Source organism: Capra hircus, chromosome 8 (assembly GCF_001704415.2).
Source record: "Capra hircus breed San Clemente chromosome 8, ASM170441v1, whole genome shotgun sequence".
Classification (NCBI taxonomy): Eukaryota; Metazoa; Chordata; class Mammalia; order Artiodactyla; family Bovidae; genus Capra; species Capra hircus.
In genome coordinates this window covers 109729674-109858571 of record NC_030815.1, presented here as the reverse complement: position 1 = coordinate 109858571, position 128898 = coordinate 109729674, and the positions used below count along the sequence as shown (strand labels likewise).

General features: G+C 43.1%; 1 protein-coding gene across 1 annotated transcript; it reads left to right on the top strand.

The window, feature by feature from the left end:
* Window positions 40689-121832, top strand: MEGF9 (multiple EGF like domains 9). The gene is made up of 6 exons (XM_018052699.1): window positions 40689-41474; window positions 79731-79929; window positions 103015-103154; window positions 114480-114623; window positions 115122-115391; window positions 117139-121832. The coding sequence occupies exons 1-6, from the start codon at window positions 40841-40843 to the stop codon at window positions 117588-117590; spliced, it is 1839 nt and encodes a 612-aa protein (XP_017908188.1). The 5' UTR covers window positions 40689-40840; the 3' UTR covers window positions 117591-121832.

Here is a 128898-nt window from a genome sequence, read left to right as displayed (position 1 = left end):
GGGATTTTCCAGGCAACAGTACTGGAGTGGGTTGGCATTTCCTCCTCCAGAGGAGCTTCCCCACCTAGGAATCGAACCCTAGTCTCCTGCGTCTCCTGCGCTGGCAGGCAGCTTCTTGACTGCTGTGCTGCCTGAGAAGCCCAGAAAGAGCTGTAGGAGGGCTCGAATAGGGCTGTTCGTTTCTGAAACTACAGATTTTAGATCCCAGTGGGATGCAAGTGATAACAAATCACTTACCAAAAGAGCATATCTGAAAATCAGTTCCTTAAGAGAAGAGATTGTGTAGGTCAGATAATACTAAAGGGATGTTCAGTCCCATTTTCTTTTTTTTTTTTTAAGATGAAGATAAATTCTTCATCCGCAAGCCAATTCAAGTTTTTAGTTTTAACGTTAACAAGATTGGAGAATAATTCACATGTACGTATTCAACAAGGGCGAAAGATATTTAACCACAGTTTCAGACGTAAAGACCAAGAATCAACGACTGACCCAAAATGATGTAAATGGCTAATTTTTTTTTCAGTAAAGCTTTGTTCCAAGAAGCTCTGTCATGGGGCTTCTGCTTAAAATGATGGCAAGTTCGTCTTGCCTTTATCTTCTCCCCTTCCATATATATACCCAGCAGATAGTAAAGGAATTAAAATTAAAAAAACGAAAGGCAGTATAGAAACACAGAAGGGCAAAGGGAGCTGAGGGGGAGGCACCCGTAAACGTGAGACTGCTGGGGATACTATGGAAACAGAGCGGAAGTGGATGAAGGACTGATGACTGATGAGCAGATGAGGATGCTCAAAGCACAGTTCATCCAGCGCGCTAACTCCTCACGCAGGAGGCAAACTCCTGAGAAAGAAATCGCAGTAGAAACACATTATTTTAAAATACAGAGTTAAACGCGGGGGAGAGGGGCCAATCAGCTCTGTGGCTCTGTAGAGCAGGCCTCCGAGATGGCAAAGAACAGGGCAGATACTACTGGTTTTAATTCCAAATGTATCGTTTCATTCTAAATGCATTTATTCTGGGTGTAGAACTATTTTTTCTCTTCAAGCTCTCTATAATTTTATTTTGACATTATTTAAATCTTTTACCATTAGGGAAGGTAGATTTGGATTTAGTATAGGAAAAACTGCTTAGAGCTATCCCACAGGGGAGCAAGAAAAAGGAGCCTGTGTCCCCAGACATTCAGCACCAGAGTATCCAAAATGTGTCAGCAGGATTCGTATGGAGTCACACACCGCTATAGATGTCATCTAATGTTCTGTCCCATTAATATTGGCAAGCTGAGGCTCAGAGAGCTCAGTTTGCCTGAGACCAAGGGGATGCTGGCGAACACAGATCTGTTGATCTGCCACCCAGAGGTTTTCCGATCCATCTCGTGGCCTCCGAGTCACGGAAGTGATTTGTTATGCCTTCCTGGGCGCTTGTGCTCCTGGATGTTTCCCTCCAGCCCCTGGGTGAGGTCACGGGATGGTGCGACCCAGGGAGGAGGCGAAGGTGCCCCTGGGGGAAGCAGGACTGTCCAGCACAGGATGCACCGGGGTGGAACGCTGTTGCGGGTCATGAGGACAGCCCTGGCCCAGCTTTCTCTTTGCCCTGGATGCTGGGTCTCGGGCCGGGCTGCCTTCCCAGGGCTCAGATCAGCTTCTCTGCCGTGGCTGGGACAAGGGGGAGGCGTGAACGCCTCGTATGACTAAATACTGTCAGATTACGCCCCCGTCTCCTCTCCCACCAGCAATGAGTGAGGGTTTCTCTGTTCCCAGTCTGCTCAACATTTGTCATTACCAACTTTTTAAATTGTTGTTGTTGCTGTTGTTGCCTGCTTAAGGGGTACAAAGGGCTTCCCTGGTGGCTCAGCGGTAAACAGCCTGCCAAGCAGGAGACATGGGTTCAATCCCTGGATCAGGAAGATCCCCTGGAGAAGGAAATGGCAACCCACTCCAGTATTCTTGCTGGGAAATCCCGTGGACAGAGGAGCCTGGTGGGCTATAGTCCATGCGGTCCCAGAAAGTCGGACACGACTTAGTAACTGAACAACGAAAACAACTGCAGCAGGTGTAAAGTGACATCGTTATTGCTTTATTTATTTTTCTGATGATTGGTGACATTGAATATAAACTGCCTTCCATTGGGCTTTTAGGTTTCCTCTTCTGTGAACTGCCTGCTTCTATGCAATTGTGTGTGATGGTTTTAAAATGTGTCAATGAATTATTTGATACTCCCTCTTTAAGAAGTGGAGTTTATTTCCCTAGGCCGTATGTGTGCCCTGGATGTACTCGGTGAAGTAATTTGCCTCTGTTCCTGGTTTGCAGAGAGCGTTTAGCATCATCAGTGGCGCAGTTCTTTATCAGATAATTGTTCTGATCAGTTTTTACTTTTTGTAGTGTTCTATCCGTTTCATCTGTGTTTTCAAATTTAACAGTGTATACCTCTTATGACCTGGAGGAGGGCATGGCAACACACTCCAGTATTCTTGTCTGGAGAATCCCCGTGGACAGAGTCGCCTGATGGACTGCAGGCCGTGGGATCACAAAGAGTCGGCACGACTAGCAACCAAGCTCAGCACAGCACCTCTTCTAAAGCTTTTATGATCTTTTAAATCTTCTGTGTCTACAATAATTTATCCGTTCTGCTTCGTTTTTAGCTGTTGGGTAACTTCTCTCTCTCTCTCTCTTTTTGTTTTTTTGTGAGTCAGATAATGGTCTATCTATCTTAAGAAGCTTTTCAGTAAACCAGCTTTGGACTTGTTAATATTCTCGTTAAGTTGCTCTCTGCTGCATCTCAGTATTTCATTCTTTCTTGTTTCTTTGTGTGTGCTCTGTTGGTCTAAGTATTGCTTTAGCTGTGTCCAATTTCAATTTATTGTGTTTTATTTTATTAATATTTTTAAAACATTGATTAATTAATTTTGGCCGCCCTGGGTCTTGTTGCTGTGAGCGGGCTTTCTCTGGTTGCAGCGAAGTGGGGCTACCCTTCCTTGCAGGGTGTGGCTTCTCCTTGCAGTGACTTCTCTTGTTGCAGAGCCCGGGATCTTGGCATGAGGGCGTCAGCAGTTGTGGTGCCTGGGCCACGTGGCTCCGTGGCATGTGGGATCTTCCTGGGCCAGGGATCGAACCCTCGTCCCGCGGACTGGCAGGTGGATTCCCAACCACTAGACGATCAGGGAAACCCTGTTGTGTTTTAATTATCAGTCAATTTTTAGTACCTCTTAATTTCCTTTTAAACTCAAGTGTTACTTAATAATTTATTAGCTTCCAAAGATATAGATTTTAATCTATATAGTTTTTTGTGTGTGGTCCAACATACATAATTCAATAAATGCAGTGTATATAACGCTAATGGAATGAAGCGAGAAAAATCACACGATCGTCTCAATTGATACAGAAAAAAGCATTTGATAAAATCGAACAACCTTTCATGATTAAAAATACAACCACCAAACATTCAGTAAAATGGGAATAGAAAGTAACGTCTGCAGTGTGATAAAAGGCATTTATGAAAAACTCACAGCTGGGACTTCCCCGGTGGTCCAGTGGATGAGAATCCGCCTGCCAATGCAGGGGGCACGGGTTCAGTCCCTGGTCCGGGAAGATCCCACGTGAGAGAGCCGCGTCTACTGGAAGCCCCCACGCCCGAGGCCCATCCTTCACAAGAGAAGCCCCCGCAAGGAGTCCAGGCAAAGCAACTAGAGAGCAGCGCCCCTGGCGGCAACTAGGGAAAGCCGCAGCAAACACCCAGCACAATCACAAATACGTCAATTAGAACCTTAAGGCTAACCTCACACTCAGTGGTGAAAGCCGGGAAGCTTTTCCTGTAAGATCGCGAGTAAGACAAAGGCGTCGGGACACTTCCCCTCAACATAGCACTGGAAGTTCCAGCCAGAGCAATCAGGGAGAAAAATGAAATAAAAGCCATCTGAACTAAATTTGAAGACTATATCTAGAAATTACATCTAGGAAACCCGAAGGAATTCACTCACCAAAAAAACCTGTAAATGCTAATAAATGAGTTCAAAGTTGCAGGATACAAAGTCAACACATGAAAATCAGTTGTATTTCTACACACTAGCAATGAGCTATCTTAAAAGGAAATGAAGAAAACAACTCCATTTACAATAGAAACTCAGCATTTACAACTCAACAACAAAAATTTAAACAACCCAATTAAAAAATGGACAAAGAATTTGAATAGATATTTCCCCAAAAAAAGCTGTTCAAATAGCCGATAGGCACATGAACAGAAGCTCAACATCACTAATCATTGCTGCTGCTGCTGCTGCTGCTAAGTCGCTTCAGTCGTGTCCGACTCTGTGCGACCCCATAGACGGCAGCCCACTAGCCTCCTCTGTCCCTGGGATTCTCCAGGCAAGAACACTGGGGTGGGTTGCCATTTCCTTCTCTAACGCATGAAAGTGAAAAGTGAAAGGGAAGTCGCTCGGTTGTGCCGACTCTTAGCGACCCCATGAACTGCAGCCTACGAGACTCCTCCATGGGATTTTCAAGGCAAAAATACTGGAGTGGGGTGCCATTAGGGAAATGTAAATTAAAAGCAAAGAGAGACAGTACCGTATACTCATTAGGATGGCTACTATTGAAAAGAAATAACAAGTGTTGAGAAGTTGCTGGAGAAATTGGGACCTTCAGACATCACTGGTAGGAATGTAAAGTGGTATACCACCTATGAAAAACACTTTGGTGAGTCCTCAAAAATTTAGACATAGAACCACCATATGACCCAGCAATTCTACTCTTGTTACTGAAAGGTGTGGGGTCTGGCTGCTCGCTACTCAAAAGCCAAAAATCAGGCCAGGTTGGTGGAAAGGAAAGTTGGCTTTGTTTCAGATACCAGCAACTGGGGAGGAAGGCAGAATCTGTCCAAAGGCCTACTCCCCGTCCCCTCAACAAGCAGGGGGTGAGAGCTTTTATACACGGAGTTGTCGGGGGGTGGGGGGAGACCACACGCAGAAACAGCACAGTCAGCTCTGATGGTCATCTTCAGACGTCATCAGTGGTCTGACCAGCGTCACCTTGATTCTTCTAGGTGCAGTTAATCATCAGTTCCAGGGTCCATTTGTTCCCATTTTTTTTTTGGGGGGGGGAAGTTCTTGGAATTGTGGCAGCTCATGTCTAGTGTACAGTCTGGGCATTGTTCCACCTGGTGTTCCAGCGTCTGTAAGGCAATGCACAGGACATGGCTCTGAGTATTGTGCATAGCCCTTGAGAAGGAACTAAAGGTCCTTGCCTATGCTTAATGAGTACTCGACTGTTTCCCTTTATTTCCACATATTCTCATTTCTCTGATTAAACATAGTCTGACTAAAGTTTTCCACAGACAAATGGCAGGCAGAGGGGGTGGGGGGAGGACCACATGGTCCTGTCCTGCGTCACTCTTCCGTAAATACCAAAAAGAGCCGAAAACAGACTCACACAGACACTCGTATGCCAGTACTCGTGGAGCATCGTTCACAGTAGCCAAAAGGCAGAAACAGCCTGAAAGTCCATCAACAGAGGAATAGATGACGGAGTATGGCATAGACATACCGTGGGGCAATACTCAGCAATAAAGGTGAAATTCTGACACCACAGCGTGCACGGGCCCTAAGCATAAGCTAGGGAAGATAACCCAGACCCCAGATGGCATGTATTACTTACTACACAGCACTTTGCCAACCAAGGTCAAGGCTATGGTTTTTCCTGTGGTTATGTATGGATGCGAGAGTTGGACTGTGAAGAAAGCTGAGCGCCGAAGAATTGATGCTTTTGAACTGTGGTGTTGGAGAAGACTCTTGAGAGTCCCTTGGACTGCAAGGAGATCCGACCAGTCCATCATAAAGGAGATCAGCCCTGGGTGTTCTGTGGAAGGAATGATGCTGAAGCTGAAACTCCAGTACTTTGGCCACCTCATGTGAAGAGTTGACTCATTGGAAAAGACCCTGATGCTGGGAGGGATTGGGGGCAGGAGGAGAAGGGGACGACAGATGAGATGGCTTATGGCATCACGGACTCGATGGACGTGAGTCTGAGTGAACTCCGGGAGTTGGTGATGGACAGGGAGGCCTGATGTGCTGGGATTCATGGGGTCGCAAAGAGTCAGACACGACTGAGCGACTGAACTGAACTGATATGAGATATCCAGAAGAAGCAAATTTATCGAGACAGAAAGTAGGTCAGAGCTCACTGGAGGCTGGGGCCTGGAGAAAATGAGAAACTGTTGCTAAATGGATACAGAGTTTCTGTTGAGGGTGAGGAAAAATTTTGGAACTGGGTAATGGTAATGGTTAGACATCACTGCAAATGGAATTAATGCCGCCAAACTATGTAACGTCAGGTGGTTAAAATGGCAAATTATCTTATGTACATTTTACCATCATAAGAAAAAGTACCAAAACAGTAAGTTAGCATCACATTTAATTGCAAATCTGATTTTAGAGCTCAGCAGTAAAGGTGTTTAACTCTTTTATTAATTTAAGAAAAATAGAAATGCTGCAAGAACAGTGCTCTCGATAACATAGAGAAAGATTTTCTGTGAGAAGTCACAGACACAGACGATCTTGATTAGTGACTTAGAAGTGGGCTCAAGGCGCCAAAGTTTTAGGATTATCTTCACCAGTGTATTTTACTGTTTCTAAATGGGTAAACAAATTGAGGTATATCCACATGGTGGAATATTGCTCAGTCCTACAAAGGAAAAACTATCAACACATATAATAACGTGGATGAACTTCACACTTATTATGCTGAGTGAAATAAGCAAAACACGAAAAGATTGTAAACTCTACGATTCTATTTACACAAAATTCTCTATGGAAAACTAACCTGGAAAGACAGAAAGCTAATCAGTTGTCTGGGGATGCAAGCAGAGGGAAGAATGGACTACAAGGGGCAGGAGGAAACTCTGAGGGGAGGGAGAGGAGATCTTCATTATCTTAAGTTTACAGTGATGGTTTCACAGATATATATTTATGCCAAAGCTCATCAAACGGAATACTTTCAACATGCGTATATGTTAATTAGACATCATTAAAGTTGTAAAAAATCATTTCCTGTTTTTGCTTTATGCTTTCACATGCCTTATTTTCCTAAGTGTATTTACCAGGCTTATTCTTGGCCAGTCTCTTCCAGTCATCTCGCTTTGGATGATAGATGTTTGTCCCCCTTTGACCGAGGTTGCGTTTCTCAGGTGGCTCATTAGTTTGGTCTAGAAGCTCCCGGTCCCCTGGGGCAGCAGCTCCTTTGTACAGCAGTGCTTTTAGGGGGAAAAGCTGAAGAGCAGGCTCTAGTCTATGTCTGGCCCTTCAGGTTTAAGGAGAGAGGAGGGGACAAGGCTCAGATCACAGAACCCCAGGACCTGCTGAATCAGTCCCGATCCCTCTGATCTAATCCCACCTCTTGGGTGGGATTAATTCTCTGGTACAGGATTTGTCCTTACCTAGGAGAAGGCAATGGCACCCTACTCCAGTACTCTTGCCTGGAAAATCCCATGGATGGAGGAGCCTGGTGGGCTGCAGTCCATGGGGTCGCTGGGAGTCGGACACAATTGAGCGACTTCAGTTTCACTTTTCACTTTCATGCATTGGAGAAGGAAATGGCAACCCACTCCAGTGTTCTTGCCTGGAGAATCCCAGGGACAGGGGAGCCTGGTGGGCTGCCTTCTCTGGGCTCGCACAGACTCGGACACGACTGAAGTGACTCAGCAGCAGTAGCAGCAGTGAAGACTGGGCAGAGGCAGTCTCTCTGGGACGTGTAATCTCTGGGTCCAGTGTCTCCTCGCTGGGGCTTTCTGCTGTCCTGCTAAGCTACCTGTGCTGCAGGTTCCTAATGGGAGGGGCAGGCAGTGTTTCTCCCAAGACGACCCCCAAGGGAGGCAGTGTTGGACCCCGAAGGCCTTTCCTCCGGCTTGTCCCTCCTCTGCTCCCCGCGTCAGCCTTTCCTCCAGGCTGCAGGTGCCCACTCCCACGCCCAGCTACTCACACCAGGTCCAGGCAGACTGTCTCCCCACAGCCTTCTTCTTACAAGTTCCTCAACTCCGTCTTTCCATTTTGTTTAAATAATTTCTCCAGAATGGATTTTGAGAGAGAGAAAGAGAAAACCAAGTGTGAGTTTACGACCTTAATAAGGACCCCACCTTTATTTGATCTGATTTGAAACCAGAGGAGGACAGAGGAGCCTGGCAGGCTATCGACCATGGGGTCGCAAAGAGTGGGACACGACTTGGTGACAACAAAAACAATAGCAAATACCGCTTAACATTCTTTGAGCGGGTTAGTCCAGATTTGAAAATCACGTTCTGAACACCATCAGAGAACACTACAGGTAATAATATGGAGAAGTGGAAAGGAGTTTGCTGATGCAGAAGCCAGGAAAACAAAGAACGTTTAGACATCTTTTGACAAATTCTTGGGAACTATATCCATTGGAGTTAATATTTTGTGGATGTGAGTGACTGACATCACCCTGTTCTGAGTGATGGGAGAGTGTAAATACGAAGCATTCTACACGAGCTAAAATCAACCAATCCCACTGGCCTCCAGGCCGTACTCTGAGGGTGCCGGGGTTTTTCTTCCTTTGGAGTCTTTGTTCTGATGGTTCCATTTACCCAAAACACACTTTCCAGATCTGTACTGTTTCTGCTGCTTCCCTGTACTTAGGACTCTTCTCAGATTTCCCTTTTCTAGGCAGTTTTATGACCACTCCGTCCCCTAGACCCCCATGCACGTGTGCTAAGTCACTTCAGTCATGTCCAAATCTTTTTGTGACCCCATGGACTGTGGCCCACCAAGCTCCTCTGTCCGTGGGATTCTCCAGGCAAGAATACTGGAGTGAGTTGCCATGCTCTCCTCCAGGGGATCTTCCCCACCCGGGGATCAAACCCGAGTCTCTCCCATCTCCTGCACTGGCGGGCGCGTTCTCTGCCCCTGAGCTACCTGGGAAGCCCCTGACTCCCATGTCCAGTCCCCGTTGCAGTTGAACTCATGTACAATTTTTTTTTTCTTTTTGGCACTTGAAAGTGAAGTGTTAGCTGCTCAGTTGTGTCCGACTCTTTGCAACCCCATGGACCGTGGCCTGGCAGGCTCCTCTGTGGAATCCTCCAGGCAACAATACTGGAGTGGTTTGCCATTCCCTTCTCCAGGGGATCTTCCCTACCCAGGGATCGAACCCAGGTCTCCTGCCTTACAGGCAGGTAGTCTTTACCGTCTGAGCCACTAGGGCATGGGGATAATTCCTTTCCTTGGAAAGTTGACACACAGGTTTCCAGGCTGGAAGCATAGGTTTCCAGGCAGTGGTCCTAAACTTTGGCATAGATACAAAGTATATACAGACTTACCAGGTGGTGCAGTGATCAAGAATCTGCCTGCAAAGGCAGGAGATGTGGGTTCAATTCCTGGATTGGGAAGGTCCCCTAGAGTAGCAGACGGCAACCCACTCCGCAGTGAGTTGTTACCAAGTATGCAAAGTTACAAAGTATTCTTGCCTGGAAAATTCCAGGGACAGAGGAAGCTGGTGGGCTGTATAGTCCTGTGAGGTTGCAGTGGGTTAGACATGACTGAGGGACTGAAATCACTGCAGACGGTGACTGCAGCCATGAAGTTAAAAGACGCTTACTCCTTGGAAGAAAAGTTATGACCAACCTAGATAGCATATTCAGAAGCAGAGACATTACTTTGCCGACTAAGGTCCGTCTAGTCAAGGCTATGGTTTTTCCTGTGGTCATGTATGGATGTGAGAGTTGGACTGTGAAGAAGGCTGAGCGCCGAAGAATTGATGCTTTGAACTGTGGTGTTGGAGACGACTCTTGAGAGTCCCTTGGACTGCAAGGAGATCCAACCAGTCCATTCTGAGGGAGATCAGCCCTGGGATTTCTTTGGAAGGAATGGTGCTAAAGCTGAAACTCCAATACTTTGGCCACCTCGTGGGAAGAGTTGACTCATTGGAAAAGACCCTGATGCTGGGAGGGATTGGAGGCAGGAGGGGAAGGGGACGACAGAGGATGAGATGGCTGGATGGCATCACTGACTCAATGGACGTGAGTCTGAGTGAACTCCGGGAGTTGGTGATGGACAGGGAGGCCTGGCGTGCTGCGATTCATGGGGTCGCAAAGAGTCGGACACGACTGAGCAACTGAACTGAACTGAGCACACATTCAGTTACGAAGTATATAAAGATCTTATTAAGAACAGAAGATTCTGACAACTAATTTCAAGATAAACCTGACAACTGATTTTTTTTAAAAAAACAACAGAAGACTCCTGGGCTGCATCCCACTAAATTCAGTAAGTCTGGTTAGGTACAAACTTCTCAAGTCCTGAGCTTTTATTTAGGCTTTGGAATGAATAGGTGTTGGAGGGTGAAGCTCTGAGTAGGATACAGGACTGTCGACTGAAGGGCAGAGAGACATGCATTGGAAAGCAGCTCTGCTACTAATTATCTGTGTAATCCTGGGAAACTCACTTAATCTCCCTGATTCTCAGTTGTCTCATCTATAAAATGGGGTTAGCCATAGCTATCTCATAGTATTGCAGTAAGATCATAAATTGTGCCTAGTTACCACGCATAGCTCTTGGGACCTAACTCAATAAGTGGGGGTTAATACTATTGCAATAACATGGCAGACCGGTGGCTATGAAAACGTATAGTGTATAACAGACGCTTGGCAATAATTAGTGGTCTTTAAATACTGTGAGACCAGAAGAGGAAGCACCCTATCTGTTCCCTATTGATTACTAGTAATCCCTATTGATGACTGCAGCCTGCCAGGCTCCAGTAATTGGTATGTTGAAAATGTCATAGCAGGTACTCACAAATAGCTCTTTGTTCTATTTTTAAATATGTATTGATTTATTTGGCTATGCTGGGGCTCAACTGGGGCACATGAGATCTTCAACCTTCACTGTGGCGTCTTTCAGTTGCAATGTGTGGGATCCCATTCCCTGACCAGGAATCGAACCCAGGCCGCCTGCATTGGGAGCGTGGAGTCTTAACCACTGGGCCACCTGCAAAGTCTTGACCAAGAGTTTTTAAATGGACGAATGAAGCTCTCATCTTGCGTCTCTGCCAATGTCAGTATTTGTCTTCCCAGTACATATTTCCCTGTCAGCACTGGTTGTGCGGGAAGTTTGGGTGTGTGTGTGTTTTATGTTATTTTGAATCTTCCAGACACCTTTTGTTTTGTAGTCACCTCAACATGGAATAAGTTGTTAGAGATCAAATTGTTTTTAAAAATGTGTGCGAGTTGTTGCTGAGGATCCATCCTGTTCTGACATGTTAGGATTCTCTATAGCTAAGAATTGATGCTTTAAAATTGTGGTGCTGGAGAAGATTCTTGAGAGTCCCTTGGACTGCAAGGGATCAAACCTGTCAATCCTAAAGGAAATCAACCCTGAGTATTCATTGGAAGGACTGATGCTGAAGCCGAAGCTCCTATACTTTGGCCACCTGATGCTAAGAGCCGACTCATTGGAAAAGACCCCGATGCTGGGAGAGATTGAGGGCAAAAGGAGAAGAGAGTGGCAGAGGATGAGATAGTTAGATGGCATCACAGACTCCGTGAACATGAATTTTAGCAAATTCCAGGAGATAGTAAAGGACATGGAAGCCTGGAGTGCTGCAGTCCATGGCGTTTCAAAGAGTCAGACTGAACAACAACGTCTGATTCAGTGTTTTAAGTAACACCTTAATTAGACATAACGTATGTACTGAGCCACTTCAGTGGTGTCTGGCTTTGCAACCCTGTGGACCATAGCCCGCCAGGCTCCTCTGTCCATGGGATTCTCCAGGCAAGAATACTGGGGTGGGTCGCCATTTCCTCTTCACGGGGATTTTCCCGACCCAGGGATCGAGCCCACATCCCTTACGCCTCTCACACTGGCATCAGGTTCTTTACCACCAGCGCCACCTGGGAAGCCCAACATAACACACGTTCACTGCAAACATTTGGAAAATACTAAAGAAATAAGAATGTGAAAATCACAGCTTACACCTCTCACCCACAAGAAACACTGTCAACATTTTGGTGAATATTCTTCAAGCCCTTTTTTATATCTATGGGTAATTTTAAGTGAAAAAAAAATTGGAATTAGATACTAAAAGAAATTGTCACATATTGCACTGTGGGGAAATAATTCTGGTTTATACATGAGTTAACTTGAATTTTATGCTAACTGAAAGAGCCTATAGGTGGCCTATCAAACATATATTGTATATCTGCTTTAGTTATTAAAGGAAAGGGCACATTGACCAGAAGGAAAGAATGTCACTTTCAGAATAAAAGACTAAATGCCTCTTCCTGGGACACCAGTGCTGGTCCTTTGATGATGAGACTCCCTTCCCAGGTGCCAAGACTGTACTGAGTCACTGTGTGCGTGTTCATCTGCTTGTTTTGAAACCTTGAGAGAAATATTTCCCTGATGTGTTTGATGTTCTTTGGTCTTGACAAAAAACTCTGCTGACAACCATGTTTCTCTAGCGCAATTCCTCAGAGTAATCTGAGACATGTCTTCCAGGCTATAGTCCTCACTTTGGCTCAAGTAAGACTATTCTATTATAGATCATTTATTTGTTATTTTCATCAACACAGACTGTATACACTCTTTTGCAATGTGTTTCTCTCAGTGTTGCTATATTATCCAAATTTTCGTGTTATTAATGTTCTAAAAAAGTATGATTTTTTTAGCTATCTCATAGCTTTTTTAAATTAATTTTTTATTGAAGCATAGGTGACTTACAATTCTGTTAATTGCTGCTGTACAGCATAGTGATTGTTATACACACATATATTCTTTTTCGTGTTCTTTTCCCTATGGGTTATCCCGAGATATCTGAGTCTAGTTCCCTGTGCTATTCAGTAGGACGTTGTTGTTTACCCACGTGAATCTACAGCGGCATCTCTGAATTTCCCTCCTTAAATGTGACTAGCCTTTGAGATGGGTCACCAGACTGCCCTCCAGAAGAACTGCAGACACTTACACTCTCATCAGTAACATTGGAGAGTGTGACTCTGTCCACTGATTCCCCATTGTTGGCTACCGTGGTTTAAGAAAAATCTTTGCCTATGTTTCAGATGAAAAATAGTGTATCTTTTATTTTAATTGTGTTGTTTTATTCTGGTAGAGTGTACGATTGTATAGACACTATTTTCACAACTTTGCAAAAAGATGTGTCCATATCAAATGTGAAAGAACCCATGGAGAAATGTCAGCGGCTGTGTTATGGGATTATGATATAATTCCACTGTTACAGGTTTTTTTTTTTTTTAATTTAAAAAAGCTCTCTAATCACTATTCCTTTCACCAAATCCCTCCTCTCCCTCTTCCTGGGCGGAGCAGAGACTCCATTTCTGGGCCTGGCACCTGGCCTTGGCCGTGATTCAGCTCGGACTAGTAGGGTATGAAAGGACGTGATGTGCAAGTTTTCTGAGTCATCTCCATCTTACGCTCCTCATTTTAGATGCTGGCCCCTTCCTCTTTCCCAAGAGTAGCAACCCAGCTTCGACTAAGCAGACGGTGAGCCCTAGGGGACGGCGGAGGAACAGGGGGCCCTGCAGTACTCAGCAGAGTCGCCTCATCAGCCCAGCCTGCCCCGCCCGTTTGCTTTTCATAGTTTTATTTACGTCTTTATTTTCGGCTCTGCCGGGCCTTGCTTCCTGTGTGGGCTCTTCTTCAGCTGAGGCGAGCGGGGGCTGCTGCCCGTGGCGCGCTGCTCGCTGCGGGGCTGCCCTCGGGGAGCCCGGGCTCCAGGGCCCGCGCTTGCGTCCTCGCCGCACGTGGCCTCGGTAATCGCCGCGCCCGGCTCCCGGGCGTAGGCTCCAGGGCTGCGGCGCACGGGTCAGGCGCTCCGGGGCGCATGGGGTCTTCCCGGCTCAGCGACTGAGCGCGCATCCCCTGCCCTCGCCGGTGGATTCTTTGCCGCAGAGTCCGCAGGGGAGCCCTGTTTTTAAGAGAAATGAGTTTCACCACGTTTCGGCCACTCTAGCGGAGAAGGCGATGGCGCCCCACTCCAGTGCTCCTGCCTGGAAAATCCCATGGACGGGGGAGCCTGGTGGGCTGCGGTCCATGGGGTCGCACAGAGTCGGACACGACTGAGCAACTTCACTTTCACTTTTCTCTTTCACGCACTGGAGAAGGAAATGGCAACCCACTCCAGTGTTCTCGCCTGGAGAATCCCAGGGACGGGGGAGCCTGGTGGGCTGCCGTCCATGGGGTCGCACAGAGTCGGACACGACTGAAGCGGCTCAGCAGCAGCAGCAGCAGGCCACTCTAGAGTCTCTTTGCTGTAGCAGCTTAGCTGTGACCCTAACAAACACAACTTCACCCCCCACGTACAAAAAAGATTGGGGACAGTTTAGAGGTCAGTTCACAGTTCATGGAGCTGATTGGAAGCTACCCTGCATTTCACAGAATACCATAAAGTATTGGTCTTTTCTGTTCCTTCATATAAACTTTGACTTCTCAAAAATTATATATTTAGTATGTCTTAAGCTTAGGATGTTTAGAAATAATACCTGTAATCTGTTGTTCTTTATTATTACTTATAACCTAAGATATCATAGGTAATCGATATACTCTAAGTGTGTTGATAGAACTCAAAAGTAACATTTACAGGGAAGGAATGGAGAGGTAAAGGACAGACTTGTGAACACAGTGGGGGGAGGAGAGAGTAGGGTGAACGGAGAAAGTCACAAAGACGTATGCGCTACCCTGTGTAAGTAGGTAGCTGGTGAGAAGTTGCTATGTAACACGGGCAGCCCGGCCAAGCACTCTGATGATCTAGCGGGGTGGGATGCGGGAAGGGGAGGGGGGCTCTGAAGGGTTGCGGTGCATGTATAATTATGGCTGATTTCTGTTGTAGTACAGCAGAAACCATCACAACATTGTAAAGCAATTTTCCTCCAATTAAAAAATAAATTAAAAAAAATCACAACTATACGCATACAGCCAACATCCTCTCTAGGGGCTAAATTTTTCCCCATGAATATTTTGAAGGCTGCATATTCATCATTGGTTTTGCAGCACTGTGTATTCTTTTTCAAAAAAATGTATTTCACTGAAGTATCGTTGACTTACAGTGTTGTCTTAATTTCTGTGATTCAGTTAGATTGGGCTGTATTGAGGTGTATTGGTTAGACTGGGTTTTTCCATAACATGTTGTGGAAAAACCCGATTGAACCTTTTGGCCAATCCAATATATGTGTACATATTCTTTGCGTATTCTTTTCCTTTAGGGTTTATCACCGGATACTGGATCTGGTTCCCTGTGCCATACAGTAGGGCCTTGTTGCTTATCCATTCTATGTATAGTAGTTTGTATCTGCTGATCCCAAGCTCCCAATCCACCCCTCCCCCACTGCTCCTCCCCCTTTGGAGTCTGTTCTGTAGCTCCATTGTGGATTCTTAAGGGTGATGATTGCGGGATACGCGATTATGACAGTGGAAAGCATACATTAAAAGAGTCACGTGGTGGGTTGGGCTGAATGCACACACAGTTGCTGCAGTTGCATGTATGTGCAGCCACTGCTCTGGACGGCACAGTGTCAGGCAGCACAAAGCCCGCGTTGTCCCAGGTACTGAATGCAAGCCAGGGACTCCAGCACAGCACAGATGTTCGGAGGGTCACACTTGCCATCACAGCATGTCACCCAGTACCTTCACAAATGACTGGTTCCAGGCCCCAAGAAGGCCTGTATCCATGATTCTCATCACGGCTTTATAGCCCGCGCTGACCCACCCTCTGACCGCCTCATATCCAGGGAGGCAGTGTGACTGCTGCTCCTGTGTGGCTTGGGAGGAAAGCCCTCCCTCCTCCCGTGAGCGGTCCTCTCACGGCAGCAGCAGCAGTGGCACACAGCAGTGGTCCCCAGCCCGCTCCTAACGGAAGAAACCCAGGTCCTGCTTGTCTCGGTGATGTGGAGAAAGCGGACACTTGCGGCCAGAGGGCTCGGGTGTGCTTCCCAGCCCCGTGTCTTGCTATTTTGAGAACCAGTGTCGGCAAGTGATGCCTTTTTTTACTTATTTTAACTGAAGGTCATCATTAGCAATTCACTTGGGGCTCCATTGCCTTCATAATCATCATTTTTGCTGACTGTATACTATTTCATCAGATAAAAGAATTTGTCAAAATAGCTCCTTATTATGGACTCTTTGAGAGGTTCCATTTTCTGTTACTGTAAAAGTTGCTTCAATCAATATCTTTGTCAATGTAACCTTTTGCTTCAGTTGAATAATTTCCTTAGGAAATGGGGTAAGTTTTGACTACCTCTTAAGGAAGACCAGAAGGATGTTATGATGACATTTTTTTGCATTACCATTTTGTACTAGCCAAAAATGGGAATGACCAGACCTATTCTTTAAAAAAAAAAAAATTCTCTTTATTGTTATGCTCTGTAACATGCAGGATCTTAGTTCCCCAACCAGGGACTGAACGCACGCCCCCTGCATTGGAAGAGCAGAGTCTTAACCACTAAGCCACCAGAGAATTTCCAAGACCAGAACTATCCTTAAGTGATAAGTGCTTAAATAAACTATGTTACATCCAATCAGTAGAATACTCTGCATTCAAAAGAATGGGGATTATTCATAATAGACAAAGAGTAGAAACAATCCAAATGTCCATCAAATAATGAATAGATAAAACGTAGTCTATGGGATTGCTAAGAGTTGGACACGACTGGGTGACTGAACAGCAACAATTAAATAGAATGTCTTGTAACATCCACACCAGGGGACCTCATTCAACCCCAGAAAGGAGTGAGGTTCTGATGCGTGCTACAGCACGGGCGAACCTTGAGAATAGTACGCTAAGAGAAAGAAGTCGGGCACAGAGGGCCTCAGATGATTCCATTTATGTGAAATATCTGGAACAGGCAAATCCACAGAGACAGAAAAAGGCTAAGTAGTCACTGGGGTTGGAGAGAGGGGAGAACGGGAATGATTGCAAATGGGCACGGGTTTCTTTGGGGGATGATAAAATTGTCTTGGAATTAGATGGTAATGATGGCTGTACAATCTTGTGAATATACTAAAACCCGCTGAATTGTACACTTTAAGAGAGTGCACTCGGGAATTCCCTGGCGGTCCAATGGTCAGGACTCTGGGCTTCCAGCGCAGGTGGCAGGGATTGGACCCCTGGTCCGGGAACTCAGGTCGCACATGTCACGGGGCGGGGCCAGAACTGAAGCGACTTGCAGGGCAGGTTGGAGGGAAGCTGAACAAGGAGGTGATGTATGTAAACTCACGGCTGATTCACGTTGTTTTATGGCAGAAACCAACACAGTGTTGTATAGCAATTATCCTCCAATTAAAAATTTAAAAAAAAAAGAGTGAACTTTATGAGACGTGAATTCTATCTGAACTGAAAAAAGAATGAGGACGACCTCTACTGACGTTGGTGTATTATTCTTTGGTTTTTTTTTTTTTTTTTTTGGTGTATTATTCTTTGAAGAAAGTTGCAGAACAATGTCCAATATATACCATCTGGGGGCGTCCCTGGTGGCCCAGTGGTTAAGACTTTGCTTCCCAGCGCGGAGGGTGCGGGTTCAACCCCTGGTCAGGAAGCTAAGATTCTAATGCCTCTTGGCTAAAAAGCCAAAACAGAAAACAGAAGCAATATTATAACAAATTTAATAAAGACTTTTCAAATGGTCCATAGCAAAAAAAAAAAATCTTTAACAACATAAACTGTACCATTTCGGTGAAAGTCTTTGTCTGTAAAGGTGGAGACAGCGAGAATTCCCCAGGAGCACGTGCATCCCGCCCGATCCTATAATGAGCTCTTGTCTCAGAGCAGCCCCTTTCTCTTGGAAGCAGGGCGCCTGCTGTGTGTCCGGAGCTGAGGTGGTGTGTAAGGACTTCTACATAGTGGATCTTTATTCCCACGGAATAATAGGAAAAATAATACTTTTTTCCAGATAACAAAACTGAGAGGGTAGAGAGACAAGTGGATGCCAAGGGTGTACAGTGAGGAAATTGGCTCCCAAGCCTGTGTAACTCCAGAGAAGGTGGACCGGAGGCCCGGACGCCTGGAGGTGGTCCTCAGCTTCATTTATTCCCCGTAGACTGGCCAGCCAGAGGCACGGAGGCTGCTCCACTTCACATAGCACGGGTTGTTAGAACACGGGTTTATGAATTTACACGAAGTCAGTCAGGGTCCTTTATCTGAGGACAGTAGAAAGGGGATTTCAGAGTGTCGTCTTGCCCCAGCCAGTTCGCTTATCTCTGAATGGGAATATTTCAGTAGTTCCTAACTGGTCCTCTCATGCTGCCTGAACATCCTATGCTCCTTCACAAAGCTGCCCTGACTGTTGTTTCTAACTAGAAAACCCTTCCTGCCCACCAGTCATTCAACAAACTCCTACTTACATGTCAAAACCCAGCTTAAAAGTCCCTTCTGTTGTTTTCTGCTTAAAAACACCACTTTCAGTTGCCACTCCTAGAGTCTTCACAGTAACATTCATAATGTTAATATTAGTCATCGCCATTCAGTGGGCCCCCACTGTGCACTAGGCAATTCTAACTATTGATGTACTTTGTCCTTTTCATCCTCCCAGGAATTACGCGATACAAATGCCATTGTTTGCATTTCTTTCAGATGAAGAAACCACCCAGCAAGGTTAGGAAATCTGCCTTAAGTCACACAGCCAGGCGGTGAGGAAACAGGTCTTTCCACCTTCAGCGCTCACACTTCCCTCCTTTCCCCACATCCCCTCTCTTGGCCAGTCACCGAGAATTGCAGACGCTGCTTGTCGCTGTCCCCGTCATTGCCTGTGAGCTCTAGAAGGAAGGTGGTAGCTTTGATTTCAGGACTGTGACCCCACTGCAAAAACCACGGGGTCTGCTCCCCAGTGCCCTGTCCGAAAAATGCAGTTAGGAGTGAATTGTTCCATCTGGAGAAACCCAGCCTGGAAAGTAAAAGCAGTGCGTCTGTCCAATCACTGCAGGTGGGCCCGTTCCACTGTCTCCCGTGGAAAGGCGATAAAGTCACGGGGCTTGCCTCCTTGAGGACTTGCAGATGCTTCCTGAGGCCGTGTGAGCAGTTTTGCTTCTTGCCAGCTCTTGTGGCTGCTGGGAATCTAGCACCACGGTCCTGCTCTTGGGAACGTCAGCAGCCACCTCAGGCCCAATTTCTGGAAATTGCTTTGACGTAGGAGGGCCGGTGGAGGCCCACCGAGGACGGAGGCTCCACTGCCCAGTTTGCCGGCTTCTTGCTGAAGCCCAGAAGGAGCTTCGAAATCAAGAGGGTAGGATCTGGCGATGGAGGCCCCCAGCTTCATAGTCTGTCTAGCTTTGAGAACCGTCTTTATCTCTTACTAAGTCTGTGGCCCAGGGGAAAATTTCTCACCTTTTCTAAAGCCCAATTACTTCATTTTTACCAGGGAGGAATTGCCTCCTTTTCAAAGTTATAGGTAAAAAGAAATAATGGGAGCTTCCCTGGTGGCTCAGGGCTTCCATGATGCCTCAGTTGGTAAAGAATCTGCCTGCAATGTGAGAGACCCTGGTTCAATGCCCGGGTCAGGAAGATCCCCTGGAGAAGGGATAGGCTACCCACTCCAGTATTCTTGGGCTTCCCTTGTGGCTCAGCTTGTAAAGAATCTGCCCACAAGGCAGGAGACCTGGGTTCGCTCCCCGGGATGGGAAGATCCCCTGGAGAAAGGAAAGGCTACCCACTCCAGTATTCTGGCCTGGAGAATTCCATGAACCGTATAGTCCATGGGGTCGCAAAGAGTCAGACACGACTGAGCTTCTTTCACTTTTCCTGGTGGCTCTGTGGTAAAGAATCCACCTGCCAATGCAGGAAACACGAGTTTGATCCCTGGTTCCTGGAAGATCCCATATGCCACAGAGCAGCTAAGCCCATACGCCACAACAGCTGAGCCTGAGCTCTGAAGCCGGTGCTCCGCAACAGGAGAAGCCACTGAGATGAGAAGCCCCCTCACGGCAACTAGAGAGAAGCCCGACCAGCACAGCCAAAAAGAAACACACAGAGAAAAGTTTTTAACCACAGAAAATAATGCGTGGGAAACCCTCACCACCAGACCTAGCACAGTGTCCTCAAGTCACAACTATGACACTAATGATGAAAACAATAGTTATTATTAAATGACCTGCAGTAGATTTTTGTTGTTTGTGGCTAACTCCAGCTGATACAGTTAAGGCTCTTACTTGGGGGTGCAGGGCAGTGTTCAGGAGGACAGGTCACCTGAGGCAGAGGGGCAGTTTCCCCTGGTCCAGGACAAGCTTGCCTGAGAAAGTGATCTCCCATCTTTTGCGTGTGAGCACGTGCTGTTCCTTCTTTGCATCCTAACTCCCAGAGTAATCTGAGAAGGGAAAGAGCAGGTCAAGATTCCGTCCCCGCTCTTCTGACTCCCAGGTAGCAAACACTGACTTTTCTATCCCAGCCACCTAATGCAGGATCAAGCAATTAGCAGTTACTAAATGATGTTTTACTTTTTCAAGAAAGGGAATCAAAATTCTATATTGAAACATACTTAAAAGTCAGAAAACATTTTCACAGGGATTATTTTATGTATCAATCCATTATCCAAGGACAAGGTTCCGTTCAGGCTCTCAGTCATGTCCAGTTCTTTGCAACCCCATGGACTGTAGCACGCCAGGCTTCCCTGTCCATCACCAACTCCCAGAGCGTGCTCAAACTCATGTCCATCGAGTCGGTGATGCCTTCCAACCATCTCATCCTCTGTTATCCCCCTTTCCTCCTGTCTTTAATCTTTCTCAGCTTCAGGGTCTTTTCTAAGGACACAAATACTCATGAAAGAGAAGACAGGCTTTATTTCAATTTTTAAAAAATCTTTCTTCAGCTCTTCCAGTTTTCAGCTACAGGCCTCCAGTCACCTCCATATCCGAGGATGGGGAACTTGCAAACTCAGAGAGCCAAGTGCACATTGAGATTGGAAGTGGCTGTTTTTTATTCATCCCGGAAGAAAACCCTTGCTGTGAGGCCCAGTTCACATGGGCCGGGTTCGATCCCTGGTCAGGGAACTAGATACCCCACGCCACAGCTACCTCTTTGCATGCCACAATTAAGAGAGAAGAATATTGCAGTGAAGACCTGGTGCAGCCAAATAAATTTTTAAAATAAAATAAATATTAAAAAAGAAACTAGCACATTTTCAGTTCAGTTCAGTTCAGTTGCTCAGTCGTGTCTGACTCTGCGACCCCATGAATCACAGCACGCCAGGCCTCCCTGTCCATCACCAACTCCCGGAGTTCATCAAACTCACGTGCATCGAGTCCGTGATGCCATCCAGCCATCTCATCCTCCATCGTCCCCTTCTCCTCCTGCCCCCCAATCCCTCTCAGCATCAGGGTCTTTTCCAGTGAGTCAACTCTTCGCATGAGGTGACCAAAGTATTGGAGTTTCAGCTTCAGCGTCAGTCCTTCCAATGAACACCACTGGGCAGTGTCAAACCCAGGAAGTGGCCTTTCTACAGCACAGTAAGGAGGTTTTTTAAAAAAAGAAAAAATCTGATAGATGTATACAGTTTGAATCTCAAACGTTTTCACTGGATGTTCCTTCACGTATACTTTTCTACGTCTGGACAAGATTCATGTTTGTCATTTTTAAGTTTCTCATAGTTTTCCTTCCCGTGGATGGGCCAGAGTTTGTCCATCCCGCTGTCATTTGGTGCCTGTGTAGCTCTACGTGCTATTATATATACAGTCAACCTTTATTAAAGCAAGATTTTTAAACAATCTTTAGAAGTACTTCTTTGGGATAAATTCCTGGAAGCAGAGTGAGAGTGCAAAGGCAGGAATTGAGTTTCTTGGCCTTTCCTGAAGGTTAGATCATTCTGATAAAAACCCATGCATGGAGGCTGCCCATGTGTCCTTCTTGGTCTGAAATGGAGAAGAAATACAGAGCAGTGCCAATACGGTGACAGGACAATTTGCTGAGCTAGGCAGAATTTTTTGGAAGGGGCTGGACTTTTCTTTTCCATGAGAACATCCTCCAATGATATCCCAGTCCTCGGTTTTTTGTTGTTGTTCAGTCACTAAGTTGTATCTGACTCTTTGTGACCCCATGGGCTGCAGCACACCCGGCTTCCTTGTCCTTCACTGTCTCCCGGAGTTTGTCCAAATTCGTGTCCATAGGGTAGGGGATGGTCCTCAGACCATCAGGCTATTCAGGACCAGTCCCCTTCACAGCTCCCTCTGCTAGAGTCGTACCTCAGCAGTGAGCACAGAACCGGGCGCTCTCTGGAATCTCCCGTAAATTTCCAAGAGTCAAAGGCCTGTGTTGAGCGGGAATCAGTATCTTCCCAGAACAAGGCATCATGGTGGAGGGAGCAAGACACCCGCCCTGGAGTGAGGAGCCCACGCTCCAGGCAGGGCCCTGCCTTCGGCCTGCTGACTCAACAGGCACTCCACCCCCTGGAGAACCGAGGACTGCAATTGTACATTGCACGTGCGATCCTTTAGCTTGGGACTTTGACTCTTGATAAAACACAGGAGAGGGCACAGTGCCGTTTACACCCCAGGGTGAATGATTTCATCGTCTGGATCTGAGAGCAGACCTGGGGGGAAAGGACACAAAGAGGCCCGGGGAAGATGCTGGAGCGAGGGAAGGCGCCCCAGGAAGAGGCTGAAACTCAGAGTCCAGCCTTTCACAAAAGCTCTTAAAACTAAGCTTCCTGCTCTGCTGCCTCTGACCCGTGGGGCGCCCGCAGGAATGCAGTGCCCCCAGGACAGTTGCAGACCAGGCCCCCTCTGGGTTGCTGGGCTTAGACGGAAATCAGGAAGTGTCCTGTTGGATTTGAAAACACGGCCGCCGGTCCTGGTGGGGTTGCCTGGGGACCCCAGCCAGCTGCACCGCGTGGTTCTTCTCACAACAGTGCTGTGATTCCTACTGTGTCGGGGCTCTGGTACTCTGGCAGTGGACTCAGCACCCTGATTTAATCTTTTTTAGAGCAATTTTTATTTAATTTTTGGCTGTGTTGGGTCTTCATTGCTGTTTGCGGGCATGTCTAGTTGCAGAGAGGGGGAGCTACTCTCCAGCTGCGGTGCCCGGCCTTCTCATTGCCATGGCTTTCCTTGTCACGGGGTGCCGGGTACACGGTCTCAATTGCCCCTCAGCATGTCGGATATTCCCGACCCAGGGATCGAACCCGCGTCCCCTGCCTTGGCAGGCAGATTCTTAACCACTGGACCACTAGGGAAGTCCTCCATGATCTAATCTTTACTCCAGTGCAATATGTTGTGGCTCAGATCACAGTCACCTCTCCGATTTTATCTCTGCCCCCTCTCCGCTTCCTTCATGGCGTCCTGCCCATCTGGTTTTTCTCTTCCTCAGCCGCACTAAGCTTGTTCCTGCCCCAGCAACCTTGCGCGCACCGTTCCCTCTTCTCAGGTCTTTCCCCTGTCCCCTCTGTGTCCATTCAGCCTTCAGCTCAACGGGCACCTTTTCCAAGTGGTCATGCTGCCCCCCGGTCTTTTCCTATCCCACCATCAGCCTCTGTTTTCTTCTTAACACTGTTATTTTGGAGAAGGGAATGGCAACCCACACCAGTATTCTTGCCTGGGAAATCCCATGGACAGAGGAGCCTGGCAGGCTATGAGGTCACAGAGTCAGACATGACTGAGCGACTATCACTTTCTCAAACTATCTTCTTTGTTTATTTAGCCACGAACTGTCTAACTCCCTAACCAGAACATCAGCTCCACGAGGGCAGGGTCAAAGGCCGTTCTGTTCTCTGCTCAGACCTGACAGCGACCGGGGGATCCACCCAAGAGTCCCAGACGGAGCCGCCCTCGCTGTTCCTTATCCGGACTTCTCCTTCTTCTCCTAAGTGGGGTGAGCCAGCAGAGAGGGCCCTGGGGGGCAGCATGCAGAGCAGGCTTCCTGTCCAACTCAGCAGTTTCGTTTACCGGGTGAACTGGGCTTCCTCCTCTCCCCAAGTCTGCAGAAGGAACAGGCTAGACCCACTGAGCAGAAACTCGTAGAGGCAGACTTGAGATGGATGTCGAGGGTACTTTTGAGCCCTTTTGAATATTCATTGGAAGGACTGATGCTGAAGCTGAAGCTCCCCTACTTTGGCCACCTGATGCGAAGAGCCGACTCATTGGAAAAGACCCTGACGCTGGGAAAGATTGAAGGCAAATGAAGAAGAGGGTGGCAGAGGGTGAGATGGTTAGATAGCATCATCAACTCAATGGACATGAATCTGAGCAAACTCCGGGAGACAGTGAAGGACAGGGAAGCCTGGTGTGCTGCAGTCCGTGGGGTCACAAGAGTCAGACACGACTGAGTGCCTGGACCACAGCACAACAGCACTCTTGAGCGGGGCTGTCAGTGACTGAAAGATGATGCTGCTGCTTAACCCGGGCCAGCTTTACACGTGGCCCATCCTTTCTCGGCCCATTCACCTGCCTCTGCCTCCGTGGGGCCTGACTGCCAACCTGCAAACTCACTGGGCTCACAGGTTCTCGGAACTGGTCCCAGGATGGATGCTGGGGCCTTTGCATGGCTGAGGAAACTAGATCAGATCATCTTTGTGAGCCATTTCCTCTCCCGTTTCAGGGCCTTGGCGGATAGGAATTTATTTCTAATCCTCAGCCGGTGGCCTGCAGGGCCTTCAGGGAGTGACAGACTGGATTAAGACGCTAATTGTGTGCCAGGGTTAAAGCTCGGTGACCCACAGTGCCAGCACACCGGTGGCTAACCACGTCCCTCCCACCTGCTGCTTGCTCTGCACTGAAGCTTGATCGCCTGAGTCAGGAATGCAGAGCCTGGGCAAACACGCGTCCCAGGCCTGGTCCTCTTGCCAGCTCACTGTGTGAGCTTGACTAGGTTCTTTCCTCCTCTGAGTCTTGGTGTGTGTTTCTGGAGAAATGAGACTATTTGGATTCAACTTAGATGCCTTTAAGGGCCTCTCTTGGCACCCTAACATTCCAGGAGTGAACCTCAGACCTGTGGTCAGGGCTTGTGCCAGCCTCCAGTTCTTTAGCAGGACATCTTTCTTGGTGGACAGCCTGGCAGGGAAACAAGACCGCTGACCTCCATCATCGGAAGCTCAAGTCTTATTGGCGTGTCTGGGTTTAGTCACAGCTCTGGCTGGGCAGAGGACATCGGTATGGGAGCTGTCACTGGGCAGAGCCCAGGATGTCCATCAGGAGAGAGGTGAGCTGAATCTGGCCCAGAATCACCCTGGAGGTTGTCCCACCATCACCCCTGACCGGGCTGCTCATCCAGAGGGCAGGCAAGGGACTTTTTCTTTTAACTGAAGTATAATTGGTTCGGGCTTCCCTAGTAGGTCAGCAGTAAAGAATCTGCCTGCAATGCAGGAGAGCCCAGTTTGATTCCCGGATCCAGCAGATCCCCTGGAGAAGGGATAGGCTGCCCATTCCCGTATTCTTGGGCTTCCCTGGTGGCTCAGACGGTAAAGAATCTGCCTGCAATGCGGGAGACCTAGGTTTGATCCCTAGGCAGGGAAGATCCCCTGGAGGAGGGCACGGCAACCCACTCCAGTATGCTTGCCTGGAGAATGCCGTGGACAGAGGAGCCTGGTGGGCTACAGTCCAGGGGGTCACAAAGAGTCAGACGCAACTGAACGATTAAGCTCGGCAGCATCATTGATTTACAATGTTGTGCTAATTTCTGCTCTATGGCCAAGTGACTCAGTTATGCACACACACATATATATGCTCTTTCTTTTGAAATGTTCTGTTCTGTTATGGTTTATGCCAGGAGACTGGATACAGTTCCCTGAGCTTTACAGTAGGACCTTGTCATTTGTCCATTCTAGTAATGGTCTGCATCTACTAACCCCAAACTCCCAATTCATCCCTCTCCGTGCTCCCTCCCCCCGGCACCCACAGTGTGTTCTCTAGGTCTATGAGTTTGTTTCTGTTTTTTAGGCAAGTTCACTTTTTTGAGGGTCCCCGTTTAAGTGATAACGTGATATTTGCCTTTTTCTGACTCACTTCCCTTAGTATGATAATCTCTCCTTGCATCTGTGTTGCTGCAAATGGCGTTACTTTGTTCTTTTTTGTGGCTGAGTAGTATTCCATTGTGTATATGAACCATGTCTTCTTTTTCCATTCATCTGTCCGTGGACATTGACGCGGCCTTCCTGTCTTGGCTATTGTGAACACTACCGCTATGATCATGGGGGTGCAGTACGCATACCTCGACAATCAGAGCATAGATTCTCAGAGGAACAGACCTTTCATGATACAGAAATCCTTCAGATCGCCACTAAAAGAATCGATACACTGGCTGTAAGAGAATATACCTCTCCTGTTTACAAAACAAACAAATACTAAAATTTAACAAATGAAGAAGACACAGTCGGTGCTCTCAGAGAGTTTGAATAAATTCTTTCACATCCTCTAACTCCCAGTCCTGAAAAAGGGGTTAATATTCCCCGTCCACCTTTTTTTGGTAAGCAGCTAAAGGTGACCTCTGAAAAATGGTGCACTATTCACTTGACCCAGAAAACCCCACAAAATCATGCAAATCAGGAGGTTCAGAACTTCATGTTCACTTTAAGGACACGCATGGAATTGACCAGGCCATCAAGGGTATGCATACCCGGAAAGCCACCAAGTACCGAAGGCAGTCGCTATAAAGAAGCAAAGGTGTGCAGAGGCCAAACAGTAGGGGCTGGACGCCGGGTTGGTGGCCCCAAGAGATGCTGGATTTCCACTGCACGTGCTCCAAGATGCAGGGAGTGATGCTGAACTTAAGGGCTTAGACATAGGTTCTCTGATCATTGAGCACCTCCAGGTGAACAAAGCCCCCGAGATGCAGGCTCAGGACTTAACAGAGCTCGCGGTCGGATCAACCCGGACCTGAACTCTGCTTGGCACATTGAGAGGCTCTTGACTGGAAAAGAACAGATTGTTCCTAAACCAGAAGAGGAGGTTGCACAAAAGGAAAAGATACCCCAGAAGAAACTGAAGAAGCGAAAACTTATGGCCCAGGAAGAAATGTCTCAAAAAATAAATGCAAATAAAAGTAAAAAAAAAAAAAAATCCCTGTCCAACATTGTTAGACTTAGCAACAATCTCAATTTCAGATAAACAATGAATAATACTTTAGCATAGATATGTCCTATGCAATATGTGGGATACACTTATTATAAAAAAGAAACTATTTATTATTCTTTGTTTATCAGAAATTCAAAATTGACTAGCATCTTGTATTTTATCTTACAATCTTACCCCTGTCCAAGCTAGTTCAGAAATTTTATGAGGTGCAAAATATAGTCTGTGAATTAACAATGTATAAAAGTACAGTTTACAAAATTCTATGTCAGCAGGATGACTTGGGGTTGTACTGCTGTGATGGAAAAGCTTCTCTTCTAGGCCAGTGAATCTGTTTTCAGAAGACAGGGGGAGAAAGATTCTGTCTGCAGTCAGATGAACACTTTCTATTCCAGGGTGTGTCCATGCTAAGTCACGTCAGTTGTGTCCAACTCTTTGCGACCCTCTGGACTGTAGCCCGCCAGGCCCCCCTGTCCGTGGGATTCTCCAGGCAAGAATACAGGAGAGGATGGCCGCGGCCTCCTCCGTGGGATCTTCCCAAGCCAGGCGCTGAACCTGCATCTCTTGTCCCCTGCCTTGGCGGGAGGGTTCTTCACCACTAGTGCCGCCTGGGAAGCCCCTATTCCAGGGCAGTGACCCAAACCAGTAGCACAGATGGAGCCTGGAGCAGCACGTGCAGAAAGGTCCCAAGAATCTGCTTCACAGAAAGCTCAGAGCGAGACCGACTAGGATATAAAAGCATCTTCTGGCTGCGTCCCCATAAGTATACTGTCTAAGAGGCTGTCGCTGCTTCTCAGCCCCCCCGGCAGATGAAAAGGGGTAGGAATGGCTGGATTGGAGGGGGAGAGGGTAGAAACCATTGTCCTGGCTGGGACGGGAGTGACAAGAAGGGTTTAACTCAGAGATCTGTGGACTCAGGAGACAGAAGCCGTGGGCTTCTCATCTAGCATGGGTCCTGCTTTCTGGAAGTGCCACTGCCATCCGAGGTGGCATTTTTGCTTCAGTCGAGGGCTCCAAGCAGACATTCCTTTTGTGTCAAGAAGTAGGGCACCAATGGTGACAGCAATTGTTCAAAATGTGAAGGCTGGGCAAGCCCTGGGAACCCCTCACTGCTCCCTCCTCCCATCTTCCCGTCGGGGACACTGAAGACGGGCTGAGAAGTGACTCGCCACGGAGTAAGTCAGGGGCGGACCTGGGAGTGGAGTCCGAACCTGCTGCTTCCCGACTCAGGGTCAGATGTAGCATCTGTCCCACGGAGTTCCCCGCTGTTGGGCAACCCCCCCACCCACAAGTAGCCGCTGTCCCCCAAGACCAATAATCCAGAGACACCGCTGACAAACCTTGGTCTCTCAAACCATTTCACCATGGCGGTGATCTTCCGCTGCAGGACGGCACTCGGCAGTCTGCAAAATACTTTCACGCCATTTATCCCCCCTTCCGTTGACCTCTGCCTTCCTATGTCCTCTACTCTCTGCCCTTGTCAACTCTTTAACATGTCCGAGTCTCCCAGGGAGAGGCGGTCCGTGTGATGGTTGGGACATGGTCTCTGGAGCCAAACCGCATGACACTGGAGCTTGGTGTGAGACGGTGTGGCCTTGGGCAAGTGATGGAAGCGGCGTTCACTGTCCCTCAGTCTCCTCATTCATGAAGTGGAGAGCACCTACCTATAACAGCACCTACCCCACAGACTTCTCACGTGAGGATTAAATAAGTTAACTGGTACTTTTTATTATTATTTTATCATTTTGGTCATGCCCCTCGGCTTGTGGGGTCTTAGTTCCCTAACCAGGGATTGAACCTGGGACCTTAGCCGTGAAAAGCTTGGAGTCCTAACCACTGGGCCACCAGGGAATTCCCTTAACTCCCACTTACAACAGTTCCTAGCACACTGTTAAGGGAAGACCTGGTGGCTCAGTGGTAAAAAATCTACCAATGCAGGAAGCCTGGGTTCAGTTCCTGGGTTGGGAAGATGCTCTGGAGGAGGGCATGGCAACCCACTGCAGTTTTCTTGCCTGAAACATTCCTTGGACAGAAGAACCTGGCAGGCTACAATCCATGGGCCTGCAGAGAGTTGGACGCAACTGAGAGACTAAACGGCAACAAAGCTTGCTATTACGGTTTCACAAACATCACTTACTGTTACTGTTATTGCTGCTGCTGGTTTCACTTCAGAACTCTCTTTCATGACCCCGGAGTCCTCCGCCTCAGTCCTGGTCCTTCTCCAGGACTCAGCTCAAATTCCCCTCCTCTAGGAAGACCTCTTCGATCCTTTTCCCTTAGCAGAGTTAGATGTTCCCTAACATCTTCCAAACTCATTTAAATGCCCACATTTGCCTGCTTTCTGGTCTACCTGCCTGCCTAAGCATGCTCTTCACCCCTATCTCTATCAACAACAACAAGGCGAATCTATGCGCCTTATGGATGTTTGTTCAATGACTGATTCCACTGATCTCCCATCTAAGAATCATTTTTTTTTTAACCTCACGTGCTCACTTCTGCGGAGAAGACAATGGCACCCCACTCCAGTACTCTTGCCTGGAAAATCCCATGGACAGAGGAGCCTGGTAGGCTGCAGTCCATGGGGTCACTGAGAGTTGGACATGACTCAGTGACTTCACTTTCACTTTTCACCTTCATGCATTGGAGAAGGAAATGGCAACCCACTGCAGTGTTCTTGCCTGGAGAATCCCAGGGATGGTGGAGCCTGGTGGGCTGCCGTCTATGGGGTCGCACAGAGTCGGACACGACTGAAGTGACTTAGCAGCAGCAGCAGCAGCTCACTTCTGGCTTTATTCTTTTTAAAAAATTTTATTTTTAATTGGAGGGTAATTGCTTTACAATGTTGTGTTGGTTTCTGCCGTACAGCAACATGAGTCAGCCACATGTATACATAGATCCCTTCCCTCTTGAACCTCCCTCCCACCTCCTGGAAACAGTCTTGTTTTCTTTCTTTCCTCCACCCCACACCCAATCTAATAGCAAGTCTTGACATCCCATACCTAAATCAGTCATGAAGTTATGAATCACCTTTAGGCCGGTGCAGGCTGCCGCCTTCTCGCCTCTGAACTACTCATTCTTCTCACTGAGCTCTTGCCCTTGCTGCTTCTGATCTCACCTCCATCCCCTCCTTAGAAGGCTCCCGGGACTTCACATTTCTCTTAGAAGAAAATCCCACTACTTACATGGCTGCGTCTGTGCATGCTGAGTCTCTTTTTCAGTCGTGTCTGACTCTTTGCGACCCTATGGACTGCAGCCTGCCAGGCTCCTCTGTCCCTGACATTCTCCAGGCAAGAATACTGGAGTGGGTTCCCATGCCCTCCTCCAGGGGATCTTCCCAACCCAGGGATCAAACCTGCACCTCCCTCGGCTCCTGCACTGCAGGTGTATTCTTTACTGCTGAGCCATGGGGAAGCCCCACATGGCTACAGAGCTCTGCATTTCCATCCCCCACCTTATTCTGGACCACTTAGTATGCTCTCCCTCACTGAATACACTCTGCCTGTTCTGCCTCCTGTCAGACCCTTTCCCGCCTCATGACGCTGCACTGGCTACTCCTTGCAGTTTTTGCAGAATTAGCTGCTGCTTTTGATTTAGACTGCATGCTACATCCTCAGAGAGCCTTTCCTTGGCCGCCCTAAGGAAATGCTTCCCAGTTTCTCTTTGTCACAGAACACTTTCTTCTCCTTTGTACTCTTTGTCGTAGGCTGTAAATATCTTGCTTACTTACATGTTCATTGCTACTGCTACTGCTGCTAAGTCGCTTCGTGTCCGACTCTGTGCGACCCCATAGATGGCAGCCCACCAGGCTCCCCTGTCCCTGGGATTCTCCAGGCAAGAACACTGGAGTGGGTTGCCATTTCCTTCTCCAATGCATGGAAGTGAAAAGTGAAAGTGAAGTTGTTAACAGGTGTTAATTGGCTATCTCACTTGATGTATTGTAAGCACCACAAGGGCAAAGTACTTGCCCTTTTAAAAAATCTTATTCACTAGGATATCTCTTAGTCAGAATTTAATACATTTCTGCTGAATGAATGAATGATTTAATCCTCCTAGAAGCAGGATGTATAAACCAGGCATTATACTCCCACTTTACAGATATCAAAACTGAAGCTTAGCGGGTGGATTCTTGCCCTAATGACATAGGCTGAAAGTAGTGTAGCCAGGCCTCCAGATCATGTACTTTTCTTGCTAGACCCTTTCACCCTGAAGGGAGATAGACTCTGGGTGGGGTCCTCAGCTTGACTGATTCATAATCTAATTTCCCAACATGAGACCAGAGAGCCAAGATTCCAAAGTTCCTGTCTCTAAAGAGGTGTCTGTATGTGGCTGAGGATTGCAATCAGTTCCAAATTCCAGGCTGCATTGACGCATACACCCAGTAAACACTCAATGATCACAAGAAAAGTGAAGTGACTGAGGAAGAAAATCAGACCCACAGGCCTGAGCGCTGGACCTCAGGCCTAATCTCCCAGGATGCTCTTAGAGCTGTCCTAATTTAGGCCTGATGGAATGGGAAAGATGTTGTTTCTAGTTCCTTTAGTTTAGTGTGGCCTAATTTGGAAGATTTTGCCATTTTGAGGTCTCAACTACTGCCTGAGAGCAGACCTTGGTTATTGTCATCATTTAAAAGACTACTTTGGCCATCAGTAGAGAGCTAGTAGCATTTCTTTGATTCCAGGAGGAAAGTTCCTGGTGAGGGAGCCTGGTGACATAAAAGGCCCTGAATCCTGACACCAGAAGGGTGGTGCTGTGCGTGGGAAGGCCCTGGGCCCCCACTAGCAGACTGTTGGCCCCTCACTGGCTCCCAGCTTCCTCCTCTGTAAGGAATGATGCAGGTCTGATGGTGGCCTGAGAGTCAGGGGGTTTGGATCTGACTCCGGCTCTGTCACTAACGTGGAGCGTGGGATCTGGTTAAGGGCCTTTCCTTCTCTGGGTTATCGGTGGATCATTGTTATGAGTTCAGGTTTGGCAGGGTGGATTCTTAAGTCCTCTTCCAGCTCTGATATTTAACTCATTCTGTGGCTTTTTCAGGGAAACATTTGCTCCCCCAAGAACTGGGTTTCCTTATTTTCCAGCCCTTAGAAATCAGCATGAAATCCACATGGCCACCTCAAAATAGTTCAACAAAGAGCATCTTAGTTCCAAAGGCCTGGGGTTCTTAAAAGTACCTGAGGAATCAAGTGCCCCCTCCTGCCACTCTCCCAGCCCTAAACACCAATCCAGTGACAGGTACCCACTCCAATGAAGGGAGCTCTTCAAGAAGGCCGAGGTCATGGGAACAGGTTGGGGAGTATAAACCCACTGAGTGCCTAGAAGCTCTGGCCATTAACCCCCAAGGTCATTGTATTCACTTGGTCTTGACCCACTATGTGAAAAGACAAGGTTTAGGAAAGTCAGATATGTTCCAGTGTCTTTTGAATGTCTACTGTGGGGCAGGCCTTGGCTCAACACTTGTACACACTGCTTTGTTCAACCTTGACTTGGGAGATAGATATTATGATCCTCATTCTACAAGAGATGATGTTGAAACATGGAGCAAAAGTGAGTTGTCGAAAGTTATACAGCTAGAAAGACCAGGACTGAGCCTGGCAAGTTATACAGCTAGAAAGACCAGGACTGAGCCTGGCAAGTTATACAGCTAGAAAGACCAGGACTGAGCCTGGCACCCTTTACTGCTGTGCTTGTTTCTCTCCTAACAACAGAAATCAAAAGTGAAGTTGAGGAAGCTCGGTAAACTGTTGTGGAAATCACTCTGGACTTGAGGACTGAAAAACTGGTTCTGAACCCTAGTTCTTCCATTTACTATCTGGACTTCCTTGCTGGCTCAGATGTAAAGCGTGTGCCTACAATGTGGGAGACCTGGGCTCAATGCCTGGCTTGGGAAGATCTCCTGGAGAAGGAAACGGCAACCCACTCCAGTACTCTTGCCTGGAAAATCCCACGGATGGAGGAGCCTGGTGGTCTACAGTTTATGGGGTCGCAAAGAATCAGACATGACTGAACGACTTCACTTTCACTTTCTTCCATTTACTAGTTTGGTGATCCTGGGTTAGCCAGTTGACTTGTTTAAGCAGCAGTATACTGACCTATGGGCGTCTCTTGTGGCTCAGATGGTAAAGAGTCTGCCTGCGATGAGAGAGACCTGGGTTTGATCCATGGATCTTGAAGATCCCTCGGAGAAGGGAATGGCAATCCACTCCAGTATTCTAGTACTCTTGCCTGGAGAATCTCATGGACAGAGGAGCCTGGTGGGCCACAGTCCATGGGTCACAAACAGTCAGACACAACTGAGCAACTAACACTTTCACTTTAACTATATTGACCTAGAAAGTGGGGATAATCACTTCTATCTCACAGTATAAGGTTAAAAGGGAAAATGTGCATGAAGGGTTTCAGCATGATGTCTGGCATATAATGAGCGTTCAGTAAATTAGTCACTACTACGATTAGTATACTGCTACTGTAACTCTTAGTGGTACAGTATACCCACTATATCACCACTGATATCACCGCCACCTTCTCTCCAGAGTGGTCCCGAAGCTCGAACGACACAATGACTGGGAAAACTGTGTGTGTCCTGCACCTGTCGGTAATCCCCTGTATTATAATTATAGCAAGCTAAGGGAAAGAGTTATTTGTGAGGCCCTGACCCCGTTCCTCCCCCAGATGGTTTAGATTCTTTGCTCTGCAGCCAGCGGTGATGACGAGCGAGGGTTTGACTTGGTGCCCACTGTGAAAGACGTCCTTCAGTGGATCGCTGAGAAGGACAGCAAATGCTTTTCTGAGCTTATTTTAGCATCAGAGGGACTTTGAGGCAGAATTTCAGCATTTAGTTTTATTGGGGAAGGCACTTTGCCATTAATGTGAATTTACAACTTCAAATTTTCTCCTCCTCATCAACTTTAAGAAGAGATAACGTGAAAGCAGATCTCGGATATGGCTGGCAGACAAATCCCCAAATCCAGATGAGTTCTGTTGTGGGTTGTTCCTGATTATTTAAGTAATGTGTGTTTATTGTTAAAAAAAGAAAAAGGAAAAATGTGAAGAAGAAACAATCTGAATACCCATAATGCAATCATTCAGAGACTGAAAGTGTTCGTATTTTTTTATACTCCCTTTTAGACTTCTATTTTGTGTCTATATAAAACGTTGTATTCATATAGATAGCGTATAGAATTAGTAATATATTCATCTATTATTTATACTATGTAAAACAATATATGAATGTAGGACGTCCCTGGTGGCTCAGACGGTAAAGCGTCTGTCTATAATGTGGGAGACCCGGGTTCGATCCCTGGGTCCAGAATATCCCCTGGAGAAGGAAATGGTAATCCCCTCCAGTACTATTGCCTGGAAAATCCCATGGACAGATGAGCCTGGCAGGCTACAGTCCATGGGGTCGCAAAGAGTTGGACGCGACAGAGCAACTTCACTTCTTCACTGCAATAAAATATGAATATAATCATATATTTACATAATTGAGGTCATAGTCTAAATAACCATGTAAACTATTTTTATATAAAGCTATTTTTATTGGAGTTTTTGGTTCACAGCAAAACTGAGCAAAAGGTATAGAGATTTCCCACATATCCCCTGCCCTGCACACGCACTGGTAAAGAACCTGCCTGCCAGAGCAGGGGACATGGGCAATGCGGACTCGGTCCCGGGTTGGGAAGATCCCCTGGATGAGGGGAGGGGAACCCACTCCAGTATTCTTGCCTGAAAGATTTCTTGGACAGAGGAACCTGGCAGGGTATATATAGTCCATGTAGTGGCAGAGAGTTGGACACGGCTGAGCGGACACGCAAAGCCTCCCTCACTACTAACTTCCCCCACCAGGGTGGTACTCTTGTTACACTTAATGAATCTGCTTTGACACATTGTGTTCATTCAGCCTGTTATGGTTTACTCTTGGTGGTGGGCGTTCTGTGGGTTTGGATAAATGGTAATGCCTGTAGCCATCGTTGCAGTATCATTCAGGGTATTTCTGTTTGCCCTAAAAGTGCGCTGTGCTCCGCCTGCTCATCCCTTGTTCCCCTGCCACACCCTGGCTACCGCTCGCCTTTCACCGTCGCCGTCGCTCTGACTTTTCCAGAGCATCATTCAGGGCATGAGCTTTTCAGATTGGCCTCTTTCCCTCGTAATATATGTTTGTTTCCTCCATGGCTTTCCCTGACTTGGCAGCTCATTTCTTTTTAGTGCTGAATAATGTTCCGTTGTCCAGATACGGACCTGGTTTATTCATTCACCTACAGGAGGGCATCGTGGCTGCTTCCAAGTTTTGGCAGTTATGAATAAAGCTGCAGTAAACATCCTTGTGCAGGTTTTGGGATAAACAAAAGTGTTCACCTCCTTTGAGTAAATACCAAATGGCACACTTGCTGGATCACGTGGTAAGAGTATGTTTAGTTTTGTAGGAAACCACCAAGCTGCCTTCCAAATGGCTGTTACATCTTGCCTTCCCACCAGCAGTGAATAAGAGTTCTCTTGCTCCAGATCCTCTCCCACATTTAATATTGTCAGCATTTTGGATTTTTGGCTCTTCTGGGAGGTATGTAACCTATTTTTCCATAATTTTATATTGCAAGAATTTCCTTCACGAATATTGTTTCTTAAAGATGTATAGGGTTGCAACATAGGGATGACATAGAGCACAAAGTGTTTAATCTCTCCCTATTGTTATCTGTTTGTTTATTTTTTTTGGCCGAGCCACGTGGTTTGTGGGATCTTGGTTCCCTGACCAGGGATTAAACCAGGGTGTTTAGCAGAGAGAACTTGAAGTCCTAACTACTGGACCACCAGGGAATTCCCTGTTATCTGTTTAGACTTTTCTAATTTTCAGTATTATCCATAACGCTCTGATGAACATTTTTGTATATAAAGCTTTATTTACATCATTGTTTATTTTCTCTAGGGCTGATTCTTAAAAGCGAAAGTAACAAGTTAGAAAACACTTCACATTCTCATCAATTCTGTGGGGCATTCCCCAGCCAGCGACAAGTATTACCATTTTTAAAAAATTCTTGCCAAATCAATAGCTAAAAGTAAAAAAGTAAATTACTATTTCAGTTCGCAAACCTTTGATTACTTAAGTTGAATACACAATATTTCATGTATCAGCCATTCGTGTTTTCCTTTCCGTGAGTTGCTAGTGTCCTTTGCTGAGCAGAATTTGTTCATAGTGGCCCCAGTCACTAAAGTTATCTGCAGATGATGCTAAACTTTGCATCTGGCCACATCTGATAGGCTCCGGCAGGATTAGAAATAGTCCATGTCAGTATTGCTGCTTCAATGAAACCAGAAAGGGGAAAGTTTCTATGTTTTATCAGAATCTGAGAAATGAAGTTATTTTTGCTGATTGTATTATTATGCCTTCTTTTCTTACTCCCAAAGCTTCTCTTTTTTAAAATGCTGCTCTAGCAGGAAGGTTACATTTAGCGTATACCTATTCTTTCTTTCAATGTGTGTTCACTGACCGCCTACTATGTGCAAGGGCCACGGGCCACAAGGATGGCTGTGGAGCCTGAGAACAGCCTGGGTTTTGGAGCTGGGCAGGGGTTGGGCAGGGGCTCCCCACGTGGCGCTAATGGTCAGGAACCTGCCTGCCAGTGTGGGAAACATGAGGGTGCGGGCTCGATCCCCGGGTCGGAAAGACCCCCTGAAGGAGGGCTTGGCAGCCCGCTCCAGTACTCTTGCCTGGAGAGTCCCATGGACAGAGGAGCCTGGCGGGCTACAGCCCATGGGGTCACAAAGAGTCAGACACGACTAAAGCAACTTAGTGCGCGTGCGCACACAGGCGTTGGGCAAGTCCTTTAACCTCTCTGAGGCTCTCTTTTGCCTTCTTTCAAGCACAGGTGATAACCCTACCTTTGGGGAATAAATGAGTTACAAACGCAAAACTCCTGGAATGGTGTCTGCCACATCCCAAGGCCTCATTTAGCTCAACAGAAAATTCTGGAGCTATTTCTTTTTATTTGCCACTGTGCTAGGTGCTGAGGATCCAAAGAGGGGTCAGCTCTCTCTGCCCTCTGCTGCTGTGTGCATCCCTCCCCCCGATTAAGTCCAGTGGCCCCGGACACCAAGGATGGGTTGACAGCTCTCTTTAGAGCTCTGGGCCTTAGCTGCAGTTCTGGAGCCACAAGAAAAGTACCAACCAACACTGTGTTACACAGAGAGGCATAGCCATGATTTTTATCTTCTCTTTTCTTAACATATCGTCAGCATTTTCCATTTAGAGCAGTTGTTGAGGGTGCCGGCTAGCGTGAGCCAGCCTTAGTTTGATTTCTGGTTCTATCACTAAGTAACCTTGGGCAAGTTGATTGACATTTCGATGGTCTAGTTTTCTTATCTGTAAGGGGGGGATATTAATAGATGGTTAGAGAGCATCACTGACTCAATGGACATGAATCTGAGCAAACCCCAGGAGACAGTGAAGGACAGGGCAGCCTGGCGTGCTGCACTCCGTGGCATCGCAAGGAGTCAGAGATGACTTAGTAACTGAACAACAATAGTATCAATACCTACTTCCCGGGGTCTTTCTTAGGATTAGACAAGAGAGGCCATATGTAGCTTTTAGGATAACACGTAGCACACAGTAAGAGCTCAATGGTCGGTTATTAATATTTCTATAATGTCTTCATAGCCACCATTACAATGACTTTTTATGATTAAAAGAGATATAACACCTGTCTCTGATGTTGGTATTTGGAGCATTCCTAATTTTTAAACACAAATGTAAAATATTATTCCTAAGAAACCAACAAAAAGTCATCTTGTAGTTTAGAGATAAAGGCAGGACAAGAAATTTAAGTATTCAATGGGGAGTGAATCCACATCAAGACACTTACATTGCCTTTCCAGAAAATGCCACACTTACTATACATGTCAACAGGGTAATTAACTCATTTTAGAACCTGCAGTGGGGGTGACCCCTGTCTGAGGCAGGGAGCTAGCCTAGATTACTTTGGCAAAGACTTCTAGTCTTTTCTCTGTGATTCTCCAGGCAAAGAAGCTGTATCAGCTTTTCTTTTGTAGTGCCAGAGAATCTCTGATATAGCACAGCTCAGGGCCAACCCAGAATTTTTCAGCTATCACTTGGGATATCTGGTAGGGTGGCTGTCAGGCCATGTCACCTGATGCAGAAGTTGTTTCTGGTTGTGGTCCTTCAGCCAGCCAACAAGGCTCAATGTTAGCACTGGCATAAATGAGACTGAGCACCTTCTGCATGCCAGGCTCTGTAAAAACATTCCCTTCAGGCCTCAGCTTAGCTGAGGCAGAATTCAGTGGTCCCATTTTATAGATGAGGAAACTGAGGCTCAGAGAGGTCAAAGGTTTTTCCTCCAAGGTCACACAGCTGGTAGAGTCATGACCCAGCTCTGTTTGACTTTAAAGATACAAACTCTTCCCAGGGCACCACAGGGTCTCTTTGTGATGTAATTCAAACTAACCAGCATGGATTAGTGCTCACATGGGTTCCCCCTGCTAAGCACTGAGAACAGAGAGAGCAGCCTAATAGGGGAGAGACAGACACAGAAATCCCAAGTTCTAGAATTCCCACGGGGGCAGTTCAATTTATCCTGTTGTATACATTTCTGAAAGCCATCCTTAATCCTTTCAGGAAGAGGCAGGGAGTAGATAGATTGATAGATCAGGGCTATAATCAATGAACAAACAAAGGGCAGTGGGAAAATAGGGAGAGAGAGAGAGTCATTCCCACTCAGAGATCCAGAAAATTCTCTTAGAGGATAAGGTATTTGGGCTGGGGTTTGAAGGGTTAGAAAGAGTCAGCAAAAGACTATGGGGGAGGGGCTTGACCTACCCCCTCCCTTGGCTAAGAGAAGTAAAAACAGAATCTTGATTTGTGCTTCCTAAATATTGGTCTGAAACCAGAACCCACGCACGCCCCTCCCATTTCGCCCCCTCCCCTTACATACATAGAGGGACCTATTAAGATACATTCATGTTGCTGTTGTTTAATTGCTAAGTCCAGTCCAACCCTTTGTCATCCCATGGACAGTAGCCCACCAGGCTCCCCTGTCCATGGAATTCTCCAGGCAAGAATACTGGAGTTGGTTGCCATTTCCTCCTCCAGGGGATCTTCCCAACCCAGTGATAGAACTGGTCTCCTGCATTGCAGGCAGATTCTTTACCATCTGAACCACACATAGGTACAAATGTAAAAACACACAGAAAATACACATAAAACACACCAGTCCACGTGCAGATATTTAAAAACATACAATATGCAAAAATAGATACCAGCTCCCATACTCATAAGATCATACAAATATACACTCATATACACAGACTCACAAGCATGTTTATGTTTCATTACACAAGCACATACATGCCCTCTCCCCACCCACTCCTCATTCAGGTAAACAAGTGCATTTTTAATTAACATGTACACAGGTTCGCACGCAAATGTGATCGCCCAGTTCTGGTTGGAGGCCGGTGACTAATGGGAAGCCATGCACAAAGGAAGCGTCACGCAGGGGAGGCCAGGAATGGGTTGGCAGTGGGGCTGGGATTAAGCCCTGTCAGATGACAAGCGCGCCCGGCCCGGCTGCAGCGCCTATGCGAGCTCTGAATCCTGGGTGACGGTGCGAGGCTGCGCATCGGAATTCCAGCTTTGCACAGGATTTAGTGTCGCCCAGGGTCAAGCTCTGTGGTCAGACCCACCCCTAGCCCTGCAATAGGCAGGCGGCTCTGAGGACACGCAGGTCTGCGGCGTGGGGCTTGTCCTAACAGGACGCTGGGTGTAGGCAGCATTAATGAGGGTTTACTGTGGGTCAGGCACTGCGTTAAGCCCTTTCAGGGCATTACTTAATTCTCACATCAGCTCTGTGAGAGAGGGGTGGGCGGTGGGATGTTAGCCGCCATCAACCCCATTTTAGAGGTGAGAAAACTGCACTCAGGCCACAAAACCACTCAGCGGGAAGCTTGGAGCTGAGGTTGAACCCTGTCCGAGCTCACTCTCCTGGGGGTGTAAGGTGAAGTGCGCATGTGAGCCTGTCACCCTCTCACGCAGGAAGCTTGCACCTTCGACTCCTGATGGGTCCTGCCAGGTACAGCGCCTGGCCCAAAGCAGGTGCCTGGTGAGGGCGTGGGTCTTGGCTCGGTAAGGTCCTCAACAAGGGCCTCAGTTTCCCCATCTCTGAAATGGGAATGCAGCGAAGACCTCTCAGGGCAGAGCTGAGGCCGGGCACTCTCAGGCAGCAGAGGAGGTGCTGCGCTCTACATCCTCGCTGCAGCCACCCTCGCCCACCGCGGGGGTTCCAGCTCCGCCCCCACCCGAGCCGGGGAGAGGCGCTGGCGCCCCATTGTTTAAGAGAGCGGGGAAGCTCTCAAGAGCCGAGTCCCCGTCCCGGGGTCGCGCTCGCCGCCCAGTGGAGCAGACAACTTGGCCCGGCGTCTGCCTCGCCGGGCGCGTCCTTTGTCTGCTCCCCGGCGCCCGGGGCCCGGGGCCCGCGCCCCGCTTCTAGGGCAGACAAAGCCGGGGCTGCCGCTAGTCTGACCGGCTGGAGCGGCGCTCGCTCCACCCACCTCCCGCCTTAGTACCGCCCCCTCTCCTCAGCGCTCCCTGATTGGCTCGTGGGGCCACAAAGAGGCCGGGACGCGGGCCGGTCACGTGAGACGGCGTGGCCTCCCATAGGCCTGGCCAAGCTGCCAATCAGGGAGGGCGGGCCGTCCGCGCTCGGCCCGGTCGCTCCCTCCGCTCCGGGGCCCGCCCGCGGGGCCGGCCGCCTGTCAGAGGGAGGTGGCGATGGTGCGCCCGGTGGCGGCGGCGGCTGCGGCGGCTTCCCTGGTCCGAGTGCCGCGAGGAGATGACTGACCGACCGGCTGACTGAATGAATGAATGGCGAAGCCGAGCGCGCCATGAGGAGCCTGCCGAGCCTGGGCGGCCTCGCCCTGTTGTGCGCCGCCGCCGCCGCCGCCGCCGCTGCCTCAGCCACCTCGGCGGGGAATGTCACCGGCGGCGGCGGGGCCGCGGGGCAGGTGGACGCGTCGCCGGGCCCCGGGCTGGGGGGCGAGCCCAGCCACGCTTTCTCTAAGGCCACGGCCCCCACAGCCCAGGCCCCGAGGACCGGATCCCCGCGCGCCACCCACCACCGAGCCCAGGCTGCGTCTTCCTCAGCCCAGCCCCCGGAGACCACCCCTCCTCCGACCACTGCCGGGCCAGCTCCGACCACCGCCGCCGGGCCCGCTCGGACCACCTCTCAGGCACCGCTCGTTCCCTCGCGAGTCACACCTCCTGCGGTGGAACGTACTCCGACTACCCCTCGGGTGACAACCAGACCCGCGCCGACCACCCTCTCGACGACCACTGGCCCGGCGCCGACCACCCCTGTAGCGACCACGGTGCGGGCGCGCACCGCTCCCCCGAACCCGACCTCGGCTCTCCCCGGCGGCGGCGGCGGCAGCAGCAGCAGCAGCAGCGTCCCACCCACCCCACCTGCCACGGAAGCCCCCTCTCCGCCTCCCCCAGGTGAGTCCCAGCGCCTCCTCGGCCGCCGGACCCTCCCCGCGGCTGCCCGTCCTTCTAGCCTGGCGCTTCTTGGCTGGGATGGAGCATTTCTGGTCCCCAAAGGTTCCCCAGATTTCGACTTCCAAGGGGAGGTCCAAGCTCTAGATAGCCTGCCCCACCCCCCGCCCCAGCCCCCAGTCTGGAAAGCCTTTTGTCGCCCACTTGAGCTGTGCTTCCTTGGGAGGGGAGCGACTGCTGCCTGGAAAGCATCGCACCTCCTTCCGAACAGCGCTCTCTGGCCTTTGTCAGACGCGCTGGATGGGCGCAAACTTTTGGGTTCGGTTCGCTCACCGTGCCCCTCCGCCTGGGCGATCTGGGGAAGTTTGAAAACCAGCACAGTACCTCCGGCGACCAGTAGGTCAGAAACTGAAGGGATGCCTCCTAAGGCTCCACTTTCCTTGTTCATGTAAATATCAGATGTGCATGTGACAGGTGGAAAAGATATTGAGAGGATTTTGTTTACAAACAGTAGTACAGACCACTTGAGGCCAAAAGAAAAAAGAAATTGTAATCCATGTTTTCCCTGCAAATGAATGGATTCAGTAGTCATTTGGGACAGGTGTGTATCTAGGCTGAGCACATTTGTAAATTAGGTTAAATCCCTTCCTTGCACCATTTTTTTTTTTTTCTCCTTCCTCAATTGCAAGTCAGTATGTTTGGGCAAATACACAATTTAAGCAGGGAGGCCCATTTTTTTCCTTAAGGAGGGGAATGTTCAGTTTTGCTGATGTTGAGAAAAGCCAATTTCTGTCTGAGTCCTGGTGAAAAATAAAGCTCTTCTTCCTGCTGATTGAAAGTCTTCAAGCAAAGTTAGAGACAACTTCTGTTCTTTTCCTCTTGAGATCTAACGTGGGCCTGGAACTAAACAAATAAAACCTGCCTTGTCAAGATGTTAGACAAGAGTTTCTGAATTCCTTTTCTTTGAGTTGGGGTTTGATTTGTCCAAACCATTTCGCCTTTAGCTGGATTTATATTAATGGATCTCTGACCTAATTCTTAGGCTCAGTGATTTACTGTGGGGTCAGGTATGGACTTTGGACTATAATTGAATTTGTAGAGAGTTTTCCCACATGATTATGAGTCTTAATACAGTCCTGTCTTGAGTTGGAGCTTGGCATTGACGTAAGTAGGAATGCAGATTATTCACCCATAAAAAGCCAAGTTGGTATTTCTTCCAGCATCAAGGAGTGTGCTACCTGGCTGGATTTTGACTGTAACCTCTCTTGGCCTCCCTATGGAGAGACTGACATGATACTGTGAGGCAGGAATCGTAGTGTTTGAGCGTGTGGACTTGAGTCCATTCTTAGTTTGAACCCTAGCTCCGCTGCCTTTTATTAACTGGGTAATTTGGGCGGGTCAATTAACCTCTCTTCATCTGAGAAATGAAGATAATAATAGTGTTTAGCTCATAGGATTGCTGTGAATCCTATGAAATTTGCTGTGAAATCCTGTGAAAATTAACTAAATGCATTTATAGCGCTTAGAACAATAGTTCTGGGTGCAGAGTAAATTAGCTCTATATGTATCTTAGCTATCATTATGATAGTTTTTTTTTTTTTAATGGGATAGAAAGCATTTGAGAAACCTAATAGAGACGTGATGATTTTTATTTGTTTTAGTAAAATGTGATGGTAGTATGTGTGGTCAGTCATGTCTGACTCCTTGCGACCTTATGGGCTGTAGCTTGCCAGGCTCCTCTGTCCATGGATTTTTTCAGGCAAGAATACTGGAGTGAATTGCCATTTCCTCCTCCAGGTAAAATGTAATAGGAAAGGATAAATTAGATTTTCCAAAGTTTGGAGCACACAGTAGTGTTTATGTAGGAAGATTCCTTCTTTTGAAAGGTTAGTATATCATGTCTGTGTAATTGATGTTATTTTACCTTAAATTTTGCATTGTTATTTTTAAATCACAAAGGTAACCTTTTTTCATGTTGCTTTTTCTTTGTGATAAAATATACATAACATAAAATTTACCATTTTAGCCATTTTTAAGTGTACAGTTTAATGGTATTAAGCACATTCAAATTGCATGACCATCACCACCATCCATCTTTAGGGCTCTTTTTTATTTTCCCCAACTGAAACTGTATCCATTAAACACTAACTCCTCAATGGCCAGCCATCCACCTTATTCCTAGCAACCACCGTTCTACTTCCTGTCTCTGTGAATTTGCCTATTCCAGGCTCCTCATATGGGGAACTCATAGCATTTGTCCACAAAGATAACCTTTACCTGCAAAAATTACAAAGACCCAGAAGTCCACAAGTAAAGAGTGAAAGTTCCCCCCACCCACTTTGCTACTTCCCAGTTCCAGTCAGTCCTTAACTGTTACTACTATTAGCAGTTTGATCTTTTCTCAGAGGCAAGTTGTGGCATGCAGGCTGCGTTCCCTCACCAGGGATCGAACCTGTGGCTCCTGTATTGGGAGCGCAGAGTCTTAGCCACTGGACCACTAGGGAATTCCCTAAACACAGGATTATTAAAAATAGTTTTTAAAAGCTCAAGATGAAATAATATATACATTACGTATATTAAATATATTAATTATGTATATATACTGCAAGCCATAGCGTTTTGCAACTTGCTATATCCACTTAACTGTGTATCATGGTCTTTTTCTTCATGTCAGTACCTAAAGTGTACCCTATTCTTTTCAGCAGTTGTATTTTTCATCATAAGAATATATCATAATCTATTTAATCAATCTCTTGTTTATGGATACTTAGATTGCTTCTTGGCTTCACTTTAAAAAGCACAGAGAAGAATGTGTTCTTGTTTAATCCATCATATTATATTACTAGTCCATCATATTATATTCTCTAATACCTTGTCTGGAGTTTTGTAGACTCCAAATCGATTGTAAGTAAAGCAAAGCTGGATTGAGTAATATTTGCCACTGGCCTTTAGTAACTTCAAGGCCTTTAGTAACTTCCATGGACTACCGTATACCTATGTCTATGATGGTCTTGGGCAACAGAAATTTTAAGATGCTCAATTTGGTAGCTCTGCTGTGTTGTAAATTTTCTGTAGTGTTAGTTTTCTGTGAATTCACTATGGACAGCCTCTGTCTAGTTCTCAGCAGCTGAGCTGCCTTTGTGGGCTTACTGCTTTACTGGGCAATTTCAGCTTTACAATAATGTAGTTGAGTATGGTCTTTCTATCTGAACATGGGCTCTAGTCTGCTTTAAACAGTAAATACATCTCCTTGACAGAGGAAAGAGATTTGAAAGACCTGGTTCTAACTGAGTTTGAAAGACCTAGATAGGTTGGCAAAATTGGATTCTCTGGCTTTTGGGAAGATGAGTATAAAACTGAACACCATTGATAATATATTATGTGTCTAGATGGGTCTTCTGGCTGCTCTTTGAATTAATAAGAATTTCTTCCATAAAGATCTAGTTGAGAGCTCTTGCCTACCCCTCAGTAAGGGCCCTCTTTTGTTTACAGGGACACTGATCTGCAAACTGAAACTAATTGCCCAGCAAGCAAGCATTTTCCTCCCACGGTCCTGGCAAAACATTCGACTGATTGGTTGGCTGGGTAGGACATTTTACGAAGGGTGAAGGGAGAGGCTGTGATACTAGAGTGTAACAGTTATTGATAGTAAGGGACTGAAGTGATGATAAATGTTTGATTTTTAAAATTATGGACCTTCAGGGCTAGATAGGACTTTAGAAGCCAGTACCTCCTAACGAGGCTCTGCATTGCAAGAAATGCTTCCATGGACTTAGCCGAAATATTTCTCTCTGTGGTTAACACCAGCCGGTTCTGACTCTGCCCTTCGGGGCCACGCAGAACAAGTCAGCTCTCTCTGTGCCCTGACAGTTCAGGGATCTGCGGGCAGTGATGGTGTTCCCTCAGAGTCTGGACTAAATAACTTCAGCTCCCTCAACTGTTCTTTATGTGAAATGGTTTCAGATTCCCTTAGACTCTGCTGGTTGCCCCTCTTAGGGAGTTTTTCAGTTTTTCTGTGTCTCTCCCAGAGTGTGGAGCATGGAACTGAAGATGTCGCCCCCGATGTGCTCTGACCCGCTCGTGGTAGAGAGGACAGTAGCCTCGTTCTTTCTGGATGCTGTACTACTGTTGATGCGGTTAGCTCCTAATCACAGTAGCTTTTCTGGCAGCCGCATTATGTTGTTGACTCATTGAGTCCATTAAGATCCTTAAGTCTCTTTTTTTTTTTTTTAAACACGTACTAGACGAGTCTTTCTTCATTCTGGACTTAGAAACTCTTTGCTATCCTATAAAGTATAAACTGAGACAGTTGCCAAGCATGTAAGATGTACTGTGTTAGGTTCATGCCATCACTTTGGGCCTGCAGCCTGTCAGCGTACCCCACCTAGTCTCTTCACGCTCACCTGCAGGCTGTTCTGTAGACGGAGTCCAAGGACACGTTAGGGCAGGTCTTCTTACCTCACAGGAGAGAGTACATTTAGGGATGATGAAACAGTTTGGAAGGGAAGAGATCGTGGTTTAGATTAGTTCTCGAGGGTCCAGCTCTACAGTTCGGTGATGATTTGGTACCCGTGATTCAGGGCACATGACTGCCCCCCAAGGAGCCTTAACCATTTATTTGTGATGTAAGTTAAGAGACGAGGCTTTTTTTTTTTTTTTCCCAAGCAAACCCTAGAGTTTGAAAGCTCTGACTATTGTGGCATGTAAATAAAATATTATGAATGGATTTTATTTGAAAGGAACATTCTGGAAATCAGGGCCCTCCTGTCAGTACTGGGAAATGTTTTCTTCATCCTAAAATTCTGTACAGGTAAGTTCAGGGTGTTGATTTGCTTATAGTTATTCAAGAAGATGCCATTCATTTTAAGGACACAGAAATTGTTCAGACTTCAAAGATAATGTCTGTTCATAACCTTATATTGAAAACCTGTGGGGCTGGGTGTGTTTCAGAATTTAGAATTTTTCTGATTTTTAGGAAGTTAATAAGTACACCCCAGTGAAGTCTAGGACAGCATCCTGTGTAATCAAACACATGAAGGTATTGGCAGCAAAAATGGGTATATATTCACACTGAGTGGGTTTTTAAAAAGGCTATAAATAACCTTGCATTTGTTCAGGTCAGGTTTTGCTGCCAAATGAATAACAGAAAAACTTTTGGTTTTTTGGATCTTCTGGTATTTGCATCATCTCTGAGTGAGTGTGGACCACTGAAATAGTGCTCACTCACACACAGTACTTCCGATGCTGCAGACACTGTCTTAAAGTGCCTTGCATATATTACTTTACTCAGTCCTCAACAACAGTTAGGTCTAATCGAGTTAGGTGTTATTATTATCTTCATTTTATAGATAAGGAAACTGAGGCTCAGAGAAGCCCAGCTGTGAGGGAGTCTGCATTCAAACCCAGCCTTTCTGGTTCCAGAATCCATACTGTTGGCATTTAAAGAAGGAGTCACATAGAAGATGAGGGAAGGAAACCGTTTTGCTAGAAACATTCGTCCTCGAACACGAGTCTGAAAGGTTCTCAAATGTTCTCGAGCATTTACTCTCTCCCTTCTCTTCTGTGCTGTTATTCAGCTCAGATCTTCTGCTTTCCAGTGTTTTACAGTTAGAGCCCCAGTTCTTCCTTTGATTAGGCTCTCATGTGGCCTATGATAGAGAAGATTGTCTGTAGTCTTTAGGGCTAGGCCCAGGAACTTCTGGAGTTTACTCTGTCTTATTCCTGACCCAAATGCCTAGATTTCTGCAGAAATTCCTTAGTGTGATTAGTTTTTGGAACAGCATAGTTAAACTCCAGAGCATTAGTTTCAAATCTACTGAATTCTGTCTCCAGGAAGCCTTCTGGCTAGTTGAAAATTTACACACTGAAATAATCTGATTATGTCTTTTTATCTTGATTTGTTTTAAAGACCCATAAAATTAAAGTGAGCATTACTTTTCATCTCAGAATTTCTAAACATGTATATATTAACTTCCAGACATCTTGGCACCCTTATAAACAGAATGGAAGAAAAATATCATGGTACTGTTTTTACTGATGGGTAAATTATGGGTAGAGAGATTGCTGCTCCAGGGCACTTAATAGATCAGAGGGGAATAGAAGTGTAAGATCTTATTTGGGAGAAAGTGTTAGATGATGGTTTTAGTTAAAAATAGCTTCAATTCATGCTTTTTGCCTTGATCTTTATTTTTGTGTGTTTTCTTTAGATATAATATAAACATCCTTAGTAATAATGTTGAAATTATATTTCAGGTATCTCTTCTGTACTCACTCAGCCTTTTTCTCAAGCATGAGTTTTGGTTTATCTGCTTCTCACTAGAAACAACTATCCTAACTGCGTTAGTAACTTTGAGGGGAGATTTTTTTCTTAATTGTCATGAAAAATATAAAAATTATGTCTGGATACATATGTGTTTGAATCACAGTAAAGGTTTACTCAGATCTTTTTACCTGTATCTATTCAAGTACATGTGATAAATGTGTGTCAAAATAATCCCTCTAGTAATGCCACTGTTCCACAATAGATATTACTGTCAGAAAAATCTTTTCCTGTTATTTTCTTCACTAAGATAAAAATCTCTCTTCTGTTCTCCTTGCTCATTTTTTTTCCACTTGAAACTCCTCTGTATGTCCCACTTTCTCTCGTCTCTTCTTCTTAGACCCATCCATTCTTTCATGTTCTTTAAGAAACCAAATTATCCTCTCTACTTAACAGATTCCCGCTTTGTCCTCCTTCAGTGCCTCCTCAAAGCCTAATTCTTCTAAGAAGTCTTTGCCGGGGAACAAAAGGTCCTTGAAGATGTCCTGGTAACAGGGTGCATGAGGTTGAACACTTTGCACTCAGAACAAAACCTGTCTTTCTCTGTGACTTTGACTTTTTTTCCTATGGATCTGCTTTTAAAGTCTGTTTAACTTAGATTATTAAGCCCACTTGCAAGAAAATGTCATAGTTTATACAATATTTGGGATGTGGTATTAATTCTTTTAAAAAAATGAAGAGATTTTCTTTTTGTTCTGTATCTTCTTTATTGCCCAGCTTTCCCCCCGCGTCTCCTGAGGAACAATACAGAAAAACCAATTATCATAGCAGAAGTTATCTGCCTCCAAAAAAACCCCACAGAATTCCAGTACTTTAAATATGTAGCAGATTTCTTTGTTTATGAGTAATATGAGTTGTTTTTGTTAGATAGATGGATTTGGGCTAACTAGCAATGTAAATGGTTTAATTTGGTTGAGAAACAAACGTTTGATTTTTTTTGAATGACAGAATTAATTAATCAGCTCCTCTCTCATCTAATTTATATATTGGATTTGTTTTTTCAGTAGAGATTTTTGAAATAGGAATTTTCCTACTCTAAAATTCTATAATAAATAAGTTATGGTAATCTGCAAACCATATACATCTATTAAAATGCTTACATTATGTTAAAAGCAGTATACATAGGAGGAGAGAAATATACCAAAATAATTAGGTGGCTGAAGCTAAGTAATGCGAGTATGGGTCGTTTTCATTTCTTTGTATTCTTCTGGATTTTCCAAGTTGTATTTTTTTTTTAATCAGTGTACCCAGTTTTATAGTAATAAAAATAAATGAATAAAATATAAAAATGAGTAAAACGTTATGACACACTTGATGAGCCTTCAGTTATATGTGATCAAGCCAAGCGATGTTACCCTGGGCCGCTTAACTATAGTTTCTATGATGGATTCATCAGCTTTGATCTCCCTCAGACGTTTACTTGGTCTCGGTGAGTTGTGGTTCTGAGGAAAGGAGGCTGCAGAAGACAGTGCCCAAGAAAGGAGACGGTTCCTGACACCTGAGAAGTCAGGGTTGTGATGACACAGCTAAGACCTGGTCCCTTCAGGGAAAGTTTAACTGAAATCTTAGCAGAGTCTGAAAACAGTTGATTCTTTACCCATTTCACTCTGTAGAAGGCAGTGGCACCCCACTCCAGTACTCTTGCCTGGAAAATCCCATGAACTGAGGAGCCTGGTAGGCTGCAGTCCATGGGGTCGCTAGGAGTTGGACAAGAGTGAGCAACCTCAGTTTCACTTTTCACTTTCATGCATTGGAGAAGGAAATGGCACCCCACTCCAGTGTTCTCGCCTGGAGAATCCCAGGGATGGGGGAGCCTGGTGGGCTTCCGTCTATGGGGTCGCACGGAGTCGGACACGACGGAAGCGACTTAGCAGCAGCAGCAGCAGGGAACTTAAAGCACAAACTTAAAATTAATTAAAGCAGCTTATGGAAATAGCTCTTGTGTAAATTGTGCAGAATTTGAATTCGTGACATTGTCCACAGCCTTTACCAACAGAAGATCTTTGGTTGTCTCTTTCTCTAGAGATACAGAGCTCCCAAAAGTTTGGTTTTAGTCTGTGCATATGTTTTCCAGTCAGATCAGATGGGATTGCTTTTAGACTGGTAATACAGCAGCTGCTCTATATGATATCCTTGCCAGGGAGACAGCACTGAGGAAAGGGGAAATTTATTCAGTTGGAAAAAGGAATGTATCCTGCCCAGTCACAGGGCAAATGATCAGGGGTAGGTATGTTTTCAGCCTGGCTGGAAAATGTTCAATAATCTTTCTTTAGTAAATTTTAGACTCCTTAGAGAACTGATTTTGGAAACTTTTGTTTCAGTCTTGCATGCTTAGAAACTGACATATTACCCAGGACCTTATTAGATTTTTATTTTTAAAAATCTGTAGTTTTTATCTGATGTATGTGAGCAAAAAGGAGAGGTTAGGAGTTAATCACAAGGAGAACAGCACGTTCTCTAGTTCCTCTGGTTCCTTTTTGGAAATGATCTTTTAAAGTGAAATTCCTTTAGAACTTCCTTCAAACATTCTAGGGAAAGTTGTCTTCTCTGAAGGAAACTGCATGAGCTGAGTAGCTTTTCCATTCTCTTCAGTCCTGTCCATCGTGTATGGAGATGAAATGCCAGTTTGGGAAGGGTTATTAGCGGTAACAATGAGGGGAAACATGGAATGCTTCGTATTCAAACATACTCACTCAGTTTTGCATCTGTATCGAGGATTGATTAGAGGAAGGCGTTGGGCATCTTTTTCCTTTTTTTGCTGTAGATTTCTCATGTGACTTCTTATTCCTTATAAGTCTACAGTGTATTTTGAGTTATCTGTTCTATATGAACTGCTTAAACAACATAGGCCCACCATCCCTTGATGTTGTGTGGGTTAATGAATAGTTATAAAGTGTACCAAAGCCGCAAAGCAAACTAGCTGTTGGGTATTATTATACTGAATTGTTGGTGTGTTGCCTGCAAACCCATCCTGTTCAACTGGTTTTAGTTTTTAAGTTAGTTTGTTGCTTCAACTTGTCCACAAAGGCAGGGCTGAATGGTCCAGCTAATCAGGGGAGTCGCAGTCAGAAGAGATCATTCCAGTCTTTCTTTGCACTCACTCTGTGAGTTCCCGAGCTCGTTTTTGTTTTTCGTAAATGGGTCTGTGCCTTAGTTTCTCTAACTGTAAAATGAAGCCTGTTGCATGCACAGATGCAGTGCCCCTCACATATCTATACCACTGGCTTCTAAACCATCGTCTGTAAGATGAGTATGATAGTACCCACCTAATAGGGTTCTTGAGTGTTGACCTAGAATTCAAACCTAGCATTGTCTGACTTAAAAGTCTGGTGTTTTTTTTTTTTTTTTTTTCCCTTTCGACTAAACTGTGCTGCAGTGCCAAAGCAGATGGGAGAAGCAGAGAATGAATAAGCATTCCATGGTTCCAGAGCACATTCTGGGTTCTATTCTTGCCGCCTCCCCGAGCCTCCCCCGGCAAGCCCATGCACTGTCCTCCTCAGCACTAGTTCTGAACTACACAGTTTGATTCAGGTTTGATTGCAGGAACTGGTGTGAAAATCAAAATTAGATCAAAGAGTGTTTCTCAGAGGTAAATATGGGTGTGGAGTGTAGGCGGCAGAGGGGATGATGGTAGAAATCAGATGAAAGGAAGCGGGCAGACTCAATGTGGATGTAAAGCAGAACTGAGCAGTAGCTATGAGATGGTCTACCCAGCGCCAGAAGGATTAGGGCAGAGACAATGTAATGCTTCTTAGCATTTGGCAAGACATACCACACACTGCAAAATGATAGTATTGATTGTTGTCAGCTTGACAATGAAACCTTTCATCTTCAACTTCATATGGACTCTAGATCAAGATGCTGATGCTAAACAATGTGTTGCAGAAAGTAGCAGGTGATATTTGACGGTATGAAAGTCATGGAAAAATCTCAGACTTGTGACTTCCGCAGTCACCAGAGGATGCATTTCCCCATCCCATTTTATAAACTTCCCTCCTTGTCTCATCTCTCTCAGATGAGACAAGGAGAAGCTAGTATTTCAAGTTAGAACCAGCCGTTTCTGAACCAGTTGCAAAGATATTGATGGATGATATACAGAGTGTTGGAGGATTTGATTTGGAATCAAATAGCTTCATAAGTGGGAAAGAGAAAACCCAATATGGCATAGTAATGCATACATGTATATATATGTGGGATCTAGAAAAATGGTACAGCTGCGCCCGTCTGCAGAGCAGGAATGGAGACACAGCCGAAGAGCAGGGACACACAGACCCAGCGCGGGGAGGAAAGGGGGGGCTGCACCGAGGGGGCGGCGTGACACACGGACAGCGCCGCGCGTGAAGGAGCCCGCCAGGGGGGAGCTGCTGCGCTGCGCCGGCGCCCAGGCTGGCGCTCCGTGACTGCCCAGCGGGGTGGGGCGGGGAGAGGAGGGGGCGTGCGTGTGCTTAAATGAGTCACGCTGTCGTATGCCAGAGACCAACACCACACGGTAAAGCAGTTATCTTCCAGTTAAAAAAAGTGCACCCCCCCCCCCCCCGCAAAGAAACAGCTTCCGTTTGTGTGGCATCAGGACTCAGCAGTAATCATTATTGCATCCTGCCAGTGCTCAAGCGTCACACTGTGGTCAAGTCGAGCTATGTGTCTATAGTTGCGGCGAATGTGTAGACAGTGCGAAACCTGGTCACATCAGTCTTCTGGTTAGTAATTTAAGATGATATTTATACTTCAATGTAATTCTCCTCTGTATTCGCCATGAGTGACCCCAGCCCATTAACGCTTAGGTTTCCTGCTGCTGCTGCTGCTGCTGCTGCTGCTAAGTCGCTTCAGTCGTGTCCGACTCTGTGTGACCCCATAGACGGCAGCCCACCAGGCTCCCCCGTCCCTGGGATTCTCTAGGCAAGAACACTGGAGTGGGTTGCCATTTCCTTCTCCAATGCATGAAAGTGAAAAGTGAAACTGAAGTCGCTCAGTCATGTCTGTCTCCTAGCGACCCCATGGACTGCAGCCTACCAGGCTCCTCCATCCATGGGATTTTCCAGGCAAGAGTACTGGAGTGGGGTGCCATTGCCTTCTCCAGCTTAGGTTTCCTAATACGTCTTAAAACTTCTCTATAGTCTGTCTCTGTCCTCATTTCCTACCACCCTTCACCTTGTGCTTCAAACTCCAACAGATTTGAGTTGCTTCTGTTTCCCCCCAAATGCCATGCTTATTGTCGTCATCATTATTACTAATAAGACAGTCATCTTTGGAGGCTTTCCTCTGTGTCAGATACTAATGAGCTTTAAATGAATTATAATGACCTTGTCTAATTATCTCCATTTTACTAAGCAAGAGTGGTGGCTTTGAGAGTTGAAATCCATTGAACAAGGCCTCACAGCTAGTAAATGTAGAACCTTGATTTAAATTTAGATCTGTGTAGCCTCAAAGCCTCCTCTCTTAATCGCTAGGCTGACTGGCCTCTTGTTACTTTGCTTCTGCTGTTCCCTCAGCCTGGAATAGCCCTTCTCTTCAGTTTTAATACAGGGCTTAAAACAGAAGTGAATGCTCGTTGATTTAATCAGAAATGGACTTTACTAAATGATTAGTAAAGAGTTCACAGAATCTCCAGGGGAACCAAATTCAGGACATGGAGCTAGAGATTATGCCTAGGGAAAACAATAATCTGGCATTGAGAACCTTTGTGGTGGAATAGCAAGCCTTAAAAATTGGAAATTGGAGAATTTCCCCCAAATAGGAAGGAATCGGTAGCAATTATACTATGATACTAGGCTGCCCCCCCAAAAAAAGACAGGGGTCCGCCACATCCCTTTTTTCACCCAATTAACTCACTTGTCCCTGAGAAACATGCAACCTCCTATCCTGTTTTACCTTATATATTCTAATATTACTGTACATATTTTTTTTGATTACTTGCTTTTTAAGGATTCTTATTTTAAGTGTTACTTGTTCATGTAATTGATTCCTCTATACCTTATTCTTTAGTGGCTGTGTCTTAGTGATGTTCGTACTCTCTAAGATATCCCTGAGATAGTGTTCAGCATCTAGTACAGAATCACTGCAGATGGTGACTGCAGCCATGAAATTAAAAGATGCTTACTCCTTGGAAGAAAAGTTATGACCAACCTAGATAGCATATTCAAAAGCAGAGACATTACTTTCCCGACTAAGGTCCACCTGGTTAAGGCTATGGTTTTTCCTGTGGTCATGTATGGATGTGAGAGTTGGACTGTGAAGAAGGCCGAGCGCCGAAGAATTGATGCTTTTGAACTGTGGTCTTGGAGAAGACTCTTGAGAGTCCCTTAGACTGCAAGGAGATCCAACCAGTCCATTCTGAGGGAGATCAGCCCTGGGATTTCTTTGGAAGGAATGATGCTAACGCTGAAACTCCAATACTTTGGCCACCTCATGCGAAGAGTTGACTCATTGGGAAAGACTGTGATGCTGGGAGGGATTGGGGGCAAGAGGAGAGGGGACGACAGAGGATGAGATGGCTGGATGGCATCACTGACTCGATGGATGTGAGTTTGAGCAACTCCGGGAGTTGGTGATGGACAGGGAGGCCTGGCGTGCTGCGATTCATGGGGTCACAAAGAGTTGGACATGACTGAGCGACTGAACTGAACTGAAGTACTCAATAAATAGTTGAGCTGAATTAAGACATAAATCCTCCTTGCGCACCACCGCTAGAATGTAAGTTCCAGAAGGGCAGGGATTTTTGTCTTTGTCTCTCTCTTTTTTTTTAAACCACTGTCTCCCCAGCACCTAGATTCATTCCTATCATATGTTGGGACCTCAGAAAATAGTTAAAGAATAAATGAATATTCCTAAATAAAAATTGTTTATTTCTGGAAATGACACTGTCATAAAACCCTTGACCATAGCCTTGACTATACATACCTTTATCAGCAGAGTAATGTCTCTGCTTTTCAACACGCTGTCTAGGTTTGTCACAGCTTTCCTGCCAGGAAGCAGTCGTCTTCTGATTTTGTGGCTGCAGTGACCGTCCGCAGTGACCTTAGAGCCAAAGAAGAGGAGATCTGTCACTACTTCCACCATTTCTTTCTTTCTTTTTTTTTTGCCATGAAGTAATGGGGTCAACCTTCTAAATATTTGCTGTTCATTTCATTTTTATATTTTGAATACCTATTTGCTTATTGGAATGCTACTTATAATCATTTTAATTCTTCACTACTGCTAATCCTTTCAATTCCAATTTAGTAGTAATACCCCATTTTTCAAAGAGCCTGAGTCTGAGATGAGGTTAAGTTGTTTGCTCAATAGTCACATAGCTCGGAAATACTAGTCAGCTGGAATTCAACCCAGATCCCTCTTTTTTTGGAAGTGCTTTCTATTATGGCAAAACAATATGCTAAAAATAAAGGTATGGTCGATTTTATCCTCCCAACCCCTGTTAGTTTTTGTTTGTTTGGCCACAGTGTTGCAGACAGGATCTTAGTCCACTGACTGGGAATCAAACCCTGGCCCTCCTGCAGTGGAAGCACAGCGTCCTAACCCATGGGCCCCCAGGGAATTTCCCATAACCCCTGTTAGTTTTAATGCATCTTTTTTCCCCTGCCACCTCACTCTTTCCTGATTTATAGTCATTGTTTTTCTGTGCATACCGTAGACCTGTTTACCATCCTTTTTGGTATTCCTCTTGATTCTTTTTTGTAGTAGTAAATATGTATTTTATTTGAGAGATCAAAGCACATCCTCACATATTACTATGCCTGTTTATTTTAATTTCACTTTCTTTTTTTGTTAGCTTTATTGATCTGGACAGTGGATCATTTCCAGAAAAGAAGATGCAGATATCTGTTATGAGTCAGATGAGTAATATTATACATTAATCAAGATGGCATTTAAGGATAAATAGCATACACCCAACCAAGGGCCATTTCAGCTGGTAGGACAGGTGAAACACAAGATTATCAGAAATAGATACGGTAACAAATAATGATACCGAGTTACTACAAAAGCTTTGGAACCTAGTGAAGTACTTTTCTGTGCCTTTATCATTGTTTCACTTGTGAATTAAACTTCTATTGAGAAAGTAGAAATGGATGCCAGACATTTGTAGCCAAAAAAAAAAGTTTTATTTAAAATTAGTTTCAGAAAATTATTTTTCTTAGCATATGATCTTTCTTATTAACAATAGTCCTTTTTTAAACAATTGATCAGAAAGTAAACATTTCTCTTTGCTCTATTTCTTTTGGTTGATAATAGATCATTCATTTAGAAACAAACAACTTAAAGTCAGTGATTAAGTAGTCTTCAGGAAATAAAGCCACAAGTGTCGCAAGCTGTTACTTTGTATTTCCTTATTGCTTAATCGGTCTGAAGTGGTACCTTCCTCTTTCTTTTCTTTACTTCCTTTCTCTTTCCTCTCTCCCTTCTCTCTCTCTCTCTTTTCTAGTGTTAATCATACAAGATTTCAGATCCTTTTTCATGTGTTTTTTTTTTTTTTTCCTAGGTGGGGGTTCTCGTCATGTTAAAACTGGCCTTTCAACTATGTTTCATCAGATGGTTCAGCTTAAGACTTTACATTCACTTTTATTTAAGTAATAGAGAAAAGGGTATGCTTTGTCCATAAGTTTACTCTGGGCTTTCTGTGTCAACAAAATAAAGTTTTTTTTATTCATTTATCAGATCATTGTTGGTTACCTGCTGTGTACCTAGTGCTGGGCTGGATAGATGCTAGAGAGACAAGCGAGATGTGTTTGTTTTCTGTCCTGATCCAGAAAATCAGACTACAGGTGGAACAGTTCCGCCGCAGCGGTGTGCACACACGCCGGGAGCAAAGAGGGCACTCCTCACTCAGACTTGGAGTGGGGAGGCACGAAAGACGGGGTCCTTTCTGGAGGAACTCTTCTCGGAGCGGAGTCTTCAGAGCAAATAGGACTTAGCCAAGTGGAGGAGGGGAGTGTGGCAGTGAGAAAGCAAGCACATGCTAGGCCTGTTGAGGGACGCGGAGTGCTGAGTGGCTCAGAGGAGAGGGGCGCGCGTGTGCAGCTGGAACAGGTTGGTGAGGTCTGAGGCTGGAACAGCCGGTGCGTGCCAAACCAGGCGGTGCTTTGCATGTCGTGCTCAGAAACCGATGCTGAAAGCAGTGAGGAGCTGTAAGCCCTGAAGTGACATGGTGGGGTTTGAGTTTTACGTCAGTCTGGAAACTGCAGGATACTCCTAAAAGTGATCCCCAGCAAAGATAATTAGAGGCCACTGACTGCCTCTCTAAATCTTTCCCAGCATTAATTTTGGATTAAAGGGTTTAAATGCTAAGATAATGTAATAATAGGAGGGGGACATGAATTGGCTTTCTATCCTCTCTTATTAAGCAAACATTTGAAACCTATTTTGCTTGTTGGTATAACACACGGACTTAGATGACTAAAATGAGAGACCCGACACACGAAGCCAGCAGCTGGTGCTCGGCCGCTTAGTGGATCTGGTGTGAGACTGAACAAACCCAAGGGTTTCCTGTGTGCCAGGTGCTGTGGAGCTGAGAACAGAATGGCGAATGACTTAGGTGTTTACAATCTGCTGGAGGGATAGACTTGTACACACATGCTTTAGGAGACGTAGGTATTAGATTCCTTTACTTAAGTTTTCATTTTCTATCCTTATCTCAAACCTTAAAAGTATGCATGAGGAAATCAAGGATAACAGAGAGATTCCACCCCAGATTTATTAAGATATAATTAATGTATAACATCATATAAGTTTAAGGTACAGAATGTGATGGTTTGATGCACGTTTATATGTAAAACATTTATCACAATAAGGTGAGTTAACATATTTCATACCATTTTGTTGTTGTTATGCTGGGAATATTAAAGTTCTACTAAGAGAGGTATTTGTGTAATAACGAATGATAAATAGCTACAATTCAGCATTCCGTTTACTTAGCTCCAGAGTTTTCCCTTTTTTCCCATTGTATATTTAGCTTCCTCTGACAAGGTGTGCATGCCTGCTGAGTCACTCAGTCATGTCAGATTCTTTGTGACCCCATAGACTTTAGCCAGTCAGGCTTCTCTGTCTGTGGGATTCTCCAGGCAAGAATATTGGAGTGGGTTGCTATTTCCTTCTCCAGGGAATCTTCCCGACCCAGGGATCGAACCTGAGTCTCCGGCATCTCTTGCATTGACAGGCGGATTCTTTACCGCTGAGCCACGTGGGACACCCTCTCTAACAAAGCGAAGCATATATATTTTCAAGCCTGAAAGTAGTTTTCTTCCCATATTCTCTTAATTCTTTCCAACACTACCCAAACTAGATGAGCCTCAAAGGATCCAGCCATTAGGGGTTAAAAATGCAGGCTCTAAAGTCATATTGTCTGGATTCAAATCCTGGTTCTATCACTTAACCTCAGTCTGTCAGCCTGCTTCATAGAGTTGTGAGTTCTGTTATGAGGTAATGTTAAAACAGTGGAAGCATAAGGAAAGAATTCCCTAAGTGTTAGTTGTTAAAATTGTTTCTGGAATAGCAACTCATATTTTTCCAAACACTCAGGAAATTTTGTTAAACTGAGTTTGAATCAATCTACCTTACTCAAATTAATCTTGGTGAAGAGCTTCCACCTAGCATGCATGTTTGAAATTTGACCTCTTAAACAAGAGGGGGTCAGTGAGTGACCTTGGTATCACAAAGGTCTATGAAAATATGCCTGTGAAAGTAGCATAAAGACACTTTAAACTTTTTTTATTGTGTAATATTTTGAAAATAAAAGATGACAGAACAGTGTAATGACCTCCTTCACACCTATGTCACACACCTGGAGAACCATGCAGGCCAATCCTGCCTCATCCATACCCCCATCCATTTACCCCTCTTCTATTTTATTTTTAAACAAATCCTAAACATCACATCATTTTGTCTATGAATATTTCAGACAGTATTTCTAAAATGTAAAACTTCTCCTATTTTTCTTAAGTATCTAAATGAAAATATGAATATTTTTTAATTTCATCAAAATGCTTTCTTTATGTTTGGGGAGAGGAATCCTTCCTTTTTTCTGGCTTGTGGGATCTTAGTTGCCCCTGCGGTGAAAGCACCAGTCCTAACCACTGGATTGCCAGGGAATTCCCCGTTCTTTTTTTAGAGCTAAACCTAGAGACATGATCGATCATTTTGGGGGAGTGGTAATGAAAATTGGTTATTTTTTGTTATTTCTGACATTGCTAAATACCTCATATAGCCCAACTGTTAGTTGAAACTAACAGTGTAAGGACTCCCTTAATTGGGTAGAATAAGGTACGGAAATTTCATTTTGGGTCGTGCTGGGTCTTTGCAGGGCACCCGGCTTTCTCTAGCTGCGGTGGGCCGATGCCTCTTGCCTGCGGAGCGTGCGCTTCTCCCTGCGGCGGCTTCTCGCTGTGCAGCAGAGGACACGGGCTTAGCCGCTCTGAGGCCTGTGGTATCCTCCCAGACCAGGGGCGGAGCCTGTGTGGGCCGCACGGGCAGGAGGATTCTCGTCCCCTGCGCCACCAGGGACGTTCATAAGTATTTGCTGAGTTCAAGAAACTTTCCTATTTATATTCCTTTTAAGATGTCTGTGGCCCACGTTATTTTTGTAACAAGGATATTCTTCCTTTCGACCACCTAATTTCTTTTATCTTTCGTCGCTTTAGAATTTTAAAGTGCTTTCCCCTCCTATCTCCTAGCCTAACTTTTAGCTGGTTGGAGTGACTTTAGGGCTCATACAGGGGAAGCTTTGGTCTCCAGCAGAGGGTCAGTTGCAACTATGAAAACAACTCAAGCAAACGGTCTATTGATAGAACATTTCATTATAAAAAGTTCTTTCCAAATTCCTGGATGTGGGTTGCTTGGTCACTGAAGAGTCTGCTCCATTCACTAGCACCCTGGGTGTCTCAGCAGACCTGGTTAGGGATGTGCTGCCCATTTTGAACGAGAGAAAAGGATAGAGAAGCTGCCCAAACGCTGCATCACTCAAGTCAAACATTTTACGTCTGCTACACAGGTGATACAAAACCTTAGTCTTTTAGAATTTACTCTAGCATACAGATAACTTCCATTTTGAGTGGTGCCAGTTTTGATTACAAAATGCCCAGCGTACCAACCTCTAAATTCCCATTCTCTAATTTTTAAGCCCTTGGACCTCATAAATTCCCGAAAATTTTACGTACTGCCGACTCAACAATTAGCAGAAATGGTCATGCTGATGAAACAGGTCTTTGATATTGGTTCAGTTATAGATCTGGAATGTTTATTCCCCTGGGCTTTCCAACTGAGGGATTCCCAGCATGAACTCCTACTTTGGAAAATGTCTGAGTAGGCAGCCTTGTTTGCCACATTGCCCTCATTGTCTCTTTGTTTACTCAGCTGAAAAGCTGCGCTTGTCTCTTATACAGTCAGGCATAAATCTCTAGGTCTCAGAAGCTGTTAAAATGGATGGAAAAATGGGGAAGGGAAAGGATGCAAATTGTTACCGGATATTGACAGGGTGTGCCGTGAACGTGCTCGCTTAGGGAAGAGCATTATGACTTTCAGGTTATTACCAAGCACAACTCTGATCACATTTTTATAGCCCTGTTCTATTACGGCCTAGGATTCAATGCAGTTTTCCTACCTTCTGGGTAAGGGACATTGCTAATTCATTGGCACATGCGATTTGTTTTTGCCGCGACAGAGAAGTAGGCTCTGAGAGCATGAGCGTACCATCTGGCCCCAGCAGCGATAACTGTTCTCTGACTGTAATGGTGTGCGCATGCTCTAGGCGCTGACTTTTCTGGCTATCTGTCAACTGGATTATTTTATTTTAGCAGGTTACTAAAGGCCTCTTTGCCTTCATTCTTTCCCAATCCATTCTCTACATACAGTCAGAGTTATATTTCTAAAATGAAGGTATGATCGTGACAAGCTTTTTTGTATAAAACTTTCCATGGCTACCCAGTTTCCTTCAGAAAGCCCTATGCTTCCTATTCTGGGTCAGAGCTAAAATGAACTTTTCTGGGTTCTCTGCCCTGTTTTACTCCCGGGTCACTACACGTGCTACCCATTGCCATTTGGGATGGTCTTCCGTTCATAGCACGGCCATACCTTCTCGTTCCTCGTGTCCCAGTCTAGATTTCTTCCTCTGGAAAGTCTTAAACAGGCGTCTTTCCCTGTGAAAACATACCATGCTTTTGCGTCCGCTGTGGCATGGCTCCACCTGAGTGCTTTTCATACTATATTGCTACTTTGTTTTTGTCTCTGCTCTAAGACCTTAAGCTGCATAAAAGCAGGAACCATGTCTTTTTTCCACATCATGTGTTTTTAGCATCTAGAAATTGCATTACTCATTTCTAATTCAAAGCTACTTTGGTGATAATTGAATTAATAAATTATGAGCTTTGCCAAGGATCGTTTCTCTAACAAGATCAGAGTCTCTGTTTTCATGTTCTTGATATTTTTCTTTTCATCTTCTAGTCATATACATTCGTTCGCTTACTCACTCATTTAATTACGCAACAGAATATTGCTTTGAACCTTTTCAGCCCCCGTGCCTTGGCCCGGAGCATGTGGAGAGAACAGGCAAAGGCAGACTCCCGCACATACATGCCGTGTGCGCTCCTGTTGCCCAGCCTGTGGAAGCTGGGCTCTTCGGCACTCACATGCACAGCCCCTCCTCTCCTCCTGCCCAGCCACTGGGCTGTGCTCTCCTGCATTGCTTTTCCTTCTTACTGTTTAGCTGCCTCCTAAGATACCAGGTATTTAAGTCGCCTATTGTGTGTCTTCCTCTGCTGCGAGGCGAGGCCACAAGGGCATGAGCTTTGGTTTGTTGAGCGCGGCACCCCCAGCCTTTAACACCATGTCTGGCCCAGAGTGAGTCAGTACATGTTAATACTTGCTGAATGAAGTAATAAATTCATACCCTTAGACGTGCTTCTCTTTCTTCTTTACTTTCAGTGCCCCTGACTCAGTCCTGCTTCCAGTCCCGTGCTGTTTGTGTTCTTTTACTTTTAGGACTTTACATTTAGTCCTTATCTTGAGGCCATAGTCTTAGCCACCCCAGGCAAAGATTCTGTTTATCCATTTATTGCCTTGGGTGACCATGACTTAACTTGAACCTGATGTCCGCATCTCCTAACCTGGTGTCTGAAGCCCAGAGAGCCATGGATGTGTGTTTTGGGGAGGGGCGAGTATGCACTCAGAGATGGATCAGATGTGAAACCTGTTTTTCTAGAACCCAAATAGGACAGGTAGATTAGTAACTATAGTACAAGGTCAAGTAAGATAGTGTTAATAATGAGGAATATTAATCATTGGGGAGTATGTCTTGTAAAAAATTATGAAATACATCAAGCTTCCCGAAAAGTGTAGAAAGATAGTGAACATCCCCTCTGTACCTAGCTTTTGGCTTTGTAATATCTGAACTGTCTCCCACATTTGCTTCAGTTTTTTTTGTTTTGTTTTGAAATAAAATACCAGATATGACTAAAGTCTCCATTGTTCCTCTTTTTCTTCTTTCCCTCCTTGAGTGTGACCACTGTTCTGAATTTGGTCCTGTGTGTGGCTTTATGTTTTAAACTCTGCATAATGACATCTCCCCATGCTTTTTTCACTCAGCATTTTTTTTTTTTTTTTTTTTTGAGATTTATCTTGTGGTTTATGTGGCTCTGGATCGTCTAAGTCGCTGTGTAGTTTTTACTGTATGAGCACACCACAGTGTATCGATTTTCTTATTGATAGCTGTTTCGAATAATGCATTTCTTTACTGTTTCAAATAAAGCTACAGTGAATTTTGCCCATGTCTCTTCACAAAGAGGAGACTTTCTCTGGGACAATGCATTGCAGTTAATGTGCATAGAAATCACATGGGTATCTTGTTACAACGTCCGTCCTGGCTCAGTTGGTGTGAGGTGGGCCTGAGAAACTGCCTTTCTCACAGGTTCCCAGGTGCTGCAGATCCGTGGACCACACTTTGAGTTGCAAGGCAGTAGTAGGTGGTTGTGCATTGTTTTCTTTCTAGAAATTGCCATATGGTTCTCTGACGACGTTGTACAAGTTTATGTTCCCATCACGAGTGAATGAGAGATTTGGTTGTTCCAGGAGTAGCCCCTTATTAATAGTATTGAAATGTAATCTGTAGCCATTTTCTCCTTAAAATTAGAGAGATTTTTGGGTGAGAAAACATGAATAAAACAATAATTTCAGTGGATAGTTAGCTTAACTACAATATTTCTTAGGAATTGACCTAAATTAGATATATAGATCCTAATTAAATAAAATTTTTAAAAATCCACTTGTTTCTTTTCAGATTGTCATTCCATTTACCATTGTCATCCCAGACAGGGCTCTGGCTATTAGATGAACTATTCAATGCTCAAGGGGACGGAAGCTGCGTGTCAGGCACTGTGCGGCGCTGTCTCATTTCATCCCCACTTTTGCCCATGCTCCCAGCCAAGTATTACGGCAAATGTTGCATCCAATCTGTTTGGCTTCAAGGTTTATATGTGAATTTAGTTTACTCCTCTTAGCTTCAGTTATCTGTAAAAAGGGAAGTAGACCGGATAATTAGATCCTTAAGTCCCAGCACTTAATGTTTCCTAGCTTCTCTGATAAATTAAGAAGTTCACACACATACTATATGATGAAAGCTTCCACCTACCTATATTTTTAATTACTAAAAAACACTTAAAATTCACCACTTTAGCCATTAAGTGTATTTACACTGTTGTGAAACAGAGCTTCAGAACATATCATTTGCAGATTTGAAACTCTCTCCTCATTAAATAGAACTCTTCCTTCCTCCTCTCCCTAAAACCCTGGTAACTCTCACTGGACTCTGTTTCTCTGAACTTGGCTACGTTAGATGCTTCTTATAAATGGAATCATGTAGTAGTCATCTTTTTGTGACTGATTTCATTTAATATAATGATTTCATCCCACCCATTTCCAGCCTGTGACAGGATTTCCTTGCTTTTTAAGACCAAATACTATTTTGTGGCATGTATATTCCACATTTTGTTTATTCATACCTGAAGCTGGACATTTGGGTTGCTTCCACATCTTAGCTATTATGAATAATGCTGATAGTGAACAGGGGTGTGGCAATATCTTTTCAAGACCCTTCTTTCCATTTTTTTGGACATATACTCAGAAGTGGGATTACTAGATTATATGATAATGCCACTTTTAATGTTTTGAGGAATGTCTGTATTGTTTTCCATAGCAGTTGCACCAGGTTACACTTCTGCCGATAGTATGGTGACACCTTCTAATGGCACAGAAAGTGGTGAATGGGATATGTGAAGTCAGAAGGGAAGTAGGAAGAATAGGTCCAGTCCATCGGTGTAAAGGTAAATTTCACTTTGATATCTGTTTCCCTTAGATATTCTAGCTAACATTGCTTGCTTCTCTGAAACTGTTACTTTAGGAGTGGAGGAATTATTTCTTTGTTGATTTGTTATTGACCACTGGTCCCTGAGAATTTCTGAGATGGTTAATTTCCAGCAGTGCTTTAGCAATGATTAGAGGAAGTTGGAAGGTTGTGTTTTGTATTGTTTGCAAAGTTGAACAAGGTCCTTGACATCTTGGTGCTCCCAAATTCTCATTTAAGAAAAAAGAAAAAGAAGCCTTCCAGTCCATGTTTTATTGATAGAATTGTGACTGCTGACCATTTCAGTTTTCTTTTGAGGATTCTGTGAGTGTTTATGTGTGTTTTTGCAAGAGGAGAGATAATTGGATTCCACTTACCTGTGTGTATAGGAAGAGTTGGAGTGAGCAGTGGTATTGCAACAGGAATTTCTTCTCTCTTGTGCCCTTATTTTTGAATCTGAAGTGTTACCCAAATGCTTAGTCATGATGATAAGGCAAAGAACTTCACAGCTTGCAGTGTGAAACAATGTTTATACTGTATAAGTGTTTGATAATAGTGAAGTGTGGCAGGAGAGTGGGAAGAATTTGTCAACATGTTTTGAGGAGTAAGAGGATTAGATAGGGAACACAGAGTAAGATAGCCCACATCCAGTTTCAAAAGAAAAAAGTTCTTTCAAATGTCTTTTGAAATAACTCAAGGCTCAGCTATTTTCACTTGGCTCTTAACTCCAAACCATTTAAACTTTTAGCCCAGCAGACAGCTGCAGACAGGTATACTTTCTACCTTTCCATGTTTATTGATTCCAGAAGCAAGCAGGCTTAATTTCACTGTATACATACAGGTATCTGTATGTTTGCAGAAGCAATTTTTACTCATGATCCTGCCCGAATTCAGATTTTCCTGTTAGACTGTTACAGTATTTATCAGTAAATCTATCATCTCAACTCTCCCGTCTGGAATCCTTCCTTCACACTGCTGCTAAGGATAATCTAGTCCCAGCTGGACTCCTTAAGGCCATCTGACCTTGAGGACCCTCCATTTCCTTATCTTATCCCTTATATTACCTGTGCTTACTTATTGACTCCCTGGAAGTTTTACATGTCAGTGTGTGTAAAGTACAGAAAACAGGGCCTGGTTTATAGCAAGGAAATAAGTAAACAAATAATGACTAGTAGTAGAGATGGTCCCTGTTGTTCCTGTTGTTGTTGCTCTTTTGTTCTTGTTATTTCTGTGTCTTTTACTTCTGTTTGCTTTTGGTTGAGCTGGCTTCTTGGCCTCTCTCCCGTTGTGGCGAGCAGGGGCTGCTCTTGCTTGCGGTGCTTGGGTTTCTCACTGCAGCGGCTTCTCTTGGTGTGGAGCCTGGGCTCTAGGTGCCTGGGCTCCGGGAGCGGTGACACAGGGGCTCGTGAGTGGTGGTCCGAGGGCTGTGGAGTGTAGGCTCAGCAGCTGTGGTGCACAACTTGAGATGCCCGCGGCACGTGGGATCCTCCCAGACCAGGGACGGAACCAGTGTCTCCTGTGTTGGCAGGCGGACTCCTGCCCATTGTGCCCCCGGGGCTGCTGCTGCTGCTGCTGAGTCGCTTCCGTCATGTCCCACTCTCTATGACCCCATAGATGGCCGCCCACCAGGCTCCTCTGTCCCTGGGGTTCTCCAGGCAAGAACACTACAGTGGGTTGCTATTTCCTTCTCAGTCCTGCAGTTTCTACTTCTGAAGCCCGATTCTGGCCATATCATTACTCTGCTCAAGAATTTTCCATATTCTTTTTTGCCTGCAGCAAACTTTTTGGGGACATCAGAACCATTTTTGAAGCCTGTAAAAAAATGCATATCTTTGAGTCCCTACCTCCCCCAGATAGAAATAGAGATTTCTATTCAGGAGGCCCAGGATGGGACCCAGGGAATCAGAATATGAGTGTGCTCCCCAGGGGATTCTGAAGCAGGTGGAATGGGGCCTTATTTGGAGAATCACACCATGTAGGATGAAGTGCACACTCCTGAGTCTAGAGTTCAGAGCCTCAGTAAACCCTTTTGGTATATATTTCCTTCTATTACTTCCTATTAGTCTGTTGCAACCATAGTTAGATTTCCTCTCTACTCTTGCTTCCCTGTGTACCCCAGGTGCTTTCCCAGGATGGTATGGCATAATTTTGTGATCAAATATTTCTAATAATCCACAAACCATCTATTTAATAATATGATTAAAACTTACTCAGAGTGAATATTAAACTGTAATATGTGAGACCAACCTTCCCTTTTTTGAAAATCAGGAAATAGTTCCTAGGTAACATCACTGGGAACCTTAGGATGATATTTTAAAATTGACCTTTCCTCTTGCTCTCTTTGCACTGCTCGTCTCTGAACTCATTTTACAGGTATTATACTGAGCAAACAGCTCTAGCCTTTAAGTTGCTCAGCTGTGCTCTGTAAATAGAGACACTCAGACAACTCTAGTCCCAACCTCAGGAGCCACCGGCAGTACTTGAATTTCTTTTATGTTTCTTACCGTTTGTGTTCTGTTGCTACAAAATTAAGGTATTAATGAAATTGTTTAGGGTAATTTGAGTGCTTTCTGAGATCGCTGATGATCCCGTTTAGTTCTCAATACTTGTAATTTTTAGTAACATCTAAGAATGCTGTTCTGCTAAAAAGATTACTTATAATAAAATATTGTATGGGGAAGAGAAGGCCCTGTCATAGGGATTTTCTTTGCCTTGTCTCCTCTAATTTTTATTTTTTTAATTCATTTATTTTAACTAGAGGTTAATTACTTTACAATATTGTAGTGGTTTTTGCTATACATTGACATGAATCAGCCATGGGTGTACATGTGTCCCCCATCCTGAACCCCCATCCCATCCCTCAGGGTCATCCCAGTGCACCAGCCCTGAGCGCTCTGTCTCATGCAGTGAACCTGAACTGGAGATCTATTTTAAAACACTCTTATAAGTTAGGTATCATTATCCCAGTTTTATGAAAAGTCTTTACAAAGAGTGTGTGAAATTTAATATCATATAGTTTATAAGCAATGATTTACAATATCTGAACCCCGATGCCTTCATCAGGTGGACTGGTCTCTTCCGACTATGGCCTGGAGCCAGATTTCAAGCGTTCAAGTTTGTTTACTGTATTTGCTCTCCTCCTCGCTCCTCATTTTCCCTTAAACTCAAGGAAGCTGTGAAAATGCTGTAAATAATAAAGCTCACCAAAATTCAGAGTTTGATAGAATAGTCATTCTTCCAAGCCATATGGGCAGTATTTGGTTAATTCTTTCAGTGCATTTTGATTTTGATGGTGGCCTGAAGAAATAAAATGCACTTTTAAAAAGTAAATAATTGACTCTTATTAAATGGCAAAATTAATTTTTTTTAAAGCCTTGAAAAATGCAAACAAATGGAAAAATAGTGGCACAAAAAGAAAATTTTTTGCCTAGGTAGCAATTTAGCATAGTCCATATCCATGACCTTTGATTTCTAAATCAGTATGATTCTTTGAGAGAGATACTAGAAATACTAATTAGCAGTATTCTCTTAGCCATGAGAATGCACTTAAATAAACAGATCCCAATAGCAGATCATGAGCATGCATGCTTGACTTTGAGCAACATATTGACTCACCAGCCCAAAGCAAATACAGTGCTCTAAGTCACCAGTTGAGAATCATTTTTGTAGCTGGAGCAATTGTTTCACTCTACCCTACTGCTTGACACTCATTTGACATGAAATTAAAAGACGCTTTCTACTTGGAAGAAAAGTTATGGCCAACCTAGATAGCATATTCAAAAGCAGAGACATTACTTTGCCGACTAAGGTCCATCTAGTCAAGGCTATGGTTTTTCCAGTGGTCTTGTATGGATGTGAGAGTTGGACTGTGAAGAAAGCTGAGCGCCGAAGAATTGATGCTTTTGAACTGTGGTCTTGGAGAAGACTCTTGAGAGTCCCTTGGACTACAAGAAGATCCAACCAGTCCATTCTGAAGGAGATCAGCCCTGGGATTTCTTTGGAAGGAATGATGCTAAAGCTGAAACTCCAATACTTTGGCCACCTCATGTGAAGAGTTGACTCATTGGAAAAGACTCTGATGCAGGGAGGGATTGTGGGCAGGAGGAGAAGGGGACGACCTAGGATGAGATGGCTGGATGGCATCACTGACTCGATGGACGTGAGTCTGAGTGAACTCTGGGAGTTGGTGATGGACAGGGAGGCCTGGCGTGCTGTGGTTCATGGGGTCGCAAAGAGTCGGACACGACTGAGCAACTGAACGGAACTGAACTGAACTGAGGTTAACTCAAGGTTCAGTTTTTTGCATAGGAATGTCCAATGGTTCCAACCCCATTTGTTGGGAAAAAACTATTTTTTTTCTCCATTGAATTGACTCTGCACATTGTCAAAAATTAGCTGATATTTGTGAAGGTCTGTTCCCCGACTCTGTTCTGTTCCATTGGTCTTTGTGTTTTTCGTTCACCGATAACGCATTGTCTTTATTACTGCAGCTTTAGATTGTCTTGAAATCAGTTATTGCGACTCCTCAGCTTTGTCTTTGGCTATTCACGTTTCTTTGCTTTATCATATTTAGAGTCAGCTTTTGCATATCAACCAAAAAATCCTGCTGAGATTTTGATCAGGCTTCATTGACTCTGTAGATCTAATTGTTATGGTATGTCTCTCCATTTATTTAGGTCTTTTTGGTTTCCTTCATCAGTGTTTTTTAGTAAAAACACAAAGACCATACATATATTATTTTCCTTTGTACCTAAGTTTCTCATATAGACAGATGGCAAGAATTATCCGTACTGTATAGATTGAGACCTTGAGAAGCAGAGCAGTTAGACTTACTGAAGGTCACAGAGCCGGTTAAGTAGCAGCAGATTCTGGTTTTCAGATGTCTCGCATCTGCCTAGTGTTTCTGCTACTCATTTTCATAGCAGAAGCTTCTCATAGAGAAAAAACGTGTACTTTGGAGTTATTTAGTTTGGGTTCCAGTCTTTTCTCCGGTACTGGTTAGCGGTAATGATTTGTTTCATCTGTCTCAGGCTCAATTTCCTCATTCAAAAAACCTTCCTCACAGGATTGTAAAGACTCAAGGGAGTCCTATATGTAAGTTCCTATGTGATGTTTGATATACATGCAGCCCACGCTCAGTAACTGGCAATATTAATATCATCTTTGTTACCATTCATAGTAGAAAGTAGTTGTTACAGCCTTTCCCAGAACTTGCTGTCTTGTCTCATTAAGTAGATGAATTGTCTTTGAATTGTGGAAAACTGGCAGTGAGCCAGTGACAGGCACTAACAACATGGTCCTTAAAGCGTGAGACAGAAAAATTTCTAGAAAACCTACGTCATGCTACCCTTTTATTTTTCACATGTCTACCATCAAGTGGAAGAAATGTTTTGCAATAGTGAATTGTGATTGGGAATTTTGATGGATATATTTTTAGTTTAAAAGGTAAAGCTTTCTTTAAAAGTGGTGGCTTTAAAACTTTCCACATTTCTACAAAGCCTGGTTTAACTCAAAAACTCATCAACTTTAATATTAAGTTTCCCAGCTTTGCAAAGATTTGTGACCCTACGCTGGCATAACATAAATGTGAAATGTAATTTGAGTATCAGTGTTATGCTAGAGTAAGACCTTTTATAAAAATAAGAGCTGTATATTGATAATTCCTTTTCCTGAGAACGAGGGCTTTCTGAGATTTCTTTAAACCTACAAAGATGAAATATGGGCCTAATAAAAACTACATTTTGAAATAACATAGTTATTGTATGATTTCCTATACATTTAGGAAATCAGGTCTATAGTCAATACACTATAATTTGTTTTAGTTATTGTTATTTTCTGTTCTTTCAATGTGCAGGTGAGGTTTGAATTAAGTATTCTTATTCTTGTTTCTGATTATTTTTCCTTTTCTTTTGTTTAAAAATCAGGAAAGATGTTATTTTTGTAGATGCTATCATAAGTTTGTGAAAAAGGGTGAAGTTTTTTGTTGGATAGATTCAAAGTTGTTTTCCCAGTCTTTTAGAGTAGGGTTTTAAATGATGAATTTCAAAGCAAAATAAGCAATTGTGTATGAAAAGGGGATGGGAATCCTATATATCTTTATCTTTCCATTTTTTCTTCTCCCTCATTCTACACAGAAGCGATTACAATCCAAGACTTAAGATGAAGCCAAAAGAAAAAAGAAAAGAAGGAAAGGAAAATCCTACCTTCTTTCAGTTAAACAACATTTTGAATCAGAAAATGTTCCACAATCCGGTAATGTTCCTAATGTAGTAATCAGCTGAAGCTTTAACCAGTTCTCGCTGTTTTAATTATAACATTAGCTTTGAAAAAGACTGAGCTATTAGTTGGGTTCCCGTGTTGACTTTAGTGCCGCAGCTCAGCTAAAATCGCTGCTTGTGGCACACCAAAGCTTCCCCTTAGCAAAATGGAAGAATCTGGTCTAGAAAAGTTTCATTGCTCTTAAAATTTTTTTTAAAATTTACATCCAATAAAATTTACTCATTTGGTACTTAGTTCTATTAGTTTTGACAAATGCGAAACTCAAGATACAAAACGATTTCATTACACCCTCAAAATTCCCTCGAGCTTTTCCTTTGTATAGTCCTTCCTCTTACCTCTAATTCCTGAAGATCCTCTGATCTTTTCTCTGCTGTTGCAGTTTTGCCTTTTCCAGAACATCTTGTAAATGGAATCATATAATATGTAGCTTTTGAGTCTGACTTTCTTCATTTAGCATAATGCATTGAAGTCCGTCATATCCTTGCATGTCAAGGCTTCCTTCTTTTCAGTTGCTGAGTAGTATTCCTCACAAGGAAGTACCACAGTTTATCCAGTTCAGTAGTTGAAGGACGTTGGGTTGTTTCCAGATTCGGGTGATTATGAATATGTAATTGTGCTTAGTCCCAGTCGTGTCTGGCTCTTTGCGACCCCATGGACTGTAGCCCACCAGGGTCCTCTGTCCGTGGAATTTTCCAGGCAAGATCACTGGAGTGGGTTGCCATTTCCCACTGCAGGGGATCTTCCCGACCGCAGGAGCCAACCCTTGTCTCTCGTATCTCCGGCACTGGCAGGTGGATTCTTCACTACGGCACCACCTTAATCTGCCATAAAGATTTTAATACAAGTTTCTGTGTGAACATAGGTTTTCATTTTCGGATAAATACCTAGGAGTGGAATTGCTGAATCATATGATGAAACTATATTTAATTTATAAGAAATTATCAAACTATTTTCCAAGGTCTCTGTACTATTTTTGTGTTCCCAGCAATAATTTTTGAAAGTTTCATCTGGTCTGCATCCTTCGCAGCGATTGATATTGTCACTTTTAAAATTTTTGTTTACTTAACTTGAGCCATGCTGACAGGCTTGTTGCCTCTTATTGTGCAGTTTGCTCTTTGATTTCATTCAGTAGATGTTGTTATGATTGCATTGTGTGTGTAGAGAATAGAAGTACTTTTAGACATTAGAATACACCTAATAGAAAAAAGAAGGAAAAGGAGAAGATGGAGGGCTAGGAGATTATTCCCTGGGAAGTTGGGAAGATGTGTTTTGTCTTTGACTTTCGGGTACAAAGCAGGAGATGGTGACAGTTGCTCCAGTATGGTGACGGCTGACATGCCTCTTGTCATGTGACCTCAGTTCATAGAGCTCCCCAAGTAGTTTATGTCCTGGAATCAGCTTATTCCCATCTAATAATAAGCCTGAGACACTAAATTTCTCCATAATTATAAATGACCTACAGATAGTGCCTTACAAAATAATTATATTTTCCTGAAGGAGATACTAAAGTGTATTTTTTTTTTACTTAGGTATAAATTTTCAGATAATTTTAAACTTACTAAGCTTGAATTCTTAATGTTTTACATTTTCATTGTAAGATTAAGTGCTGAGTTTTAAATACTTTTAAAATAGTTTTAAATACTTCTAGTTTTTGCTGCTTCAAGATTGAGTGGAAGATGCTGTCAATATTATAGTACATTTGGTATATCGTCTGAATATGGGGAAGAATGAAAAGTTTTGAAATATCCCAAAGCACTTTCCTTTCTTTCTCTCTTTGGTATTCTTAATAGATATATTTTTTATATTCTTTCAGTATCTGAAGATTTAAAAAGCAAGAGTGAAATCATTGTTGGAATGAGTTAGAGGTTGAGTTTGGCGAAGATATTTCCACAGTTTTACAAGAGGCTATGGATAGAATTTCAGGTGTATTTCTGAACTAGGTTCCTGTGAGTGCGATGTGTTAGTTGTATTTACAAGTATTTTTTCAGTATCTGTGCTTAAGTGCAGAACTTGTTTTATAAACATTTCAGTTCAGCAACAGGGCTGCTAGCAACATTTCTTTATGAGATTTGCATCATGAATTGACTGGGGACACAATATTTTCACTTTTTTATTCAAAGCTTTCACTTCTTTTATAGTTCCTTTTTAACTGCAAAAGGCTAACACACTATTATTAATGTATCAGACTGCCTTAATCTCCAGCCATCCTAGTTAATAGCAGCACTCAAAAAGGGCTTCAAAAACAGGCACAGAGAAGCAAAGTACACATTAATTAGGCCATATTATTACAATTAATATTTTTCCCATTAAACTCCCATTAATGTAGCTGCAAATATCAAAGCATTATTAAAATTCTGTAGATATCATGGACTTTTTACTGAGCTGAGGACATGAGTTGGTTAAAAGTTGGTTTCAAAGAGAAGCTTACCAGGTATATGAAAAGCCTGGAAAAGGCCTTTATTATGTTCAAGAAGATAATCTTTTACCAGGACAAGTGTTTGTGCACAAAGAGGGGACTTCTAAACAAAATTACTCATTTTTAATTTTTTCTTGAGTGCTAAAATTTTCATCTCTTGGCCTTGGTAAGGGATGTTTGAAAAAGTGCAATGTTTAATTTAAATGTAATGATTGCTTTGGGTACTTTTACATCAAAAGCATACCATAAGTTTAAGGTCTCAGAGAAAAATGTCCATTTATTGTCTCTTCTCTCTTCCTATTTCTATTTTTAAACAGTTTGAAGTCCAGATTTGAGTTTCTTATTCTTCTTTCGGGTTCAAGTCACCGTATTTCATTGTTATTCAGAAGTGCAACAAAAAGAAAATGTCTCCCTGCTAATATATATGTTACTATTCTCATGTTATCTCTGTACAGTTTTCCTAAGAATTACAGGGCATTGCAGGGTAACCTGCTGTTCGAGTGATGTTGAGTCTCCTCCTCCGTACATGCTCTCAGGCGACCAGTGAGTCTTCTGGCATTGCACTCAGACTTGTCTGCGATGAGCTTTTACAGTCCTCTTCGTGGTTTTCCTTTCCCAGTAACATACACACTAGTGACTCACCATCGGTCATGCCACAGACTCCTTTGTGCTGTTCCGGTGTCTGAGAGTCTACCTCACTAGCAAGGCAGCACTTCATGTCTTGTCTTTGACTATAGGTCCTTCCCACTGCCTTTATCAATTGACGTGTCTTTCTTTTCTTTTTTCGCATTGCCAGTCTCCTGTAGATTGCCTTGTTTCTGCATTAGCTCCTATCTGGTTCTGTATGAATGTCTAGAACTGTGAGGGCTCCGAGAGTTTGCGTACAAGCTAACAAGTTATCCTACTCAATTTAGTGAGTATTTGTAGTCCTTTGTATTTGTTACTGTTGCTCATACTATTCATTTAATTTGGGTCATTTCATTTGAGGTTAAACATTGAGAAAGGGCCTCAAATTCTGGGCTCCAAACAGAAAAGATGCATGTTTTTTGGCAGTTGGTATGCCTCACTTTAGCTTCCTTCCCTTTAAATTTGGGGAGGAATGTTAATGGGATAGTGTATTTTTGTCTTGATATATCGCCTTCATGGCAATAGAACTTTATCCTGGCACTAGGGTGATCTCTCTTGCTGAAATATTTGCAGTTCACTGTACTACTGTTGGGCTTCCCTTCTGGCTCAGCTGGTGAAGAATCCGCTGGCAATGAGGGAGACCTGGGTTCGATCCCTGGGTTGGGAATATCCCCTGGAGAAGGGAAAGGCTACCCACTCCAGTATTCTGGCCTGGAGAATTCCATGGCCTGTATAGTCCATGGGGTCGCAAAGAGTCGGAAATGACTGAGCGACTTTCACTCAGTCACTCACTCACTCTGCTACTGGTAGGATGGTCAGCACCAAGGTTTTATAATCAATGGTGCTGTTTCACTTCTCCCTGACACCATGGGCTGTGCCCTTCTGTTTCCATCATGTTTGTAAACATCTTTATTGATAGTGTGCGGAGCCCAGGATATGAAGGGTACCATCTTTTTCCCCATCTTGCTGACTCACGACTTGAACTCCTCAATGTCAGGACACTAATTCTGCTTCATGGACACTGTCCAAAACTGCCATGGTAATAAACCCAAACTCAGCTTTCAGGTCTCGTCACAAAGCTGTAGTCTGTGAATATGGACAGAGGATGAGATGGTTGGATGGCATCATCAACTCTATGGACATGGGTTTGAGCTAACTCCAGGAGGCAGTGCAGGGCAGGGAAGCCTGGCGTGGTACAGTTCATGAGGTTGCAAAGAGCTGGACATGACTGATCGAGTGAACAGCAATAGTAATCCATTTCTTCCAGCTATTATAGTTACTATTTTGGAACTCCATTGGAGAAGGAAATGGCAACCCACTCCAGTATTCTTGCCTGGAGAATCCCATGGATGGAGGAGCTTGGTGGGCTACAGTCCACGGGTCACGAAGAGTCGGACACGACTGAGCTACTTCACTTCACTTCACTTCACTTCACTTTTGGAACTCCAAACCACTTCCACTTTATGTATTGGGTCTGAGTGTTATAAATATTTAATTATGCCCTGTTTACAGATGAGAAAAAGAAGGCACAAGGAGATTAACTAAGTTCAGTTCAGTTGCTCAGTCGTGTCCGACTCTTTGCGACTCCATGGACTGCAGCATGCCAGGCTTCCCTATCCATCACCAACTCCCAGAGCTTGCTCAAATTGATGTCCATCAAGTCGGTGATGCCATCCAACCATCTCATCCTCTGTTGTCCCCTTCTCCTCCTACCTGCAGTCTTTCCCAGCATCAGGGTCTTTTTCAATGAGTCAGCTCTTTACATCAGGTGGCTGAAATATTGGAGCTTCAGCTTCATCATCAGTCCTTCCAGTGAATATTCAGTGTTTATATCCTTTTGGATTGACTGGTTTGATCTCCTTGCAGTCCAAGGGACTCTCAAGAGTCTTCTCCAACACCACAGTTCAAAAGCATCAATTCTTTGGCTAACTTGCCTTGCTCATAACTAACTTTGGCTAACTAACTTGCCTGAGGTCTTGAAGTTAGTAGGTGATAGAGCTGGATTTAAACCTGTAGCTGTCTGCTTCTATAGCCCGTGCTCATATCTGCTTCATTTACTTTTTCTTTAAATTACTGTCATATGAGAGTTATAGGTGGTAGATGTTATGGATTCAAACTATGGGTGATAGAATTATAGTTTTTGGAGGAGTAAGTTTCAGCTGTTTTTTAAATAAAAGATACATTTAAATGTGTGGACAGGAGACAGAGTTCCATGGAGCATAGAATGAGTAAAGTTGCGATGAGACGGAAAAGAGTCTGTTCAGGGGCTTACAAAGAGATCGAATCAGCTCTATAGAAATAATAAATAACCAGCAAATGAAGGTTTATCCATAAGACTTTATTGAAAAAATACTTAGCTTTATTCTCAAAGTTCTTAGATTAATTGGGTTCTTCTAGAACACCTCTACTGCTATCTGCTAAGTCATTTCAGTTGTGTCCAACACTGTGTGACCCCATAGATGGCAGCCCACCAGGCTCCCCTATCCCTGGAGTTCTCCAGGCAAGAACACTGGAGTGGGTTGTCATTTCCTTCTCCAATGCATGAAAGTGAAAAGTCAAAGTGAAGTCGCTCAGTCGTGTCTGACCCTCAGCGACCCCATGGACTGCAGCCTACCAGGCTTCTCCGTCCACGGGATTTTCCAGGCAAGAGTACTGGAGTGGGGTAGGAGAGGGCAATGGCAACCCACTCCCGTACTCTTGCCTGGAAAATCCCGTGGACGGAGGAGCCTGGTAAGCTGCAGTCCATGGGGTCACAAAAAGTCGGACACGATGGAAACGGCTTAGCAGCAGCAGCAGCAGAACACCTCTACTAAAAATTTTATCCATTTGTTGGGAATACTGATTCAGGTTTCAGTTGGAAGTACATTAGTAAAGAAATAATAGATAAAATTCTCAGTCTTTGTTATAGAGCTTTTTAGTCCATTCATTTTTCTTGAGCTATGTCTGCCCACAGCAGCATAATTTGGTTGGTTTAACTTGTGATGAAATTGGTCCAGCAGGAGGAATTAAATGTATGTTGGAAATGTGCCAGATTTTGGGAGAAAATGTTATTTTTAACATTCTGGTCATTTTGGTAGAGTGAAGATCTTGCCATGAAGTCGCTATTAGAAGGTTTATAGACCACTAAACATGGCTTCCTTATTTACAAAAACCACACACACACACAGAAACTAGAAATAATGTGGAAACATGTACCTTTGTAAAAAATGTCACGCTTACATAGCCTAGTGAAAGTAAGAATCCCAATTGAGATGGAAAGCTTATTGCTGCCCTAAGTTTGGGGATGAAGAAATTTGAATTCTCCTCTGGGTTGTAACTGATTCCTCACTGAAGCATAAAATATACATAAAATAAACCATTTTGTATTCATTCACTTGGTATATTTACAAGTTAGAAGAGGTGTGAAGAGCAGGGAGATGAGCTGATGCCAAAGGTCAGGAACTGAGGAAACATGGGAAGGGCGGACCAGGTGAGAATATCTCTGTGGAGCCCTTTGTTCTGATGTGGGTGGGTAAGCAGCTTGGGATGACATAAAGAGTTTTGAAGGTTAATTTCCTTATCTAGAACAGAGGAGTAACCTTTTTTTTATAACTTCTAGATTTGCAATTTATCCAGTATCTTTTTAAAAATCATCAAAGCTTACATTAGTTTTTTCCAAGCTAAACTTTTGCCTATAATTATAATGTCATTTTATATAGTTCCTTACCTATTCAGAAATATAATTTGTGCCATAGATTTCTCTGGGCTTTTTAAATCCAGGTCCATAGCTACTTTGGAATGGGGGCTATTCTTAAAATATGTACAAGGTTTTATTTTATCTGCAGTTGATTCTAACCACATGTTTTTGTATATGCTTAAAAAGCCCTGTGTTGATTTTTTGTCAAACTATGTTGGAAATACTTTCTTCTTAATAAAATGAGTGTTTGTTGTTGCTCAGTCACTAAGTTGTATCCAGCTCTTTGCAACCCCATGGACTGTAGCACACCAGGCTTCCCTATCCTTCACCATCTCCTAGAGTTTGTTCAGACTCATGTCAATTGAGTTGATAGTGCCATCCAGCCGTCTCATCCTCTGTTGTCCCCTTCTCCTCCTGCCCTCAATCTTTCCCAGCATCAGAGTCTCTTCTAGTGAGTCACCTCTTTGCATCAGGTGGCCAAAGTATTGGAGCTTCAGCTTCAGCATCAGTCCTTCCAAAGAATATTCAGTGTTTATATCCTTTTGGATTGACTGGTTTGATCTCCTTGCAGTCCAAGGGACTCTCTAGAGTCTTCTCCAGCACCACAATTTGAAAGTATCAGTTCTTCAGCACTCAACCTTCTTTATGGTCCGATTTTCACATCAATACATGACTACTGGAAAAACCATAGCATAGCTTTGACTATATGGACCTTTGTCGGCAAAGTGATGTCTCTGCTTTTTAATATGCTGTCTAGGTTTGTCATAGCTTTCCTTCCAAGAAGCAAATGTCTTTAATTTCATGTCTGCAATCACCGTTTGCAGTGATTTTGGAGCCCAAGAAGATAGAATCTGTCACAGTTTCTGTGGATGGAGGTCCATAACATTGTACAGGAAACAGTTAACCAAAACCATCCCAAAGACAATGAATATAAGTAAGAGCAGAAGTAAATCCTAACTGACCTTTAAATGAATCTGCATTAAAAAGCTAAAGCCAACTAGTTCTAAATATTTTCATTCAAAAACTGTTTGAAATATACCTAAAGACAATGTTTATTTTCTAAATCTTTTTTTTTTTTTTTTTTTTACGTTTATTTTATGTTTATTTATTTTTTTTTTCTTACATGCGTTCCCAAACATGAACCCCCCTCCCACCTCCCTCCCCACAACATCTCTCTGGGTCATTTTAATTTGGGAAAGATTTCAAATTGTGATTTGATTTTAACCCACTGATGAGGATACCCCTGCAGACATTCTCATCTGGGATTTATTGTTCATCATTTCTCATATTAAAGTTTAAATTCTCCACTAATTTCTTCCTGGGAAGAATGTTTTGTTCCTGGTTCCAGCTGTAGCATAATCCTGTCTGACCTGTTTGAGTTACTAGTCAGCCGTCTGAGCCATAGGCTTTTGCTGCTGTTCAATGGAACTGTTTATTACTTAACATGTTGTCATTTCCAATATGTGCTCTCAGTTCCATGTAGATAAGCATAGGCCCTGCCTTTGAAGAGGTCTAATTGAGTAAAACTAATAGTATATAGATCCATCCACACATTGGAGTATAGGGTAAGAGGGTTAAAAGATGAAGAGTATTGGAAAGGAAATTGAGAATGTTAGTTTTACAATTAGTTTATGTACTTTACTGTGTATAATTCCCAGTTTGTGCTGTGCTCAGTCGCAAGGTTGTGTTCATCTCTCTGCTGCCCCATGGACTGTAGCCTGCCAGGCTCTTCTGTCCATGGAATTCTCCAGGCAAAAGTACTGGAGTGGGTTGTCGTTTCCTTCTCCAGGAGATCTTCCCGACCCAGGGATCAAACCTGTGTCTCCTGCACTGGCAGGTGGGTTCTTTCCCACTGAGCCACCAGTTCAGTGCAGCTCAGTCGCTCAGTCGTGTCCGACCCTGCGACCCCATGAACCGCAGCACGCCAGGCCTCCCTGTCCATCACCAACTCCCGGAGTTCACTCAGACTCACGTCCATCGAGTCAGTGATGCCATCTAGCCATCTCATCCTCGGTCTTCCCCTTCTCCTCCTGCCCCCAATCCCTCCCAGCATCAGAGTCTTTTCCAATGAGTCAACTGTTCACATGAGGTGGCCAAAGTACTGGAGTTTCAGCTTTAGCATTATTCCTTCCACAGAACACCCAGGACCGATCTCCTTTAGGATGGACTGGCTGGATCTCCTTGCAGTCCAAGGGACTCTCAAGAGTCTTCTCCAACACCACAGTTCAAAGTCATCAATTCTTCGGCGCTCAGCCTTCTTCACAGTCCAACTCTCACATCCATACATGACCACAGGAAAAACCATAGCCTCGACTAGACGGACCTTAGTCGGCAAAGTAATGTCTCTGCTTTTGAATATGCTATCTAGGTTGGTCATAACTTTTCTTCCAAGGAGTAAGCATCTTTTAGTTTCATGGCTGCAGCCACCGTCTGCAGAGCCACCAGGGAAGCCCATAATTCCCGATTTAAACAAACTAAATAGGATAGAAAGTGAATTTGTACTGGAATTTATTCTCCCCATCCTTACAAAATTGTCATGAACGTTTACCAAGAAAAGTCAAAGAGTTTATTAAGAAAATATTAACTCTTGATTGATAATATCTTTTTCTCTCTTCTCTTTGCAGAAGTGTGTAACTGCTCTGTGGTCGGAAGCCTGGATGTGAATCGCTGCAACCAGACCACCGGGCAGTGTGAGTGTCAGCCAGGTTACCAGGGTCTTCACTGTGCAACCTGCACGGAGGGTCTTTACCTGAATGGTACTTCCGGGCGTTGTCTGCCCTGTGGCTGTCATCCACTTGGAGCCCTCAGCACAGTCTGCAACAGGTACGCAGCAGAAGTGGAGGTAAAATTAACTTTATCACACTCAGAAGGTGGCCCCTGCTCTCAAGGACCAGACTGGTGTAAATAAAGGGCAGAGGAGCCATAGAGTCATCAAACATTTCATATTCTTTGTTATCATTTTGACTTGGGGTCCACATTATATTTAATGTCTAGATTTAAAAGGTTCTACTAACACAACATTGTAAATTAACTATACTACAATAGAATTATTTTTTTAAAAAGCTTCTAATTTACTGATTTAGTTCTTCAAAGTACTTGCGTAACCAGTTTTGCTTTGTAAGGTGCAGTGCTTAGCTAAGTTCAGTCATGTCCGACTCTTTGTAGCCCCATGGACTGCAGCCCACCAGGCCCCTCTGTCCATGGGGATTCTCCAGGCCAGGATACTGGAGTGGGCTGTGGTGGCCTCCTCCAGAGGATCTTCCCGACCCAGGGATCCAATCCAGGTCTCCTACACTGCCGGCGGAGTCTTTGTCTGAGCCACCAGTAGTTTCTCTAAATATCATAGAGCAAAAGTATTGAGAACGTAGCCTGCTTTCTGGAAGCAATAACTTCTAGGCCCTTCCAGTGAAAATGAGTGTTGGGTGCTCAGTCATGTCCAACTCTTTGTGACCCCATGGACTGTAGCCCGCCAGGCTCCTCTTGTCCATGGAGTTGTCCAGGCAATAATTCTGAATTGGGTTGCCATCTCCTTCTCCAACCCGGGGCTTAAATCCGTGTCTCTTGCATTGGTAGGTGGTTTCTTTACCACTGAGCCACAGGGGAGGCCATGTGGGTGCTTTTCTGTATTTTAATTGCAGTTTAGGAAGTTGGTTGGTAGTTTTGTGTTAACATGTAGTGCATTGTAATTTTTTTTCATTTAAAATATTGGAGAATGTTAGCATTTATGCAGAATATCTGATTTTCAGTAACGGATGATGCTGGGCAGGTGGAAGATATTATTCTTCCCTCTTCTACGTGATCTGTCTTCTCTATGTACTTGACAGGTTCTGTCAGCCTTATAGGTCTTTTAGGAATGAGCAGCACATGGGTTTCCATTATCTGCCATTATGATGGCAAAGCATGTTGATTTTCCATACCCCTTACCGTAGTCTCTTCCTCAGTCTTCTAAGGAAAGGCTTGCTTTTCCTGCAGCCCTTACAGACAGTGGCTGTCTTCACCCTCCTGCTTCTCTTGTCTCTAGACCTGGGGCTTGAGTGTCTTCCTTGTTTCTCACTGCTGCTCCTAGAACGCCTTCTCTTCTGGCTCACTGACACCTCCCTGACCCTATACCTGTCACAGGTCTGGATGATTTTTCAGTATCTATAGATAGTCTTAATGACACGTTGGCCAGATCATGACAATGTATGGCAAAATCACAATGTTGTAAAGTATTCATCCTCCAATTAAAATAAATAAATAAATTTTTAAAATGCACTGGCCTCTGTTTCTTGACCTGTCTTCCGATAAGTTTTCCTCCATCCTCCTTCCAATCTTTATTTCTTTTACTTGTCTTATTTCTTGATTGTTTTTGTCCCCAAGAATAAGCTTATTAAAGTTTTTAGATAAGTCCATAATTCTTTTCTATGAGTTAGGGCAGCGTAATACTTAATTTAAAACATTATTCTTTCAGAATGTCAGGTAGTTTGTCAGAGCAAGCACTGCATCACAAAAGTCATTTGAAAACCTGTAAGTCATTAGAAGGAAGGCATGGGAGCTCCAAATCCAGCGCTAAGCATCGCCTGTCTTAACCACCAGAAAGGAAGTTACATGGGCATGAGCCTGGAGGAACAGAAACAGGAAGCTGCAGGGCTGTGTACTTCAGCAAGAGTGCGTGGGTGGCCTCTGAGGAAGCGCCTCCATGTTCTGTTCTACTATAAGGTGTATGTGGGTGACTTAAGGGGAAAAGGAGTTGTAGGCAAGTAGTGTGATATTTGGCAGAAAGGAGATGGAGTCTGAGTCCATTCTTGATTTAGTCACTTAATAACTGTATAATCTTATATTTCACCTCACCTCAGGGTTTTCCTTTGTAAAATAACATGAAGAATTTTTGTGAGAATTAAGTTGTGTCTGTCTACCCATTTACACTGTAACTGGCACGTAGACTCAGCTCAGTAACACTCCAGTAGTTGAATATGTTTTGTTTTGTTTTTTTAAGTGAGGAATAGAATTGTTGACTCACAAAAGAGGAAAATTAAGTCACCAAGTTTGCATATGAGCAGGGATTGAAGTATCTGTTTCTGTTGGTAGTCTAAAGAAGAAATTGTTCACTGTGAAAGAAAAATAAGTTTAGCTTATTTTCTTCCATTTTCATGAAGAAACCTATTATGCTTTTTAAAAATTTCAGTTTAAAATAATAGTAGTGAAAATTTAAAAAAATATAAAATAAAAAAATAAAATAATAGTAGTGAAAATTAGTTGCAGACACACTAGGCATGATCCTGGGCCCTTTGCATGTAGTCATCCATGTAATCCTCACAGCAGCCATATCAGTTAGGCACTATTATTATTATTCTCATTTGTACAGGAAAAGAGCTACAGGTTAGGTACTTTGCCTAACTTAGAGCATCAGTTCAGTTCAGTCGCTTAGTCGTGTCGGACTCCTTGCGACCCCATGGGCTGCAGCACTCCAGGCTTCCCTGTCCATCACCAACTCCCGGAGCTTGCTCAAACTTATGTCCATTGAGTCAGTGATGCCATCCAGCCTCTGTCATCCCCTTCTCTTCCTGCCTTCAGTCTTTCCCAGCATCAGGGTCTTTTCCATAGTAGCCAGTAAACAAGAGTTGGAAATGAACTGTATGCAATCTGAATCTAGAGTGTATATTCCTATCTACTATGTTGGTACAGCCCTTTTCAAAAATCTCAAATATTGAGCAGAGTAAGTGAGTATTATGAGAAACTTTGATGCAGTCGTGCCCAGTGCTTGATGTCTTATAGGAATGTCTTTTTAAAACATACTTATTCATTTGGCTGCACTGGGTCTCAGCTGCGGCACGTGGGACCTTTGGTTGTGGCGCACAGACTCCCTAGTTTTTGCATGTGGGCTCCGGAGCCTGTGGGCTCCGTTGTGGCTCAGGCTTAGTTGCTCTGCGGTGTGTGGGATCTTAGTTCCCCAATCACAGATCAAACCCACATCCCCCACATTGCAGGGCGAATTCTTAACCCTTGGATGACCAGGGAAGTCCCTATAGGAATTTCTTCTGATTATATAATTCATGCCATATAAATAACTCTGTCGGGAAAGTAATCCCAGTTTTAGCTTAGGAGACATTGAGAACATTAGGGGAAGTTTATAAATAAATGCTAAATTTCTAAATAGAACAGGTTAGAGTAGGAAACAAGCAGAAATAATAAGGAGAAAGGATTCCCAAATGAGCTAGGAACTGAGTTGTGCCTTACAGGTTATGGTTTGGGAAGGCAAGAGATAGGAGAATACCTTATCAGGAGAGAAAAACCATGTGAATTCAGGAGAATCTCCTAAGGTTATACAGGATGAGAAATCTGATCAGCTAGAAGTGAAGTGAAGTCACTCAGTCGAGTCCGACTCTTTGCGACCCCATGGACTGTAGCCTACCAGGATTCTCCATCCGTGGGATTCTCCAGGCAAGAATACTGGAGTGGGTTGCCATTTCCTCCTCCAGGGGATCTTCCCAACCCAGGGATTGAACTCGGGTCTCCTGCATTATAGGCAGACGCTTTACTGTCTGAGCCACCAGGAAGGTTCGCAATACCAATGCAAATACCAGTGCGAATTCGGTCATGGCCTCCTTGTTCTCTTTTTAAAAAGAAATGAAGGAGAAAAGTGCACTCAATTCTATCCTGATTCCCTCATGTATCTAGTGTTCATGAATCAACAGCTGGCTTTTAAAAAATTCATCTGCCTGTTCTTTATGCCCATATATTTCAGTGGGAGTTGCCCAGTGAGGGTAGAGTTTGGCTGCAGGAACCAGATGTGGGTTGAGCAATGTCTTTGTGTGCAAACACAAGCTCCTTTATGTACTGACAGATGGCCGCCCCTCACATCACCACTGCTGTTCCAACCTGTTTAATTGTGAAAGAGTTAGTCAACAAGATCTTTTCATTTCTGCTTTTGGAATGCATTTCTAATATTTTCCTGACTTATATTTCTAATATATTTCCTGACAATAAATTTAGATATATTGAATTTAATAAATGGAGAAATCAGATACCATTTTATCTCAATAAAGGAGTATGCCTAGTGAGAGCCTGACTGTTTATATAGCCTTAGAACGTTGTCAGGGTTGACTTATATGTAGACAGTCATATATAGATTTGAGATTTTTTAATGTATCCATAGTAGGTTAGTGTACAAGGTGCATCATTTTAAAACTCTCTCTGTAAGATAATGAAGTTCTGTTGTGTAATATCCTTTCCCATAAAACCTGTGGTTGCTGCTGTATGGTGTGTGTTGAAATATTTACTACTTTGCATTTTTAATTATGGGAATATGCCGCAGGGCAGAAGACAAAATTTTACTCAGGAAATAAACTTATGCTGAAATAAATGTCAAATAGAAAGATGACAAAATCTCCAAGACTCATATTCACACGGGGCTCTGAAAATCGCCTGTTGTGTAATAATCAGGAGTAACAGTTGGTTGTGTAAACTCTTATTTATTACTTTTCCTATAATTCTGGGACATAGAAAAGTTATTTGATCACCAGAAATAATTTAAAATTGAGGAAACCTTTGTCATTTTATCCACACATTTCATTTAATAGAGATTGCATTTTCCAACTGTATATCAAAAGATATTATTCCTATGCTCATGGAGCTTGAAGTGGAAAGATAGAAATATAAATAAAATAGCATTTATGAAGTACACAGGAGATTCAGGAGGTCTTGAGAGAGGAGATTACATTTGAATTAAAATTTGAATGATGAGTAGAAGTTTCTGTGAAAGAACAAGCCACCTTTAGTAGACTTCAAGAGGCTCACTGTTTCTTGAAAGCAGGAAGCACTTCAGGCCGAGAGGAAAGTTTGAGAAGATGAGACCTTTGTCTGTTTGTTTACTATTGTGTGTCTAATACCTAGAGTAGTGCGTGGTGCAAAGTGGACACAGTGAAGACGTGATGAGTGAATAGTTGAAGAAGACACAGGGCCAGACCACGAAGGGCCTGAGACGCTGTGCAAATTAGTGTGTCCACTGAAGAGTGCTGAGTGTGCAGTGGCATTGGATTTGCTCTTTAGCATATTTACCCTTTCAGAGGTCTGCTGGATAGAGAGAGTGAGCTCAGACAGAGAGATCTGGGAGAAGGCTATTGTGTAACTGTTCAAGCAAGAGAAGTTAAAAGGCTGATCTAAGCCATCGGCGTTGGCAGTGGTGCTGGAGAGGAGGGAACCAGTGTACGAGAGAAAGATCTACAGAACTGGGCGGTTGATTTTATTTATGGAGTGAGAGACAGAGATGGCTCCCATGACTCTTTCTAACCTTAGGCTTTAGCATGTTCATTTTCTATGGGACGTTCAGATAGAGATACCTGGGAGACCGTTGTGCACACATTGTGTGCCAAGCTCAGGAAACCTTAAACTAGCACACTGTCAGGAAACGAAGCTTCGTAGCTTTAATTTTATTTAAAAACAACTTTACCCCACTTATTTTTCTTAAAGTTATACCCATCTGTAGTTTACATTGCCTTTTTTTGGTATACTCCAGTGTTTCTTTCCTTGAAGGTAGAATTTTAAAAGGTAGCCATCTTGGTCAGAAGCAGGTAGCTGATGTCAGCCTTTATCCTGTCAAAGTTCGTTTGTTTCAGTAAATGTTTCTACAGTGCCAAATGGTTTGTGTCTTAGAAAATAAATCCTGTAAAGTTCATGGTAAAACAGATTAGACTAAAATTCGAATGCTAATAAATGGCCAGACCGGGGCTTATTCAGAAAAGGCGCTGACTGCATTGAGGTTCCAGTGTAAATAATGCATGTCTGTCACAGCTTGGAAAGCTCTGTGTTACTCGGTGCGTTTTTGTTTTAAATCCTCCTTTCAATATAGAGCATGGCCTGCCCTCCTGGTCTTCTAATTATTAACTAAATATCATCTGTAGTCAAACAAATGGAAAAAAAAAATGCTTTTTCCTCCCAGCTATTGGTGACCCTTGTGAACATTAACATAACATGTCACAGTGAATTGATGTAGTTGCTGTTGATCACACGTGTTATTTTCCCTAAACCATATTGCAGACTCTACTACTTATTTCATTTTAATAAGTCACTTTTAGGTCAGTTGGAAATTTTTTAAAGAAAAAATTTAAGTTTTATTATTTATAATACTAAAAGACTGTTATTTTGCTTCTTCTGAGAAACTCCCCCAAATCTATAGTTATATATATGCTAGTAATATTAATACAAATAATCAAGTTCATATAAATGTATGAACCATTTGGTACCAAAGTATTTCTTTAACAAATTTATATATATGTGGTACCAAAGTATTTATTTGTTTAACAAATTATGTACAGGGTATTTTCATAGACCTTGTGGGAAGTAAATAAGACAATGGGAAAACAAAAGGAGCGTCTGGTCTGGTAAGGTTATAAAGAAACAGGCTTCCCTGGTAGCTCAATGGTTAAGAATCTGCCTGCCAAGGCAGGAGACTCAAGAGATGCAGGTTCAGTCCCTGGGTGGGGAAGATCCCCTGGAGGAGGTAATGGCAACCCACTCTGATACTCTTGCCTGGAGAATCCCATGGACAGAGGAACCTGGCAGGTTAACAGTCCACCAGGTCTCAAGAAGTCGGACACGACTTATCGACTAAACAACAATCACAAATATATATATAATATATTTATATAATTATAGTACAAAGTACAACCACCACAAATATATATATATATATAAATTATAGTACAAAGTACAACAGCCACAAATAGATATATATATATAAATTATAGTACAAAGTAAAAACTGATCCACGTCATAAAATAGAAAGATAGAATGTTAAGGAGATTAAGAAACTGGGAGATGTCACTTATAGCTGGAAAAATCAGAGATGATGTCATTGGGGAGATAGCTTTTGACCTCAGTTTTGAAGGAAGGAAAGGATTTAGACATACGGAAGTGGAAAAGGTGCAAGAGAACGCTACAGAGCAGGAAGCAGCAGGATGAGCATCTCAGAGATGTGCTCCCACTGGATGTAAGGTGGTGGGGGGCGGGGGCAGAGGAGACACGTCTGCAAGCCCCGCTGGCGTCAGGTCCCAGATGGGCCAGATGCACGGTTTGGATTTTATTCACAAAGCACTTTTTAAGCAAATGACAGATCAGCCGTGCGTGCCAGCAGTGTAGAATGGATGGCTGTAAACAGGCGGGGAGCCGAGGCAGAGTGAGGGCTAGGGAGCCTGGGGCGACTGCCGAGAGAAGGGAGTAGTGAGAGTGGTCATCTGCCCAGGGAGAGCAGTATCTCTGCGCACAGTTGTCTAGAAAGTTTATGATTTTTCGCTTCAACGCATGTACGCAAACCGAGAGGCAGTTTGTGTTTCTAAGTGGAGTGAGGGAGTCGCTCCGGCCCGGGTCCCTTCTTTGTCCCACGCCCGTGCCGTGTGCTCGCCGTGCTTCCTTTGTTGCCCACCGCCGGAGCTGAATCTGCCTTCCTCTGCTTCTGCAGCCGCCACCCACTGCAGCCCAAGGGGTTTTTATTCCCCACAAGCCTTGCTGCTGAGTGCCAAGCAGTGTCCCCATACCCATGTTCTTTCTGTGTTGCTAAAAATAAACCCAAGGGCCCTGTACCTTTGAAGATTTTTGAAAACTATTCATCTTTATAGAGAGCCCTGTGGCGGTAGCAAATATAATAGATACGGGGAAGTTGAGCGCTTATATAACTGACAAGCTTTCCACAAACAGGGTTCAAATGTAGGCATACTTCTTTTATTTTTCCAGTTAATTACTCTAACAATCATATGCCTCAGTAGCACAAACCCAGTGCCCTCTTTTTGAGTTAGTCCATTCCCCAACAGTTACTCACTAACTTTCCAGTAGCTCTAGGAGTTCGTCCTCCTCTAATGCTGAGTATCGGGGGGACGTGAGTCTGGTCAGTTCACTGGTGTTGTTGTTTCTCACTCATGTATTGACTTTGGGGTTGGGGCCTGGCCCTGCACAGCCTGATGTGGTCAGTGATGCTCGATCGCTACTGGGGGTTGATTTTCCTGGTCCAGGATGATTGGCAGCAGCAGTCATCTGAGGGAAGATGAACCCATTCCCTTGGTTCCAAGTTCCTTCAACGATGCTCTAAACTGGGGCTCTAAAGTTACAGAAATTTAACAATTGACTCCTTTAGTCTATACGTGCAGTTCCATCCAGTGTACAAGCTAGTTCCAAGAGTACTGGTTGAGGACATTTTGTAGCATCTTTTACCTAACAAATCCAAAATATCCCTCCTTCCCCAATACAAAAGGTCTTGTTAAACACTTCTCTCAGACAGTGGGACTTGTTCACTCTAAACTTACTAAGGGAACCGTAACTTAAATGATTCTTCTCCCACCAGTAGGATCTGCTTGAAGGTTATTTTCAAGCAAATAACCCCTGCCCAAATGGCAAAGCGTTGCAAACTTCTCTTGCAAAGAAGAAAAAATGCACGTATTTAATCTCTAGTTCAACATCTCTCTGATAGGACAGTTTACTATACTTAAAAAGTTAAAAAATCTTAAAAACACATAGTATTTTTCTGGGCTGAGATAAAACTAGCACACAACACAACTTGGAAAATACTACTGACATTATTGTTGTTCAGTCGCTCAGTTGGGTCCACCTCTTTGTGACCCCATGGACTGTATGTAGCCCAACAGATTCCTCTGTCCATGGACTTTCCCAGTTAAGAATACTGAAGTGAGTTGCCATTTCCTACTCCAGGGGATCTTCCCAACCCAGGGATCGAACCTGCATCTCCTACACTGGCAGGCAGATTCTTCCACCACTGAGTCACATTATTGCTCCCGCCGTCAGCCCCAGAACGTACAGCATTAACATTTGTTGGCTGTTTACTATGTGCCAAGCTAAGTGCTCTATATGTACTATCTTGTAAAGATAAATAACAGCTGACTGAAGTGGAATTATTCTCATTTTACAGGTGAAGAAACTGAGACGTGAGTAATTTGCCCCCTAACAGGCAACTAGTAGTGTCAGAACAGGGCTGAAACCGACACCTGTCTGCACTGCCGTCAGGAGTCCCTGGGGCTTGTCTGTGTGGCTGGGCCTCTGCTGCTTTCCCAGATAAGCGTGGTGACCGTCTTAGGTTCAGCTGCTGTACATGCAGACTCCTAGCCCGAAAGTTACCATTTGAGTGGCAAAGATAATACTGTTAGTAGTAAGTCCTGTGAGCATCCTGTCGTCCCTGATATGATGAAAGGAGGAGGGCATGTTACTTCTGTGATATCCTTACCCCAAATTCATAACCTCAGTCTAATCCTGACAAGACAACAGACAGATCCAAATTGAGGGACATTTTACAAAACACCTGACCGGTACTCTTGAAAAGCTTCAAGGTAGTAAAAGACAAGGAAAGACCAAGACACTATCAGATTGGAAGAGGCTAGGGAGATGAGCAAATAAATGTAAGGTGACACCCTGGATTGGACCCTGGAACAGAAAAAGAACCTTGGTGTAAAAATTAGGAGAATCTGACAAAATCTATAGTTAGTAGTGATATAGCGATGTTATTTTTCAGTTTTTATGAATATGCCATGGTTACATGAGAAGCTCACAGAAGGTAAATCGTATATGAAAGCCCTCTGTACTATCTTTACAACTTTTCTTTACCATTATTTCAAAATAAAAAGTTAATAGAATAGTTATTTGGAACAGTCCATCAAGGGAATATGGATAGTATTACTGTCTTATGAGGGAAGAATTGGGCCTGGTGACAATCTTAGCCTTTAGGTTCAGAAGAAGAATCAGGATAAGGAAATAAACTTATTGTGAAAATCTGCCATTTTAGATGTATGACCTTCCGGTTAGAATATACAATCAAATTCATAGCCTATTTTAATGTTTTAAATATCTTTTTTTTCTCTAAAGTTTTAAAAGAAGAGCTTCCTAAGTAGACTTGACCTGAAATAGAAGGACACTTGTTCCCGAAGAGAAGGCTTGTCTTTCTGTGTCCCTTGAAGAAGAATTAAATCAGCATGACTTTTTCCATCTCAGATCGTTTTTTTTCATAGCAAGAAATATGTTTCCTATAGGGTAGAGAGAAATACTCATCTTTTTTCTCTTTGATTTGATTTCCACTCAAAATATCTAAATTCCTCAATCTCAGAGAGAGATGTGGACTTGAAGTCTCTGTGGATTTCCTTTAAAAAGGAGTATGAGTGCTTCAGCCATGATTATTTTGACATTCAAAGTGTACGGGACTAGTTTAAAATTAGTCCCATAAAAATTTCAGTATTATTAAAGTCACTATCATGATATTTTATTTATTAAGTTAATTCTCTGGTATGACATATTCCATGAATATATCATATTCAATACATATAGTATTCATATATTCAATAATTTGAGATTTTTTAGTTTGTTCCTATGTTTATAAACTTAGTAGGTTTCTGGGGAATAAAGTCATTTACAAACAATACTATTCTTTTCTTCTGTACATTTTCTCATTTCATTCTAACAACAACCCTGAGGGGTAGGTAACAATTATTTATCCACCAAATTATAGATGAAAAGTAGTATTTGAAAGTTCCAAGAGCAGCCCAGAGCTGGATATCTTTTAATCACCAGAGTGAGGAGGAGTCATTTCAGGGTCTTCCGACACCGTATCCCACGCTCTTTCTGTCGCATTAAACGTCCATGGCGTGCAGTTCTGGGTTTGGTCAGGAGTTCTTAGCCTAAGATGGGGGAGTCCACGAAATGCAGTTGTGATCTGGGCATTTTTCTGTGGAGAAGATCGGCAGCATTCAGTAGATTCTCAAAGAGATCTGAGACCGTCGGGTTTAAGACGTTTTCTGAATACTATGCAGGAAGAACACGGATGTTCTTCTCACATTGCCAAAAGCAGTGATGGAAACATGGCTTATCTTATCCATAGCAGAATCCCTCCATCTCTTCTGCTGATTCCTAACACATGCACTGCACTACAGTGCCATCTCTTTACCTTTTATTTTTCTTTTTCTTGAGTTGGTTTTTTAAAAAGAGTTCTACAGTTAAATAGGATGTCCAATAAAACAGATATTATAGATGTTTGAAAGGTTTTTGCAGGGAAATAGTTTTAGCTTTCTGGACTAAGCTGTTCACCTAAGGAAATTACATAATTCAGTAGGAGGATCAGAAGGAAATGAACACCTAACAAACACTGGTAAACCTCTATGCTTGATGCTTTACGCATATAATGTCTCTGATTTCTCAGAACAGTTTAGCCATCTTGCTCTGAGAGGCTAAGTTTCTCAGCCATGGGGCCTGACTAAGTGTCAGAGCTTGGGTTTGAGTCTAGGTCTGTCTGTCCTCAAGGCTGTCCCCACTGCGTAGGAATGTCCCCTGAAGCAGCATGAGCAAGACTAGATATGGCAGTGCCTCAGTATGAGTGCAGATCTGGGTGTGGGTCAGCGTGACTCATCCACCCAGGAACTGACCCACGGAGACATACGTCTATTAATAGAAGTGACACCTGGGCACTGTGAAGATGAGTGTGTCACGCGCGCATGTGTGCTCCACCATGCAGTCGTGTCTGACTCTTTGAGACCCCATGGACTGTAGCCCACCAGGATCCTCTGTCCATGGAGTTTTCCAGGCAAGAACACCGAAGCAGGTTGCCATTTCCTACTCCAGGGAATCTTTCTGACCCAGGCATCAAACTCACATCTCCTATGTCTCCTGACAGGCTGATTCTTTACCACTGAGCCACCTGGGAAGCCCAGATATTGCATAGAAGGAAACAATTTGAAATAATGAGAGTATCTGTAGAGAATCCATATCTATAGAGACTCGTTTGCAAGGCAGAAATTAGCACATTAATGGATATCAAAGCTGTGTCCACCTGACTTGCTGGCAGGCATTTGACAAGCTGGAGATCTGAAAACAAGTGTCACGGACCTATCCACTGAGGCGAAAAGTAGGCAGACAGAGCAACTAGGACCCGGAGACTGGCGCTGAGAAATTCATCTATTCAGATAATAATTGCAGTTCAGTCATTGAGAACATAGGGGACGCGGTTAACTGAACCAGTAAGCGAATGGAACGTAATGACAGGCAGATCACTGAGGTTGATTGCTTATGTTGGAAATGATACCAAATAACAGGTTCAGCACTAAGCCTAGAAGTAGAGATTAAGCAGCTTTGCCAGTCAGGGTGGGAGTATTAAAAGTATTAATAGGTAATAAAATAAGAATATCTCATTAACCTAGTGCAGGGGTCTCTAAGTAGGGTCTCCAGACCAGCATCAGCATAACCTAGGAATTAGAAATGAAAATTCCTGGGACAGACCCTAGACCTATTGAATCCGAAATCCTGGGATAGGGCCAAGCAGCCTTCCAGATGCATGCTTAGATTTGAGCACCATTGATCTAGTGGACAATATTGCCCCCTAAAACCTAATACCAACTTATATGTAGGAGAAAAGGGAAAGAAAATCAAGTCACTCAGTCATGTCCGACTCCTTGCGACCCTGTGGACTGGAGCCCAGCAGGCTCCTACATCCATGGGATTCTCCAGGGAGGTGGGTTACCATTTCCTTCTCCAGGGGCTCTTCCCAACCCAGGGATCAAACCCAGGTCTCCCGCATTACAGGCAGACGCTTTAACCTCTGAGCCACCAGGGAAGCCCCATGTAGGAGAAAACCAGAAGGCCTTCTAGCCTCTGTTCTTTGTTTATAGAGGACTGTGTCCATTAAAGAGGCCCTTTTAGCAGAGTCAGAATATTGAGGTTAAGCAAAATAGCATTTTCGTTGAGAGCTAGTACTTATTTTTGGAAAACAGGTATTGCCTAGTAAAGTTGATCATGCACAAACTCAATGACCTTGCCAGACCATTCCTTGATAAGTACCCTAGAGAGATGCATGCTCTTGTGTACAGAAGGAACATATAAGAAGGTTCACAGAAGCCTTTGGTATCCAAAATAACAAATGAAAACAGCCCATATGTTTAGAAGAGTGAATAAATAAATAGGATTATATTTATGTGATGAAATACAGTATAGCAGAGAAAAATGAATGACTATAGCTATAACAGTTTACTGTGATGAATTTCAAAACATAATATTCTGTGGATCAAGAAAAAAGTAAATTGGAGAGTACATAATTATTTTTATTAACAAAGTTTAAGAGCAGGCAAAACTATGTGATAAATGATTTAGTAATATATACAGAGATGGTAGGGTTTCCCAGATGGCCCTAGTGGTAAAGAACCCACCTGCCACACAGGAGACATAAGAGATGTGGGCTCGATCCCTGGGTCAGGAAGACCCCCTGGAGGAGGACATGGCAACCCACTCCAGTATTCTTTCCTGGAGAATCCCATGGACAGAGGAGCCTGGCAGGCTACAGTCCAAAGGGTCACAAAGAGACGGACAGGACTGAAGTGATTTAGCACGCACACACGCATAGAGATGTTAAAACTCTTAAAAAGCTTGAGAATGATTAAAACTTAATTGCATTTGTAGTAAGAGAAGGGGATGCAGTTGAGGAGGGCTACATAAGGGGCTTCAAATGTCTCCCTGCTGCTGCTGCTGCCAAGTCGCTTCGGTTGTGACCGACTCTGTGCGACCCCAGAGATGGCAGCCCACCAGGCACCCCCGTCCCTGGGATTCTCCAGGCAAGAACACTGGAGTGGGTTGCCATTTTCTTCTCCAATGCGTGAAAGTGAAGTTGCTCAGTCATGTCCGACCCTCAGCAACCCCATGGACTGTAGCCCACCAGGCTCCTCTGTCCATGGGGTTTTCCAGGCAAGAGCACTGGAGTGGGGTGCCAAAGCCTGCTCCGAATGTCTCCCTAGTGGATATCAAAGTTTTGAATGTATTGTTCTTTAAGTTGTATTATCTTTAAATTTGTCTACTTTTGAATAAATAAAAAATTTAATAATTTGAAAATGAAAATTGAAGTACTTTCCAAAGTTATATCAATAAACTTGCTGGGGGGTAAAAGAAAGCTTTGCAAGGAACCTGGCTGAAATCGGGACTTTGCAAATAGTGCTAGATACAAGTAGGAAACTAGAGCTCCCAAATCTTGGAATCATACTGAGACGGATTGGAAGCAATATCTCATTTCTTGGGCAGTTATTTTAAAGTCTCATTCAACTGGAGATATTTCAATGACTGATGATTGAGCCAGCAGAAGATCAACATAAAAGCTTCTTCTAGGAGTTTTGCAGGTCTATGAAGATGAGCACATTAAATCCTTCTTAATTGCTTTCATATGTATATAGAAGTAACCTAGAATATAGGAGAAAAACATTGTATTTGTAGGCAGAAGACTTAGGCTGTAATTCTGATTACCCTCTGGCTGTGTGACCTTGAAAATTGAGTCATTCATATTACAATTTTCTAACAATTGGGGGTATTGAGAATATTATTATTTTACCATATAAGGAGCTACTAAAATTTGGAAGACACTTAAATACATAAACTGAGACAATTTTTGAAACAAGGATTCTTATTCTTATTTTTCAGATGTGGAAATTTAACTTGCCCAGTAATCAAACAGCAAGAAGCTGACAAAACTGAGGCTAATGAACATAATATTGTAAGAGCAAAATTAAGTAATGCATAGATAAATATTGCTCTGTTGCGCTTTATTTATAACCCTATAGTAGGAATTAAGATTCATATTATCCCCTGACCACTCCACTCCTTAGAGGGTTCAGAACTCAAAGGCTTAGTTAGGTATAAAGGACTTGGTCCTCAGTTACTGTTAATATCAACATTTTGAGCTAAACAGGTTTTTGTTTGCTCATCTGGAAACTAAACCACTATTTATGCTGTCATTTCTGTGAGAAAATGAGTTCTAAATTCTAAGAACTACAAGTTAATTTTTAGAACACAGTGTGTACACAAATTAAGTATTAATAATTGTCCTTTTACTAAGCAAACCTTTTACAATGGTTACAAAAGACTACAAGTGTTAACATATGTGAGAAGCATAATCTTTTCAAGAACATGACACTGGGACTTCATGCTTTTTCTCTTTTCAAAATGGCTTTTGAAATGCAGAAATCTCCATCAAATAATGGAGTAATTGTGTGGGTTTGAGAATTCCTATGGCTGTATTTCTTCCATTTAAAAAAAATGAAGGAAATAAGAAATAACTTTCTTAGTTTAAGTTTGCTTTCCCAAGTTGTGGCTCTGGAAATATGATACTTTTATTTTTTTTTGCCGTTAAGTTTTACTTCTGACTTTTCAAATAAACTTTTAAATTTGATTTTGGTAAGATCAGTTATCAGAAATATTTTTACACTTAGGCAATGCCCTTTTTGAGTATTAAGAATTTCTGCCTGAATATGAATTTCCTCTAAAAATATTTTAGACTATTTGCCCTCAAAAAAACAAGGAATGTTTTGCATAATAGCCCAATGTTTTCAACAATAAAGCTATCTTTTTTCTTTCTTCCAGAAAAGAAGCTTTGGTCATTGCATAATAGTCTTTTCCATGATTGTAGAAAGACAGAGGAACACTAAATGCAAATTGTCTTTTGCCAAATTATTGAGTTTCTTTCATAAAAAGGAGATACTGTTTTTTCATTACCTTTATAAACCACGAGTCAAACATGAAATTAAGGACTGTTAATTGACTTGTTGTTTTGTTTATTTTCCCATGTAGAAGCTTTTTCTGGTTAGAAAAACTTTCACTAGCTGCCTTTTAATACTACTTTTAATATATTGGGAGAGCTTACAAGTAAGAAATTGCCTCTTAATTTCAGATTCTATTTTGACTAACAGTTTAAGTCTCATTCTAAACTAAATTGCTTTTAGTTATTGAAAGAGGCAGAAGAAGAAAATTAATACACTTAATTTATTTATCTGTTTGTGTTTCTTGTCCTTTCCATGTCAGAGTGCCAATATGTAAGCTGTTTGAAAGAGGAGGAAGGAGAAAAAGCAAGGCTTCTGAATAAATTAATTTTCCCTAATTAGAACTATATCTTTATAGTGACTATGACTGTCTATTGATAACATGATATCTAAAGGTATGCCATCATGTAAGTTATAACTTATAAATCTTAGGAAGAAAATAGATAATGTTTTTGATAGTATAAAAAAATCAAGACATTTGGCAATTTAGAAAACATTAGATCAATTTAGCTGGCTGGTACAAAAGCATATCAGGTCTCTCTGGCTTTGGTCCCACCTAATATAGGATTTTGCTGATTCTCAATTTTTAAATTTTCTTCCCCAAAACTGTTTCTGCCATGTGTTCATAATGTTCTCTCTTTTCCGAGCCACATTTTGGCTCCAAACTAGTAGTTACCCCATAAAGTCTTGCCATTTTTCTAGGTTTGTTAACAGAATTTTAAACATAAATAAACTTGTCTGTCTTTGCCTACTGGAGATTCTAACTGATCTTTACAATTCACACACACACACAAAAAAAAGATTTAGGACCCATTGGCTTCATCTTCGTCATTCTTTCATTGTTTTAAATACTGATTATGTGCCAAACACTGTGCTAAGCACCCTGCATATGTGATCTTTAATCCTCACAATAACTCTACAGAGTTTGGTCTAATTATCTTCATTTTACAAATGAGAATACTGAATCCAAGACAGAATAAGTACTCACTCGTAGCTAGTTAATAGCAGAGCTGGAATTTGAACCAAGCTCTCTGTGTCTCCTCAGGCTATGAATTTTCCATAGACTCTGATACCTCCCTTCCTGCGTCCCACCCTTCCTACCCTACTAAAATAATGGAAATTCTGAAGATTCTCCACCCACTCATCTTAAACAAAACAGAACCTTTAAAATGATATTTTGGCTAGTACTTGTGTGACATAAATATGTACTATATCTTGAGATGATACATCTTTGAATTTTCTTTTGAAAAATGAATCACTGCATGTCAGAAAATGCATTCTTTGTTTACATTTTGAGAGAGTTTTTTTCAGTGTTTGGAATAGTTGTTCACACCTGTGAATGTGATAAAATCTATGCTAAGCACTGACATTGTTGTAGGAAGAGGGACCCCTTCCAGAGCCCGAAACTGGGCTCTTGTCTAACCCTCAGAAATGAATTGTCCGAGGAGACACGTGTGCTGACAAAGCAAGAGATTTTTATTGGGAAAGGGCGCCCGGGTGGAGAGCAGCAGGGTAAGGGAACCCAGGAGAACTGCTCTGCCACGTGGCTCACAGTCTCGGATTTTATGGTGATGGGATTAGTTTCTGGGTGGTCTTTGGCCAGTCAGTCTAATTCAGCGTCTTTCCTGGTGGCGCACGCATCGCTCAGCCAAGATGGATGTTAGCGAGAGGGATTCTGGGAAGTGGACGGACAGGTGGTATCTCCTTAGACCTTTCTCGAACTCTTCCGGTTGGTGGTGGCTTATTAGTTCCGTATTCCTTATCAGGATCTCCTGTCATAAAACAACTCATGCGAATGGTTACTATGGTGCCTGGCCAGGGTGGGTGGTTTCAATCAGTGTGCTTTTCCAAACATGATCATTTATAATGTTTTCTTGACTTCTTACATTGCAGAAAGGAGGACTCCTTCCAGGGCCCGAAAGTGGGCTCTTGCCTAACACTCAGAAATGAATGATCTGAGGAGACACATAAGCAAGAGATTTTACTGGGAAGGGGTGCCCAGGCGGAGAGCAGTGGGGTAAGAGAATCCAGGAGAACTGCTCTGCCACGTGGCTTGCAGTATTGGGTTTTATGGTGATGGAATTAGTTTCTGGGTTGTCTTTAGCCAATCCTTCCGACTTAGAGTCCTTCCTGGTGGTGCATGCCTTGTTCAGCCAAGATGGATGCCAGCAAGAAGGATTCTGGGAGGTGGTTGGACACATGGTGTCACTTTTGAACCTTTCCTAAACTCTCCTGGTTGGTGGTGGCTTATTAGTTCTGTATTCCTTATCAGGATCACCTGTCATAAAACAACTCATGCAGATGGTTACTATGGTGCCTGGCCAGGGTGGGTGGTTTCAATCAGTGTGCTTCCCCTAACAACACTAAAAGAAAATCTGATCATTCTGTCTGGGATAATTTAAGGATGCATAGTATATGCTTAGTTATGCTTAGTGGAGCTGAGTCCCACAGTGTTTGTGCTTCCTTTATAAACGATTCCATGGTCACCTTTCTGACACAGCTGTCCGTACTTCTTTAGTTCTTTGTGCCGATGGTACTCAGTTGCTTTAGTTGTGTCTGACTCTGTGCGTCCCTGTGGACCGTAGCTCGCCAGGTGCCTCTGTCCATGGAATTCTCCAGACTGGAATAGTGGATTGGGTTGCCATTTCCTCCTCCAGGGGATCTTCCTGACCCAAGCTTCCAACCCATGTCTCTTACACCTCCTACTTTGGCCTGCGGGTTCTTTACCTTTAGCACCACTTGAGAAACCCCAATTAGTTCTTTACTAGCAAGTAACTCATGTCTATAAAAAGTGATGCCAGATGAGGAAATTCCATCTTAAATTCTTGGTTAGTTGATGTCAGTAGTATAGATTTCTAACTTTTCAAAATTCAGTTCTGTGCCCTTATTCTCCAGATATGAAGATGTGAGTCTGCTTCCTTCATTTTAAATCTGTGGATAAGCATAAGTGGTCTATTAACAGGCCTTTTTTTTTTTGCTTTTGCTTTTTTTAAAATTTCATTGCATTTATATCATTGACCTTTGCTTCAGAAAGCATTCAACAGTCTTTAACAGAGGGAGACCATGAAAGGGGGTGTTGTAAAGGCTTTATTCTATAAAAGAAGTCATACAGGGAAAGCTTTATATTTGCTGAGTGATTTAACTCTTATACATGCAGAAGCTGGCCACGGGCCATGAGTAACATGATGGAAAGGCACTACTACTTGCAGGCTCCCAGCCACGTTTCCCTACTAAAGTCTATATTTTTTAAAAAAGAGAGAGAGAAAAAAGCACCTCCTCTCTTGTTGTTTTAAAATCTACCCAAGAAAAGTGATGGATGGTATCTAGACTAGTCAATTGCCTTATCAAGATTCATAAAGTCACTTAAAAAAAAAAATCAAGAACTGAGGAGCATATTCTCCAGGGAGAAAGATGCTTGCTTAAATCAGTCTTCTGAGTGCCTAGAGCAGAATTATGAAGGGAAAGATCACTTACAGGAATAGCAACTACTTTGGGAGCATTGGCTGTATTATGCTTATGAGATATTATTAGGTGATTGGGTATTCCAGGGTAATACCTTTTTCTTACAGACCGTGAATTGGGCAGACAGTGTCATTAAGTAGCTGTTTATTTTTCTCTTTACCAAATAATCTAATATCTATAGAGAAATGGGGAGCAAACATATTTTGATTAACATTTTTAAAGGCTTGGAAACTGGCTAATGAAGTATTATTAGCCAGTCTCCAAAAGGCACATTATATCCTTCATAATTTTCTGACAGTATCCTTCTTGTTGAATCATAAGATAATCCTGAACTTCATTCTTTGATGAATACAGATTTACTTTGCTAGATCTTTAAGTGCCTCAGGGTGTTTTTATGTAAGACTGTATGTATGTATATAGGTAGGGTTTTGTTTTCTTTTTCCCAGTTGTTTTCTTTTTTGCAGTTACTTGAGTGACATGCTTGGAAATGTACATTTCTGTTGAAATTTTAAAAAGAATAATCATCTTCTCTAGTATGATTGATACAGAATTTAATTAAGATTAACTAAAATAAAATCACTGTGGACACAGGCTGCAGCCATATTAAAAGAAGCTTGCTGCTTGGAAGAAAAGCTATGACAAACCTAGATAGTGTATTGCAAAGCAGAGTCATTACTTTGCTGACAAAGGTCTGTGTAGTCAAAGCTGTGGTTTTTCCAGGAGTCATGTATGGATATGAGAGTTGGACCGTAAAGAAGGCTGAGCACCAAAGAATTGATGCTTTCGAACTGTGTTGCTGGAGAAGGCTCTTGAGAGTCCCTTGGACAGCAGGGAGATCCAAGTCAACCCTAAAGGAAATAAACCCTGAATATTCATTGGAAGGACTGATGCTGAAGCTGAAGCTCCAATACTTTGGCCACCTGATGCAAAGAGCTGACTCCTTGGGAAAGACCCTGATGCTGGGATAGATTGAGGGCAAGAGGAGAAGGGGGTGACAGAGGATGAGATGGTTTATGGACATTCAAAATCTGGGCTGTGTCTCTGAGAACCTTGGGACTTTGCTAGGCTGCAGTGTCTTCAAGCGGAAAAACTCTCAGATTTCTTAAGGGAGATCTGAAACTTACAGGCAATGAGAAGAGAGACTGGGTTTATTCTGGGCAAGGCAGAAACAGCTCACTGGGGTCAGAACCTAAATAAATGGTGAATTGTGGTGCTTGGAATCTACAGAATGAAGCTTGATACCCAAGTGGGTATCAGATTATTTGGCAGGCAAATTTATTGTACAAATTTAGAGTTAAACTGAGCAGAGGGTAGGTAGCATAGTGGGAAAGTCTGGCTTTGTATAAATAAACCTGCCTTTATTAGGTGTGGACAGTAACTTTAACCCTTTGAATTCCCTCAGTAGTAAAATGAGGGTTATGACCACCACCTTGTAGAGTTACTTTGAGGATTAGAAAGAATATGTATTTATTGACATAGGCCCTAAATGAATGATCACTTATTGTCTTTATCATCATCACCATTTCTTTCAGATGTTTCCATTTTACATTTTCTGTAAAATTGTTAGTCAAGAAATTGCATAAGCTAATATATTAGGCAGCTTTAAGATAGAAATACAGAGTTTGATAGGTAACTTCTCAGGATATAAGGCTTTAAGATATGTTAAGTATTTATTATTTACATAAGCATGGGTTTCTTTCCTTTCTTGACTGGCTTTGAGTAAAGCCCTAAAAATATACTGTGTAGAACTATTTTTCTGCTCCTTTTTGGCATACCCTGGGATATTGCGAAGAACCATGGGTTAAGTGGGAGAGAGAAGTGAATTTCAACTATAACTGCTCAAAGTAGTTTTTTTAGGATAGAAGGTAAAAGCCTTGTTATTTAGACCAGGGCATGCTGATAAACAGAGAGGCACATCTGAATTAAAAAAAAAAAAAAAACAACTTAGGTTTGTATACTATAAGTAGAATCCACACAGCTGAAAGTTGCTTTAGTCCCATTCTGCAAATTTTGACCCAAAGTTCCAATAATGCTCAAATTTAGAACTTCTATTTTTATTACAGAAAGAGGAGTATGGGAAGCAGTAGGGGATTACTTTAACTGACATGTGTAAGAGCTGTGTAAGTGTTAACAATTTTAGCTTGGACTCCTAAAGTAGAATGAACATCCCCATAGGGGCTTATTATTAGGAGCCGAGTCTCTAAAATGATTATATTGAGATGCAGTTCTACATTATATTGACTCCCATCCAATATGACTGGTGCCAGAACTCTACTGATATGAATTCTAAAATTTTGATGTCCAGAATGAGCATGTAAAGAAGAGTGACACTGTTGGAAAAAAGGGAAAAGTACTTGAGCTGTTTTGAGAGTCCTGGTAATTAGTGCAGCCTTTCACCTTTCTTTTCCCCTCCCAGTGCTTAACTCTAAAGCTCAGTTTGTGTATTGAGCATTTATTCATCAAGCATATATTAATTGTCTACAACAAGCAGGGTACTATGCTAGACTCTGAAGATAGCAAGGTGGCTAGGGTAGGGTCCCTGAACTCTGCAGACTTACCAGGTGACCAGTATGATGAAGACAGTTAAGGCAGACTGTTCCTCTGCTCATGCTCATCTTGAAAGTGTTAGTTGCTCAGTTGTGCTCGACTCTACATCTTGAAGATAACTTGAAAAACAGCTGCATGATACGGCCTTTGCTTTAGGCCTTTAACAGTCTAACTAGAGTTACGTATATGAAAGAATGTAGAAAAATCCATGATTAGGAATAAAATGTACAGTATAGAGAAAATGCTCTCTGGAGGCCAAAAGAGCTCCGTTGACCAGTCAGGGAAAAGTCATGGGAAAAGATGAGGCTGAAAGTAGGAAAATGTCTAAGAGAGGAAGATATTGTAAGAGAGACGACTATAGAGTAAATAACAAGAGATACTTTGGTGTACAACACCCATGGTGGATTCATGTCAATGTATGGCAAAACCAATACAGTATTGTAAAGTAAAATAAAGTAAAAATAAAAATTAAAAAAAAAAAAAGAAAGTAAAAAAAAAAAAAAAAAGAGAGATACTTTGGAAGAAAATCTGACCAAAACTGGTGGTATATTGAATTTGAATGAGTGAATGGAAGAGCATGGAGTCGAGAGAGAAGAGTTGAAAATTAAAAGTTTTAATTTCAGTGATTGGAGAGAGATGATATCACTGATGTAATGGACATCTAAGGAAAGAAAAGAGGTTAATAAGAAATGGGACACTAAATAAAATATTTTTATTACTTTAGATTTTTAGTCCTGTTTTTGGAGTTGAAGCATGTTTATTTGGGTTTAATTTAGAAATGAATAGAGGTCCTCATTACAGTCATATTCACTTAGTTGTGAATTCCAGTTAATTGCCAGAATTGTGTTAATACAGCATTGGCCTACAGTAGAAAATCATATTGAGTTTCTAGCACATTCATTAGAGTCCTTATTTTTATATTTTTCAACCAAAAGCTAGACTGAGTGGGACCTGGGTGGTTTTTCTTCTCTTCTTCAGATTGGGCAGTTTGGGTGCTGGGGCAACGGGTGGGTGATTTGGGGGTGACATGCGGCAGTGGTGCCCATCCTATACCCCAGTGCTTTTCGTAAACAAAGATGTTGAAGGACCAGGCACTTGGAACTCCCCATGGTTCCTTTATCATTTATTCTAAACTGTCCAAGTGCAGAGGATTAAATTGTCAGAAATGATTAGTGTTATTGCCATGCTAATTGAATTAATAGTCATGAAGCTGCTCAACTTATAATTCAAAATAAAAATCACTCAGTATGTATAGTAACTAGAATCTAGCTGACACTATTTCTGCATTAAGATCATCTGTGATGAGATGTTAGGCAACAAAACCTTCAAACTGATTTATTTGGTTCATTGTCTTCGCTTTTATCTGCAGCTCTGGGAAATGTCAGTGCAAAGTGGGTGTCACCGGCTCTTCATGTGATAGATGCCAGGATGGATATTACGGCTTCAACAAGGACGGCTGCTTGCCCTGCCAGTGCAATCATCGGTCTGCCAGCTGTGATGCCCTCACAGGTACACCCTTCCCTTACTTTCTTATGTAATTAGTCCATTGTTCTTTTCAGTTTGAAGTCCTTCTTCTCTGAGTTAATTCTTCCCAAAGAGTTTGTAAGGATCTTTCTCTTCTAAGTAGGATGTAATAGGTCATAGCAAGCCAAACTTCTTCTACAACAACTATATATATATATATAAATTTCAAAAATCATATTGGTTGGCAACCCATGGAAGCAATGAAAACTATATGAACTAAAATTCCAGAAAGGGTAGAACTCTTCCTAAGTAAGCTGATGCTCACCAGCCACTTTCCTTCCAAGGGACATTTGCCAATTCTGGGCAGAGACTAAGGAGTGGGCTTGGTCCAAGTAAAAGGATTCTTCTTGAGGAAAGATACAAGAAGAACTTTTGGCAGTTATTTGGGGCTTCCGTTATGAATTGGAAACTAGAGGAGCCCTAGACACAGGCCAGTTTTCCCACAGGACGTTAAGTGACTGTACAGGAGATGGAACGCTGGCCCAAAAGGTAGAAAGAAATGTCTCAGTCTTATGGTGCTTAGGAGACAAAATCTTTTTAGAAAGAAAGGGCCTGCGACAACATATGACCACCTCTCTGAAGACATTGCCAGATTCAAAAGGTAGATTCTGTGGGATTTAGGCTCACATCCATCACTCACATTGTAGATCTACTGCAGTCTTTCATGGCTGAGGAGACACACACCTGCTGGGTTCTCAGTCAAAAGCCTTAGAAGGCTGCGATCAAGAAGGAGTGATGGGCCATAGGTGAACTGCCTCATACTAAAATTGCCGTTCATCCTCAACCTATCTCAACTTCTGACTGAATTGGGGCGATCCTCTCATTACATCTGCCTAGCAGAGGGAAGAGGAATCATCTGTGGTTCTTTTGTACACTGTATCTGGCAACTAAAACAGGGGACAATTCTGAGGTAGGAAAATGTGGCCAGTAATAAAGAGAAAAGCAACGAAAGCAGATCCGCAGATGACCCAGGTATTAGAGTCATCCTACAATGAATCTAAAATAACTAAAGTTAATATTTTAAGAAAATAGAGGAGAAAACAGACAAAATAGGTGAAAAGAGGCAAAATTTCAAGAGATTTGTAGTCAAAAAATAATCAAAAGAACAATCTAGAATTGAAAAATAGAACATCTGAAATTAACACCTCACGGCATGGACTTAATAGCGGTCTACAGTGTGTGCTGTGAAGACAAGGTCCCATACTATTGTAGGCAGCGAAGACAAGGTTAGTAGATTCAGATGCAGTTCAGCTTGAAATATCCAAACTGTAGCACAGAGAGGAAAAAACGCAAAGGAAAGAGCAGAGCAGAAAAGACATATGGGATACAGCCAGAAGGTCTCACATAAGTGCACATGAAGGCTCAGAAAGAAAGGAGAGAGATACTGGGACAGAAGCAAATATCTAAAGAGATAATGGCCAAGAGTTTTCCAAATTAATGAAAGAGACCAACTCACAGATTCAAACAACTCAGCAAACCCTAGGCAGTCAGGAACAAAGAAAACCATATCTAGGCAAACTTGGTTAAACTGTTAAAAACTGGAGACAATTAACTTCTCTGGTCTTCAATTCTTATTCTTTCCTAAATCTTATTTCCTAAACCTTTCTAAGAAATCTTTCCTAAATCTTCCTAATCTTATTCTTTCCTAAATATAAGGACTAGAGATACTTCCTTGGAAATCTTTCTTCCCCCCAACAACAAAAATCAGAACATACTAGTCTGACAAGTAACAAGTGTTTTTATGAGATTAAGGTAGCAGAATATTTGAACAGAAAGTACTCTGGAAAAAAAATCTGTGTTGAAATCTTATTCTTCGTTCTAATCCTCTAGTCTTCAGTTCAGTTCTGTTCAGTCACTCAGTCGTGTCCGACTCTTTGCAATCCCATGAACCGCAACACGCCAGGCCTTCTTGTCCATCACCAACTCCTGGAGTCCACCCAAACCGATGTCCATTGAGTCGGTGATACCATCCAACCATCTCATCCTCTGTCATCTTCTTCTCCTCCTGCCCTCAATCTTTCCCAGCATCAGGGTCTTTTCAAATGAGTCAGCTCTCTGCGTCAGGTGGCCAAAGTATTGGAGTTTTAGTTTCAACATCAGTCCCTCCAATGAACACCCAGGACTGATCTCCTTTAGGATGGACTGGTTGGATCTCCTTGCAGTCCAAGGGACTCTCAAGAGTCTTCTCCAGCACCACAGTTCAAAAGCATCAATTCTTCGGTGCTCAGCTTTCTTTATAGTCGAACTCTCATATCCATACATGACCACTGGAAAAATCATAGCCTTGACTGTGTTGAAATCTTATTCTTCATTCTAATCCTCTAGTCTAAGGAGAAACAAATTGATTTAGAAGAAATTGTGTTATTTTTTTCAATCACACGATCTAGTCCCTGCCTACTTGCCAGTTCTATCTTGTGCTGTTCTTTTTCTTTACTGTTCGTGATCCAGTCACACTGGCTTCTATTTCTAAAATATGTTATGCTCCCCTGTCCCAGGGTTCTCGCACATCATCTTTCCTCTGCCTGGAATGGTCTTTCTAATACACTTGTACCCCCACTCCTGGCCCCTCTGCTTTATTAAACCATATCCTTCCTTCAGGCCTTCAGCTAAATGTTACTTTCACTAGAAAGCAGTTTATGCTCCAAGCTAAATGACAGTTTTCCCAATTATACACTCTCATATACATTTGTATTTTTTCATAGCACACATCACAGTTTGTAATAATATATTTTATTTATGGTTAAATCATATATGGTGTATTCACTACATTGTCAGTTTCATATCAGTTTTGTTCACCATTTTACACGTTTAGCTTGAAAATTAGTCCATAGTATGAGCGCAGCCGTGAAATTAAAAGACGCCTGCTCCTTGGAAGGAAAGTTACGACCAACCTAGACAGCATATTCAAAAGCAGAGACATTACTTTGCCAACAAAGGTCTGTCTAGTCAAGGCTATGGTTTTTCCTGCGGTCATGTATGGATGTGAGAGTTGGACTGTGAAGAACGCTGAGCACCGAAGAATTGATGCTTTTGAACTGTGGTGTTGGAGAAGACTCTTGAGAGTCCCTTGGACTGCAAGGAGATCCAACCAGTCCATCCTAAAGGAGATCAGTCCTGGGATTTCTTTGGAAGGAATAATGCTAAAGCTGAAACTCCAGTACTTTGGCCACCTCATGCGAAGAGTTGACTCATTGGAAAAGACTCTGCTGCTGGGAGGGATTGCGGGCAGGAGGAGAAGGGGACGACCGAGGATGAGATGGCTGGATGGCATCACCGACTCGATGGACGTGAGTCTGAGTGAACTCTGGGAGTTGGTGATGGACAGGGAGGCCTGGCGTGCTGTGGTTCATGGAGTTGCAAAGAGTCGGACACGACTGAGCGACTGAACTGAACTGAACTGAAGTATTACTAACTTTTTGTTGGATGAATGACCAAACAAACGGGAAAACTTACAGAGGAAAGATGAGTGTCAGTCCTGGATGACAGAAAACGCCTCATCTTGTTGAGGTGGTTTAAATTGCTCCCTAGTTCATCTGTGGTACCAGGAAGCAGTCTACACCGCTGGTTCCCATTTCTGATTTTCCTCATGGCAGTGGGGTAGCTCTCTTAAATGTCACGTAAATCCCAACCTATTTTTGCTCAGGAGATAGTTTAAGGCAAAAGAAATCCTTTTCATGGTTATGATTTCTAAAGGCTAGTAATAAGACATAAATGATTTCTCTGTTTGGAAGTATAATAAAAGTGGAATCTAACATGAGAGTATAGATACTCCGTATGACACTGTCGTTTAGTACAAAATCAGTCTTTGCTTTTGTCTCAAATTTTGAAGACTTTTTATCCCCAGCAGTGTCCTGGTACACAAGATTGCCCTCTGGTGGCCACTTGCTGCGTTTTCACAGGCCTTACTCCCCCTACGCCCCTCATCTCACCTATACCTTATATTTTAGATTGAATTAGATTTTTTAAAGTAACATTTTTGTGATAAAATATATTGAGAAAAATATTTTAGAAAGCAATATGTATCAGAAGTCTCAAGAATACTTCCCTGATTAAGTAGTTCTTTTTCCCAGAATCAATTTTTGGGAAATAATTCAAAATTCATAAAAAGCTTTATGTTCAAAGATGCTCACCACAGTGGCAGTTATAATTCTAAGAAATTAGACAACTTTACTTCTAACAACAGAAAATGAAGCAAATCCAATACACTATAAGAGCACAGGAAATGAAATCTTGACTTACCTTGGACTGATGGCTTAGTCTTCTCCCTTAGGAGTTTGGTATTATAGCAGTAACTGCCTAATGGTGTGTTATGAAGCTTCAGTGCAGTATGTTTATACAGAGCCTGGCTCATTACAAGCAACAATAAGTGGGCTTCCCAGGTGGCTCAGTGGTGAAGAATCTGCTTGTAATTCAGGAGACTCGGGTTCAGTCCCTGGGTCAGAAAGACCCCCTGGAGAAGGAAATGGCGGCACACTCAGTATTCTTGCCTGGAGAGTCCCATGGACAGAGGAGCCTGGTGGGCCACAGTCCCGAGGGTCCCAGAGAGTCGGACAGCAACGTGAGAGGGAGAACGAAGCAGGACATCCAGTTACATGTGCCTTTTTTAGCTTGTGAAAAAGCAAAACCCAAAACTGCTCTATATAAAAGAGAGATTCAAGGAAAAGTATTCAAAATCTTAATAACAGATTGCTTCGATAACTTCTTTTGTCTTCTTTTATGTTCTCCTGTATTTTTATAGATTTTCTTTCTTCAACACGTATTTCCCTTAAAGTGGAGGTGGGTGGACTGTTATTTTTTAGCTGAAATTTTATGCTCACGTGGGCTTCCCTGGTGGCTCAGCTGGTAGAGAATCCGCCTGCCATGCGGGAGACCTGGGTTCCATCCCTGGGTTGGGAAGATCCCCTGGAGAAGGGAAAGGCCACCCACTCCAGTATCCTGGCCTGGAGAATCCCATGGCCTCTGTAGTCCATGGGGTCGCTAAGAGTCAGACACGACTGAGCAACTTTGACTTCACTTATGTCCACATAGTATATACTTCTTTTTGAGAATTTAAGGTGCCTTCGTGTATTCATAGTGTCACGTGGTGAATACCTTGACCTCAGCAGCTTGGCGGACTTGAACACTCCTCCATCACTCAGTGACCTTCTTCACTTTAGAATATCACCCATCCCCCCCCCCACTTTTTTCCATGATCAGTTCTGCTAGGTCTCCTTTTTAGCTGTAAGCACTGGGTTGCCTCAGAGGTTTGTCTTGACACATTCGTCTTCTGCATTTATGCTGTCCCTACGTGATCTCATTCAGTCCTTTGAATTTAGATGCCATCTGCAAGTGTTCTGATTACCAGATTTCCATTTCTCCCTTGATCGCTACATGCAAAGGTCTAACAGTGCGCTTGACATCTCCACTTGAACGCTCTATGTGGCGTTGTAGCCCTAACGCATCCAAAACAACTCTTTGTTTTACTCTATAAGCTAAGCCTGCTTTGCCCCTAGTGTTCTTCCTTTGGTGACTGGCACCACACGAGTCCCATTTGCTTTTCCTTTCTGTAAATATCCGGGGCTTCCCAGGTGGCACTAGTGGTAAAAAGCCTATTTACCAGTGCTGGAGACATGAGGGGTGCGGGTTCAACCTCTTGAGTCAGGAAGACTCCCTGGAGGAGGGCATGGCCACCCACTTCAGGATTCTTGCCTGGAGAATGGACAGAGGTGCCTGGAGAGCTTCAGTCCATGGGATCACCAAGTAGTGAACACGACCGAAGCGACTCAGCATGTGCGCGTGCGTTGTAAATATCCAGTCCGCCAGCAAGTTCTGCTCAGCCTGCCATTCAGCGTGACCTTCTTTGCCGTCCTCCTTGTCTAAGCAACTGTCACCTCTTGGAACTGTTTTCACCGTCTCTTATCTGATCATGCTGCCCCTTTTCTTGTCCTGACCCTCTGAGCCCCTCTCTACCACAGTCCAGTCTCCACATAACAACCAGAATGATCTTTTAAAAATGTAAAACCAGATCATGTCGTTCCCATGCTCAAACCTCCAAAGACTTCCCATCCCTCTTCGAATAAAATTCAAACTGCCGTCCATAACTAGGTTTTCCTGGCCTCTGGCTTTCTCTCGGGTCTTACGGTGATTCTGCTACCCGCTGCCTTGTTTCCTTAGGCTGTCCTCCTTTCTGTTTAACAGGATCAAGTTTGCCTTCTGCTCAACAGAGAAGATTAGGCATTTAAAAAAAACAGAGCGAAGTGACTTGCTGCCTTTCTGACAGGTTATATGTGAACTAGAGATAGTGAAATAAAGAAAGAAAAGGCTTCTTACAGGTGGTGATTTATGTTTTCAAAGGTTTGTCACTGACTTTGGTTGGAAAGGAACCCTGCATTCTTTGCTTTGGCCAGTTGTTTTCTTGGTCACCCCCACCAGACTCTCTTGCTGCTGAGCTGAGGAGCATGAGGTCATCTTCAGGAGACTCGTTCCCTCTTTCTTTGCTCCTTTGGCTCTTTCAGCAAAGAAAATGTGAATTTAACAGAGTATTGTTAGATTTTGGAGGTTGCAGGCAAAGGATAATGAACAAAGTTACATTTCAGCTAATTCTCATAATATATCATTTATCATAATTGAAAGAGTCTCAAGTTTCAGGTTTTAAAAGGAATTTAGATTTCATCCGGTTCAACTTTCCTAATTTACAGATGAGGAATTTGAAGCTTAAAGAGAAAACACTATATCCTATGGAGTAGTTTTTCACTCGCCGAAATATTTACATATATTAAGTCATTGGGCAGGGAGTTATTATTCCATTTTACAGATTAAAAAAGTGAAACTCAGAGAAGCTATTCGCTGAAGGTCACTCAGAGAAGCTTCCTTGGCGGCTCAGCTGGTAAAGAATCCACCTGCACTGCAGGAGACCTGGGTTCAATCCCTAGGTTGGGAAGATCCCCTGGAGAAGGAAACAGCTACCCACTCCAGGATTCTGGCCTGGAGAGTTCCATGGACTGTATAGTCCATTGTGTCACAAAGAGCTGGACACAACTGAGCAACGTTCAATTTCACTCAGAGAAGCTATTTGTTGAAGAGGTTCAGCTGAGGATAGAACTCATATCATCTGACATGAAATCATGATAATGATAAATACATATCATTTTTCTTATGCTATGTTGCCTCCCAAAGAGGATTTGTAAGCTGGTAGAAAAGCAGATTCATAGTATTAGTTCCTAGTATAAATGGATTTTAAAGTTATCTTTATTTTTATTATAAAAATCAGTCTTTAATTTTGTACATGAAATGCTTTTTAAGTTGCATGCTAAAGTCTTTGACTATGTGGATCACAACAAACTTCTTCAAGAGATGGGAAAATTCTTCAAGAGATGGGAATACCAGACCACCTTACCTGTCTCCTGAGAAATCTGTATGCAGGTCAAGAAGCAACAGTTAGAACTGGACATGGAACAACGGACTGGTTCCAAATTGGGAAAGGCTGTACATCAAGGCTGCTTATTTAACATATGCAGAGCACATTGTGAAAAATGCCAGGCTGGATGAAGCACAAGCTGGAGTCTAAATTGCCAGGAGAAATACCAGTAACCTCAGATACGCAGATGATACAACCCTTATGACAGAAAGTAAAGAGGAACTAAAGAGCTTTAAGTGAAAGAGGAGGGTGAAAATGCTGGCCTAAAACTCAGCATTCAAAAAACGAAGATCACGACATCCAGTCCCATCCCTTCATAGATGGCAAATAGATGGGGAAACAATGGAAACAGTGACAGACTTTATTTTCTTGGGCTCCAAAACCACTGCAGATGGTGACTGCAGCCATGAAATTAAAAGACGCTTGCTCCTTGGAAGAAAAGCTGTGACCAAACTAGACAGCGTATTAAAAAGCAGAGACATTACTTTGCCAACAAAGGTCTGTCTAGTCAAAGCTATGGTTTTTCCAGTAGTCATGTATGGATGTGAGAGGTGGACCATAAAGAAAGTTGAGTGCCGAAGAACTGATGCTTTTGAACTGTGGTGTTGGAGAAGACTCTTGAGAAACCCTTGACTGCAAGGAGATCCAACCAGTCCGTCCTAAAGGAAATCAGTCCTGAATATTCATTGGAAGGACTGATGGTGAAGCTGAAGCTCCAATACTTTGGCCACCTGATGTGAAGAACTGACTCACTGGAAAAGACCCTGATTTGGGGAAAGATTGAAGTCAGGAGGAAAAGGGGATGACAGAGGATGAGATGGTTGGATGGCATCACTGACTTGATGTACTTGAGTTTCAGCAAGCTCTGGGAGCTGGTGATGGACAGGGAGGCCTGGTGTGCTGCAGTCCATGGGGTCGCAAAGAGTTGGACACGACTGAGTGACTGAACTGAACTCAGTTCTTGAAATATTTTATAACATGCATGTGATATACTTTACAATGTATTAATTTTATAATCAGAAAAATTTAAGATATTAAAAATAATAGTGATAAGTGCATAGTAGAAACAATTTGAAAGTTAAAGGGGAAAGAACACTCACCTGACGGTCGCCCCTCACATCTGCGGTGAGCATTCTGGAGTATCCATGTTTGATCTGTCCGTATTAATTTTGTTTATTCTGTAGCTGTGTTCTAGGTGCATGTTATTTTTAAACAGTATAGACTGATGAGTTTTCAAAAACCAGTGAATTCTATTGTTATACTTGTTTTCATCCTTACTTTTGAGATAACATACTCACCATGTAGAGTTATTTTTTTCTTATTAACTTCTCATTGCATCTTATGGCATAAAACAAATCAAAATAAAAAATTTTTTTGGCGAAAATGTAAAATGCTCTAAAATAAATGGTTTAGGAGAGTGAAACTGTATTGTGATAAGCAGAAAGACAGATGCTTGGGGTCTTTTCTAGAATAGTAGAAAGTCCCAAAATAATAAGCATGTAGATCTAATAACATTATAGGAGCAAAATATTATATATGTATAATTATTTCCATTGAACATTTTTAATATGGAGAGAGCAGGTAGACAGATTTTATACATAAAGCAAGTTTTGTATTTGCCAGCCTGCAGAACAATTTGACCTTTCACATTATTTTATTTTTACAACAGATATGTACCGTTTCCTAGTATGTATTTTTCAGCTATCTTTATCTTCACGAAGATACATAGCTAAAGAGGGATCAGGATACAATAGATCTGGGAAGAAATCAGTACCTGAAGTGTTCATCACTATACGAGGATATACTACTTTGCTGCCTATATGAAATGTATCATTCACAGTATCATATCTTAAATATTATATGATTAAAAGTGATATTTACATGCAAATGTGATTTAAGGATTAAGTGTTTATATAAATTTTTAAAAAATGTCTTTCTAAATAAGTTCATGAAGTTTCAAAGAACTTTGCTGTAATTGCTCAAGAGTTGAGAGTTGACATGTGCGTTAATAATTGTAGGTATGTTAATCATTCTTATAGTTTTTCAAATCTTATTCCAGTTGTCAGATCATTTTATTACACAATCTCATTCTGTCTCTTCTTTTTTGTAAATATTTCACTAGTAAGGAAGAGGAATCAAATAAAATTATTTATGATGGTTTTAGCATTGAACTGTAGTTAGCTTAGCATGTACATGTTTCATTGTCTTCCTAGATTTCTATATAGACTTGACTCATTTCTGTGATAGTAGTTCTGAGTGTCTCTTTGAATGTAAATTATACTACATGGTTTCGTTCCGTTTGTAGTCATTATGCTCCTTCAATGCCCGTCAAATGTCCTTCCTAATAGGGGACCAAAGGATATTATTAAGACACACAGAACTTTGCTTGCCTCCTTCCTTTTCATTCCATCACTGTTTACATTTTTATTTTAAACTTTAAAATATGAAGCCATACGGAGCATTATATAACGAATGCTCATGTACCCCCACCTAGGACTGTTAGCGCTGTGGCATTTCTGCGTAACAGAAGCTTTCAGATGGAGTCGGAGCCCTTCTGCTTGTTTTCTTCCCTCCCTCTACAGAGACAAACAGAGCATGGAACTTGCCTGTGCTCTCTCAGTCTGTAGTTAGTGTCTGTTGCATTTGAATGTATCCCTCTGCCTAGGGTATCATGTATCCATTTGCTTAGTATTGTTTAGTGTGGCTTTTAAGTTTTCACTTCAGTCAGTCGGTCAAGGGCCTTCCCTGGCAGCACAGTGGCCGAGGCTGCAGGCTCGGTGCTTCCAGAGCAGGGGAGGCAGACCTGACCCCTGGCTGGGGAGCGAAGATCCCACGTTCCTTGCAATTTGCCAAAAAAATTTTTATTTTTTAAATTTTTTTGCAGAGGAATAAGATGTTGAGTTGAGAGGAAAAATCTCTGAACATAGAATTAATTACAAAGCATAAACCACTCTTTTAAATGAGGGTAATATGGATATTTTAGATAAACGCAGCTAAGAAAACTCAAGGCATAAGAAGGAATTGTGAGAAATAAAGATAGAATTAATATATACTGTTTTCATATATTTAGGTCAAGGGAGGAGTGATTATAGTTCATATGCTCTGAGGTTCTTCCTGTGGGGGGGAAAGTTATTGGTTAATTTTGGACTTAGGTTATTTTATACATTTTTATTTTGTTATTTTTTAAATTTATTTTAATTGGAGGCTAATTACAGTATTGTAGTGATTTTGCCATACATTGACATGAATCCGCCACGGGTGTACATGTGTTCCCCATCCTGACCCTCCCTCCCACCTCCCTCCCCATCCCATCCCTCAGGGTCATCCCAGTGCACCGGCCCTGAGCTCCCTGTCTCATGCAGCGAACCTGGACTGACGATCTGTTTCACATATGATAATTTTTTAAATCAATTAATTTGTACAAAGTTAATTAAGCACTCCTTTTTTATGTATTATTCTGCAGTTTGCTTTTTTCAACGTGATGTTTGTAGGATTTATGTGTATTCATACATACAGGCCTAGTTTACTTATTTAGCTACAGAATCGCAACCAAGAAAATAGCACAGTTTATCTGTTCTTCTTTTGATAGATCTTTAGGTTGCTTTTTTTTTTCTTTGCAAGTTGTTGGCCTGCTTTCGGTAGGTAGTCAGTTAGTCAACAAGGGCTTACTACAGCTCTAGCCATATGCTCAGCCTTTCCCTAAAGAGTTTACATTCTAGCAGGGGACCGGAACTGTAGGCCTGTTCAGTGTAGAAGTGAGATGGGACAGAAGCTGAATGCTGCAGCCTGTGTTGCGTGACTTTTTCTGGTTTCCTCTTGAGGTTTTTTTGGTTTGCAGGTACATATAATTTATTTAAAGTTACCATGCTTTTGGAGTACATCTTTAACTTCTTAAAATGATTTGCTTCTTTTAGGTACTTGTTTCAATTGCCAGAATAACAGCAAAGGGGATCACTGTGAAGAATGCATAGAAGGATTTTATCAGAGTCCTGATGGCTCGAAAGAATGTCTTCGCTGCCCTTGTTCAGCAGTGACATCTACAGGCAGTTGTATCATAAGTAAGGCCTTTCTCTAAATACTCATTTTTAAGGAAAAATCAGTGAGTCAGTGATCAGTAGGTAGAAAGTTCTAGATGCTGTAGGTGAAAGGGAGTTATAAAAACAGTAAAGCTTTGCAGTAGATGCATTTGTGAAATGAGACACAAAGGAGGGATGAGGAAGTTGTTAAAACTGTATTTTATCCTGTCTTACATGATTAAAGAGGAAGAAATAAAAGAATTATGAGTGCCTCTCCATCTCAGTTACTCAGATTCTTTAGATAAGGACACTTCTTTTGTTCTCTACCTAAATAGGTTTTCTGGACAATTGATAAATAAGGTGTAAATTGTTAGTTTGGATTCCATGTGTTTCTTAAGTTTGAGAGGAGATAATAGGCGGGGGCTGTAAAATGTTTTTTTGTGTGTGTGTGTCGGCGGGTGGGGGGAGGTTAGTAGTAGTTTTGCATTTTGAAGCAACTTGAAAGTGTACTAAACCATGTTGGTGTTCTTGCTGTTTTAGAGCTGGGTGAATCGGCACCTGAATGTGTCCAGTGTAAAGATGGTTACACGGGCCAGAACTGCAATGAATGTAACAACGGCTACTATAATTCTGACAGCATCTGCGTGGAGTGCCAGTGCCACGGCCACGTGGACCCGGTTAAGACTCCAAAGATCTGTGAGCCCGAGAGCGGGGAGTGCATCAGCTGCCTCCACAACACCACTGGGTTCCGGTGTGAAAACTGCCTGGAAGGTTACGATCGAGACCTTGAGGGAAACTGCATCAAGAAAGGTAAAGCTCCACCTGAGGGTGCAAACTTAATATCTTAACTTAGCAATGAAAATGTCAGGACAGCTACTTTTAGCTTTGTAAAAGCTTCCAGTCCCACCAGAGAAGTTTTTTGGGGAAATAGATTTTGGTAGAGATTTGCCCAAAGAGATTCCCTTCGATTCCCGCTGCTCTGCTGAGACTCCAGAGTTAACTCCAGAAATGTGAGGAAGTCGTTGCAGTGTTCCCACATCCTCTCTTCATCTGTTTTTATTTTAATAATTTAAAAGTCCTGTCATTTCTTTTATCTTTCGCTTTCTGTATTCTCATCACTACCAGTGATCATCAAAGATCTTTTTAAGTAGAAGCCTATAACCTGGCTAGAAGTTAGCTGAGAAATAAGAATTTATTCCAGCTTCTGTCCTAACTTTGAGCCTAAGTTTTCCCACCTGTTGGAGGAAATAGTAAAAATATTCCTTCATTTTTGAAAGAAAAAATTTACTCGTGGCAAAATGTTTCTTACAGGGAATTTCAGTAAGGGTTCAGATAAAAATTCATGACTGGAAATTCAGGATGAGTTGGGGATATTCAGACTTTCTTAGCTCTTCTATAAACTGTCCTTTGACATTCTGACAGAAGCCGAATCCTGGGCTGATACAGTCGCCCTGTGGCAAGAGTTAGTCTTCTACCATTTTCTTGATATCCTTATTCTGCTGTGATCAAGGCTCAATCACTCAGATTGGACCCTGTCCCTAGTCCAGAGAGCCTGTCGCTCAGTTCTCTTCCCCACTGGAGGCATATGCCTTGTCCGTATTTAGCTGACCAGACTATGGTGACTTTTCTCATTAGCTATTAGGGAATGCAAAACGCCTCTTTTTAGGGTGGATTGATGTGGCTGGCTGTGGTGATGAATTGTAATGACAATAGGGATCGTTTTATCGAGTGCCTAGTATGTGCCAAGCACTATGGACATTAAATGTAATGATGTTGTATACTCTATTTAATCCTTCCCAAGGACTCCGTAAAATCGATATCATTATTCCCATTTCATAGGTGAGGAATCTCAGTTTTAAGAAGATTCACTCACTTACTTATTGCTACACAGTTCTACTTGATCCCCAAACTTCTGGTATTTCTCCTGAGCTATGCTGCATTGGAAGCACAAAGTATAGTACCTTAGTTGTGAAATAACTATCATCTACATAAAGGAAAAATCACTGTGCTGGCAATGGCTGTTTTCTCTCTCAGCTGATGTCAACTATGGCCATTTAAATTGTGTTTTTCAGAAGCAACTAGAAATGCAATTTTCCCTATTTTGTTTTTGCCCCCATTAAAGAGAATTTTACCTTTGTGAAGTGCCATCAGACATGCGGAACTTATTTTAGTTCAAACGAGTATTAGCTATCCCTTTCACTTTTAACGAAGTGATTTAGAAGTCACTAGTGACATACTTACTACCTTTTCAGGAATTTGTATGAGTCTATTCAAGAGTACAGGAGGATGGAAAACTCCAACATTAGAATTTTCCCAGAGATTTCAGCATGGATATCATATGCATTTTGGATAACAGCCATGGGTGTAAGATCTAGTTTCTAGGCCCCGATTCTTTCCCCTGTATTTCTTTAGAAAGTATTCGTTAACTTGCCTTTCTTTGAAGCAGAGTATCATGCCAACATCCATATCAATTTCCACTCCCATGTGTATTTCTTTTATTGTTTCTTAAAACAAGATATTTTGTCTTTTACATTTCATTCTCTGTTTTTATTTTCAGAAGTTATTGTTCCAACACCTGAAGGTTCTACCATTTTGGTTTCCAATGCCTCTTTGACCACATCAGTGCCCACCCCTGTTATAAATAGTACCTTTACCCCTACAACCCCGCAGACTATCTTTTCAGTAAGCTCTGCAGAAAACAGCACGTCAGCCTTAGCTGACGTATCATGGACCCAATTTAACATCATCATTTTGACAGTCATCATCATTGTGGTGGTGCTGCTGATGGGGTTTGTGGGGGCTGTGTACATGTACCGGGAGTACCAAAACCGGAAACTCAACGCCCCCTTTTGGACCATCGAGCTGAAAGAAGACAACATCAGTTTCAGCAGCTACCACGACAGCATCCCCAACGCCGATGTGTCAGGGCTGCTGGAGGATGACGGCAGCGAAGTGGCCCCCAACGGGCAGCTGACCCTGACGACACCAGTGCATAACTACAAAGCCTGAGGGGGAGCCGGAGCTGTTCTCCTGGACTTTAAGGCCACAGTGCTTACTGAGACAGCATCATCCTCTGCGCCACAGCCTGGGTAGAGTCACTGAGATGAGAAAGCAAAGGCATATAGTGCGTCGGAAATTTTCAGGTACAAACGTGTAACGTACTTAGCCTGTTACTTTTAGTTTTCCCATGAAGACCCGAAGCAGTCACTGACAATAAGGACTTGAAGTAAAGTATATTTTTGTACCAAACCACATGGGAGGGTGGAAGGCTGGACCTCTCAGTGCAGCCCCAATCCGCTTTGACCTCCAGACAGATTCCTGGGGGAATGTTCACCATCAGTGGAAACAGGATGATGCGTGTGGAGGGGGAAAGGACTGCCAGAAGACTTTAGCTCCATTCCTGATAGAGGACGGCCAGGAAGGATATTCATTTTACTGGACTAAAAGACATCCTTGAGGAAAAGCTGATATTTGGGCTGTGTCATAATACCCAATCTTGATTGTTTCTATAATTGGGGCAGTAAAGTCCCAAGAAGATCTTTAGAAGGGTTTGATTTTTCTTTCCAGAGTTTTTGCTCAATAATAAGATTAAAGCACAGAATAAGCTTCTAATGGTAGAGAGAGGAAGGCAATGTCTGGGAAAGCAGAAAGCTGATGATTCTCCTTAGGGCCTCAGTGTAAATGATAAATTGTTTTAAAATAAGGAATATTCCTGCCCCTAGAGAAATAAGGTGTATATAGTTAATGTAGAATATCTGGTCAGCATTGTATTTGTATCTATTTGTAAAAAAAATCATGTCTTATTTTATCATCTAGAATTTATTTGTATAGCAGTTAATGGCATTGTAAAAAGAAAATATGGGGTTAAAATACTGTAAAATAGATGGCAATATTGCTAGAGCTGGGACTCTGGTGAGCATCAGTCATTTTTAGTCCCTCTTTGGACATTGTTGAAATTTATAAGAGGTTGGATGTTTCTAATTTTTCCCTTTTTCAGTCTAAAAGTAGAGTTCTATCGTCTTTGACTTCCTATAGATTCAAGCAATAGATTTTGAAGACAATGATTGTTAAGCTGGGACACAAGGCTGCATCCTCCAAACTACTCACCTGTTTAGACATTAGCTTCTCTATATTTTACATAGATTAAAGTAGAACACATGCTTGTTAAAAAGTTTTTTTAAGTAAAAATCGTCTTCCAAAGGAAGAAATGTTTTAGCTCCAAAAAAAAAAAGCCATCATATCACTTGGGATCCCCTGTGAAATATCATCCCTGTGAAATATTTATATTCTCTCCCACCCCCAAATGCTTCCTACATTTGAGTGTAGCCTGCCGCCCACATGCCACGGGGCGTGTACCGTCCCTCTGCAGTGCTGTGGTTCCTGATCTTCTCGTCTGGCTAGAGGCTGGCTCTGTAGTTGAGTGGGGATACTTAGTCATTGCATTTAGATGCAGCTTTTCCTCTGAGGCCATCTCTACCTTTGCTCTCCTTTAATGACGATGTTGACAGAGTGTAGATTAAGCAAAGCCAGGAAAATCAGCCAGAAGTCAAATATAGATATTTATAGGAGGAAGAACAAACTGTCAAGTAGTTACAAAAAAAAAAAAGGGGGGGCAAAAATTAAACCTAGGGAACCCTGCCAAGTTGATCACCTGCCTAACTTCTCCAGAGAAAAACCCGGAATTTGGTCATCCCTCTGCAGTTGGAGATGGTGCTCTGGAGGATGTACAGGCAGATAATCTGCTTCTAGTAACGGAGAGGCTCTGGATATCTGGCCATTTCTCATGAAAGTAGAGATTACATTAAAATTAGATAATGTTTCTATAGCCCTTTGCAGTTTGCAAGGCATCTTTCTGTACCTGTGTCCTTTGTTCCTCACCATGGGCCTTTGAGGAAGTAATTGCTGTTCCCAGTTTATCGGTGAGGTTAAACGTCTTGTTCAAGGCTGCACCATATATCATTAGGCTTGGAATCAGGACTCCCAACTCAGAAGCACATGTTTTTTTCAGCTGAATGCTTGTGCAGAAATGACCCAGCTGCAGACATTGGAAGGCTGGGAGGAAGAATCCCATCTGTGAACGTTTCTGATTTTTGTAAATACAAGGTACAATCCAGGGCTATATAGCCACGAAGGACTTTGCAGAAAGAACACAGGAGGATTACTCTCTGAAGCCAGTGTTGGTGATAAGAAAATTAAAATACCAGTCTGTGCTTCATAAAAGGAAACTGATCTTTCCAAGCAGGGAAAGAAAACCCGATTTCCCCAGCAGCTGCCACATATGCGTGTAGAGACTGTTCCAAGGAATTGTGTAAAGTGACTTATGCCTTTTCCCCAGATTATCATGACCTCAAAGCCAGGGATTGAGGATGGTGGGAAATGAGCGTTTGTTCAACAGAAGTTAACACAGTAAAGAAAGAAAGAGTTTGTTGGGGCCTAAGAGCCAAAGCTGAATGAGCAGTCCAGATTCTGGCTGTGTAGACATTCCTTGAAACACGTTAAAAGGAATTGCAAAAAATTGAATCACAGAGAACGTTTACCTTTAAATATTTATGAACAGAGGCTAGGCCATGTTCTTAATTTATCCTGGTGGAAGAAAATTAAGGTCTTAAAATCTATTTTAAATAATATTCTTTAGCGTTCTGTGCTTCTGCTGGTGGAGGTAATTTTGCTCTAAAGTAGAAATCCTTCATGAAGTGATCTAACACCAAAATCACACTAGGAAATTGGCATGGAACGCGTAACACAGCAATCATTCCTCTAGAAGTATGATCCCCACCTACTATGGTGTTTAGCACCAGGATCCCATGTGTCCTTTAGAAAGACTAACAGTGTCTAAGAAGTAGGAATGTGTTTATTTTCAAATGCAGTAAGACTAGTGTGACTCTCATGGATGAGGGGCAGATACTGCTACTGGATGAAACTCCATCCTCATTAATTCATTGCAGTAAGCCCTTAGGCGTTTCTGGCAGTCAGATGCCCTAGGTGGTGTTGTGAAGTTTGTCTGTCTTCCTTCACTTTCCCCTCACTTTCCCCTCCCTACCACCGTCCTCTAGCTCCCAGAGGTGTCTTACTAATAGAATTTCTCTAGTTACAGAGAAAAATGATGATTAAAAACTAGGCCTCATTTATACTAAGGTCCTGTGGACGTAATGTGTTACTCGTAGGGATACCTGAATTTGAAGAATGGGCAGAGCTGACACGGAATGGGAGGAGAGAGGTTTGGTGGGGGGAGGATTTGTTGAAGCATCACATTGTATGTCTGTGCTCGCGCCCCAATATTCCCGGGAGACTGACCGTCCAGGCAGCGCTCACTGACCCTGCAGCTCACTGCGGTCCGCTGAGTGCCTGGAGGACGTGTAGCCCCTCTTGTGCTGCTCTGGAGCCAGAGAGCTGGAGCGACAGTCCTTCCTGGCAGCCCTAGTTTGGACTGCATTATTAAATCATTCACTTTGGTCCTGTATTTTTTTTGTAGGACATATGGTCAATATAGCACCTCTGATTATGAACATTCCCTGGTTCTTATATTTTGAGGTATGTGGGAAGGAGTTCAATTTATATATCACAAGGAAAGAAAGCTCCCACAAAAGTTTCTGAAAAGTAAAAAGCAACCCAAGGTAACCCGCTAGAGCAAAGGAAGCACCTCTGGCCTCATCGACGAGGAGCCTTGGTCTGTTGTGATCGTCTTGATAGGAGTTTGGGAGCTGAAATGAGTTTGATGTGTGCAGGGCAGTGACAGAAGGTTAGTATACTCAACCTTGAGCCAGTGACTATGCCAAGGGACGAAGCAGGAAGAACGCACTGATTCACCTGAAGAAATCAAATGATACCACATGAACTAGAAAGGCTATGGATCACCAGAATGTCAGCGGTCAAATGATGCTTTTTCAGAGGCCACTGGGAACCTTCATCATGCATCTGCAGTAACCGCACCAGCAGCTCTGGAACGTGAGACCAGGCCTGAGGTCTGCGCTGGCCTGAGAGCTGACCAATTTAAAGCGACGCCATCACGCTAGGCACAAGCACTCTGTAACACGCTAAATTTCCGCCCGAGTGATTGGGAGTGTTTCTGAAACATTAAAATCGTATTTATGTCACTAAAATTCTAACGCACATCTGAAAAACATGTCTCATTCATATGCTGTACTAGGCTTCATAATGCATTTCTAAATTTGTGTATGATTTGAATATAAGAAAGAATTTATACAAGAGTGTTATTTAAAATTATTAAAAAATAAATGTATATAATTTGTACCTGTTGTAGATTTGCTGTTTTACTTTTTTATGTGGTCACAGGTGTTGGAAGTCTTTTAATATGTGTCACAGATCACTTATTTTCAAACTGCTTCATGAAAATCTTTGTATCCTGCATTTATTGACCATGCTTTCTGTTTCAAGAAGTTCCCTTAAAGAATGTGTTCCACTTAGGGGAAAAAACTGCCACACGAAGAATATTCCCCCTCTCAAAACAAAACACCCTGAAGCAAAAATCATATATTAACATATAATCTTGTTTAATAATTGTCCCCTATGAGATCCACTGGACTTCCCTGGTAGCTCAGACGGTAAAGCATCTGCCTACAATGAGGGAGACTGGGTTCAGTCCCTGGGTCCGGAAGATCCTCTGGAGAAGGAAATGGCAAAGCACTCCAGTACTCTTGCCTGGAAAATTCCATGGACGGAGGAGCGTGGTAGGGTACAGTCCATGGGGTCGCAAAGAGTCGGACACGACTGAGTGACGTCACTTTCTTTCTTTCTTTCTATGAGATCCTTTGGGCACCCCTGATGGCTCAGTTGGTTAAGAATCCGCCTGCAGTGCAGGAGACCCCAGTTCAATTCCTGGGTCGAGAAGAACCACTGGAGAAGGGATAGACTACCCACTCTACTGTTCTTGGGTTTCCCTTGCGGCTCAGCTGCTAGAGAATCTGCCTGCCATGTGGGGGACCTGGGTTCAATCCCTGGGTTGGGAAGATCCCGTGGAGAAGGGAAAGGCTATGCACTCTATTCTGGCCTGGAGAATTCCATGGACTGTATAGTCCATGGGATCACAAAGAGTCAGACATGACTGGGCAACTTTAACTTCACTTCGATCTCCGCTCCAGATAAGGAAGCGTCTTAACCCTTCCTTATGCTCGCTACCAACTGAATTAAAATAATGTACAATTTCCTGTATTCACCAGGTTATATGATGTCTTTTTCCCTTTGCTGGTACTGTCTCTTCTATCTATAACATCTTGGAAAATGTTTATTCATTCTTTGCAACCCCTTGATAAAAGAGGGTTGATAAATCCTTGACATACACCCCCGTTTGCCTAAAGAATATCTCTCCTATTGCAGATATTTTATTAAAAATACTTGTTATGTTATGTCTTCCTTGGTAAACTGCAATCCTTGAAGCCAGGAGCGCGTGTTCTTTCGTCTCTAGTATCTGGCACAGTGCTGGCATACCGTGGGTGCTCAGGAAATGGCGGGTTAGAACAGAAGGTACTTGACAGGTGCAGTGGCTGCTCTGGACTTATTTGGTGAAGTAGTATAAGCAGCTTTGTGTTCAGCGGGTACGACAGTATGTCTTATTTAATAGAGATGTCAGCATACGTGATTCAGAGGGTCTGAGAAACTCTTGAAACTGGACACGAGTGTGAAATGCTTACTTGTGAACATAAACCATTTTTATGTGCCTTTTCTTTTTTTCCTGGAGAAAAGGTCCATACTCTTAATCAATGGCACCCACTCCAGTGTTCTTGCCTGGAAAATCCCATGGACGGAGGAGCCTGGTGGGCTGCAGTCCATGGGCTCGCTAAGAGTCGGACATGACTGAGCGACTTCACTTTCACTTTTCACTTTCATGCACTGGAGAAGGAAATGGCAACCCGCTCCAGTGTTCTTGCCTGGAGAATCCCAGGGACGGGGGGGCCTGGTGGGCTGCCGTCTATGGGGTCGCACAGAGTCAGACATGACAGAAGCGACTTAGCAGCAGCAGCAGAGGATCTGTGACCCCCAAAAGACTGACAGCTGCTCGGACGGGGACCCTTTCTATGTTTCAGCCACAGTCCTCTCGCCCACTGAATGTAAAGCAGTTCAGCCTTGATTCAAGGAATCTACTTCCAGAAATCCCTCATAAGAAAAGAACCTCAAAAGCAGAAATTTTTGTGTGGGAAAAAAATCTTCCCCCGAGTTGTATATAAAGTTAAAAAAGTGGAGACAAACGTTAGATGTTCAGCCGTAGACATGGCGTAGAGCATGCACTGTAAATTAACATTTGGTCATTAAGCATAAGGAAGAATGATTAAAACCAGAATCAAAACAGTGAAACAATAGACTATTTTGAAAATGTGCGTGCAATTCTACTCCTGGTATACAGTTTAGAGAAACTCACGAATATGTACCAGGACCCACGTTTCAGACGCTTCACTGCAGCATCATCTGTCATAGCAAAATAACTGGAAGCATCCCAGTTGCCTGTCAGTAGGAGGATGGATCAGCTGTGGCCTATCCGTATACTTTGAATAGAACTTTATACAAAGGTCAAAAATGAATGAAAGAGTCGGACATGACTGAGTGACTGAACTGAACTGAACTGATCCATACACTTTGAATAGAATTTTATACAGTGGTCAAAAATGAATGAATTACAGCTATCTGCATCAGTATGGATGAGTCTCAAGACATAATGTCAAGCGAAAAAAGCTAGGCATAGAAGACATACAATATGATTTCTTATGTATAATGACCAAAAATGGAAAATGTAATAAGTTGCTTAAAAAGACATTCTACAGGAAAACTCTAAAGAGAAAGGAACAATGAATACTGATGATAATAACGATGATGGATATCATCACATTATCTGGTCAGTTTGAGAGCTGGGACTGTCTTCATTTTTTAATGCCACTGCCAAGCACAGTCCTGGCCCCAGAAAGTGCTCAACAAATGTGAGTGAATGAGTGAATGATGGGCTCTGCTATACTGCAGTGCTTACACTGGTAAATAATGGTAAAGGCATGTAAGAACTGCAAAGAAGGCTTTCAAGTAAAGCAAGTCTAAACCAGGAACCGAATAGACCGCGATCTGGGGCAGCACCAGGTCGCTTGTAAACAGGGATGTTTCTGAGCGGCGCTGGGAACAGACAGCGCAGAATCCCCTCCAGTGGAGCGGCGCCGACGAAGCCCACTCCTCAGTGCACGGAGGCCTTGCCCACAGACAGGACTGTGTGCCCTCACACACGCGCTGACTGGGCAGGAAGCAATCTGAGTCTATGTGGATGCTTTTGGTGTCCTCCCCATTCTGCCTTTATTTTCTGAAGCTTGCAGAACCGAGAGGCTATCTCTCAGCTTTATAATTCCCCCCAAATATTTCCCAAATGAGCCATTGTTATCTCTAATCACCAAGGCCAGGGGATTATCCAATTTCATCTGAAGAAGCTGCTTCTGGCAAGAGATGAGATTCTTCCAGGCAAGGATAGGGACATTAATGATTGTCTGTGAAGATTCTGTTTTAGTTGAGGTAATAATTAGGGGGCAGTTAAGCAACCTGTGTAGACTCCAATGGGCCATGAATCCCCAAAGGAATTGTCTGAAATGGAGAGGGCTTTATATTCCAGAGCAAGGATCAGAGTTTGGTTAGCAGTTATGTTTTGAATTTCCTCCAGTTAAAATGGAAAGGAAGCAGATATATTAACAGATATTGGTCCTGGGTAAAGAATGAACTTCATTTACTTATAATTTGTACCTCACATTTTTGTATTAAAAGACAGAGGTCATTAAGCCACTGAACTAAGGATGAAAGGACCAGTATAGTATACCAAAGAGGAGGAGGAGGACATTAGTGAAATTAGGCTAAGACTACACGAGCATCTCTGCCAAAGCCTCTGACTGTGTGGATCACAACAAACTGTGGAAAATTCTGAGAGAGATGGGAATGCCAGACCACCTGACCTGCCTCTTGAGAAACCTGTATTCAGGCCAGGAAGCAACAGTTAGAACTAGACATGGAACAACAGACTAGTTCCAAATAGGAAGAGGAGTACATCAAGGCTGTATATTGTCACCCTGTTTACTTAACTTATATGCAGAGTACATCATGAGAAATGCTGGACTGGAAGAAGCACAGGCTGGAATCAAGATTGCTGGGAGAAATATCAATAATCTCAGATATGCAGATGACACCACCCTTATGGCAGAAAGTGAAGAGGAACTAAAAAGCCTCTTGATGAAAGTGAAAGAGGAGAGTGAAAAGTTGGCTTAAAGCTCAACATTCAGAAAACTAAGATCATGGCATCTGGTCCCATCACTTCATGGCAAATAGATGGGGAAACAGTGGAAACAGTGGCTGACTTTATTTTTCTGGGCTCCAAAATCACTGCAGATGGTGACTGCAGCCATGAAATTAAAAGATGCTTACTCCTTGGAAGGAAAGTTATGACCAACCTAGACAGCATATTAAAAAGCAGAGACATTACTTTGTCAACAAAGGTCCGTCTAGTCAAGGCTATGGTTTTTCCAGTGGTCATGTATGGATGTGAGAGCTGGGCTATAAAGAAAGCTGAGTGCTGAAGAATTCATGCTTTTGAACTGTGGTGTTGGAGAAGACTCTTAAGAATCCCCTGGACTGCAAGGAGATCCAACCAGTCCATCCTAAAGAGATCAGTCCTGGGTGTTCATTGGAAGGACTGATGTTGAAGCTGAAACTCCAATATTTTGGCCACCTCATGCGAGGAGTTGACTAATTAGAAAAGACCCTGATGCTGGGAGGGATTGGGGGCAGGAGGAGAAGGGGACAACAGAGGATGAGATGGTTAGATGGCATCACTTACTCAATGGACATGAGTTTGGGTAGACTCCAGGAGTTGGTGATGGACAGGAAGGCCTGGCATGCTGCAGTCCATGGGGTCGCAAAGAGTTGGACACAACTGAACGACTGAACTGAACATTAGCAACTGACACCTAATTTAGCTTACTTTCCCAGCAATCAATGACATAGATTACTTGTTCAGTCATGTCCTACTCTGTGACCCCATGGACTGCAACACGCCAGGTTTCTCTGTCCTCCATTGTCTTCCAGCGCTTGCTCAAATTCATGTCCATTGAGTAAGTGATGCTATCACCTGTCTCATTTTCTGCCACCCCCTTCTCCTCCCACCCTCAATCTTCTGCAGCATCAGGGTCCTTTCCAATGAGTTGGCTCTTCACATCAGGTGGCCCAAGTATTGGAGCTTCAGCTTCAGCATCAGTCCTTCCAATGAATATTCAGGACTGATTTCCTTCTCTATGTACCAACTCTCACATCTGTACATGACTACATAGCTTTGACCATACAGATTACTTGGCTATTACTAATGAATGGACACATCTTGGAATATCAGCAGAAAAGCTCTTTAACAATACAAAGAGCATCAGCTTTGGAAGAAGAGAGGATTCCAGTGTGAGCTCCAGGGTAGTGCCTTGGGCAGGTTAACAGAGGGCCCCTAGTCCTTCTGTCCTCTCTGGAGAAGAGTAATGATGCTGACCCCTTAGGGCCGCACTGAGGATGCAGGGAAGCACCCCAGTGCGTGCCATGTCTATAATGAGTGCTGGGTCCTATCCTCTCTCCCTTTTATTTAGGAGGCCTTCAATTAAGGCAGTACCCCCCTCCCCCCAAAGGCAGTGTTCTTCTTTCTCCGTTGAGTAGTACCAGGTGGCTTGTTCTCTGATCAGAAAACCAACCCCTAGCCCAGTATTGGAGGAAGCCACTCCTAGGTTTTAGGTATCTTTGGAACGAAAGGAGATACTTCTCTCAGCTGAATCGCTGCTGTTTCTGCGCTGTGGTGGGTGACCCGGGACTGGGACGGTGTGCGCCGGGGGCTGGAGGAGGCAGCGTGGCATCCCGCAGCGTTCCTGTGCTTCTACGGGGATTCACGGGTCGGTGGGTTTGCCTATGGGGAAGGGATGGGAAGTGAGTGCTGGGGAGTGAGGAGAGCTCAGGCCTTGGAGTCTGCTCTGATTTTACACAGTGAACCAGGGCAGGCCATGGATCCCACCAGTTCTCAGTATTTCCATCGATACATCCAAGAGATTGAGTTCAGTGGTTTCTGTGAGAGCCTTTTTTCACTCCTGTATTCTGTTAGACAGAGAAAAAAGTGTTTGGGACCAGGTCACTAATTCTTATAAAGATTTATAATTCGTTCTTTCACCAACACTTATTAAACACCTATTATTTGCCGTGCACTATAAGAGATCTTTAAAATCCCCCTTCTCTGGAGGGTCTTCCCAGCCCAGAGACTGAGCCCAGGTCTCCTGCACTGCAGAGTAGTTGGACAAAAAAAGGGGACTCTAAATTGGAAAGGAAGAAGTAAAACTGTCACCATCTGCAGATGACATGATGTTTCACATAGAAAATTCTAACGACACCACTAAAAACCTACTGGAGCTCATCAGTGAGTTCAGTGAAGTTGCAAGATACAAAATAAAGACGCAGAAATCCCTTGCAGTTTCTATACAGTAACAGTGAACTGTCAGAGAAATTCAGAAAACAAGCCCATTTACAGTCACACCAAAAAGAGTAAAGTACGCTGGAATGAGTCTAAATATGGAGGAAAATACCTGTAATCAGAAAACTATAAGACCCTCTGGAGCAGGAAATGGCAGCCCACTCCAGTATTCTTCCGTGGAGAATCCCAGGGACAGAGGAGCCTGGCGGCTACAGTCCATGGGGTAGCAAAGAGTCGGACATGACTGAGCAAGTAAGCACAATAATAGACCTTAGGATATAGAATGCAAAGTTCCCATTTTCAAAGGAAGCCAGGCACAAAAAGTGTACATATTATAATGCCTGGTACATGAGGCTTTAGAGAAGGCAAATCTTTAATGCTAGAAAGCAGATCATGGTTTCCTACATAAGAAAACAAACTTATGGTTTCCTTAGGGGAGAGAGAGGGGGGAGGGCCAAATTAGGACTATGGGATTAACACATTCAGACTAAAATACAGAAAATAGATAAGCAGCAAGGACCTACTGTATGTCACAGGGACTTACACCCAGTATCTTGTAACAACCTGTAAAGGGGTATAATCTGAAAAAAAAAACAACAGAAATGAATCACTATGTTGTACACCTGAAACTAACTCAACACTGTAAATTGACTATACTTCAAAAAAAAAAGATAAAAGATTAAAAGATTAAGTTCTTCATTCCCATAACCACATTACCAGGGTTCAATAGCCACACGTGGCCAGCGGCTGCTCCGTCGGACAGTGCTAATTCAGAACATTTCCATCATCTGAGTTCTTTTGCAGAGCACTGTTCTAGACCTTGGCTGTGGCGGTGGTTACCTGGGCATATCCATTTGC

Bases quoted from the DNA above. Each gene is read 5' to 3' on its own strand.
- MEGF9 (XM_018052699.1), top strand. From the start codon at position 40,841: ATGAATGGCGAAGCCGAGCGCGCCATGAGGAGCCTGCCGAGCCTGGGC. The intron at 41,475-79,730 runs GTGAGTCCCAGC...TTCTCTTTGCAG, and splicing joins CCCCTCTCCGCCTCCCCCAG to AAGTGTGTAACTGCTCTGTG. The intron at 115,392-117,138 runs GTAAAGCTCCAC...TTTTATTTTCAG, and splicing joins GGGAAACTGCATCAAGAAAG to AAGTTATTGTTCCAACACCT.